A 129,551-nucleotide genomic window follows, 5' to 3' on the forward strand; every position below is an offset into this window, starting at 1 on the left:
CTTTTAATTCTTATTTATTACATACAAGATTTCAAGTTTATATTGAGCAACTAGTCAGGTTAGCTGAGCTGTTAACTTTTATTTAGGAACTTTTCTATGTACTTCGAGATCGAAGTACTTGTCAGGAAAGCCGAGATAGGAGAGATTATGTAAATTATTCAGAACATATCAAAGAATACACATAAAACAAAACAAAACAAAACAAAAAAAAAATTTGTTGGTAGAATAGAATAGAATATGATTATGTATCAGAACAATACATATAGGGAAAATTACTAGTGAATAGCTAAATGAAATAGTTTATATGTTGGGTTGTGTGAAGAAAAGAATTAGGAGTCAGCTTAAATGTTGTGGGTTAGGTTAGGTTAGAGATCTTTCAGTATGATGTTGAGAGAAGTTCTTAAAAATGATATAAATAAAATACAATTATAAACAAAATAATGTTGCTGCTGCAAAGGAAAATATATTAGTTGCATTATAAATAATTAGATTATATTCTGTTAAACAGGTGGTTTAATTGATGTTTAGATTGAAATAAAACATTGAATAATAGAAATAACAATTGAACAAACATTGAATATACCTTGGCTTTTATGAGATGATAAAAAAAAAAGATGTAAACTAATAGAAATAATTCCATCTTAGCGTTTTTATATTAATTTATTTATATTTATCTTATATATTACTTGACTTGGACAGTGGGAAAAATATGAATATCACCAGTGGGTGATGATGTTATTGATATCACTTGAGAGTGATGATGATGTGGATATCACCAGTGGGTGATGATGTTATTGATATAACTTGAGAGTGATGTTGTTGTTGATATCACCAGTGGGTGATGATGTTATTGATATCACTTGAGAGTGATGATGTTGTTGATATCACCAGTGGGTGATGATGTTATTGATATCACTTGAGAGTGATGATGTTGTTGATATCACCAGTGGGTGTTGGTGTTTTGGTATATATTGGTTTGACTATTAGACTGTACCTATTGCATCTGTGACTAAATGAGACTAACAATGCAAATAACAGAATTGAGGAGAAATACAATTATGTGTATATTTTGATAAAGTTGGACTGGAGGCAAATGGATAAATTGTTTGAGATTTATATTGAGATGGAAATATTTGGATTGTGATTGTACATGTTAAAATGTACAAGATAAATGAAAATGAGTATTTTTGATTTACATTGTTGAAAATTAATCATTTTTTTTTTTTTACTTTGGTAGAGGTATTACATTGTTATAATTTGTTAAATGGTGTTGAATTTTGATGAAAATATTGTTTACAGTTTATTGATAAAAGTGTATACAGAATGTAACTGATTTGATGATTTTTTATGCTTATATACCATTTGAACTAATTTTATAGAGGTGTACATAAGATGATGTACTTATAAGGATGTTCTTTGAACCTAAAGACTTATGATACAATACATATACCTAAAAAGAATAACCCTATGTACTTCGAGAACGAAGTACTTGTCAGAATGGCCGTGTTAGGAAATAGGTAATTACAGCACTTTATCTATGATAAACCCGATGATTATATTAAATATATCAACAAATAATAGTTTGTATACTCATTGATAATGTATTGAAAATAGAATAATGGACTTTAGTAGACTGTCAAATAAAAGTATAGGATCTATGGCGGGAGACGCGAGTTTGACAAGTTAGATTGGCGGCAAAGAAAAGGGAGGACGGATTTAAATTAATGAATTGAGAATAGAAGATTAAGTAAAGTATTGTGGATAGAACGTTACAAATTGGGAATAGATGATTTATAATGGAAACGATAAACGTAACGAAATACTGTTGTGGCGGAACAAGAGTTGTATATACTGGTGATGGAGTTGAGATAAGTTGTTAAAAGTTGTTGGTACTATGGTTGTACCTGATGTTGCATCAGATAAGTATATCTCATCCTTTGGGTTATTTATTGGTATCATATATGGAGCCCTAGCATTATTTTACACACACAGTTTATGTAGCAGAGGTTGCTCTATACAAACAACTTGTTCCAAAAGTCCTGATGTTATAAGTGATCATAGTAGTTATGTTTTAACTGTCTTAAAATATGTCTTGTATCAAAGGGCCTAGCGTTATTACATATGATGTTGTAATTGTGTTTATAAGTTGTTTTAATTGATTGAATAAAAGAGCAACGGTAGAGTTTCTTGCCAGTGGTCTTCTCTGCCAAAGACAGCATTCCGAACTGGTAGTAGAGTCATTTGAAGGTAACAAGTAATATGAATTATAGAGAAGCCTAATATACAGTATTAGAGTCAGTCTAGTTGTTTTATTTCACTCCTTGGGAAGTCAGGTTTATCTAGTACCGACCCACAACACTGCTCTAAAGCAGGTTGGTGGGCTTTAATGATGTCTTTTATAAAATGAATACTTTAATATGAGAAACTAGGTATTTAGCTTCAATAATACTGTTAATTAATGAAAGATCTAAGTGCCATCCTGAACATTGTTGGTATTGAAGTGAATATCTGAATACCTGGGCCTTTCCATTCTTTATATTTTTTTAGCATCAGAAGTGGGATCCTATTCATGTCCAATTTATGCCTTTCTCTAATGCAGATTTACTTTTTTTAGAACCATCCCGTCAAATGTGGACATAATAAAGAATTTGATGTTTATGATGATGCCTCAACTTTTTGCTGCTATGTGCTGAAACAGAAACACTCTGGAGACAAAGCACCATGCTTGTTGAAATTCTATATAAGGATATGTGGTCCGGAGAACCAATTGATGTGATATTTTTATTTTTTATTTTTGTTGTTTCTACTTTGCAAAGATAATACTTATTATTTGAAACTGGTATGGCCTAGTGGCTCTTTTTTACTTGGAGTCAAAAATAGAATTGATTTATATTTGTTTTGTTTGTTATAAACCAACTAGTCAAGTTAGCCAAATAAAATGTGTGATAAGTTTGATAAATTTGAAATTTCAAGTTTTATTTAACTAGTCAGGTTAACCAAATGGAATTTGTGTTAAGTTTTATTTTATTAGTCTGTCCAGGCTAAAATAAATTAACTGGTCAGGTTAGCCGAACGGAATGTGTAACAGATTTTTCTTTTAATTCTTATTTATTACATACAAGATTTCAAGTTTATATTGAGCAACTAGTCAGGTTAGCTGAGCTGTTAACTTTTATTTAGGAACTTTTCTATGTACTTCGAGATCGAAGTACTTGTCAGGAAAGCCGAGATAGGAGAGATTATGTAAATTATTCAGAACATATCAAAGAATACACATAAAACAAAACAAAACAAAACAAAAAAAAAATTTGTTGGTAGAATAGAATAGAATATGATTATGTATCAGAACAATACATATAGGGAAAATTACTAGTGAATAGCTAAATGAAATAGTTTATATGTTGGGTTGTGTGAAGAAAAGAATTAGGAGTCAGCTTAAATGTTGTGGGTTAGGTTAGGTTAGAGATCTTTCAGTATGATGTTGAGAGAAGTTCTTAAAAATGATATAAATAAAATACAATTATAAACAAAATAATGTTGCTGCTGCAAAGGAAAATATATTAGTTGCATTATAAATAATTAGATTATATTCTGTTAAACAGGTGGTTTAATTGATGTTTAGATTGAAATAAAACATTGAATAATAGAAATAACAATTGAACAAACATTGAATATACCTTGGCTTTTATGAGATGATAAAAAAAAAAGATGTAAACTAATAGAAATAATTCCATCTTAGCGTTTTTATATTAATTTATTTATATTTATCTTATATATTACTTGACTTGGACAGTGGGAAAAATATGAATATCACCAGTGGGTGATGATGTTATTGATATCACTTGAGAGTGATGATGATGTGGATATCACCAGTGGGTGATGATGTTATTGATATAACTTGAGAGTGATGTTGTTGTTGATATCACCAGTGGGTGATGATGTTATTGATATCACTTGAGAGTGATGATGTTGTTGATATCACCAGTGGGTGATGATGTTATTGATATCACTTGAGAGTGATGATGTTGTTGATATCACCAGTGGGTGTTGGTGTTTTGGTATATATTGGTTTGACTATTAGACTGTACCTATTGCATCTGTGACTAAATGAGACTAACAATGCAAATAACAGAATTGAGGAGAAATACAATTATGTGTATATTTTGATAAAGTTGGACTGGAGGCAAATGGATAAATTGTTTGAGATTTATATTGAGATGGAAATATTTGGATTGTGATTGTACATGTTAAAATGTACAAGATAAATGAAAATGAGTATTTTTGATTTACATTGTTGAAAATTAATCATTTTTTTTTTTTTACTTTGGTAGAGGTATTACATTGTTATAATTTGTTAAATGGTGTTGAATTTTGATGAAAATATTGTTTACAGTTTATTGATAAAAGTGTATACAGAATGTAACTGATTTGATGATTTTTTATGCTTATATACCATTTGAACTAATTTTATAGAGGTGTACATAAGATGATGTACTTATAAGGATGTTCTTTGAACCTAAAGACTTATGATACAATACATATACCTAAAAAGAATAACCCTATGTACTTCGAGAACGAAGTACTTGTCAGAATGGCCGTGTTAGGAAATAGGGAATTACAGCACTTTATCTATGATAAACCCGATGATTATATTAAATATATCAACAAATAATAGTTTGTATACTCATTGATAATGTATTGAAAATAGAATAATGGACTTTAGTAGACTGTCAAATAAAAGTATAGGATCTATGGCGGGAGACGCGAGTTTGACAAGTTAGATTGGCGGCAAAGAAAAGGGAGGACGGATTTAAATTAATGAATTGAGAATAGAAGATTAAGTAAAGTATTGTGGATAGAACGTTACAAATTGGGAATAGATGATTTATAATGGAAACGATAAACGTAACGAAATACTGTTGTGGCGGAACAAGAGTTGTATATACTGGTGATGGAGTTGAGATAAGTTGTTAAAAGTTGTTGGTACTATGGTTGTACCTGATGTTGCATCAGATAAGTATATCTCATCCTTTGGGTTATTTATTGGTATCATATATGGAGCCCTAGCATTATTTTACACACACAGTTTATGTAGCAGAGGTTGCTCTATACAAACAACTTGTTCCAAAAGTCCTGATGTTATAAGTGATCATAGTAGTTATGTTTTAACTGTCTTAAAATATGTCTTGTATCAAAGGGCCTAGCGTTATTACATATGATGTTGTAATTGTGTTTATAAGTTGTTTTAATTGATTGAATAAAAGAGCAACGGTAGAGTTTCTTGCCAGTGGTCTTCTCTGCCAAAGACAGCATTCCGAACTGGTAGTAGAGTCATTTGAAGGTAACAAGTAATATGAATTATAGAGAAGCCTAATATACAGTATTAGAGTCAGTCTAGTTGTTTTATTTCACTCCTTGGGAAGTCAGGTTTATCTAGTACCGACCCACAACACTGCTCTAAAGCAGGTTGGTGGGCTTTAATGATGTCTTTTATAAAATGAATACTTTAATATGAGAAACTAGGTATTTAGCTTCAATAATACTGTTAATTAATGAAAGATCTAAGTGCCATCCTGAACATTGTTGGTATTGAAGTGAATATCTGAATACCTGGGCCTTTCCATTCTTTATATTTTTTTAGCAAGTGCATCTATGATTCTTGCCACAAGGTGTGGTTTTTGTGTTTGTATTATCATATTTTTTTATTTTTCGTATGGATTTAACCTTAAATCCATAAAAAACTAAACATTTATATTTTTTTCATCTGTCAAGTGTCAGTTTACGATTACGAGTTCGGTAAATATAACGCAACGCCGAATCGTCTAAGAGTAGATAAGAAGAGTCATCCTCTAGAGTTGGTGAATCGTTTTTTTTCTACGCATCACCAAAATCATAAGCAACCGAATTAAGTGTGTCCTAGGTTCAGTAAAAACTGGCTTAGGATTCTCGCTAACCAGGTAGGATTGCAGCTATCATATATGTTAAAAAAAATATATGCAAGTTTCAGTTTTAAAACCATAAATTTTCAGTTTTAAATTCATATGACAATTTTGAATTTGCAAACGGAAATTTGCGTCCTCCACCCCGTACCTACTTCGGAGAGATCATTCAGCTATCTGTAGGATGATTGTTAAAAATCGCCACCCTGCATTTAATCAGCGAGGAGGATTTAAGCACTGGATCCCTCTCTAATAAGAAACAAAAGACCTGTGCCCAGCCGTGGGATACATGAAAATGAAAAATTAACAAACAAATTGTAATTTCGATGTTCAAATAAACTTTTTCATTTTTCATTTTCAATTTGCCCCTACCGGGAATTCAACCTGGTATTTCCAATTAAAGACCACAGCGCTCACCGCTGTGCAAGAGAGGTTGTCAAAATACTGTGACTAACTTGAAATTTCAACGCACGGAAATTCATTTCTATGTTTAGATTTTGTAAGAAGCGAGTGGCGCGTCCGCACACCGCTTATAATATTCCACTTCCTTGTCTTTACCATGTCAAGCAGTATACTTTTCTTAGTTATTGTCACGTAGCCTCGAAGAGAACGGAGCGATCTAGTTCAACTTTACTGCCATACTTCGGTTGCAGCGTTTGCGTAACATAAATCTGTAACATTAGAATTAGCGAATCTTCTCTGGTCACGATTAGAATCGGAATAATAAATTGATGGCGTTAAATTGCTGGTTAGTTTTCATCGCGATATTCTTATTAGGATTTCGTAACATTTATCTGAATTAATTTATACCTAGACTCAATTTTTACTAACTTGCCTTATAATGTAAACATTTATTTTATTACTTTGTAGTGCCATGAATGATTTAAAAAAAAACAAGTGCGTAATTAGAAGTAGTAAAGTTATTTTTAAATTACAACCGAATTGAGAACATCCTGCTTTTTTGGAAGTCTGTTAACAAAACAAACAATAGAATGACATTTTCTTTACATAAGTTTTTGAAGCGGTGATAGCCCAGTGATTAGGATTGTTCGATTACGGATATATTGTTTTCGAAGGTATAGGCGGTACTCGGTATGGTCGCCATATTTATATTAAAACTCCAAGGTATACTTAAAGCAATAAATCCAGGAACAAAAGAAAGCCCAACCAACGTTTAGTATTTTAATGGTAATATTATGCATGCCAAAAATATCTGTAGGTAAATGATTATATTTTAGAGTCGATTTCGATTCGGCCGCAATCCGTTGATTTCACTATTGAAGATTTAAATGTTATGACATATTACGAAATGTTTATTACATATGTTAGGTTTGTTAAGTAACTGAAAGTATGTAGTATGCACCTAGGAACATAAAGTTATATATAAGTATCTAGTGGAATGTATGTGTTTTTTTTTGTATTTTATGTGGATATCTATGTTATTTGAGTCTCAACAGAAGCAGGCAGTGTTAAGATTAAAGTTTATATTTATTGTTTTTGTCAATTTGGCCATATGTATTTCTTCTCGATTTTTTCGACAAATTATGTGATGATCACTTCCCCAAGTAATGTACCCTTGCTCTCAACTAAGAGATCCACACCCCTTAATCCGTAACTAATGTTTGTAGTCTATATGTTTATATTTTAGTCGTTCATTTCATGAATGACGTAAGAAATAAGAAGTACCAGTTTCGTTAACTAAATCTGTTCTTTGTAGTTTCTCAAATTAATTAAACGACTATCATCTTATAGTAGCACTATTATCTCTACATTTATTGTAACGTCAAGATTATTTAAGAGGACTTGATCTGTTTACGTATATTTCCAAAAAAAAAAACTTCAAAAAATATAGTTTACCTGTCTATGAGCGAGTAAATATATTTACTAAGAACTGGTGCGGCGCCAGCGTATTATTTTCACAGAAATAAAAGCCATTTAATTGGTTACATATCCGTTCAGCTAAGGCCAAGCGCAATATTTTTATAGCCCCAATATATTATAAGTAAGGTAAACTACCATATTAGGTTCAGTGGGACAGTCCCGAAAAAAAGTCTCTAATTTTAAGACTTAGGTAAGTACCTTCGCTCAAAAATTAGAAAGTAGGTACTATCCATAGTTCAGAAAACGTCGATCGTAAAATGTTTATTAGCTTAATCAGCTCTTCTTTTCTAGATTGAAATAAACTTTGCATCAACATTACAAAGAATTTCTGTTAGACATATGAGATAAGATTTTACCAGCACTACCTACCAGACCATAGACAGGCTCCCATACTATACTATATGACTACCATAGGCAGGAAACAAAAACGTTATCCCCGATTAAATCCATTGACAAGGGATACAATTTATTATTTAATGGTCCACCTTCTGAAGCACGGCGCGGCGGTTGAATTAATGAGAAGTTTATCCCCGCTTGACATAAGGTACAAGTGGGGTCCACTTCATAACACGGGAACAAATGAAAGACGAATAACTATCTTTTTAGATATTTAATAGGTGTAATTTTGTCTAATTGTGCTTGCCCAATTTGTCGTCTTATCTCATAGGGATAAACGAATAATGGAATACAGGAGCACGATCTTCAGGAAGGAGGAGACGACGATAGAGAATGACCATAGAGTGTATGGAAGTCGGTTGCTTTTTTTTATTTTTAATCATTTGAATTTTATGTCCTGCTACGATTTAAACTGTTGGACATTCGAAAATTGCTCATGATGTGGATGGAAGCTACTCTCAAAACAAGTGATCATAAATTGCTTGATATGTACGTAAGCAGGCGCTCGTAATAGGCTGAGTTCAGATTTGGTGCAATTTCATAATGGGCTAATTTACAACAGCCTATACAAGGCCTTAGCAAGCTCCTAGCGACAGAGCTTCGGACAATCCTTATTAATGTTATAAATTCGAAGGCTTTTCTGTTAGTTTGTTTGTCCTTGCTTAACGCTCTAACTTGATTTTTGGCATAGAATTAGTTAAAAAGACGGAGAGTAACATATTTTAAATTTATAATTAATAAATTTAAAAAGCAAATCTTTACCTAGCTCACTATCAGACAAAATTCACTTGGGATATTTAGGGACATCAAATTGAAAAAAGGGTAAAAAGCCTGGGGAAATTTTAATGTGATTACACAATCAAGCGGAGTATCGTATGAAAACTTTATTTTAAAACCAGCTGTTTCCCGAGATTTCATCAAGTTAATTACTCAAATGCAATTTCTTAAAGATCCCTAATTTAAAAAAAAAATATAAAATCATAATAATTACGTCGTGATAATTTAGCTTTCTATTAGTAAAAAAATGCTTTAAATCGGTCCAGTAGTTTCAGAGCCTATTGGGTACAAAAAACAAGCAAAAAATTTTTCCTCTTTATAATATTAGCAGACATAGATTAGGTAGTTGTTATTTTTTACAAAACAAACCAAGCTTGGCCTTTTTAGCCCTAGTACCTAAAAAAAAATTACCATTCCTCTTTACTCGCCCGTTGCTGGTTCTTTTATTCTTAGTACTTATATTAGGTAGGTTAATTTACCTATCGCGGTAGCCAACTTGCAAAGTGTTACGCGTGCTGCTTTTCAAGTTAGATCACGGCTCCGATTGTATCTTCGAGTGACAGATGTCTTCGACACTAGATGGCATTACAATATGCCAATCAATCATTTGAGTAGCAGATTTCCCTGAGCTTATAAAGTTAAAAGATGATAGTAGATAAGTATCTATATATATATGCTTATCTAGCTTATGCAGCATAAGGTATAGTTAGGTATCTGTTTAAAGGCCATCGATCACTTTTCATTCAACACCATTTTAACGCCGGTGAACCTCCTATTCATCTTCAACGAGTCGACAACCCGTTATCAATTATTAAGAGTCGAAGAGTCGAGAGAATTAGTCGTCGTCTTTTATAAAGAGTCCCAATTCGTTCTATGCTGTCTCTTCAACTCAGGGGTCTACCAACGCTGCGTTTACTGATGCGAGGTCGCCATTTCAGCACCTTGGGACCCCAACCTTCATCGGTTCTCCGAGCTATATGCCCCACCATTTGCTTTTCGGCATCGCGAGTCGGTGAGTCGATAGCTCTGGCTATTTTTAGAATTTCTTCCTGATTTAATCACGTAAAGGCTAAAGCTACTGCGAGCATGGCTCTCTCTTTCGCCTCTAAGTGACTGTAAGCTTGTTTTGTAATAATGGACCCAGTATGGCTCATAGCCCACTTGATGGATAAGTAAAAATTATCGACTATAAACAAAGCGAAACTTCTTAGGGCACGTAAGGAAAACGTCCTTCAAAGAGCCGCGCAGTGTCCCGACCTGAGAAGCAGGTGTAAAGAAAGCCATGAGTCTGTAATTATACCGGAACAGAGTAGAGCTTTTTGGCGGCAAAACAAATAGGTCTATTTACTATTACTCAAAACCTTGTTATCGACCACGGAGCTATAAGTCACCAGTCACCACTGCCAACACGCACTGTTTGAGAGAAAATCAATTCTTGTCGAGACGCTTCATACTTATATGGTAGTGTTGGAAAATGTGGAAAATGTGGAAAATGTGGAAAATGTGCTCGCAAATGCATGCCGTTGCAAATTAAAACATAACTTTTAATGAGCTATTAAGCTGCCGCATAAGTGACGGTTTACTAACGGCCAAACCCATATTATGTACAATACAATTTTGGATTTTCAGGTCAAAGTAATTTTAAATCGAACACCTTTGCTTTTAACAAGGATTCGTAATTATATTTTGTTATTAGTATTTGTAAAATAACTGCCAAGTGGTTAGTATGTTCAACTACGGATCAAGAGGTCCTGGGTTCGAATCCCGGGTTAGGCCATATTATATAAGGTAGTATGTATTTTCTATTAAAGAATTTTCGGCACCACACCGGAGTTGGGAAGTTGGCGGTGTCAGCCACCGTGCCTCGGAGAGTTATTCCTTAATTGTGGGAATACTCATTAAAGCCCACAAACCCGCATTGGAGCAGCGTGGTGGATATTTGCTCTAAACCGTCTCACCTGTGAGAGACGAGGCCTATGCCCAGCAGTGGGACGTTATTAGGCTCCGGATGATGATGATGATGATGATGGTTTGTAGGTATTACAATAATACAGATATTTAGGATCGTTTGAACAACTTGGGTAGTGTTTAAACGAGCGAATATAAATTCATCATCAACAGCCTATATGTAACACTCTCCTGTTGTACGAAAGGCTACGAAAGGCTAATGAGAGGGTTTGCCCATAATCCCAACTTCCCAAGTAATGTTGCCTTTGTGCAGACGGGATGGTGATCGCTGTACATGAGATCATATGAGGTATTATAATCATACGATAACAATCATAGTTTGAATATTACATAAATGGTATACAGCATACATAAAACATGGCTACATAAACAGACGCAATCCTCACACTCAGAACTATAGATTAACGAAAATGAGTGTAAACATACAAAGGGGGCCTATGCAAACCTTAACACACGACTAACAACCAAACTACTAAAACTAAGTCTGAAAAAACTAAGGACGGTAGTAAGCATGGCAGGCTTGACAGGGCATTGCCAACTAAACAAACACTTTTTCATTTTAGGTATAACCGACAGTCGTCTGTGCAGAGCATACATGGAGGTAGATGAAACACCGACTTACGTATTGCTCCGATATAGTAGCAGAGCAACGCGCAGCATACCTTGCCTCCCCAGCATCACTCCCTGAAGCACTTGGCGACTTGAGCTCGGTTGGCTGGAGTGACCTAGCGGGGAGCTGTACCAGTGGCACTACCTACAACGGAAGGTTCCGGCTGACCAAGTACGGAGACAAGCCCAGTGAAAGAAGAAGAAGCAGAGATAAGTTATACAGATACATAAATAATATTGACTCGAGTACGCCGATTTCAGCTTAGTGGTATTTATTAATATAAGATGTGAATTTAAACCCAGCGTGTGGGAAAAAATGCCCGTAATTTTTTAAAGCAGCTATCTATTAAAACACTTCGACAAATAATTATAGCGTTGCGCAAGATTATCAAATTAAAAGCTGAGTTCCGCAATTAACTTTAACCTCCTTTAATTTCCGATTCGCGTTAAAATACTACTTAATAGTTATAAGACCAAATAAATTATTTCATAAATCAAGACTCATAAGGGTCAACGCTAACGGGATGAAAACTGCTTGAACTAAAACTCTAGAACTTGTCTAACGTGGCTGTGGGCATACCAATATGTTTATAGCAATGTAACCCCTTTACCTTGTTGACTTATTTACTACTATTTATATTAAAAATGAATCTGACTCTCACGCCATTATGAGCATTGGTGAATACCTACAGCCTCCAAGTTGACCATACCTACGGCCTTCAATTGCCATAATATTAATTGCCCGGTCGCTGGTAGCCGCTGGAAACAAGCGGCCAAGGATCATGGATTTTGGAACGCCCTACAAAAGACCTATGTCCAGCAGTGGACGTCCATAACTTGAAGTGTTGATTATGATGAAATTGCCTTACTTGGATCATTATAGATACTATACTTGGCTACCTTAGGCTGTAAACATTCGCTGCCTGCCCATACGTAAATAGGACCCGGTAAATACATGACACAATATAAATCATGTTAAAAGTTTAACCAGTATTTGAAAAGAAAAATAACCTCAAACTACTTAAATATTTTTTGAAGTGGCAGATCAAAAAAATATTCTGCCATTTTTTACCTGTGTATTTTTGCTCGCAATCCATTTCCTTTAACAATGTATGTTATTGAACGCGACACTCTTAATGGAATACAGACAATACTAAGAAAAGAACATTGAGAGAAAAGCGAAAAAAGATCTAAGCACATGAAAAGATTCCCATGAATTTGAATCTTGAATGGTGGTTAGACTATTAAGTGCTGACTATGTGACCTCACCATGAGTATCATACTATTTTAAAAATAGAGCTACAAACTTGAACTGCTGACAAGATTAATACCATGATCCGTCCTGATCATGATATTAATCTTGTCAGTTTCATCATTTCAGCGTTTGTGGTCACTTAAGTTAGATTCAAATGATGTACTTAATATTACTGTCATGTTGGTCTAATTGTTTTCCTGTTCGACAACGATCTATATCCTCGGTTATCCGAGTTGGGCCAAAAATTGCAAGGTTTTTTTTTTGTTATGAATTTCTCAATAATAGCCTGGAGTTGGAAATTGGCGTCTACCATCCTGGGCCTCAAAGAGCAACTAAAGGGTTCTACCTGCTAAGGGTAGATCATCATATTATCAACCCATTACCGGCCTCCCACCAGACAAGACTTTCTTGTGCATTACGTTGATAGAATCAGCACGATTTCTATATTTAAGCGTTGCTGTCAGACCTGGCCAGGGTCGAAACACCGCTGTAACCTACGTCGCGATAACGAACTTGATAATTTATTTGTTTTTGTGCCGACGTTGGATAAGATCGAATTACCCGTATCGAGGTACCCGCTTTAGATACCTAGATAGATTGAGCCTGAGCAGTTGGTATTGGGCAATGTGTTGTCTTGAAACCCTTTGTGTCAAACTGTTTCAAAATAAACACAATCATTAACAAGCGATATTATTTTGAAATTATCTATCGATAACAATAACGATGTAACCCCAACAGACCAACACTGACAGCATTGATTTTTGGCTTTGTGACTAAAGCCTTGACGCTTACGTGCTGTTGTTGAACTCGGTTTTTCATAACATAATGCCAGTACTATAAAGGTACAACGTGTAAATAAAAACCGAAATAATACTGCAGAGGCTTTAGAGGTACATTATTTACTATCTCTGAGACATATCTGTGAAACCGAAAGGCTAAAAGAAAAAAAGAAATCAAATACAGCCCTAACATCACATGCAAAAGTAAAATCAAGTGAATCCTGCCACTTTATTAGGTACGTCGCGTAGCGTGGGTAATATGCACGTGTCGATCTTTTATCTTCAATAGGGTTGTCATAAGAAAACACTTCGAATGTTTCGAATTCGTTTCTATGTTTATAAAAAAAAGCTTCTTTTGATTTAATATTTTTATATGGTGATTCACCCCACACCCTTGAACAGTATTTCGTAATTCCGTTACACGTTGTATATTGCAATGCATATGCGTGTAAATGTGTTAAACGTTAGTTATTACGACCAAAGAAATGGGGAAGACACTTTCAACTATCACAGGATAAAGTTCTCGATACTTTTGAAATGTAGGATGTATTTATTATTGGAAGATGTGGTTTTTTATCCAACTACAAATTAGCCCTTGATTGCAATCTCACCGGGTGGTAAGTGATGATAAAGTCTAAGATGGTAGCGGGCCAACCTGTTAGGGAGTATGGTAGTCATACCCCTCATCGTTTTCTACGCGACACGGCACCGGAGCACTTTACACTAAATTGCTTAGCGGCACGTCTTCGTCGGTAGGGTGGTTACTAGCCACGGCCAAAGCCTCCCAGCCCAGACCAGAAAAAAATCAGAAATTATAAATTCTCAAGTTGCCCCTGCCGGGAATCGAACCTGTGACCTCCTACTTAAATTCACAGCGTTCACCGTTGCGCCAGGGAAGTCGTCAAACAAAGAAGTTTAACGTATGTTCACCTTTATATATTTTGCGAGAATCTTTGCGAGAATGTATCACGACCCTACAGGTTAGGGTTACGTAAGTGTACCTAACTAGTAATGTAAACCAGACTGCATCAGATTAGAGGCTCAGTTAGGCTGAGATCTATAAAGCAAATGTAGCCTTGGCTTGGACTTTACTTTTGGTGTATAACGTCGGTATTTTTAAACCTGTCGTAACAACGACTAGGTTCACAAAATCAATGAACCTTTTAACATAACATATAAATAAAGTAGCTACATTTACAATAAGTTAAACTTCTTTGTTCCAGTTTTAGGACACAACATTTCAGCACACTTTGGAATTTAAGCGTACGGGCAGAATTTTAATTTTGAAGTTATAAACTTTACTGGGCGTTGGTTTAAGCTCAGCGAGATATATATGCATATATCAATAACACGTCAAAGATTATGCAAAAGTTTTTCGTAGGCAAAGTTCATGTCCGCTATATAGATCACAGCCTTAGTGCCATACATATTGCATGACTCATGATATATCTACCTAGCACGAGAAAGGAAGTCGCTACGGATATGGTGGGTGGAATAAATGCTCCTCGTGATCGTACCTTTCTAACTGAAGTACTTTCCGTTTTGAGAGGTTACGTGTTATACTGGTCATCAATTTATCAATTTGACAACCAGGAATTAGGCTGCCTGTACACTAGATATATGCTAGAGCGTTAGCAAACTATAAAGTCAGTGACCTTCTTGACACAAGTAACCTTTAAAGCACTCTTGAAATATTCTTTCTTTACCAGACCTGTGATAAGTTAAGCTTTAAAATAAAAATAAAGTGAACTATAAGCGTGTTTAACACACATCCCGTACAACGTATCTTCGCACAGATTAAGTGGAAAGCCAGCCTTATGTTTCTTATTTTATCTTAAAATATGCAATTATCCAAGTGTTAAAATATTTTATCATAATAGCAAAATAAGTACATAATAATACAATTCAAAAAAGGGTGCTGAAGATATGATAGACTAGCTGCTATAGCGAAAATAAGTATAAAAAAATTTGGCTAGGCTATCGATGATTAAATCAACTCGATCGATGAGTTAATTTTATTATTTACATTCGCGCTGCGAAAAACATGTTCTTCGGTCCCGGTGATTATTATTGATAGTAATAATCTTGACCTTAGAAATAGGGTTAATTTCCTAAGCGTGCCTACGATCCCATAATATATATATATACTACGACAATACACACATCGCCATCTAGCCCCAAAGTAAGCGTGGCTTGTGTTATGGGTACTGTGATAGCTGATGAATACTTTTTTATGAATATAATACACATAAATACTTATAATATACAGATAACCACCCAGACACTGAAAAACATTCATGTTCATCACATAAACATTTTCCAGTTGTGGGAATCGAACCCACGACCTTGGACTCAGAAAGTAGGGTCGCTGCCCACTGCGCCACTCGGCCGTCAATTATGGGTTACAGCTCTATAAGAGCTCTATAGCTCTATAGAGCTTTCTGTCCTGTCACCTATCTGAGAAAAGTTATGAGCCCAGCGCAGCAGCGAAACATTAATTATCCTGAAGTTGATGAATAAAATTAATGCAATAGCAATTTATGCAAAAACTGGATTTGCGCAAAGGCTCGATCGTAAACTGCCTATTCCGTGATTGAGTAATTGTAAAAAAAAACGTGCAGACTAAAATAAAACATCGTAATTATTGGACTACTTACAAAAATGAAAGTGTTTTAATAAAGTTGTTTCATAAAACTTGCTTAGAAATAAGAATCTCAACACCAATGATCTATGATGTATATAATAGGTAGGTACTCAGGTTGTATCGAGCATGATTCAGGTTAATAATGAACGTGTTCTTATAATGCCAGGCGATAAATCCTTTGACAACTTGGCCGAAGCAAATCAAAGGTGAACTAGTCAGCTGATAGATAACTATTTTGTAATTCAAAAGCTTGGGTATCAATTAGTTTTAATGCAACTAAGAACGCTCGCAAATAACATGGTACGTTGTTAATTTACAGTTAGTTTGGTTGATTTCTTTGATGATATAAAGAGTTTCACTCATTAAATTATGAGAATGTGGGCACTTATATAAGAAACTACCTTCGTCCGCGTTTGTTTAGCGTAAAGGATCGTCTATCGTGCAACGTCTATCTCCAAGATGCAAGCTATACCTATAGACAGCCGATTGGCGCAGTGGGTCGCGACCCTGCTTTCTGAGTCTAAGGCCGAGGGTTCGATTCCCACAACTGAAAAATGTTTGTGTGATGAACATTAATGTTTATCAGTGTCCGGGTGTTTATCTGCATATTATAAGAATTTATGTATATTATTCATAAAAATATTCATCAGTCGTCTTAGTACCCATACCACAAGCTACGCTTACTTTGGGGCTAGATGGCGATGTGTGTTTTCATATTTCTACCTAGGCAAAATTTTCAGAAGATAAGCCTATTAAAAAACTAACTTTTTTTTTAACAATCTAGAAAATGTACCCCGTGCATTTTACTTTCAACGGATCTTTTCCTATCTTTGTGCCAAGTTCCATCAAGATCGGCGAAGGTTGAATCGAACATAGATAAAAAACAAACAAACAAAATCTACCAAGGTTTCATCTTACCTATTATACTAATAATTATAGATGACGTGTGACTTAGCAGCAGCAAGCAGCAAAAAAAAATGTCTATTGTGCTGTTTAAAAAACATTGTCTTAAGTCAGTAAAAGGAAGGGTGAACACATTTTGAGGTTTGAAGGAGAATTTAGCATACGTCGTTTTCATCTTGTTTGATCAAAGAAGCATTGTAATCGTTAAATAAAGAGTCTTAATCACACTGTTAGTTGACTCGAATGCAAAAAATTATACAAGAAAATTCGTATAATTTTTAAAGAAGTGTATATACGTAATATGTGGAATGTAATATGTGAATTAAAAGCAACGTTGTCTTAAGCCAGTGGGTAACCGCTGTATGCTGAGAATTTCTATTCTCTTCCAAATTTAGACACAGCTAAACTGAGGGTAGGTATAACTTTCCTAATTCATTGTTTTTTGTTTTTTTGCTACTTACTTAAATCCGTTCTGTAGTTTCCGTGTAATGCGCTAAACTTACAGACATACAGACAGAGAAAAATTAAGATGATTAAAATTTTTAATAAATATTAAATGTAGGGTGGAAGGTGTTATTATGATTATTTGACCCTTCATTTCAAAGTATCCTTTTTAGTGGGCGGTTACGTGACAATAGAAACTTACTGTCAAAATTCCAAGTTTCTAACCTCAGCGGTTTAGGCTGTGCATTGATTATCAGTCATTCAGGACTTCGAATTATACATATACAGAAGATTCGAAACTTAAATCCTAAATACGGCGCAACAATTGACAAATCCTTGCACGATGCTACAAAAACTGCAAGTGAATGCGAAAAGCGCTGGTGCCACAAGAGACAAAATTCCAAAGAGGCGTAAGAACTGCATAAGTTGAAAAAGCTGCCATAAAGTGCCAAAGTGCAAAAGCATGCAAACGTTTTCGAGCAAGCATTGCTTTTCATTAGGCTGTTTAACACTGAAAAAGTGAGTAAGTATGGCATAATGAGTGCGTCAACTTGTCTCTTGTAGCAGTGTGCTATCAACTTTCATCGTTACTTTGGCTCATATAATATGTAGATGATAATAATTCGTGTTATTTATCGGCGAAAGTTTTGTGTTCGGCTATAATTTTTAAGACTAATAGACTTATACCCTGCAGCAGTACGATATATAGACGATATTAATAACTCATTACTTCTATATGTTTCTAAATTCCTGGTTATCGCATCGCTTCCTGAGGCATTGGTTCATAAAGCTATGCTTCAACTTTAGCTAACCCTTTCTCATTGTGGGAGGAGACCCGTGCTCTGTAGTGGGCCGGTAATGGGTTGACGAGATGACATGATGGTTACCTAACTGGTTTGCTATCGTAATTTTTTTTAAATAACCCATTATTTATCGTACTTTGGCACGACCCGGGAATCGAACCCAACGCTTCGTTATCAGTAATCGAACCTGCTTACAATTGAACCAACGAGACATTTATAGGAACCAGGATATAATATTATGAATTTTAACCAACGATATTTCGAGAGCGTTGGTTTTAACTTACAGTTAAAACATGTAGGAGATAGGTGTCTAACCACAAAGCTTTGCAATCAATGCCTTGTCTTGTGACAGACATATGCCTAATGTAATCAATCACGCCTTCTAAACCTTTCGCACGAATATATCAGTTACTTTCAATTAGTTCACATTTAACACCATGATATCAATTATTTTAATTCAAACTGAAAGTGTGAATGTTTGAAATATTCAATAACTTACACGAAGGTCGTGGCTTCAAATATTTGACTACAAGTATACATATGGCTCAGTGATAAGAATTTTTGAATCACATACATTCTGGCTTGCTGATTCATGAAATCATACTAAAATTATATAGGTCCGTAAAAAATTGTATTTGTTCTTTCATTGTGGCTCGAAGACTCGTTTATGATGAAAGAATCCATTTTCTTGTTATATATTTAGAATTAAGATCGCCTGAATATATCACATAGGCCTTTGTCGGCAGATCTAGTCGTGTCGGATCTGACGTCTCATCTGACTATGCGAGTGAGGAAAAAGAGAATTCATCTCTTTTTGAGCTGCCGCTTGTGCAGCGTGCACTATAATATTTCTCGTGTAGTAGGAAAGTCTCTCTGGAGATTGAGCACCGTAGCCGAAATTCCGAAATTGCTTTGGGAAACTTCCTTTTTTTTTTTTGTTACCACATAGACTACATTTGATCCCAGAAAAATAGTACGTAGGTACCACCCTGCGCACTGGAATATCTACAGCTGAACTCCTCGCAGATGAAGTCTTGAGCTGAAGCTAATGTGCTAAGGCACTAACCTACCTATTAAGTAGGCTCGGGTTGTGTAGCAAATATGCGACTGACCTAGACCTGACATTCATAAATACATATATACTTACATAAGTTGACAATCATCTAATCCAAATCTTTCGGTTACGGCTTGAATTGAGTCCCATCTTTTTCTATACCTGTAGATAAAGACACTACTAAATTCAACCTGCAATCTGAAGATGTTGGAACTAGACTCCTGTATGGGAGCTATGGTGATGTGCCTTCGACCGTTATAATAGGCCAATCATCCTCCGGCCAGGTATTCAGGCACAAAGTCAGAGGTCGGAAATTGTATATATCGTCATAATTTTTCGCAAAACATCGCTAGCGCGACGCAGGATCTTGTGGCGCCATCTAGTTAGGTAATGTGAAGACCACTACACTTCCAGCTTTACAAAATTTTAATCCAAGTTGATAACAGGATAGGTTTGTTTAAATTTGGAAGATCGAGTTTCTCTTATTTTTCGATTTTTTTACTTGAGAGCATGTTAATCCATCGACCCATGTTAGAACAAGGATCGATGGATTAACGTGCTCTCACATAATAAGCCGATCATTTTTATTATCAATATAATCTAAGCCAATGGGGTATTACAGCAGTATAACAGTATTACAATTGTATAACACTCATGTAAATGTATCTAAGTAAACGTATTTGGTTAAGGTTTAGGTATATCTACGTTAGAAGAAATAAATGCCTCTTGATGATTTTTGAATAATTCACTGTCGATTTTATTGATATTAAAATTTTACATAATTACTTAATGGAAATAATAAACAGTTGGAATGCTTATTATTAGGTAAACGATCGAGAAAGTGGTAAAGCTGTGGAATTCTGCCTACACAACAACGCCAATAGTCACGAGTTTCTTTCCATAAAATTGAAATTAGGTATAACGCTATATTCACATGGTATATCACTTCCTCGGCCAAGCGCCATTGAATATCATTGTTACATAAGTAAGAGCGTAGCCACACGATGCGTTGCCAGGCCTGTGCGTTGCGCGATACGTTCGTCGCACCGACATAAGTCTCAGAGACAGTACAGTACAGTAATGTTCCTCTTAAGCCTGTAAAGTTTTATTTCGGTTTTCATTTACACGTTGTATATACTTATATCGAAATCGATAATAATGACAACATTTTTATTGTACACTACGTCCCTACATAGAAAAATCATAAAAAAAACTATTACAATAGATAAAAGGATCAATTTTGCGGACATATTTAGCGGATCTCATCAAATGCGTAAAAAATAGCTTTATTATATAAATACGAAATATATTCCCTACATCCATAGTTGAGGGTGCGTTGTGTTTTGCACAACGCATGTCGCAACGCACAACGCATGTTGCGACGCACGGGTAACGTATGGCTTCGCTCTAAGAAACTAAAAATAGCCGTGGAGATCTAGGTAGCTGCGTATCTCGTATAACACGGCTATTCATTGAATTAATTTCAAGATGTCTTTATTACTACCTGTGTCAATGACCGATGTACCTAATAGGTTTGTGGGCGCATTTCCAATGAACGTTTCTTTTCGGGATACGAGAGATTTTTTATTATCAACTAAAAGACGTCCACTGCTGGATATAATTTTCTTGTAAGGACTTCAAAATCCTACGGTCCTGTGCCGTATGTGACCGAAGCGGCGATCCCCGCGTCGTCTTCTGTCCACCAAGTGGGGGTCTACCAACACTGCGCTTTCCAGCGTGGGGTTGATACTCCAGCACCTTGGAACTCCAACGTCCATTGACAGATACCCATATAGAATCCTGAATTTCATTCATCTAATAATAGAGATCAGCCTAAAGGCGGGAAATCGAGGGTAGATGCGTTTTTATAGGAATTCGAATTTTGGTAACGAATCATACCTAATAGGCATGATGACAGAAAAAAAGAACCGCTAAAATATTGTATTTATCTAATGACATAATATGATTCATGTACTTATTACGAAACACGTATTTAAGTATGTTTTTTTTTCTAATGTGAGATTGGTTTTTATTTTCAATAAATAAAACGGTAAAAATCTAACGATCCGCCATGACAGGTGAAACGCCTTATGACATCACGTCTATACACATAATTTGCTAGAACTTTGAAAATCTCTGTACTTGTAATTTCCGTTTAATAAGTATTTAGTGATTTCAAAGTAACAGAGGAGAGTGCTGAAGATTATGGATTGGTATTGATAATATCAATACTTCACCAGTGGACAAAGGACTCACTAAGGCAAATACTCGGGGCTCTAATTTGCCTATGACGTCACGTGTGCGGCAATGGCACCCGGTGAGCGTTTCGCGGGATAATTTCTTTACTCATAATTTGCAATTTATACCAAGAAAACCTTTAATTTCTGCAAAAATAAGATATTTTTGAATATAGAAGAACCTTGCGAACATAATAGGACAGTTTTCAAAATTAGTTATCATGCCTTTATAGTGATAAAATGGCTTCACAAACTAGAAACTAATCTTATCTATGGTCAATCACGATTTCAACTCTTACTTTTCTTACTTTTTAAGCGCAATTAAACTTAAGTAGTTATATTGTATCCGTATGAATGAATGCATTGTTCTATAACAATGCATTTCACTGAATCGAAATCATTGACTCGGTGTTGCAATGATAGATAATATATTTGCCTGAATCTGGTGACTAGGTATAAGTATTAATAGCATAATAAAATTTTACCCGGCTAAGTTTGCTGTGGGCTCTTCTTAGACCAGGGCGCGTTTGGAAGCCTCGTAGCTTTAGGTTTAAGTTGGCGAACGAAGTTATCACCATCCCCTTACAACTATGTAAACATATAGGTATGTATGAACGCTTCCAGTGGCGTGCATAGAGGGTATGCACAGGGTATGGAGATAATATAAATTGAAGAAAATCTCCAGTACAAGATTAAAAAACTTAAGGATAGGCATTGTAAGAGTTATAAAAAGACTTACCTTAAGTATTTATAGCTCTTGCTGGAGATTTTCTTTCTTTAATATAAGGCGTGCACAGAGATACCCTCTGTGCAGGCCACTGAAAGCTTCATAAGTGCCTACATGAATAAAGAAATTTTGAAGTTGAATTTAATTTTACCAACTTTTACTAACTCGAAACTCAGCGTAGGTACTCACTTATCTTTCACATAACATAGATAGCCTTTAGCAATCCACTGCTGGGCTAAAGGCCTCTCTAAAAAGAAGGCTTTGACCATATTCGGTAAATAAACATAAATATTTCAGGTTCTTGACAAAATGATTCTTTTTGCATTTCATTGCATTTTTTCAAATACGTGACTTACACAATGCCTCATCGTAATGTCTTTATCTGGATCAACGATTTGGATTGCGGAATTATATAAACAGAAATTACTTATCCACTGGACAGTCAATAAATATTACGAAATTAGATTAGTATTCATCATAGCTACGCAAATTTCATTCAAATCAAGCGTAAAATTATTTCATCCTACTTAACCAAATGTACAAATGGCAATTCGAGAAAATCCATTCTAATATTATAAATGCAAAACTGTTTGTTTCTTCTTGATGAAGTATGCCACAAATGTAGGTAAAATGCATCCTAAAGATGGGCATAGGATAATATTCATTTATTATATATGAATGAAAAGCGGCTGTTAAAAGTTAACCGTGGGATAAGAAAATACATTGGTTACCTATATGTCCTGGAGAAAGCCTAGGATACATTTTATCCCGGGAATATAATCGCCCCTTGCTTTTAATTGATTATGCGAACCTTACTTTTAATTGAATAAATAGGTACTTGAATATAGCTATAGTTCTAGGAAACTTCTTGATAAAACTGAAACTAAGGAAAACTGACTTAGTTTAATCTTTTTATTTGAGAGAGAACCTATATTTTTATTCTTTAACTTTTCATACAATCTTCAACAACCCGTTACACCCCCTCAGTGATGCATTTTCTAATGTAAAAATAGCTTAATCACTTTCAATTCTAATATACTATCACATGCACTAAACACTTTTCCCTACATGTGTGTGACAGTCCGGATTCAGGCGTTCTTAATATATGTTCGGATGAACAGACAGATTCAGAATTTATATAAATCACGTATCGGTTTTGCTATCGTTCAAATATGAAGGCATAAATCACAGACTTATAAACATATTTTTTTTGTTATTTTTGTCTAATAACTGCAGCAAACAATTCGATTACATATTCATACTTTAATTAAGGTTATATTCTACTACACTTGGAATAAAAAAAAACATTAAAATATAACGATTTATTTGTAAATATTTTGTAAATAATAGCCAATTTAGGTACAATCGTTCATTGAAAATAATCAATAATATTTTAATACATTGTTTCTTACATTTAACATTGTGATTAGATCCAAAATAATACTAAGTAAATTAAATCTTATTTTATTTTATAACTAATATTATATAGGTTTGTTCATAAAAGGCAAAAAATAGTGGCATTTTCATCAAAAGCATGAAGCCATTACTTTTGTAGACGAAATTTCCAGATGAATTATTTCATTAAAAATGTAAAAATCTAAGGCACCATGGAATCTGACAAATATTACTTTTACTACTTTTTCCTTACCATCCAAGTATTGGAAATCCTGTTTACATTTTACGACAGTGACATACCGCCTAAATTGATAATGTACTTATCAGTTACCACAAAAAAACAAAAAAACACAAGGGGTTTCGATTAGGTATCAAAACGCTGCAATGCCAGAGTAAAATTAACCTTAGAATACTTGATTTAAAGGCTTCAATTGTATAGTGCCGAATTCTCAAAATACATTTGTTTACTATGTTACCACTACGGACTGCTGCTTGCTGTGGTTGTATAGATGAAATTAAGATTTATAACCATAATAATTGAGTCTATTTTACGCTGTCATTTTAATGTTTCGATACTCGACACCATTTCGCGGTTTTCCAATCATTGAAACCTATAGTAATAATGGTATCACATATGGGGCCATCAGCCATAAAGCCATCGCTTTTATCATTATTATTTTAATATCGTTGACGTTCTTGTTATTTAGTCTTTCGTTTAGGCATGTTATAACTGGCATTATAATACTGATTAAAGCGATGGTCCCATGGAGCCCACAGGACATGATTCTCTATGGCATTAAAAAGGGCACTAAATGCTTTTTGTCAAAGTAAACAAGGTTCCTTGTATGGAATAGTATGGAAACCATTCCCACGGCGGACACTTGAGAAAAGTGGTGACCATTAGATCAATAAATAGTTTTAGATAAATACGTAAACAAACATACGTTCATAAACCTATAAAATTATGTATATTTGTTTGGAAGCCCAAATCTTAAAAAGCGTAAGTAAATACTTTGTATTTCCAATAAGAGACGTATGAAAACCCCCGTGCAAACACAAGTGTTTGGTTTCTAATCCAGAAACAATGGAATCCTACTCGAATATTTTTAGTTGACCTGAAATGCGCAGAAGCCATTTCAAATAGCCAAAATGTTAGCAAACTTCTATTTTTAAGGGACATTTCTCCTCGGAGAAAGGATAAAATTGTATCTTATCCCACACTTTTGACGACCTCCGTGGCACAGTGGTGAGCGCTGCGTGTATATGTAATATACGTGTAATAAACAGGGGTAAACGTCTCCAATTCCCTGTGGCCGTTCTTTGGCAAAGTTTCGATTCATAATGGGTAGGATAAAGCAGTTTCTATACTGTTTGCCAAGATTAAAAAAAAAATAACCCCAAGTTATTTTAAGTCACAATAAACAGAGGCGTAAAACCATTCCTTTTATTACAAAAAATATGCCTACCAAACAATACAATTTATAAGAATGGGAACCCAACGATTTATGCATACAGATCTATAACATTGTCTTTTAATGGTTTTAATTAGTCTGAGAAACACACTCACAAGTTTGGCGTCGGTTTCTGTGAAGATGAAAGCTTTTTTTTCTTCAAAAAAAAATTTTGATGAGTTTATCTTTTGTCTGCCAATTCAGTTCTAAATTTTATCCCTTGCATATATTATAATTTTTAGCCGGCCGCTAGCCGGGCTTTGTGCACCGTAAATTTTTGATAGCAATAGAGAATCATGGCCTAGGTAATATGTGAGGGCAGTAAGGGTCAAACATTACAAATAGCCTGATACGCCTCAATATGCGATCCCTCGTCGGGCGTAATCGTGAGTTGCCGGCTGGCCTTCAGGAACAGAACAACTCCGGGCCGGGCCTGAACCGGCTCCGTGTCGCAAGCATGCCCGGAGCCGGATGTGATGATGATAACGCTGGGACTAGGTCGCACTATAGTGTTGTAAGAATCGCCGCTTTGCACCTGTCAACAAATAATACTAATATTTAAAACTGCAAAGAACTAACGTTTCCAAACTTTTTGGAAACGTTAGTCCAACTATAGGTTTACTTATTCGATCGCGTGAAAGTTAACTACGATTTATATGGTATCGAAGGAGCGCCATCTAGTTATAAACAGTTGAACTAACGTTTCCAAACTTTCCACAACCATCGCTAGATAAATAAACCTAGATGGAAAATCTCGCACTTAGCACTCAGTATGAAGACAAATTGTTGGAAATGTTAGTGAATCTGTTTTTATGAGTGTTTACCTTTATTCTTACAACAGCAAAGTCAGGTACAGGTGGTCTCCATATACAACTGTTCTCGTCCTCCAACTGCGGAGTGAACAGCATTTCTTCGTTGGTGTAGCTCTTGTAATCCAACATGTCGACAAGAGTGAGTACATCGATGTGCTTCGGCGTGAGACCAGCTCGCACTACGTTATCCGAGCACGCCATACATTCTACGCAGTCTGCAAAGAATAGTCTTATAAGTTGATAGTCCGCAAAAGCCAATGCATTCACTGATTTTTAACGACGTCAGCGGCAATACCGATCCTATTTTTTTTTTTTTTTACAAAAAGGCCATTCCAATTTCAAACTTCAAAAAAAAGTTTTAATAGTCATAATACACGGACCAATCGGATGGCCCACCTCATGGTAAGAGACATTCTTATAAACAAAGCAACAGTTTACATCGCATGCAAGGAGCACGTCCTGCAACATGCCACCCTGTGTCCATCAAATTGAGGCGTAGATGTTAAGCCTCATGAGCCTATAATTAATTTTGTTTATATTATAACAGCGATAGTGGGTTTGTTTGTTTGATTGTTTGTTCAACACCAGTTGTAAAACCAGTAATAAACGGGGAGGAGGAACGCGGACAACAGCTAGTTAACAATAACTAAATTATTGCTGATGCTAAAATTGTAAAACACTGCCAGAAAGATGGGATTGTAAAAAAATATTTGAATTGAATAGCGCAATTAATGGCATTTCATCACACTTGTAAACCAGACCTTATTACATCGCATAAAGATACATGATACTACACACAAATCCATGATAAAATCCATGAAAACACGCGTATTTTATTTTACATTACCGCACTAGTGCTTCATAAAAATACAAATGTTCCTGCAAACCACCCTAGGGTAGTATTATGTTTTTCCAATACGAAAAATAATCTATCGAAAAAAATCTCCGTCCTTTCAACTAACTCTAATAAACATAATAAGTGTTAAACCTACACTTGGAAGAAATATCATTTTTTGTTTTCAAAAATTTCAGAACCAACGGTTTTCGAATCTGTGACTCTCTGTGAATTGCGGCATGAGATATAAATCAAGTTGTTGGTTGATTACGGCGTGAAGGAAGGAAAAACAAAAAAACACATTCGCATTTTTAATATTAGTATAGCCTCGATACGAAAACATTTAATCAACAGTTCAGAGCTTGGGACATAAGACTTTGTTACTTTAAGTAAGAAAAAAAAAACATGTAATTACCATACCTCCACTTATATAAGCATGCGGTAAGTTCGGCTTTAGGAATATCGCTTGACCAGGTGAAAGCTTCAAATAGTTCATAAAATATGGCGCCCAACATCCAACATCCCCTGGGAAGTCTTTGTGGAGTCTTTGCACCAACTGATACTGCAGCAATATCTGAGTGGATGAATCTGAAAAAAAATATTACTTTAAATACTTATAAGTATCATTATCATCACCATCATCATCATCATTATCAGCCTATAACAGGTGGACTAAATACCTCTCCTAACGGTAGTGTTTTGCCATAATCACATTTGATTAGTAAGGGGTTTATGTGTGGCCGCTATATTGAACAGAAATAATAATGACTGTAATAATCTGAGGAGGTTAACTTGGGTCCATAATATAATATTCAAAGCAATTTTTCACAAATATAGCTTACATCATTAATGTCATCTTTGTTTTGTTTATACAAGCCATTTTTATGAGAGCACTGTCGCCTAAAACACAGGCTAGCTAGGCTAGGTGTAAGCTTAGAGACAATGGACTTCAATAATCCACGTAATTAATAAAAATAATATTAGTCATACCTATCATGAAGTGGTAATGTAACTTTTACCTATGTTTTTGAACAACAAACAAAAGTATATATATTTAAAAACCAGACATAATTGTGTGCTGCAGCTAGTTCACAATACTATTAAAGTTAATATAATACTTTAAATATGACAGTACATAGAAGTTTATACTTATGAATTGCTTGTATTGTGGTAAAATGTACATTTAAATGTAAATTGATATCACAATGTGGTTTTTACCTTCCTTTTCCAGTCTAGATAGTAAACTTTGTAAACTCATTGTTATATTTTGTTTATCACATGTCATAAGGGAATGAAAGACTAATTTCAATTCTTTCTCACTATTTTCTGTTCCCTCTGAATTGAGGAATGCATTCAAACTTTTCTCGGGCAAGATTTGTGCAAGTTCAGGCAGATCTGTAAATGAAAAAGAAAAATAATCAAGTTCTGGCAATAATAAAGTATCCTTTTGTTTAAATTGCGCTCAGTTCATTTTGTACACAATCACTAAATACACTAGAAATACAAGATTAAAGATATTAAGCTGTTACCACCAAAAAAATTAAAAAAATTACATATGAAGTGTTATTTGTATATTTAAATAAACTGAAAGATGTCACTTACTCTAATTTGGTGGTAAAGGTTTGGATATAACCACAGCAATATTATGGAGGTGAAAGTTTGTGAGCCTGTATGTTTGATACACATCTATTTGTTTTTACGGTGGAAAAGTCCATGGTATCCATTTGATTTGTTTAAAACGAAATTACATGTTGTTGAGGTTATATAGTTTGCCTTAGCAAAGACATATTTCTATTTTACAAATCCCTCTGCATGCCAATTTAACTAGCATAAAATTTTCCTAGCTACAATGGGCACTACAACTATTCATTTAAATTGTTTATTTGAAACTGTTGCATAGCCAGACAAATTTCTTAGCAAATTGAACTAATATGATCTTACCTTGTAAAAACTTCTTTATTTGATTGACTGGCCTAAATCCACAAAGTGCTTCAAATGGAGTCAACGCTATAGCCAGCTCAGGCTTATGATTTGGATCTTTATACATATCAGGATAGAGTCTATTTAGTTCTTCTGCATGATCCTGGAAGAACATTAGTTGTGTAATATGTTTGCACATAGCTATATTATGAAGTTTATTGCTCCATTTAACAAACCATAAGATATATATCTAGTGACTTTCATTAAAGAAATACTGAGCATTTCCACATATTCAAATTAATTTCAATGATATTTTTTAAAAATGAACTTAATCAAGTCTATAATTTTAAGTTACCATTTACACTGTACCTTTGCTGGGTGAGCTTGTATAGACAATGCCTTACGAATTGACAAAACTTTAAGAAGGAACGGTACTGTAATTCCAAACTTTCTGTTGACATCAGGGCCTACAGCATCATGGTTATCCTTTAGGTACTCTGATAGTAAAATACCCCTTTCAATAATTAAGGAAGGTCCATTTGGATGTGTTCCCATCCATAATTCAGCATATGGCTTTTCAGGATCAATAGTAACATTTGGACTCCCATTTGAAAAGAGTTGCGCGACCTTACTTTCAGAGCCCAGCTTCCCCCATTCGTAGTTCTGGACTTTGCACTGTAACTCCATAATAAAGCTGAAAAGGTGTATAACTTTAAAACAACAATGATTTTAGAAGTGTAAATTGTCCTGAACTTGTAAAAACGTCATTAAATAATAGATTACTTATTAAAATATAACTAAAAATTGTATTTGATTCAAGTTTGTATTAAAAAGTTAAGAAAGCAGAGGTACGTAAGCTCCAAGATGGAAATTACTTACAAAATAAGACAGAGCGGTTGTGGGGAAAACTGACAATCACGTAAGTAGGACACAACGCATTAGAGCATTATTTTAGCAATAAAAGGAGAATGTAAAGATAAGTATCAATTTAATGTCGACCGGGCCGAATTATTTAACCTATTTTCTACTTTGACGTTGTCACTTAAAAATAATTGCAGTGACACTTGGCACCTTGAAAGTGACAACTGATAGGACAACTTCGTTCGCAGTATATCGTAGCGATTAAATTATCGTTGGACAACTGTCTTATTTAGCTTTTGCTGTTTTTTACCCAGTTCACGTCAGCAACTTGTCGTTTGTAAATCTCTATGTTTGCCTATATGTTTTTTAGGAGAATATTAATAGTGTTTGTCCTGAGTACAATGGATGAAGATGAATTTTTTTATTAGTTTTACGATTATCCGTGAAGTTTTTTCATCGTTTTAAGAAAGTCGTGCTAGCCGTTCCTGTTGGTTCGGCAATCTGTCGACACAGAATATAAAAGTAATCGCGCTATCCTAAATGTAAACACAATATCCGCTTTAACGTCACGACTATCTGTCGCCACAATAAAATGCGCGCGCCTTACTTTAAGGTTGAAAATGAAAATGTGATGATCGCATCCGCATCCTTATCACAATGCTCTTAGCAAATAGGTCCTGTATCGGAGGCAAATTGCCTTTTGCTATTGGCCAATACCCAATTGGAAATAGAGTGCCATAAACTCAACAAATGTGAAGTGAGGATCGAGCTAAGAACAATGCCTAGCGATACAGTTAATGTGAACTAGTTAAAAGCTTCTAGGTATTTGTCAATTTTAATATTTATTATTTCAGAAGTATCTCATTACTTTGAATCTTTGGGAATCTTTATAAGACTTATGTCCAGCAATTGTCCCACATCGGTCAGTGTGTTGGTTAGTGTTGCCCAAATTCAGTCTTGGTCTTGCAGTCTTGGTCTTGTTCTTGCGTTTTTGCAAGACCAAGACCAAGAACAAGACCGCGTATTTTTAGCAAGACCAAGACCAAGACTGACCGTGCAAGACTTGAGCAAGAACAAGACATAGCCTGCAAGACTCTTGCGTCTTGCAGCTAGGACTTAGCGCTATTTCACGGAGTAGTTAGGTGTAACAGTTCGGTGTATAGGTAGGTAGGTACGCTTAGGAATTCTATGAGACGCAAAAAACTATATCAAAGAATATGAAAAACTGGACCTATGCGCATTACGACTAATACCATAAACATAGCGAATAAAAAAATATCTATTAAAATCAAACTGAGTGCATGCATAGTTATGTTTTAACCATCGGCACTTTGATAATGCGGCATCAAAGGTTTTGTACTTACTTCTCAAAGAAATTTGCCGCTTTTCGGAAGTACATGGTTATGATACACGCGCCGGCGGCTTCTTTTGAAATCTAAAACAATCGTTGCCGCCGCGCCGAAATCATAACATTTGACACTATTCATGCAAAATAATTTCGAATTTTAAGAGTACCTACAGGTGTTCCAAAGAATAAATAAGTTTTAGATTGGTGATTTTAGATTGGTGGAGGACGCATGAGACAGAGTATCCGATTTTATCGAAAATGGCCCGTGATTTTCTCTCAATACTGCAACAGTACCTGCTGAGAGGTTATTTTCTAAAGCATCATTAGTAATTAGAAAACATAGAAATAGGTTAAGTGATGAGTCAGCCAGATGGTTACTTTGTATTAATTCTTGGTCAAAAGAATTGATATAAAGTATCATAACCTAATGATAAAGCTGTTGATTTGTGTTGTATTTTATTTTTTATTCAAATAAATGATAAATCGTAAAACTCTTTTATTAAATTTCTTATAAGTTGAGGGTTCAATCTCTTTCTAGACAGATAAGTATTGTTCTTTAAAATACAGTCAAGTTATTGTAATTAATTTGTTTTTTTACATGTTTTAGCAAATGTAAGCTTATAAATCATAAATGTTTATTAAGAAACAGTTACTTCCATGGAAAACGACATATAGGTCAGTTGATTTTTCGAATTTCTTATCAAATCTTCAGTTATTTATTAATCTGCTTGATCTTTGCTATGGCTATGTTAATTCAAGCTCACAATGTTCCAATTCTAATACGTTTTTCTAAGATTTAAAGTAAACTTTAATAAATAGTAATAGACTAATAGGTAATTGCAAGACTTGCAAGACTCTTGCTGCAAGACCAAGACCAAGACCAAGACTGGGAGCGCAAGACCAAGACCAAGACCAAGACCAGGTGTATTGGCGCAAGACCAAGACCAAGACTGGCTAAGTCTCGTCTTGTTCTTGCATTTGGGCAACACTAGTGTTGGTGATAAAAATTAAAGGAAAAAAATTAAGTGTGATTCATTTATTAACTAAATACATTTACAAGTTTTGCTAGTTACTTATTTTATTCCGTGCCTTTACGTTCCATATAAGCTTTTATGTCATCTTTCAGGCTTTTTATAACATTACGATCTGAAGGCAATCCTACTGTAAATGTATTGATCTCATTTGCCATGTTAATTTTTCTTACGTTATTTACTAATTTGCTATCAGCAGATTCTGTATGCTTTGCAAGAAGAGAAGGTATGAAAAACCCAGACAATCCACGATTTATTATTTCGACATTTAGCAATTCTTCTACCGTGTCACAATTAATACCAGGTTCATTTTGTATTCTTCGATCCACAACAAACGTCGCACTTTGCCTTGTGTTTTTGGAAGGCAAAGGACTATATTTCATTTCTAACGCTTTTAAGTCTATATAAGGATGTTTTTTCATTATAACTAATTCTTCGTATTGTCTTATTTCATCTTCGGTTATGGCATCTCGATTAGCCAGGGTTTTGATTCCAGTATTTAAATGATCGTAAATACTTTTCCCGAAGTCTTGCGTAGAGTCTTTGAATCTTCGCAGTGTGTTTTCCAGATTAGACGCCATCGTCTTTGTCCTTTCCATTAAGACACATCTTTGGCTCACTTAAACGAAATTTTAGAACTTAGCTTAAATCCCCAATAGATACTAAACCAAAATTGGATACTGAATAAGTAAGTAAGTTAAGAAAATTGATTTCTTATGAATAAATGAAAGCACTAGGTACCTATCTACTTACTATTAGGATAAGTCTGATGTCCAACTTTCGTTACATTATCTCTATGAAAAGGATGGGTGGAGTTAATTCTGAGATACACGAAAAAATAAAAGATGGTAAGAAAGCCGGCACATTTCTGCATATTTGTTACAGTAAGCCGGTTTTCCATTTAAAACACGGATAATAAATTAATTATTTTTCATCCAGCAGTGTACTTTTTTCTATAATTATTTTGACAAACCTATTTAGATTAGTTTTGACATGACAATTGAGAGGTTTTATTGATATTCCAATTCGCACAAGATTTCGTACTGAATTCAAAAAGAATGAACAAAAGCGGAAATACAATTTAGGTAATATTGTGATGTTCAATGTTAAACATATGCATCTAAACTGATACCCTTCTCGACTATTTAATGTCGGTTAAAATCATTTGTATCAGATTTAAGCTCAATAGATTTAAAAGTCGTTTAATCAATTTGGCGTGAAAGGTCCCGCCCAGTGGGATGGATTCGATGAAAGAAGCCCTCTCATTGGATGGGATTCACCCTTTCCACCATTTTCCGGTCCCGCAAGGGATGGGTGACGTAGAGGGCGGCGTTTTACCCCTCCGAATGAACACCTGACTTTTTCAATCCACGTGTTTCGCGGGTTAGGGCAGCACGTGTGGTGTGTCAATCGGGATCAGTTGTGATAACTTATGGCGATCTAAGTAATTCAACCGTGACGCTCTGAACTTTAATTTTATTTTTGTGGGAAACACTTATATTTTTTCGCTATAAGTGTTTTTAACTAAGCGCGTACTTTATAACTTTTTTAAGATTGATTTTCCGAATTTTCGAGCAAACTTTAAATTTAAGTCAAATATTTAGGCAAACCTTTTTTATTCGCTGGTATTTTTAGTCTTATAAATTTAAATAAAATATCAGCAATGAGTGAAATTAATTACGCAGACAAGACAAAAACGACAACAATACAAACGCCTAGGCCCTCGTCACCGCGTAAATTCTTTGCACGAATATACGGGCACCTTGAACAGCCAAAGGCTAAAGCAAAAGAGAGTCAGGGCTCTGAGAGTGAGTCGTCCTCTGACGTGGAAATTGGCGAGAGTGAGGGTAGACAGAGTGTTCAAGTCTCGCCGGTGTGGCAGCCTCCACATCCTTTGCCGCTTTGTCCGCGCCCTGTCCTCTTACCACACCAGCAGTTGGCCTTCGGTGCTGGTCTTGCAGCTTTCCGTAAGTTCAAAATCAATTTTTATCAGTAGGTACATATTATTTTTTATATACCTACTTAAAGAAGTTGCCATAAACGGAATACAAGTAAGCAGGGTCTACTTAGTTGCTACTAAGTAGAAGAAGAAGAAGGTCAACAAAATAAAAGATAATATAAAACATATGGTTGAAGAAACATATAATATAAAACGGGATAGTGCAATACCCAAATATACTAATTATATACATTACATGTACAATACATACAAATACTACATATAAACCATTTAAACATACACATAAAATTTCATAGATATTATCGACATACTGGACAGAAAAATAACCTTTTAACCGCGATTTAAAGATATTTAATGATTTGGACTGTCTTATTTCCCTCGACAGCTCATTCCATAGGTTAACCACCTTTACCGTAAAAGAATGGCCATACGCCAATGAACGACTAGCAGGAACGTGTAACAAACTGTCATTAGGCTGCAGATAGGCTTTTAACGCCATTAATGAAAAGCCTATATAATTTATTTACTTTTTATTAGGGCATAATTGTTGTTAGGATAGCTTTTTGAAACTGACTATACCTGTGCTACGAGTCTGCTATTTTACATGATTTGTCATTTTTGCAACTATGCAATTATAATTTCATTGTTCCAAAAGTTCGTGATCTACTGAATTCACAATGGTATTAATATTGGATTGTAATAGAATATTGCAATTCAAAAAGGAAAGGGAATCAGTGTTGCCATTTGCAGTACAGTAACAAAAGAAACGACGTTAAATTATTCGCGTAGAAACAAACCTTTTTGTGTAATTCTTTGAATGCGCACATTTTTAATTTATGCCATTATTTATTTGACTTTGGCTTTTGACTTTCCTTTTGAGCTACGGAACCCTAAATCACACATATCAGTCAAGAAATCCTTCCGCCGGTTGTGGAAGACGAGGATGTTTCAATGTTACTGTAAATAGGATACGCTACTGTGAATATTTCATATTAGGGGAATTAAAGAAACACCGGACTATTAACTAAGACTGGACTAAGTAGTAACAATGAAATGTTAACAATGATAATTCCTGTTGTCTGATGCTCTAAGTATATGTCAAATCGACATCGTCTGTGGGGTTCTTAATTCAAGTGTTCCCAAAAAAAAAAACCGTATTTCTCTGTTCTCTATCCGTCCATCCGACGTCCGGTCCGTCCATGTGTCATCACCCTTTTTTTGAGACGGCCTTTGGTATTAAATTGAAATAATTATCGAAATATAAAGTCAATCGGCTATTATATTTACAGCAATACTAAAGTATTTATCTCGTTATTGCGTTTATTAATTGTTCTTTCTACTACGAACATTAAGGTTTTTGCGGATTTCAAACTGTGCCATTTATAATTTCTTCAATATTTATACCCCACATCACAGATCTTATCTTATTATTAAACTCTTTATTTGTATACCACAACATTAACATATATAAAATATAACAAAAACAGAAACATAAAGGCTTAATAGCGATCTTTGAATTAGGAAAAAAAAAATCTTCATCACTCTCTACACGTTTCTCTCCGACACCGGAGTATCCTCAAATAATGTTGACTTTGCACACAATTGCTAAGAGGACTTAGAATTCATAAGTCAACATCTCATAAATTGGTTTCCTGGTTTGCGCAGATTGTAGCATATATAAGCTTACATAATGTTCATTGTATATCACGGATGTCCGCAACGTGGCATTACTTTACTACGCCCCAATATTTATTTCTAGTTGGTATTAAATACAATAAAAATATATAATAGTAATATATAATGTAACACGTTAGGTACCTTATATATTTCTTAAAAATTAAAATCAAGGGAAGCTTAGTTAACATTGTTATTTAATTTTTGTTTGTCTGTCTGTTTGTCCGTGCATCAGGTAGAAACTACTGAACGGATTTCATTACAATTTGGTACACTTACTTACTGGTTTGGTTACTGGTTGTTTTTACTCGAATCGTCTGTTCAAGATAGGGAATTAACGTTTCGGTTTGGTTTTTCACCAGTACTCCGCTATATCTAAACCGATTTATATAAATCTTTTTTATTGGAATGGTTGAATGGATGATGCATAAATTTCGTGTAAGTATAATAGACTTATATGTAGTCCTCGTGAATATCATTGGATATAGGGGACAGAACATCTCAGCGGACGGCAGAAATCCTTTACTTATGACTTAACTTACACATGCATGCCACATAATGTCAAATTTGAGAGAGTGACCGATAAAACATACTTAGTACGACTTGTATTGGTAAACCTTCTGCAAACGAGGCAAACAAAAGTATGTAAGATTTTGAATCTTTAATTTAACGATTACTATCGATTACATTGTTGATAATATGGTAAGTACTCTTTCAAACGTCCAAAGTTGGTCATGGTAGGTTGGTAGTTTATGCGATTAAGTCGCGGGGCACGGATACTATATTATTTGGAGGATATTTCACCAGTTTTCCAACACTTCATGAGCTATCCTGACGTTCAACAGTTTTCAAGTACTTACTTAAATTCCTATGATTGATGTAGGTATCTACTCGTAACAAAATAAATAACGATAATTGTTTATCCTCATTTTTTTGCTTTGCCAACTTCCGAAATAAAGGATATGGTGTAAACAAAAAACGAAAACGCGACAAAAAAAACCTATTTATAATCTTCACTTGCAGTTCTTGCATAAATACCACAATATATCTGCGAATCCAATTTTAAGTTTTTTATTCTCTGGGAAGCCAGCGACATGGTTTTTTTCCCGTACCTTCCTACCTAAAATTTTTTTTTTTTAGTTTTCTCTTTGCATACCTACTCCGAATTATTCGTGACAAACGAACAATGTCGCAGGGTGAGTTTTACCATTTTGATAAAGAAATCCTAAAATAATCTTTTTCGTTAGGTAGAACTTATAAGTACAATGAATGAATACACTTTTATTGTACACCAAAGAAAAAAAAAAGTAGTTACAAAGACATAAATACATATAAAGAGAGTACAATTTGGTGGCCTTATCGCTACATAGCGATTTCTTCCAGGCAACCAATGGCGTAAAAGGAAAAAACAGAAAAGAGGTAGGTGGTGCAATAAATAAGATTTAAAATTATACAAATATATAAATTAGTACAATATAGTATTTGTAAGACAACATATGTATTAGTCTATCCTTATTAACAAAAGGGATATGGGATTTATAAACAGTCGACTTACAAGAAATGGTCATAAATTAGTGACATCTGCATATCGTCGGCGGAAGGTACAGAAGTCATTTGTGGGATTGAGTAGGTATACGATTTTATAATATGATTCCTAAGGTAATTTTGGACCTTATAATGCACAAGTTTAAAGAATGTGTTAAACACATTTATTACAGCGAGGTTACTATACAATTGATGAATTTCTCTTTTATAAATTTAAAATGTATATAAAAATTTTGAAACCGATAGGATTGGAACCTGCGACTCTCTGGCAATCGCGGCCTGAGCGCTTTGTCCAATTAAGCTACGGCTCTCCTACCGTCGATGCCGAAATGTTGATGAATTTCTAAATGACAAGGTTGCTTGGAAGCATACGGCTCCACTATCATCTCTCACAAGATAGAAAAATTAATTTTAAAATGTAAAATGTAAATTGTCGATTTTGGAAAAGAGCAACTGCTGAGTTTCTTGCCGGCTTCTTCTCGGTAGAATCTGCCTTCCGAATCGGTGGTAGTCACTACACACAGACAGACTTGACGTTTCAAAAGTGCTTATATTAGGTCTAGGTACTTGAAATAAAAGAATTTTGATTTTTTAAAGTAGTTAAAATATTTTATGTAGGTAGATATAAGCAATAACAGAGAAAAATAATCGTCAAATCTAAAGAGTATATTTCCTTGGCTTATTCTTTTCATCAACTTAAAAAGTTTAGAATAAACGGATAGGTAAGCATAAGATATTTTTCAGGAAATTTCTTACAGACAGAATCTCGGTCATCGTCCTCTAAAGAAAACGAGATCAAAAGGATTCTATATCTCATGTTCTTGCAAATAAAATATCACTAGAAAAAATACTTTGAATAAGTATAATAGCGATGGTTCAGATAAGCTTCTGCGGGAGATACCTACTTAATCCCCGCTTACTCAACTCTTTGCCGGACGTTTTCCTTTACAAATAAAATCAGGGAAAAATTTTATAGTTTTCGCATTCATATTTTCTTTTAAAAGCACGCAGGTTCATACCTGCTTATAAACTAAACCGTCTATTTTTACAAATCCCGGGAAATATTGTCCAATCTGTGACACTCGCAGTATAAACCGACAACGAACTAAGAACAGGTTCTCAAGTTTGGTCTTAAGCATAGATTTCCCGCTACTTTTCATTGCTCGTAGGTCTGTATTGTATGTAACTTACATCGAGATAAGAACCTGGTTCTCAATTTTTTTCTTAAGCGTAATCCGTGCTCTGCAGTGTACGACACTGCAGAGCACGGATTTCCTCTCAGAAATCAGAATAAGTAGGGTTAGGCCGTTTAGACTGGGCGAAGGCGGAGAATTCTCAGGCCTGCAGGTTTCCTTACGATATTTTTCTTCAGTACTAAAGCGGTTGAAGTTTGAAATTAAAAACGCATAGGTACAACTTTAAAAATCAGAGGTGCGTTCTGAGGATCGAAATCTGTCCCTCCGAAGGGATGCCGACGCTAAGAAAATCCGATGCTATCACCAGGTGGTGACACCAGAAAAGATTAACGGATAATTTTCAAGATCGTAGGCAGTTGCATGCACTTCATACATGCACAAAAGCACTGACTAATTTATGTCATCTTATATATATTTCTTTTTCCTACCCTCGATAGAATAAGCCGACATCGAATTACGAACAGGTTCTTAAGAACGGTATTAATCAAAGATTGACCGTAATTTGAGGACCTGTTCTTAGATAGATGTTTGTTTAGGTACTAATACAGGCCAAAGAAACGATGTATTCAAGGTACTTAAGAACGTTCTAGAAAAGTCAAAGACAAAGTCAAAAATATCTTTATTCAAGTAGGCCCATATGTGGCACTTTTGATGCGTAAATTACATGATAATTACACGGTAGCGAGATGAGAGAGAAAACCATAATCGTAAACTTAAAACTAAAGCTGCGAGGATTCCAAACGCGTCCTGGTCTAAGAAGAAAAACTACAAAAAACCTAGCTGGGTGTTTCTTTTGTTATCACCACTTCACATTGTCATTTAAAATCATTAGAAGAGTTGGTTAGAGCAGTAATTCAAATCCACGTTTTTTATCGATTACGTAGTACTTTATACTATAATGTAAAAAAGGCGTTGCAAGGCACTACACGTTGCTTTGGCAGCAAACCTCAATACACGCCTAATTTCAAAGCTTGCACATGGCACACTATGCATATAGCTATGCAATAAATCTGAAATACAAAACAAATTATAATAGAAGTATCAAAATACGCTATCCATAATTATTATTATAACAATTGTTTCGCTGACCAAAACAATAGATTAAGCTTATGAGAACCAGTAATAGGTACCTATTGTCGTTCGTCTGAAAATGAAATGATAATGGTTTTTCGCGTCGTTTAAAAACGTCTGGGTTTCCAGTTTGTAGATGCGGAAGGCGAAGCGACAGGCAGCTTCGGCGTCGCTTGATGCGATTACAACACCACGTTTCGATGCTTCGCTATAGAAGCAAGCCGCGTCCCATTCAAACCCACCCTCGTATGAAAATTGCGAGCAATGTTATACTACACAGCTATAAAACTCATTGTTCAACTCTTATAACTATTACGGAACAATATTCCGTGAAAATGAAAAGGAAATTAGCGACTCAAAGAGTAAGTATGTACTGTCCTACTCAGATATACATAAGTTAGTAAAACACATACAATTTCGATCTCGGCTTGCTGTTAGACATTTTGCTCACAGAGACTTCGGTCGTGACTAGTTACCACTTGCCATTCTTCCTTAGACGTCCCGACAAGCCATGTTTTGTTATTAATACCTATTTTAACTCTTTGAACATATAATAACAAACCGGCTGGTTTTCGGATGCTATCTATACTAAGTATCTCTTTGTAAACTTTTTTGTATTGAAAAAAAAAAGTGTTTCTGTACGCGCGATTATGCTTAGAAACTGGAAACCACAAAGGAGTGCCAAAGGTTAGGTGCCATCAGGTTATCCCGCTACTATATTGAGCAGTATCAAAACTTACAACCAGGTCTAATTGGAGCCAAAACTATTAAACTGTTTAGAATGAAATGGGCAGAGCATGGAGGGCCCGAGAGCCCCAAAAAGGTTGATGGTGGGCACGGAGGCCGAGGACGACCGGTCGGACGAGGGGTCAGAGTTGGAGTGATCTAGTTGAGAGGGATATGAGGGTTTTGGGAGTTCGGAGCTGGAAAGAAGCAGCTTTGGACCGCCTCAAATGGAGAAATATGCTTGACCAAGGTTGCCACCCAGGGCTGTACGAAACGACGAGAGTTTAGAGGATTATTTTATTCAGCCACCGGTGGTTTGAAAGATAAGATTTACCTACTTACACAGAGTTAATACAGCTTCTGTTGTCATTACAGTAACATACTCACCGGTGCTTGCATTTAAAAGATGCATAGTGCTTACTCAAGGTTACAAACGTTGACACGTTCGTATAACCGGACCTACTTATTTGAAACGCCTTAGTTCTAGGGTCTTTATCATCGATATTATCGTCCACAATTTGGAGTGTCGATTTTCAACGATTATTAGGTGAAGCCGAACGGGAATAATATAGATTTAATGATATTGATATTTTGGTTTCTTATTCGTCCTTTGGAATACCTACATAGATCGTCACAGCTTATAGAAATTATCTACGTTTGTCATTGAAATCACTACAGCGAAATGAGTCTCTTATTTTACATACAAGGTACAAGTAGGTACCTTTGTATAACAATTTCAAATTCGCAATCAATAATTCCAATTGATATCAATTTAAATGTTGCTAGTAGGTTTAGTGCCGGCTGGATGGCTACGTCTCTCTAATGCGCGTCTGCTCAAATATGTTGTAAAACGAGCACGAATTGCGGCTAATGCAAATCACAATGTTATGTTTCTGGCGGGATGAACGCACGTGTCCGATCCCACGGCGACACTGCTCAAAGAATGGGGTTTTTTTTATCCTATATTACGAGGGCATTTAGTAGTTATATATTTTAAGTGAACAATTATTTTGCTTTAATTTTCAGAATATACAACGTGTAACAGAACTACTAAAAAAAATTTAAGCATTATGCATTTATATATTTAGTTGCCAAAATATTAAGTTAAAAATGCATATTTATTTTTCCATACAAACGAATTCAAAGTATTCTAAGTTTGTACTTATGACAACCCAATAAAAGATAAAAGACCAACACGCGAATAATACCTATACTACCTATAAGTTACGGGAGTCAAATGATTTTTATTTTGCATGTGATGTTAGGGCGGTACCTGATTTCTTTTAATAATTCTGTGGCAGTGGTTTACTCATAAACTATTAGGATTTCGGTTTACAGATGAGTCAAAGAAACAGTACGTAATGCATTTCTAAAGCCTGTTTTAATTATTATTATTGACAAAAAAAATCTTAAAATTTATTTTTTCTCCCTCAGCTCAGGGGTCTATTCGCCAAAAAACCGATCTGATATTAATTCAAATATTGAAATCCACGTATTCTATCCGTAGCATACACGCTTTTATAACTGTTTGTGTAGCATTGAAAAATCTAGTACTTAAATGTACTTCAAATCAATTGCAATATTGATTTTAGTTCGCTCTACATATACCTTCATATTATCGTCTGTGAAAAGTTTCTAGTGTTCTTTAGGATTAAGACATTTTCACACCTTTTGAGAATATTATGGAGAACTCTCATTCATGCTATTTTCCTTCACTATCTCGGAAATTTGTAAAAAGAAACAACAAGAAATATGTTTTTTTTTTTAAATTAAAGATCGATAGATACAGAGAGTTGCAATTCCGGTCGATTCCGAAATTTTCATATGCATTTAAAAAAAAATATTTAAATTGAATTATTTCCTCCAAGTTTAGGTAAAACGGTAAAAAAAAAGTTGAAAATGAAAATAGTTCTTGTAAATACTTCCTACCTAATAAAAAATGATGACTAACACAGTAATTTAAAAAAAAAAAGCAATAATTTAAAATCGTAGTTTAGCCTACTGATCTGAATTTATCTACCACCACATACCGCTACCACCCATTATTTTAGGAAATAGTTCAGTTAAAAATACTTATAGAAAATGCTGTCCAACTAAGAATTGAAAAAATAAATGCTATATTTTAAAGTCTATATCGTTTACAGATCTGAACCTTCTATTGCATATATGTAAAAGTCCATGTAACTATAGGTACATATAGAAAATCATGACCAACTAACTAGAACAGTTTTGTAAACAAATTTAAAGTCTATTATAGTTTATCCTATAGAGTAAGTATACAACTATTGATTGTTCGAAGTAATTCCTATACCTATCGTTGAAATTTCCACAGAACACTAGCGTTCCATTGAAACTCACTGAAGCAAACATTCGCAATATCAATATCTTAGCGAGGAGTATTCAGAACAAAAAACAAACAAGTCAGGTGTATTTTCTCATCTCGATGGGAAACGGTCGAACGAATCTGTAATTAGGATTTAGGGGATAGATATAATGAATATTAAGGGAGGCAACCCCAAATGTACACGCTCTATTATCGCTTTGTAAGCGTAGTTGATTAATCACAATCATTTTTTAATCGCGGATAACAAAAGTGTTTGGGGGAACACGGAATGGACATGTTCATATGGACTTTAAGACTAACAGATGCCTGCGAAGTTATCCTTTATTTTGCGTATCTACGCTAAAAAAAAGGATAACTTAATGTATTTATTTCAACACATTTTTTAACAATTAACAAACTTAAGTGAAAATTGTTTGTTTCTTGTTTGTTACCTATATTTCGCTAAACTACTGTATCGATCTCGACGAAATTTAAGTCAGTCATAATTTACACCACACAGATTTGTACCGTTTTGGCAGACTAGTAGATAAATTAACCCACTTATACTATCATGGACTTCCGCAAAGTAACTTATAATTGCTTCTATCTAAAACCGACTATTGTTGTAATTTATTCTAGCTCATAAAATTAAATCGATGTCGCTCACTTTCAGCTCGATTGGGCGCGCGATAATTGAATGTGACAACTCAGCCAGATTACGCCCTCGCTGTGAATCTAATACACATGCTTTGCCACAGCTGACGGCTCCCATACCCACCTCTTATTATATTTATTCGAAAACTACTTCCCGCGACTTCAAATTGTTAAAAAAAAAAAATGTTAAAAACTACTCGCTTTCGGAGTACCTATGTTACAAGCGGACAATTAAAGCCTAGATTACTCTTAGTAAAGTTTTCTAAGTGCTTGCGAAAATCCAGTATAAATAAATAATTATGATTAGCCAACTTAGTGTTATTAAGTGTTACTGTTCCTCTTTGGATCAACAAAATACAAACAGACAAAAAAAACTCAGGGACTTCAAATCAATTCAACCAATTGACGTCTACTGCTGGACTCCCTACAAAGTTCCACAATCCATGGGCCTGATGACGTCCGTCCACCTCGTTGGGGGCCGACCTACGCTACGTTTACCGGTGCGGGGTCACCATTCCAGCACCTTAAGACTACAACGTCCATCGGTTCTCCAAGCTATGTGTCCTGCCCATTAACACTTCAGCTTCGCGACTCTTTGAGCTATGTCGGTAACTCTAGTTCTTCTACGGATGTCCTTTTTTCTGATTTGGTCACGTTAAGATACTCTTAACTTTAAATTAACGAGAAATTGAAAGTTTGCATAAAAGTTCATCATTTTTCAGGTTACCAGGATAGGTAACTTACGAGAGTCGAGAGGCAGTGGAAAGAGCAGTGGACTCACTGCTGGAATAATGGCCTCTACAGACTATTAAGACTCAAGAAATATTGCCTACTACAATTTAAAAAACATTTTTTCTGCATTAATTGCTATTCAATTTAGGAGCCAAGCAAACGAAGTAATACTAAATACGGGTGACGCGACGCATAGGGTTGAAATACAGTGTACAATAGAGGAAGAATGTTTGTATCGGTGAGCGCTGTGGATTCAAGTGGGACATTCCCGGGTTCTGCGAATTTATAATTTCTGAATTTTCTCTGGTCTAGTAGGGTGGGGGGCTTCTGCCGTGGCTAGTTACCACCTTACCGACAAAGACGTGCCGCTAAGCGAAGAAGCGTTCCGGTACTATGTCGCGTAGAAACCGATAAGTGTATGGCTTTAATATAACTGCCAAACCCCTGGTTAGCCCTGCCATTACCATCTTACCGGCAGGTGAGATTGCAGTCAAGGGCTTATTTGTAGTGGAATAAAAAAATAAAAATAAAAAATGTACGCGGACGAAGTCGCGGTAATCCGCTAATTCTATTATAATAGTGAACGATGGACTACACACACAAGTAAGACCCGAGATTGTGTATAGGTATTTAATAAACGCGTCTAAATGAGCAATCACGCTTGAAACGGAGAATTGTAAGGAGAGTTTCTGTTACAAATTGGTGGATAAATACATTATCATGTGCGTCATTAGGCTGGCCATACTCGTACAATAAACACATTCTGTAGAAATCTCTCACGCACCGTACCTTTTAACGACACTGATCATGCGAACTATTGTCCTACAGAATACAGAACCTTTGTCCGAGTTTTCATCAGTTTTCCGCACTCAATATAAATGTTACCTGGTGCTTTTGTAGAAGTTTAACCTATCCGTATTCGAGTGCTTATATAGACCATAAAATAGAAACGTTTATTGTGACTGCTTAAGACCGTGGCATGACCAGAATCAATTTCAATATCATTATATATTACTTATATATATATTGTTTGTTATATATTTATATATAGTATGTATATTTTATATTTACATATTACGTATAATATGTAAATATAAAAGTAAGTCCTATCTACAAAGGTTGCCTGTAAGAGATTGCTTGCAGCAATAAGGCCGCCTTTGCATGTCTACATTGTGTACTGTATACTCCTTACTGTTTCTTTTCCTATATTATTTTTTCGTGCAACAAAGTGTTTCTTCTTCTACTTCTTCATTATCATCATATCAACACATTAACTATCGGCCAACTCGAGGGCACGAGTCTCCGACCACAATGAGAAGGGCATAAGACCGTAGTCCAACCACGCTGGCCCAGTGGGGATTGGACTTCACACACCTTTGAGAACATTACGGAGAGCTCCCAGGTACTTAGGTTTCCACACGATTTTTTCCTTCACCGTTGAAGCAAGTGATATTGTAATTGCTTAAATCGCTTAGGAAAGTTAGTGGTCCGTGCTGGGATTCGAACTCGCCTCCCCGAAAGTGAAGTGGAAGTCCTACCCATTGGGCTATCACAGCTCATATGCAACGTTGCAATTTACGATATTAGTAGTACCTGGTACTTTTGGTGACAGATCTTACTACCGCCATGCTTAGGTATTTCTGCCGGCAACAGCATTATTGCAATGCTGTGTTTCGATATGAAGTGCCTAGTTCCGGTGTAATTATAGGCACATTAAACTTATCACATACGCCTCAGTACCATGGTCACAGGGCAGCACTGTGTAGGACGTGATCCTTGTACGGCGTTTATAAGCGCTATTGCTACGGTTATAGGCAACGGTTTCCTACTAACCATCACTATTGCCATATACCTATTTAGTCCCTCATTAATAAATTTAAAGAAAACAATTTAATTTTTTTTTTTTTGCAATGTTTGACATTCTAGAAGTCCTCGAGTTCAATATTTTTTATAGTGTTTACCTAGGAGGAAATATGAATGATAAAAAGATAATAATTAATAAAAATAATTCTGTTTATTTTTATACAGTACCAGTATTTCATTCCAAATATTTTAATAACTTAGATGAACGATATTTTTTTTCCTCCTGAAAGAATACTTATATAGGTATAAAATACAAAGCAGACAACCATTCAGTCAGAAATATAATAGGTACACAGATTATATTTAAATCCATAGCTAATTTGAAAGAATCAACAAGCGTACCTCCGCGATTTTATCCACATTACAACAATTAAAATTAAATATTTATGTAACCTAACTATCCTCAACTCAATAACTCAAAAACTTAACTTCCTCAGTCAATATACTGTGGAAATTCCAAATCGTATTGACTGGCTTGAAAACCGGATCACCTGGAAACCGGGGAGCCTCCATATTCCAAGCAGAGGTCTTCGCAATAATTGAATGTGCGGAAACCTGTCTGCTAAAGGACCACAAAAACAAAACTATTTATATCCATTCGGATAGTCACGCAGCACTTTCTGCTCTATCTTCTGAGGTTCTAAACTCAAAGCTGGTAGAAAACTGCAGACAATTCCCGAATACCCTGGCACTAACCAACAGGGTCATTCTACGTTGGGTTCCTGGCCATAAGGGGATCATCGGTAACGATATGGCCGATGAACTTGCAAAAACATTTTGTGCATGTATAAAGTGCACACCACTGTGCCGAAGATCTGTTTGGTGTGGAGTATAAGGATTGAAAAAATTATAAATTACACTATACAGATTCTCCTGCTTTTCGCGGAGTATAGCAAATTGAGCTTAATTTTCGTAATATATCATGGACTTCCGCAAAGTAACGCCTGCTTCTATCCAATATGCCAGGTGTGGCCAGTGTTTGTGTTGAACTATTTTCGTTCGCCACCGCGACATAGCAAATATCTCATACTATGCTATATCAAATTAAATTCACGCGAACTCCGACCCCTTTCTGTCAGGTGTAAAATCGCGAAATCTGATCCCGATATATTCATATCATAATAATCACATCGTACGTGAATATTGTGTTACAAAAAGTTTTTAATATGATCGTGATTCACCGCGGGGTTTCGTTCGACGCTTCCGGGAGCCGGGACAATATGGTGCGGAACTAGAGGACTTACAAGCTCTGTTCTCAGGACCAAATCACTTCCCTGTGTTTACAGGAACAGTAGGGAAACCTTAGATAGACAAGTCTACACCTATAAAGCCTTGAATGTCCCTATATTTTATTAATGTTACTGTGATAAAGAAGTCAGGTCGATCAACTTTAACCATTTCTGATTACCTATTCGGTTACAGTAGGTTTTATGGTGTTTTTGCTTACTTTGGCAATGCCAAAATTTTTGGACTACCAACTTGGATGAGATTTGGGCTTTAATAATAATTTTTTCAACAGACTTATTATTAACACGAGTGGCATTGGGTCAATTTACTTTGACGATATATTTTGATACTCGAAAACGACTGCGAGCGAGCAAATCTAATTAATTATTAAGTTATTATTATTTAATCCCATTTATTATTAATTTATTACTTTTTTTTACATACTACTAATTGATAACCAATTGGTAGGTAATGTTTATTTTTTAATATAAGTTCTGAAAAGGTATGATGATTCAAAAACAGAACGTGACAACGTCGTAAGAAAATACTGATGGAATGGTTGCATTTTTCAAAAGAAAATTTTAATTTTATTTGTTTGATAGATATTATTGTTGCTATAAACAATTGACACCACATTCACTTTTCACTGCACTTCATCCTTGCCGAAAACATGTAAATGTATTATTGTATAGAAGCTGTCCACGCGGACGCATTGCTCACTCAAGTAGGAGAGAGACAGATGTCGAACGCGGAGGCCGACTGTGCCTCTTTGTCGCTCGTTCCGCGCTCTCGCTTGCACTTCAAGCCTTGAATGGAACGCCTCAGAGCGAGGTAACGCCGTATACGTCATGTTTTTTCGTGCGTCCAGCCGGCTCCATCGAATTATAAGACGTTGTCACGTCAAAAATAACAGATCCCAGAATCTACAGAAATTGCTGCTAACGCATCTGCATTGTTAACACAACACATAACATAACGCCTGTGCACTCGAAAGGTTTATCCAGATTTATTCAGTACATCGGTTTGCATCCAGAGAGTAGGTATTCTCTATATCTATATAAATTAGTAGAAGTATTTGCATGCTTTTCGCGACTGAATCAATCGAGGTTCAATACTGTGCGACAAGTTATTGTTAATTTGAAGTTTTGATTCAGGCCCAATTAGGTATGTTACCGAATCGCCACGTAAGAAATTTAACTTAAAAAGTTTCTTTACTCTTTACTTTCAGTAGCTCGCAGGAGGCGTAAGGAAAGTCGTCCACGACGACAGCGCACTACGTTCTCTGCACATCAGACGTTGCGCCTTGAGCTGGAGTACGCGCGAGGCGAATACGTTGCTCGAGCACGAAGGTTAGCAGTTCAAAGTTTGGTTGTTTACTAATAAAAAAATTGTTAAGTAATTTAGCTCTCAAAAAGTAATAAAAAAAAGAATTTTAATCTCTGTAGCCTTAGGACAAGATTTGCTCGTTCGCAGTCGTTTCCGAGTATCGTACTATATCGTCTAAGTAAAGACCTAATTGCACTCGTTTTCGAGTCGTAAATCCTGTACTTTTGATCTTTTACAAACGTCCTATCTAAAGAATTGAAGGCAAATTTTAACTTTAATGCAATGCAAAAAAGATCAATTTTACACAGATTTTCGAGTATTTCCTCGAAAACGACTACGATTGCGAGCGAGCTAATCTCGTACTTCCATTTACACAAAATTATAAAGGAGATGAAAATATTTTCCAGGTGTGAACTTGCATCTGCTCTTTCTTTGAGTGAAACTCAAGTGAAAATATGGTTCCAGAATAGAAGAGCCAAAGATAAGAGAATAGAAAAGGCACACTTGGATCAGCAATACAGGTTAGTCAGTAGTAACACGTTCAGCAATACGTTTAGTGTCAACATTTGCTTTTTTTCTTGAATATGTATTAATTAATTTTTTTCGTTTATTCCCCATGGTCCCTGCCGTGGTCCCCTTCTTTTTTCCCCGTAGTCCGTGCGAGAAAATACAATGCGGCTGAATTTAAAAATGCATCTAAAGTTACTTGCAATGTATTGCGGTGATAGTCTCTTTAGTTTCGAAGTTATGGGCGTTTTAAGCAATTAAACCATCGTGAGGAAACCTACGTGCCTGAGAGCTCTACATAGTGGTCTCAAAGAAGATGTATAATATATATAAGAGTTTAATTGCGTTTTAGCAGCGAAAGAGTCTTACGAACGAACGCTATGGCAAGCGCGATACTATACGCATTATCTACGAGGAAAACCTTTCATCTTTTTATCAAGCAAATACGAATTCCTCTTACACCGCCTGGTGGGAGAATCCGACGGGTGCCGTTGAACGATAGAAAATACGTTTTGAATGAAACATTTTTCACTTTTCAGACAACTAGCGGCAGCGACCGGTTTCTTCCCACCGATGTTCCCGGCCCCATACGGACCACCGCCATGCCCCTGTTTGCCTGTGCATCCTTCACCAAGCCTCGACAAATAATCTGCTTTAGGGTTGCTTTAGAACTATTTATTTTAATATAAATAATTTGTAAATAGTCATACCTCCGCCTAAAACAATGAATGCAAACCCACAATTTATCATTCTTAATTTATAAAGTTACTTCGAATACTAAAAAAAAATTAAATGAATTTAATTTTGCTAAAATTTAAAAATTTAAAAAAATTATATCTTTATTCGGACGAGCTGAAGTATACTGGTATGTCAGGTCAGTCAACAAGGTCCGAGGGTAAGATCTCATTGTACCTCTAAAAACGAGCCCTACTCGTCTACGAGTTAAGAGGTTAACCTGTTAGTTAAGCAATAACCAATTTTTGTCATAGTATATTGATCATTGCCAAGAATATATGATAAAATGTTCCTTTCATCATCAGATTCTAAGTCTTGCAAAAACAACATTAAAAAATAAATAAATAAACAAAGTATTAAATATGGTTGGTTTCGGAATTTTTACGAAACGGAACTGTATAGAGTGTGAGACCGTGCATAAGTATTAATGCGTTTTGATACCTATCACTTTTGGAAATGCGGTCATCAGGTCATTAAAATTTAAGCTCGTCCGGGGAAGTGCTATTGCCATGCTTATTTCTGCCGCCAAGCCGCATTTTTGCAATGCTGTGTTCCGGTGTGAAGGGCATGGTTGCCGGTGAAATAAAACGCACATGAGGCTTAACACCTACACCTCAAATTGATTGACACAGGGCGGCATGTTGCAGGACATGCTCCTTACAAGCGATGTGAAGAAATGTTCTGTGTTGTTGCTCTGGTTATAGGCTATGGTTTTCCACTTCATCAGGTGGGCCATCTGCTTAGTCCACGAATTAAAAAAAAAAACTATAACTACTGGTAAAGTTTTCAGCATTGAAAGCATCGGATCCAAGCCAAAATTGCTGGCAAAAAACTGCTTGGAATTCTTAATAAGTTCAAGCGGCACTTTACGCCGAAGCAGCTTTATATCCTGTACCACCGGTCTATTGCTCATAGGGTTCCGTACACCATAAAAGATACGTGAGCAGTCTTAAGAAAATATTCTCATTTCGGATACGAATATACAATAATATTAAATATATAGCAAGTTACCTAATAATTAAACTAAAATGAATGTTTCAGGTCCTTCTTAAAAGGCGAATATGAATAGCCTAACGCGAGATTTTTGAACCTAACCTAACGTGACTGGAGTGAACTGACAGTTGCTAATGTCACTTTGCAATAAAAGCAGATTTATTTAAAAATATGTGTTTGCGATAACTTAAGAATCTTTTTGCCACAACACATTATTTCCATTCAAATCTGATAAAACCGTAAACGTTACTTTACTCCAGTGATTTAATAATCCGACTATAGACCTTTCATTGCTTTCCTTCAAGCATTATACTTTTCAAGCGTAAGCCTATTTGATACATAGATGTATATAAAAAAAAACACATCGAGATAATCCCTACCGAAGCGTAGAATTTAATGTTTGAATTAACTTCGAAGGTTCTTTTTCTAAATTTGTTTTATTTTATGTTATACTTAAAATTTATAATAACTAGAAGGTAAAATAAACCTATGTCATATTATATAAGTGTAAATATATAAGAAATTTAGTTTTAGTAGTGTTTTTTTTGTCTATTCTTGTATTAATTTGTGTTAATGGGTGTCCATTGGCAAGTTGATAAAATCGGTAATAATTTTATTTTAACTATGCTAGTCAATCTTAACCACTGTATTAGTTAGAAAAAAATTGTAGTTACTTACAGGATCGGAAATAAAACTATATCAAAATACTAAAGGATATTAATGTAAAGGGTCTCGATGGAAAAATAAAAGATGTTATTATTATTTAATGTTTTATTATAGTCATAACTTACCATGGCCTTTTCCACAGACGGAGGCTTGTCCAAGAGTAGAAGAGTCCATGGAAAACAGTCTCAATTTAATTTTTTGCACACAAAATGTTGAAACACATGTATTACTACTACAATTAATTTTATTACACACTAGTAAAATATGAAAAAAAATACAACAATAATATATGTGTTTAAAGATATAACATTGACTTAATATATTTTACTAGGTACGTATTATAAAATTCATTTCACAAAATACCAATATATATTATTAAAATCGTTGACGAAATACACATTTAAACATTGTAGCATGTTATATTATATCTTTATAATTTTTAATTTAATTACAAATGAAAGCCAGGTATAGTTATTCTATTTCACGAATTCCGTTAAACTTGGGTTGTGGTGTACCGAAAAGCGTTTTCGAGTGCGATACATACTCTGTGTTTACATTTCACATGAAAACAAGGATCCGAGCACGCTAAAACGATGTTCATGTGCATCCAACACAACAACTTTTCGCAATGGGTCTTCGTGAGATAGAATGACTGTTGCTCGATACAAAAATATTGCTTCAAAATTTAATGGAATGTTGATAAATTGTAAAGATATTTAAACTTAAAACTAGGAACACAGACCCCATAAGATCACACAGCTTTTACAATTAAACTCAATCAAAACTCTCTTTAAAAGAAACATTATAACTCTTTTATTTAAAAATATTAAGCCAAACACCGACAAACTTGAGGCTTTTTAGCTAAAATTATCAATCGATTTCCATAAAATGGTCGTTAATTGAGAAACTAATGTGCGAGAGATCGTGGGCAATTTTGACTAAGGCTAAACCTTAGTGACACTAGCTTCCCAAATATTCCAAACTAGACCTGCTAGCCGGCCTGTAGTAGAAAAAAATGTCTAGAATGTTTTGTTGAAAAATAAATATAAATTAGCAGACCGTTTTGGCATAATGTAAAAAAGAGGTAGGCGAGCTTACAGATGAACTATTTACTGTTTTATATTTTAATGGAAAAGGAGATACTTAAAATTCTAGGAAGTTCCTCCTCAAATTAACCTTCCCACCCTGTATCAGCCGGCTGGTCAAGTTTAGCATACCTAGGTAATGCAGAAGAATAACCTTACAAAAGTTCAACTATCATCAAGCGCCCAATCAAAGTTTCCCACGCACTTTCGGATTCGAATATAGGGGCGAGACGCACATATTTTACCATCGAAAAGTTTTCGTGATTTCAGTACTAAGTCTTAAGATCACAATACATAATATTTGGGATCAGAAACATTATAGGCGCGACAAAATCACGCTAGTCGCACGCACTATAAAATTCGTCCATCATTTAATAGTTCGAAAATGTATGCTACATGAAAATGCAGTTTTAATTTTAATTGTAAAAAAAAGCTTAATTGCAGAATCTTCGTAGAACGAATAACTTTGCGGGGGAAAAACCGCTCGCAATTACTGCTTTCTCGCTAGAGTTACAGGTAAAGTTATTTTGCACAAAAAAAATATTATAGTTATGTTTTCCTTTCGACGTAATAAATGTTATTTCCTTTAAAACAGTGGAGTTTTGGTATCCAACACACCAATCCGAATTCCGATAGTAACTTATATGCGCTCAGATTTAACCTTGTGTGAAACACAGCCTGCAAATGACACAATATGACGTCACAAGACTGTAGACAGTGGCATAGCGTAAGGGCCAAAGGCCGACAGATTTCAGGGTACGACACAAGGAAACAAAAGTTTTAACTCTCCCCCTTTTATCGTCGAAAGTAAGAAATACATAAAACCTCTTCATAGTTTAAAGTAAAATTATACCAGAAATAATAATTCTTTATTTCCACGAGGAATGGAAAAATATTTAAAAAACCGTTCATCCGGCTAGCTAGTTTTTTTAAGGATCCATTATTAAATAAGGATTTGACGCGTTGTAAACACGAGCGGGCATTCCGGCTTGACCGATAGCGGCAAACTCACGCTACACCACTGACTGTGTAAACTAAACAAGCCTCAAGTTTACCACGGACGCGTCCTTAGCAAAGTCGCTGTGCCATGTGTAGTTAGTTACGAATATGTAAAAACTGTGAATAAATAGTGCTAGTCGATATTAAAGATCAAGAAGTTGTAGTGCCTCACAATACCTTAAACAAACCTTTTATTTGTGAAATAAACGTAAACTGACTAAGACGATGATTAGTCCGCTTGCCTCACTAAGCTGAACTCCGTGCCTACTTGTGTCTATTCTATCTGCCTGCCTAGCTTCAACTAAGCGACTTGACACCTAATTCAACAAGATCCTTTTAAAATAAGTAATACGGACTTACATTAGTTACGCTTAAATTAGCATTAAGTTAAGTAAATAATGAGAACTGAGAAATAAATTTAAATGGAATCTATATAAAGCGATGGTATAGCAGAGCCACAGCATCTCTAATCTTATTTTTGAATTAATCGAGTAAAGTCATAATGGAAACTTCCGTTTATCAGGGGCCCTCGTCCACCCACGGAACGAAAACAAAGATCATTTAGCTAAGCGATTTAGCTTTCGGATACGATACCGCGTAGAAAGCGCCTAGGGTTATTTGTATAACAGGTCAACTACAATCTTAGACTGCATAATCACTTAACAACGGGCGAGATCGCAACCAAGGGCTATCTTGTAGTAGATTATAAAACATGGCATGGATAACTTGATGAGACTATAATAACTTTTGCTCTGGGATACAAAGGACTAGGTTATCTGTTATGACACTCCGTACATGAGTTCTGTTATATTTATATTTTAAAAATCATGCGGAGACATGTAGATTTAGCTAGAAAGTGACTTAGTTCCGATAAATTAAAAAGTCCACGCGTCGTCAGTGTTGATGACTTTCTTCTCTAGTGAAAAATCAGAATCACTTTAAATTCCATGTGCCGTCCCGTTAGTGGACGCTGGCCCTTAAACTTAAGACTCCATTCTAACAAATACATTAACCATAAAATAAGATTGAACATGCCGGCGGGTCTTTATCCCATCGTTTATCAGCCGACTCTGAAGGGATGGTATGCATTAGAGTGGGTTAGTACCGAGCAATTAAGCAACGCGGCCCCTATTTGTTTGGAGGAAACACTATATGCAAGATATCTAAATAAGTCCAGGACTCAAAGACTAGGTTTTCTTACATTAGAATTTTGTTATCTGTGTGCATCAATATGTTATTACCTGTGTGCATGTGTTCTTAACTGTGTGCATCAATGTGTTCTTATCTGTAAGCTTCTCGATGCGGATAAATGTAGTGTTGTGAATATACTGTCGCAAGAATCGCCAAAGCTTTTTACATATTATGGGTAAACTATTCTAAATCAGTGGATCGGATTATTCAATTGACGATTTGTAAGAACAAAAATGTAGAAATTTCCAACAGCAGATTTCTGCTACAACTCTTCTTACTTTATGGAAATAATAAAGAACTTGCATAGAAAGCTTTATGCAACTTGTTTTTAGGTATATTTATATTATTAAGAATTTATCATGAGTTTTCCTTGGTAAACTATAATCACAGGTAAAATTAGTTAAACTTTAACTTTTAAAACCTATACAGCATTTTATATTTCAAATGTTTATTTTGTAACATCTCTGTTTATATTCATCCATGTAAAGCTTTAAAAATTCATGTATAAAAAAAAAAAATTATTAAGAAAACTGCACAAATGAGACGAATTTACGCGGACAGAAATTCGCCTTATTTTCATGTAGAGTGCTGTCCCTAGCCTTAAAAGTATTTATAGTTCTATTAAAATTGATACCACTGGTTTAATTCGACACTCGGCCGCGTTGCTTTATGATAAGTGTACTAAATTATATTCAAGACTAGTGATAAATGTTTAAAATGCAATACTTACAAGAGAATCAGCGAGTTTAGTAGCGGCGTTGATTAGTCCCGGTGGAATCAGAGGCACCCATGTTACTAAAATTTTGTGCCCCGCCGGAATTATAGCCTGCACCTAATAAAATCAAATTTCGATAAAACAGAAGAAAATCGTTAGGGGCGCCGGACCAGACAAAGTCAAAGTCAAATATTTCTTTATTCCAATAGGCACATATATGGCACTTTTGATGCTTACATTACACGTAAAATATAACATAGAAGTGAGTTGAGACAATTTTGAGAAACTCCGAAAAATTCAAGATAAGATTTACTATAGTCGTAAAAATGTAATAGGCCCGTTTTGACATTTGTCATCGCGACGTAACTAGTTATGGAACCATAAGACTCTGTACTCGATACTCACGATAAATCAATTCAAGTTTGTATCAGTACTTGATTGATATTATTATGTATTGTAAAGTGTTCGTTCGTTCAAAGTATTCCTTTAACTTCACAACCAATACGCGTGACTGGCTGTTGATTATACGTCCACTTTTCAACATGTTGAAACAGAGTTAGTACTATATAACAACAAACACAAAAATCGAGTCAAATCACTATGTTTAATTTAATGTCCAAAATAGAAGAGCCAAAGTTAACGTAATAGTAAACAATTTATATCAAACTTAAACGAGCGCACAGTCAACTTTACAAGATAAGGAACGAAAAACTGCGCAGTGCGCGCGGGGACGCTTCAGTCATGTGCCGCTTGGTCAGATACATCATCTCAGACTCATTATTTAGAACCCATTTTGAGAACCAAGCTTATTCTTTGCAGTAAAGATAACTACACAATATTTAATTTCGATATTCAGTAAAAAAATGGTTACAGCTCTAGTATAAAAAAAAAAAAAGACTGAGAACGTAACTGTTTTCGGAACGTTTCGCAACAATTATAAATTGCATGCTACTATGAAGTAAGCGCAAAAAGAATACTCGCGATATATTCTTTCATATTATTTAACGTCCCAAAAAAATTTACGTATTTTTTAAAACACTGTATGTAATTGATTTTTATTTTTTTGTTTCTTTCAGTTTCGTTCCAAGTTACATTCTATGGTCTTGCACAAATGTCAAAACGGGCCTATTACATTTTTCCGACTATAATATAGTAATATAGAAAAGATTACATTTTTTGTATGGTTATATGCAATTGATCAAAAGCCTTTGAAATATCATAGATATCTACATAAACCTTAAATATTATAAAAACTAGTGACATGTCCTGGCTTCACTTGGATACAATGACGTAGTATCTTCATTGTATCCGAGTGAAGCCAGTCTGCGTGGCAGTTTGGAGTGAATAATAATACAAAGAATTAGTTTAATATATCTCGTTAGAATGTAAGCACACAAAAACCTGTTTGTTCCTTGGCTTTTCTCTACAATAATATACACAGATGACATTTACAGTAACTTGTGAGATTACATGTGCACTAAACAAATACATGTTTAGGGCACATAAACCTTTCTCTTGAATCACTCTATCTTCTTAATAGATAAATATACTACGACAACACAAGCATTGCCATCTAGCCCCAAAGTAAGCGTAGCTTGTATTCTGAGAACTAAGATAACTGGTGGAAATTTTTATGAATAATATACACAAATACTTATAATATACAGATAAACACCCAGACACTGAAACATTCATTTTCATCAAACATGTATTTTCTAATTCCTGAAAACTGCATTTAAATTCGTTGCGTTGTTTAAAAGCTCTTATCGCACTAACAGCCGGAGCGACATTGTTTTATACTATGTAAACAAAAAAAGATTATTAAATTACCTGAATTGTACGGCTGTTGGCGTGAGTTATTGGTATAATTGGGACGTATTGGCCCACCTCCATAGTTCTGCTGGTACCCTCCTCCAAAATTGTCTGACTGGCCCCAACTCTGGTCGCCGTAACCCTGGTTGTCCCAGTTTCCTGCATTGTCCCATGGACTTTGACTGCCCCAGCCGCCACCTTGGCCATACCCTAAAACAAATGTCGCAATGAAATACTGCCAACACTATTGGCTGTTAATGTAAATTTTGCACGAATACGCATACCCTATACTGGTGGCATGTAATAACTATAATTAAATAATTATAGTTTGCATCGGTTTTAGTTGCATTTATTACGAGCCCCTATGGTTCTGAGGCATGGACTGTTCGAGCGGCCGATAGGAAAAAAAACAGATGCCTTCGAAATGTGGTGTTGGAGAAGGTTGTTGCGTATACCATGGACCGCTAAGAGAACTAATATATCTATCCTCGAGCAGCTACGTATTAACACCAGGCACTCCACATTGTGCTACAAGAATATTCATAGCTACTTTGGTCACATTGCTTGACGCCTGCCCAGTAATATTGATAAGTTAATACTTGTAGGTAAGTTGGAGGGTAAAAGACCACGTGGCCGATCACCTCGTCGCTGGTCTGACCAGTTAAAGTCGCTCACAGGCCTCCCTATCACAGAATCTATCAACTAACTAACTTAGAAGTATATCAAAGACTGTGCTGACCCAAGTAGGGAACAATGTTCTTGAAATGCACGGGTAGGATTTGCCAAAAATGTATTATATAAAGAAAAAATATTTAATAAATATATACACATTAAATCAACCGAAACCAGAGTATCCTCAGATGTTGACTTTACAATGAACAATTGTTTAGTCATTGTAAAGTCAACATCTCCTCAGGATGCTCTGGTCTCGGAGTCCGCTCTGACGTGAGTAGATGGTACATTGCCAAACATCTGTTTGTTGTGAAGAATAAAGATTGAAGAAATTATAAATTACACCATACAGATTCTCCTGCTCTTCGCGGTGTATAGCAAATTAAGCTTAACTTTCATAATATATCTAGGAATTCCGCAAAGTAACGCCTGTGTCTTTCCAATAATCAGGGGTATCCTATTCTCTGTTGCTGTTATTTAGCAGGTGGGCATGTAAATTTCATCCCATGTCAGGGGATATAATTGGGGAAACAATTTTTCCCTCCTGCATAAGCCACCTGTAGTTTATTTTTTAAAAGTTGGTAACAACTTAAAGACAATTTAAATACAATAAGTATATTTTAAATTACCTGAACCTCCCCACTCGTCTCCCTGTCGGTTGCCCCAACCGCCGCGACCGCCGCGCCTGCCGCCACCGCCACCGCCACCTCCGCCACCTCCGCCGCCGCCACCGCCGCCACTGCCGCTACCACCAGCCATCACAGACTTCGAAAGAGCCTTCTTAACGTCCAAGTGACGACCTTTGATCTTATGGTCCATCTGCACTAAAATAAAAAAAACCGCGAAAAATAAATATACTATCAACTGATTCCCGCCTTCTTCGTCCGCGTTTATTACTGTTTTTACAAATAACGTTTATTTTCCTGGGATATAAAGTAGCCTTTGTTACTTGCCATCCATTAACTGTATCAAGCATAAAATTAATTGCTTAGCTTGAAAAACACACATAACACCGAAAAGTCAAAAGGGATCAAATTCAGTCCTTCTGAAACTTAAGCTGTAGCCTTACCAACTTTAGTTAGTAAGGCTACAGATACTTATATATGCTATCATCGCTCCCTATAGTGAGTTACCACATAGCAATGTAAAGTTAAGGAGAGCTATGAAAATTAAATTACTTACAGCATACTCTATCAACTGGATCATAGTCATCAAATTCTACAAAACCGAATCCTCTCTTCTTGCCGGTGTCCTTCTCAGTTACTAAACTAACTGATACAATATCGCCGTAGGAACTGAAGTATTCTCTCAAGTCCTCCTCCTCAATATCCTGTTTGAGGCCACCTACAAACAGCTTCTTTACCGTTGCACTTGCATCTGGCCTTTTTATCTCTTCTCGCGGCACTGCTCTCTTTGGTTCCACAATTCTGTAAATGTAGTACATAAACTTTATATATTGTTACATAGTATAAAATGAAGTTGCTCCCACTGTATGTATGCTTGCTTAGCTCTTTATAACTACATAATAAATTGTTTACTTGTTTGTTTGATAACATAGTTTTAAGCAATTGATTCAGTGATTCAAGAGGATTGTTCAAATGTAGTGCATATCATACATGAGAAAAGCAAATGATGTCATGACAAACACATTTTTATGCACTTACAAATGCTGACTAAATCTTACGAAATAGAACATAGCTTGCACATAATAAAATTAAATTTTGTTAAAAAAGAAGAAAATTGTTAAATTAATCTCTTAAAATCCGAAATCCCAAAGAGCCAGCGGGTTGCTAGTTCCGACAATAAATCCTTCTTTGCTTGTTCAATTCATATTCTTTGTGTGTGATGTACTGTTCACTCAGGATTGTTAGTATGGATCTTGGATGATAAAAATAATTATTGTAACCTACTTTTTTTTCCTGTGGGCAATCTAATAAAATTTTAAAACTCAAAAGCTGCTTGTGAACTTTTTTGTAGGTAATAAAGAGTACTTATGTAATACATAATTTTTATGTATCATTAAGAGATATCAAGCGCAAGCCAAGTGATGAATTTTATAAAATGTTTCTCTTTTAGATTACATTATTGCAAATTTCTTAAGGATCTCCAATTATTTGGCCTAAGTTTAATGACTTAGGAACATGGGTCTCTTCTATACAAAATAATATTTGTTTTTTGTTGATACACTATCTGTTGTAAAAATATTAACTTCAAATGTCATAAGGTTTTCGTGCCACATTCTAGATTTAAAATTTTATAAATTATAAACAAAAATAGACATTAATACTTATTTACCTTCCATCAATTTTATGCGGCCTGTTTTTTTGAGCATCGTCAATCATATGGGATCTAGAATATGTAATGAAGCCAAAACCTCTAGACCGTTTGGTTTGTGGATCCTTCATAACTACTACATCTACAATCTCGCCCCATTGCTCATAAAATTCCTTAAGAGATGTGTCTGTTGTCCGATAATCTAGACCGCCGATGAACAGTTTTCTAGTATGTTCTGGCTCCTCCTGCAATTTTTTGTAAGATGGTTTAGTAAACTACATGCTGAGCCATTAGGACAAGACATGCATATTGCATGTTGCACTGGGCATTGAAGCTAGCTTGCCTTTGTTTTGCAAATTAACTTTGTTCACTAGTTTATGAACCTAGGTAGGTAGGAATGTTTACTCCAGATGTTACATAATAGTAGGTTTATGACTTTTTCCTTTTATTATTACACTATAAGCTAGCCCTTGCCTGCAATCTCACCTGCTGGTATCAGTCTAACTTGTTAGGGGTATGGTAGAAAAATTAAACCTATACTACTAATCCAACATCATACTGGAATGCGAAATCTCTTAGTGGTACGTCTTTCTCGGCACACTGCAGTTAGGGTACAAATTTTCAACTGAATGAATTAAGTTATTAAATCTTGTATAAGTGTTGGTTATTAGTTACGTATACAACACTTTTTATTATCCTATCATTGCTATCAAGTTTAAATTTATAATTTTATAGGATAGCATATTTTGCTTTTCCAATGTTTTTATATAAGATAACATAGATTTTAAGTACATATTCAGATCATTTTTGTTATGTTCCCTCAATAATTTATACTTGTAGTCTAATAACAAATGAATGAAAGTTCCAAACTGTGCATCGAATAGCTCATAAAGCTGTTTGTTAGCATCCCGATCACTTCTCGTCTCTTATGCGATTTCATACACATCAGATTTAGATCTACTATACTGTTATTGACAAACAGGTGATCTATAAATGCTCTTAATGAAAGTGTAAGCGTGTACCTAAAAGTGGGACTTTAAATAAGCTTCTGGCTTATAGTGGTATTGTCGTAAAGCTTACTTTGAAATTTTAATAAGACAATTACATTTAGACAAAATAGTTAGTGAAAATATTAAACATAATCCAATAGTTTTTGTTTCTTACATATTCATCACCACCGCCACCAGGTTTCATTTTGATCTCTATTCAAGAAATATTTTTTCCACGGTGTAATTTTCGTTTCAGTTGCTATTAAAAAACACTGAATGTAAAGTATTCAAATTGTTTTGAAGTGTATTATTTTAGATAGGTCGGTAATCTAAACCTCGACATCAGCTGCTACCACCAATATTTACACAGTATTTCTGTTTTTAATTTTCCAATTTTTAATACGAAAAACAAATGACAGTCGGCAAAATCGAACTCGACATTCGATGATTCGACAACCGACAACCGACAACCACAAGACCATAGACAATAGAACTATGATTATCATTTTTTTTTTTTCCTGGCTTTACAGAGATTAGCTAATGTCAGGTGTCCTTATCAATTTATAGACCTGTCATTTCAAGCTTTCTAAAGTACAGGGCTGCCACTACCGCCAAAAGTATTCTTCCTCAGAATGAATTAATGAAGTAGATATACTATAACAGTAGTAATAGTATATCTATAGTTATATAGTTTTTTTTAAGACAAAACGTTAGACAAAAAGTTATCATAAAAGTTGATATAACTTATTAAATTCGTTACTTTTATGAAAGGTACAAAAGTCATTTATTAAATAGAGTAATAATTTATGAAGTTCGTATGAACATAGTTGCTTGGAAGCTTTTGACAGCACTTTCATACCTCTTAATATAGAAAAAATTATGTTAAATTGTAAGTTGTCAATGTTGGAAAACATACAAGAAAATATAGAACACAATATAAAAACACCAATTTAGCAACTACAAACAACTACATTCGTTTGTAACGCGTTATAAGTGATGCAAGAGGCTCGCAGTATTGAGAATGATTACAATCGGATCTTATAGTTTGTATACAAAAATACAAGAAATATTAACTGAGTGAAAAAAACTCAAGGCCATCCCTATTGAATCGATGTCGAACCACACTTTTGTTTCTTTAGTCCTTCACATGGGAAATAGGCGAAGGTACATTACCGTACTGCCATGTCTTTGGTGTTTAATATTCATATCTTATTTGATTGTAAGACAAGGCCATTTCTTTAGTGTTTAATATTCACATTAAGGCGTAAATCAAACCAAAATTTGAGTGTTAGGACCTGAGGTTTGGGCGATTACGGTCATTCACCGCTAAAACCTAGCGAAAACTTTAATATTTGTACAAAGATTTGCACACAAAATAAATTAAATGAATAAGACATTCGGTATTTTTGCTTTTGCTTTGAATAGTCTGACTTCTAATATTGTATTAACAAGACCAGCTATTGTATCATACACCCACGCCATGGTAATATTATTAGATTATTATTTTTTGATTGTTTACTGTATTTAATAGTAATAATAGTCTAGCTCTTTTACTTTTCTGATCTCTATACTTAGATGGTTCACTGTCGACGAATTACTAGATTGGACACACACAAGCAATACACAAAAAGAAAAACAATGAAAATGTATTTTTCAGTGTTCTTAGGTTAGAAGGAAACTTATTTAAGCAAATATGAAATATGATAACTCTTGACTATAATTATATAAACGCGTTTATAAAAAACACATTTAAAAAACCGTGAAATCACATAAATCCGTCACGTTGAATGGCAAACCAACAGGCAATGGAGACATTATGTACTATCTGTCCTCACATCCGCAGGGGTTATGGGAAAGATTGGGGAGAAGATATTATGTTGGGCAGTTGGAAGGTTGGTATAATCGCCGTCACGGTCAGCTTCTGCCTAGAAACGTGTAGTTAGACAGGGTAACCTTCGGGGTTCTTAAGTAGAAAAATGGGTATGAGTGTGTTAGGATGAGTCTGCCTTTGTGAACATGCTCTTAGATATCTATGCTAACACCTAAGAGATGGTCTGGTTATGGAGTCCGCTAACAGCGGCGGCGGTCTGAAGTGAGAGCTCTCAAAGTAGATAACATCAGTCTTCCATACATCGACCGACAACCTCCAGTCCGTCATTTTTTAGGATTTTGTTAATGCGTAAGCTGGCCTCGTTGGGAGTGACGTTGCTTTGTATGCCGCGTCATTGGCGTCAATGTGGTGCTGTCGGGAGCGGGGATTTCATTGGTGTACCACCAGTACAGCACAGGCGATGGCCAATTCTGTGGTACTCCGGCTGTGGCTGCCTTTTCGAATGAGAGTGTGATCTCCACGTTTGCATGGAATCCTCGGTCTTCCAGATAAGAGGCTACTAGATGCTCGATTCTGCTAACGACAACAGGAGACTACTGTGCCGCATCCTGGCGAAGACCTTTTCTATGTCGACTGCATTAGCGTGATTAAGTATAACATGGCGTAGTTTTCAAGCTTCGGAATATTTGTCCGCGCGCATGATTGTGTTAAACAGATGCGTCAGCGCTACGGCGATAGTGCGCAATGGAAGGTGTCGCAGGGCTTTTTGGTGATGATTTCTACTCCAGGGACTTTTTTGAGTTTCCTTGAGAATTGGTTTGGTGATAAGAAGATTGGGTCAGACAGAGACAATTTCGCATGTATGATATTATTATCTGTACTTATCTATCAATCTAGATTGGTTTTAAAATAGCGAAAAAAATACTTTTTCGTTTTTATTTTTTAATCTCAAATTACGACAATGTATGACAATCATTCATTGGTCCAACGTTGTCGCCAATGAGTGTAAAATTATTATAACCATAGACTATTCCTGTTTATAACTCTACTTCCGGTTGACGCGTGGAGGTTAAACTTGGATGCGGGGCTGGCTAGGCTGAGAAATTAAGCCATCTTTCTTTTTGGCGTGGCATCGGTCGGCAGCGGACGTGGAGTCAGGAGTGAATTTGTTATTGATTTTTTTTTGAGTATATAAGGTTAAGCTTACGCTAAAAAGTGGTTATTTTGTAATTTGTTTAATACATTTTAATACATCGCGGTTATAATGAGGCCGCAACAGAATGGTGACGACGGTTTTGTAAGTATTCCTTTGTCAACTGACTCATCTATTTCCGTATATATAGAATTCAATTTTTAAAGTAATAATTATATTTACGCTTAAATCATTTAGGATTTGTCCTAACAATATCCTTTAACGAAGTACTTAAATTAATTTCACTAATCTATGTTATGATGCTGGAAGCGTAGCTGCGAATCTCATTGAGCCGCCATTTTGTCATACCGGTGTTCTACTTTTAGGATGAGCCAGAGGTCCACCGCAAAATCTTTATTGGTGGTCTTAATTATCGCACTTCGGACGAGTCTTTGAAAGCGCATTTTGAAAAATGGGGTGAAATTGTGGACGTGGTTGTAATGAAAGACCCCAAAACAAAGAGATCTCGTGGATTTGGTTTTATCACGTACTCTAAAGCGCACATGGTAGATGATGCGCAAAACAACCGCCCCCACCGGATCGATGGACGGTAAGTCGATTGAATATTTAAATGTTTTACTGCAGTCCAGCTATGCAAAAGCTTTTATTCTTGTTTTTGCATCGTTTTTTACTGCATAAAATAAAATGACACTGCTTGGTGATTGTCTAGTGCAAATTAACACGTGGCATTTTCTGTGGGGTCTACAAAGCAATACACCGTTACGATGGTTTTTGGTTTTTTACACTTTTGAGTATGTTCTTTCTACAATGTAATGTGGTTCACTACTAGGCAGTTTCGCTAGTTAGTAGATAGGATTATAGGACGAACTAAATATACCACAAATTTGAACTTTTTTATAGTATTGTTGAAACCAAGCGAGCTGTGGCTAGACAAGATATTAAAAACCCAGAAGCTGGAGCTACAGTAAAGAAACTGTTTATTGGTGGTATCAAGGATGACCATGATGAAGATCAACTAAGAGAGTACTTCTCCAACTATGGCAATGTACAAAATGTTAGCATAGTAACAGACAAAGGAACTGGAAAGAAAAGGGGATTCGGTTTTGTAGAATTCGATGATTATGATCCTGTTGACAAGATTTGTTGTAAGTATATTATAATTAGTTTGTTCTATTAACATAGGTACCACAGTTTTGCCCCAGATTGGGAGATGTGTGTCCAAGTCTGGCTTCCTCTAACTGTGGATAGTAAAGTATTGATTTTAGCTATACCTGGTTACCATTTTCTAGGTAAATCTGGTACGCAAATTACTTACATTCAATAATAATATTGTATTTTATTTTGTTTTGATTAATTACCATTTCATTAATGTACTCAAATGTTTTTAGTGAATGCACCCCACAAAATCAATGGAAAACAATTGGATGTAAAGAAAGCCTTGCCTAAGGATGGTTCTGAACAAAGAGGAGGCAGACAGGGTGCTGGTAGAAATGACAGTTGGGGCAATGGTGGAGGTATGTATTTAAATTCATAATCAACAAAAATAATGCTCATTATTGTGTTCATTTTGTGGGCAATGTTTACTTTTATTTTTCAGGAGGCTATGGAAATAATCAGGGTGGATGGAACAATTCAAATCCATGGGATAATAATCAAGGGGGTTGGGGAGGAAGCCAAGGAGGCGGTGGTTATGGGGGTGGAGGCAACCAAAGAGGAGGTTGGGGTGGTGGCAACCAAGACTTTGGTAGCTACAACCAACAGGGCTATAGTGGAGGCCCAACTCGTAACCAACAACAGTACAGCAACAATCGTTCCACACCATATAATGTGAACCAGAGCGGAGGTGGTGGTGGCGGTGGTGGTTACGGCGGCGGTGGCAACTATGGGGGAGGCCAGGGCAGAGGAGGAAGATTCTAAATTCCGTGTGTATAATTTTTGATTACTTTTCTACTACATTCATTTACACAATACTCTTCTTTAAGGGTGTTACACCCTGATATTTACTACTACTTACCAACACACTTTACACTAACATACTTTTATCTAGGATTATTATTCATTTGCGTTTTTAATATTAGGTAGCACTACATAGCATTAATACAAACTGTATAGGATGAGCTAGCTGTATCAGTTAACTGTACTCTTACTATATAGGATCAGATAATATAGTCAGATGATTAATGCTATGAAGGTAGCCTTCTCTTAGTGTATTTTCTTGTGCATACGTGTCTTATTAAAGGTTTTTTCAATCTCTAGGTTTCGTGCTAAGTCCACTAGTAGTGCAGAGTATATCGTGCTAGTGTAGGCTACGCTCCGGAGCACTAGTTACTCTACTCTGGTCTACACGCGAGACCACCTAGGAGAAGCCGTCAGGAAACCCATAGATTTAGTTGGACCTTCTATACTTATCTGTTAGAAAATATAGAATATTTTGAATATGTACTGATATGTAAGTTCTTCTATTTATTGTAGTACTTAGGTACTTATCGTGACATACTTATAAGGATTTAGCATAGTTTTGTGAAGTTAATAAAATAGATACTTTTTTACGGATACATAAGTACAATTTAGGTTATCTTATAAGAAAATCCTTGAATTAGAAGCTAGGAAACACAGTTTAAGGTGACATTGATTATAAATGGATCATGACTTTTTCATTTGCTATCTTTTACTCAGTATTAAGTTCTCAAATAGCTGTTAATAATAGGTTTAGTGAACTTAGGTTAAAATTTATGTAATAAAAATTTTAAACAGCAGTAGGGTTGTTTATTTAGCACTGATATGTAAATATTTCCTTTTTTGTCAGATTATAGTAATATAGCATAAATAATATTTCTTAAATATCATATGTTATTTGTATTCGATTGAAATGAATAAAAATAGATATTAGAACTTTTGTCTTTAGGGATTATTAAAATTCAATCAATTTTGATAGTTCTTATCACTTTATTCCTTACCCAATTATCATTCCACGGCCGAGCATAGTTACTGCACACTAGTAATTTACCAACTGCTTGTAAGTAAGTACATTACTAGATTTTTTTTTAAATAAAATATTTTATTTCTTGGATTATTTAGTTTTTTTGCCTGTGGTAGTAAAAATAACAAAATTAAAAGGTGTAGAGGAATTAGCATGTAGCTATTCTTAGTACACCTATTGTTTTAATAGTTAGAAACTGCAGAACTTCTTATTAATTAGGTAATTAGTACCTATGGTAATATATTGTGTGCAATAGTTGTTGTAAATGCAATTGTTTGTACAATGTATTGCATTCCATTGGGCATGGTAGTCTTCAAGCAAGAGCCCATGTAACTATTAACTATTGTTAAAAAATGCGTTGTGTATCCAAAAGTTACAGATTATTGTCCAAATTAGTATGGAGAATTTCATTAATTTCAAAAATCGTACGTAGTGTCTACATAGTAATTTTCTATTATAGATCCCTAAAATTCCTGGCTTGTAATAAAATTTAGCAAAGGTTTTTTGTTATCCTAAGGTTTATTTTGTCGTTCAAAGATTTAATTAGTTCACAAATATTGCCAAATTGTTGAGATTCACAGCACCATTAGTTATTTATCTGGACATACATACGAGTCGGCATAAAACCAAACGATCAAGAACTACTAAGAGTGTTGTCACAATACTATTTACAATAGTAGTACTTTTTACCAACATCATTCGGCTAATATCTTGTTTTAATCTATTTGCTAAATCTTGCGTTAGGTAGGTAGGGGTGGCTATTGGAGACAATTCAGGAAAACTCTGTACCTATCCCTAAATGTCGTTTGGAAGTAGGGCTCCTTTTCTGCAAAGAGCATTGTGAAAGGATAGCCCTTTTTTAGAACGGTCAATTTAGTTCGGTACCTACCGATACTGTTGTACGATGATCAACGAAATTTGCTGTTCTATACATAGTCTTCAGTCATAGTCCACAAAGACCACAAGAATATTGAAATTGAAACATACTTAGACCTGTCAATTGTCCCCAATGATGCCATCTCAGTTGTCGTTTATAAATCTAATAAATAAATCAAATGATATAAAAAGACAGATTTCAGATTATGCTGTACACAATCTGTATTAATTGGATATAAAGAAATGCAAAAAAAATTTTAGACAGTAAGATGGAACATTGTAGGTATTTGAGATTTTACGACGATATTCATTTCTTGAGACAGGTGTAATAAATAAATTGCGCACGCAACGCATCTTGTAGTAGGTACCTACCTACTTTACTACCCACTACTTTTTCAGTATTAGGTACCTACCTAGCTCCACGACGTTTGTAGAGCCAGAGCCCCATTCACATCAAGTATTTCCTTGTGTAAGATGAGAACGCAAGGAAAAAAAAATCGTTCACTACAATTAGCGTACAATCTTATCATGTTACTTGCCTTCATATAATTACGATATTAATTTATTACCTACCTACCATTTTCGTAAGCAGTATCTTTGATAAATTGCACACGTTATTACATTAGTTGTAACTTGGATGTAGTCGTTTGGTCCCCGTTGACCGCTAACGGATAGATATATTGAATGGGTAGGTACCTATCGAGTCCCAGTCACTTTAATATTTCTTTTCTCCTAACAACTAAGTACGATATGACTACTCTTAAACATAATATATTAAATTAGGTACCTACTTATTGTATTATGTTGAAACGCAATAAATATTGTTAGGTACCTAGGTACCTACTTAAGAGTACACGATGATGAAAAATTACATGAGCAGGCGAATAGAATGATGCAATTTTGAATAATTAGTTAAGTCATTTAATTTTAATGAATCTGATACAATTTTAGATCACAGCTATTAGGTCCATATTTATACACTAGTACAAATTAACAAATTTATACGTAGTCATTATAATTTTAAATTCTATAGGCCTATAAATCCTTGCAACTATATCGCCTACTTTCCCAATTTTACACCATCTTATTTAACTCATCAAATATATAAAAGAAATTTAATGTTGACCATCTTTTAATTTTTTAACCTATTTAATTTTATTTTCATGATGACATCTCGAGACTACGGGTTTTACTACTTCAACATATTTTTTCCTTTCATAGAAAAGGTAAGTCGTGTGTTTTATAAGTATCTATATTGATTTCATAAAATTTTTATTATTTTAAAATAAATGATTAAAAGAATGATGTTTCTTATTGTTTTCTAACTCCTCATATTGTGTTCTGGCTATGGTAATGGAGGCCGCTGTGTTTGGAGAACGGTTTTAAGCTTCTGGATTGGAACGGGCTTTGCATCAATATCAAAGGCGAGTACATCACTACTTCGGTTTGCCGACAATGTAGTCCTGATGGCAGATACTATGGGAGGCTTTTTATGCCATGTATGATCATGAGCAAGACATAAATTATGTCTTAACGCTTGTGTTCCGCACAACCTAACATTGTTGGGAGCTCTGCACTAGTCTTCTAACAGTGCGTGTTGCCAGCGATGACTTAAGGATGGATCTGAGACATGGTCGACAGTGGCGTGCACTTCATATATGCACAAAAGCACTGCATACCCAAATTATTGGATATAACTCTTATTGGAGGGGAATTTTTTCCATTTTATGCCATGTACGTGCTTTATGCATACCCTGGTCAAAAACCCTGTGCACGCCACTGATTGTCGATAACTATGAGCCTCGTAAGAAGGCTGTCACTCGGCGGGCGATGGAGAGAGCTTGCTAGTAGTAACTATGTCTACGTGATCAAATCAGAAATGAGATCTGTAGAAGAACTAGAGTTATCGACATAGCTCAGCGAGTCGCGAAGCTGAAGTGACAATTGGCAGGGCACATCATGGCTCTGAGAACCGATGAACGTTGTGGTCTTATGGTGCTGGAATGGCGTCCCCGCGTAGGTCTGCCCCCAGCGAGGTGGACAGGCGAGTCGCTGGGAGCCGCTGGAGGCAAGCTGCCCAGGACCGTGTATTGTGGAACTCCCTACAAAAGACTTGTCCAGCTGTGGACGTCCATTGGTTAACACGTTGGCTGCTGAAACAATTAAAATTACGTTTTATTATATATTAGACAATATACCTACTTAAAATTCGTTGTTTTGTGAGTTATCTAATCATTATACATGAGTGTTTTTCTTAATAATTCCCATGCCATCGAGAGAATCGACCATCACACGTATAACTAACAAGTTCATATAAAAAACATGTTTTCGACCAAATATTTGCAACAATAGTATAATACCATCGATCACTAAATAATACCCACCTAGATAATTGCATTGTTTTAAAATATTTTATAGGGACGCGAAATAGATATTGATATCGATTGATAGGATCGTCGTCCTATATTTTAGCATACTCTATAATGTTTTTCTGCAATAAAGGTATCCGCAACATAAGTTTGACGTCTATTTGTATATTTTTTAATATTTGTACGCCTGAGTTCGCCTGCACTATTTTCATTGGTATTGGTATCGTCAATAATTTATTTTATAAATATCGGTTTGCATTCCATTATACCGACAGAATTACAAAACGATGCATCCGCATCCTTATTTTTTCTTATCGTCTTAAATAAACGTTATAGGTGCGGCCAGCGGTACCAATAAACTACTCAGGAATGAGTTACTATTGTTTCGAATTTAAAAGTAAATTTAACAATGGTTCTGTATATTTACTGGAAGGATTATTATATTTAAAATGCATATTATTTTAAAATTTGCTTCTTTGTCGGCAATCCGCATTCGAATGTAAGTAGGTATTTAATACTGTTTTTTTACTTATTTATTTATCATGATTCGTAAATGACATTCACAAGTTACACACAGGTTGACGTTGCCGCGATTTTGAATATAGTAAAATAGTGTACCTACCAGATGTAAAGCCACTATATTTAAAGCTCTTTAGAAAATGATTATTTTTGAAAAAAAGAAAATCTGTGTTGACTACATTAAAGTTTTATTCTATTTTATCCAACAAAAAAATACAAATTGCTATTCAAATGCGACAAGTGTTGGGTTTTCATGTTGTTCAATAAATAAATGAGAAAATACGAGTGATGTAATAACACACCTGTTGCGTAAAGGCCGCATAGCTGTCGCGATAAGTTTAAACACGCCAGGCGTGTGGGGCCGCATGCTCGTAGCGCCTGTTTCGAATACGCTTCACCAGTGCTGAAAACACGCCTAGCGTGTAATCCTGCCGCACTCGTGTACCGTATTTGTTAATGTTAGGCAGCAGTCAACGTGAATGATGAATGGTGGGGACAAGAATCTTCGGTAGCCCTTACCGATGAATAGATGTTCAAGCTGAAAGTAGCATGTAAGTTGATATTAGGATTATTAATTAAGATTATCTGATGTCCGAGAGAGGACTACCACAAAACTTCTAAATTCCCCCCCCCCCCCCCCCCCTTTCTAATCTTTTAATAATTCTATCTCAACTCATAATATATCATTCTATTTCGCAAAGTAACGCAGGCCTGTATCAGACCCACCACCCTAGGGGGCGAGGATTTTAGTTACTAAGTGAGGATATATCCCAAAGCCATACCTGCATGCCTTAAACCAGTGTCTCAATATATCCGGGTCCACACCAGACGATCCAAAATGGTGATTAGGTACCTACGTGGAGCGTTGATCGTACTAGGCCGATCCAGTAGGTACCTATGTTAAAAGTAATCATTACCTACAAATAAGTCTGGGAGGCTACCTGAGGGACCAATTAATATGTAAATTTAAAATTAATCTATGATGTGGATATTTGGCAAAGTACCTGTCCTGGCGGCACCTTATTCAGAGTGAGTCTGAATGCTATTAGATTTTAAGCGAAGATAAGAAAAGTAGGTAGGTAGGTAGGTACCTAAGTATTAATTTTCGTAATGGGAACTATGGGGCTGACATTCTTATTGTTAAGAAAAGTCTCGAATAAATTAATAATTAAAAAAGAGGAACTTACTCTAGCCTACGCAACCTCTTTCCGATCACGATGTTGTTTCGTCCTCCATTACCGGAAACTGGCTGGTACCTATTTGAATAAAATTACTGAATCCCACTATCCCCGTTAACAACATAAAGATAGATGACTGGGCCTTCGTTGGGACTATTTTTCAATATTTTTATTCAGATCCCATTATGCCCGTTAACGGGACGAAAGGGTAGTTTAAAAAAAATACTACTACCCAAAAAAAATATTTCACGTTTCTCAACGTTCCTATTATAATATTATTTATTAACGGGTTTATTTTTCAATAGGTATGAGGTTATATCATAGTTTAGAATAGAATGACCGAAGAATTCAAAACTATGTAAGCGCCTGTCTGATATTTTTTGTAATTACGGAGATACGAAATTGCTACAAATTACGACGGGCTTTATTGAAAAAGGTTACATTTATTTAGGAATTTAAATTAATTAAAGTTAATGTAACCTTTTACTGCATTCAATTATCATTTTTATGTTTAGATACCCATGCTTTGTTATTCATTATTTGTACAGAATTTGAATAGGTCACCTGGTATCAGGCTGACGGCAAACTTACTTGTGGAAATTTAATTGTTGGTATCTTGATTGAAATATTATGTATGCCCATACGCTTGGTAAACAACCACAATCATCGAATACCAAACAACAGGCAGAAACTGGATGGCCCTGTAGTGATTTCTGTAGTGTTCGGCCTGGGTGGCGGTTTTTGAACACAAATCAAAGGATGTTCAATAATTTTTGTCACACGTTTGTCAAGCAATCAGTACCTAGTACGCGGAAGCTTGCGGGCTGCGGAAATAGTTAAAATTAATTCTCTACTGCGGTCTGCTATTCTGTATCCAGGTTCTTAGATAAAATTCATTTTGCCTTTTTATAATAGTAGGTACTGGAAATGCCAAATAAACAAACCTATGATAGTATGGTATTAAGTAACTACAGATAGTTTCAAATATTTAAACAAACGAGGAGGTGTGGGCGAATAATAAATTTAATCACCAACTATACACACCGGCATATTTAGTAAAACACAAAAGAAGGTCCGTAATTTAAAAAATACGGTTTTATTTTAAAATCTACTTACTACACTTCTTTTGTTAGTTAGTTTCATTTGATTTACTTAAAATTAGATCATATTAAGACCAGATTTTGAGAGTAAAACCTATTTGTGAAAAATGGCACATTGTGGAACTTTTCATGTAACCGGTAAAAGTGAAAATTAATATTAAAATAACAATTAATTAAATTAGAAAAATGGTGATTAATATCGCATATTTCCTCCACGTGCTTGTATTAAAGTTTTTACCCGTCTGGGCATACTGAGAATGATGTTATCGATGGTTTCCTGGGATAGTCTAAGCCATTCCTCAACTACGGCGATTCGCAGTTCGCCCACGTTGACAGGAGCTGGAATTCTGGACTTAATTTTTCTTTTCAGCAAGTCCCAAACGTGCTCTATTGGGTTCTTATCCGGTGATCTCGCCGGCCACTCCATAACAGTGATATTAATATCATTAAGATAAGCTTGAGTTACCCGAGCGGTATGCGGCCGAGCATTATCCTGCATAAAAACAAAATCGTCACCGATATATGGGGCAAACGGTACGACATTTTCTTCTAAAACTTCTCTGATATAGCGGTCTGCAGTCAGACTCCCTCTGACAATCACTACCAAGTCTGTGCGAGCTCCCAAACCACCACCACCGTATGCAACTGTAGTTTCAAAATTTGTCTGAATGTATCGTCCTCCTTTGCGCCTATATATTCTTTGCCTGCCGTCAATTTGATTTAAGAGAATTCTGCACTCGTCACTAAACAATACCTTACTCCATTGGTTCGCGTTCCAAAGTAGATGTTCCTGAGTAAAAGTTAACCTGTTTCTACGATGATTTACCTCGAGCCTTGGAGCCTTGGCGGGAACAAATGAACCCAAACCAGCTTCTTCGAACCTTCTTCGTACCGTACGCTCACTTACGGTTACACCCCGCACTGCTTCTAACTCATGTCGGGCTTGGACGGCCGTCAAACGGGGGTACCTATGTACACGAAGCCGAATGAAACGATCATGCCTACTCGAAGTGCGTCTTTTTCTGCCTTGTCCTGCTCTTCTCGCATAAGTACCGGTCTCCCTGAACCGTTGGATACTGCGATGGATCGTTGAAACTGGTCGATGAAGATCTCTGGATATCACTCTGTATGTTTGACCATTTCTTCGTATTTCGAGTGCCCTGGCAATCTCCGTTGGGGCTAAGGCAGGCATAATTCAGTCCTCAACTCTAGAAAGATCAGCGATTAAAAAAAACTAACAAAAACAGCATTTCAATGAATTTTTAAATCAAACTCAGAAGGAAGAAATACTCGTAAGTTCGCTCCAGATAAGGTGTATTTGAATAAAATTAAAACAATTGCATAAAAGTTGTTTTTTTTTATTTGAAAATATTTATTTTTGAATTAAATGACGCATACGGCATAAGCCATCTAGCAACCTTATATGATACTGATATCGAACCTTTTTTTTGTGTTCCGCTAAATATGCCGGTGTGTGTATTTGAAACCTTCAATCACGTAAACATTGCCAATCGCAAATGCCCGACCCGAAGACCTACTCCCGTTTCGCCTTATTTAATACTTTGAATTCCCTATAACAAATGATTGCATTGATAATGTATGGCTATACAGCAGCACTACAAATTAGTCGATAGCACAAGGTACCTTTGACCCAAGACAGTAATTGGATGGATGCCCGTGTTTGGAAGTTTGAAAGTTAATTTGTTATCCATCAGTCTACCCCTGCTAGTAATCGTTTAAGAAAAAATTGAAATAGCATTGTTAGATTATTCGTAAGTTTAAGTTTACCTAACCAAGAAAATTTCTAACATTTTTTATTCAGTCCTAGCACTAAAGTCCTCATAAATGTGGCAACAATTAATGTAAGTAAGTATTCAGTATCGTTAAACCTTAAGTGAGGGGGTGGCTGCTATCCGCTGAGGAGTTCTGTCCTTTATATCCGATCACGTTTATCAGATATGATCGGAATTTGGACAAAAATCAGCTTATTAATAGTAAAACCTATCTAGTACAAATTTTTTAAATTGGTTTAGATTTGCGGAGTTATGGTGTAAAATCATGCAAAGTTTCATTTGATTTCATTCGGTAGTTTCAGCGTGATGCGGGGGCTATGTTACAGACGGATAGACAGACATTAAAAATAATTAAAAATTACAGTTTTGGGTTCAGTATCGGTTATTGATAGCCCACTGAAATTATTTTTTTAAAAACATCTTCAATGTACAGAATTGAACCTGTTACAGTTTTGTTATACCGCAACGACACTATTACACGTTATTACACAGTTGTACGATATTAGTATATGGTTGATAAGCATTACACGCCCGTCATAATAAAGGAGCTGATGGTGAATTGCCGGGAGAACTTTCTTTATCCGAATGTGGGCATGTTAAAATGAGGAAATATAATCTACCTCAGGAAGAATCACAAGGCATACATATGCCGATAACGCAAGGTGCTTTTCACAGCACGTAAATGACGTTCTTATATTATAATTAAAAAATAAAGAACGCTTTTCGATATAAATTTAAAAAATATTGGATCTTTAAGGTACATCATCATCTATGTAACATCTACTCATTAAGGCTATTCTAATGAGATCGAACACGCTATAGGTATCTATCTTCTGTAAGTTTCTAAGGGGTTGGATCTCTAGCAGGCTATTTGATGTTGCAGCCCCAGTTCAATAATGCCATGTTTTGGAAATACTACCGAAATAATAGTATTCATATCATTGGGACGTGTGAAAGTTAGTTAGGTACTCGTACCTACACTTTGTTGTTAAGATAGGAATTCAGCTCATACCTTATCTTTAAAAGCCTGAAGAGACCTTTATAAGTTATATCTGACAACCATCTTGTTGACATCGAAAAGAATCAAGTCCAAATCGGTCTCTTCATTTGGGAAATACGATGCTACAGAGAAACACACACAAGTTAAACTTTCATCTTACTGCACCCTTTTTGCGTGATATTTAAAGATTTTTGTTCTTAAGATGAACAGCATCGTTTTGCAGAAATATAGCCATTAACTACTTAGCGCGTAGTTTCCTCCTACCTACTTCATTTCACTTTCATGTATAATATAGTGGAAAACCCAGCGGCCGTATATATTATGACACGTTTTTTATTTTGATAGTTGGAGAACCAATAATATCTTCCAGCTTATCTTTGTATCCAAGTAACCCATAGTTTTAGTCATTTGGTAAGTTCATAGGTGTATTATAGTAGGTATTATATACAATATTTAGTATAGGTATAACATTGGCTTTGCTCTGTGGTATAAAGTATCTCTGTTAATAAAAAGGTACAATAAATAACATTAACATGTATTTTTGTACCGTAAAATAACAGTTTTTACTAAATGCTAGAAGTACCAACGTTATCTACTAAAAAAAAAAGTCTTGCTGTTGACGTTTGATTGTGTCGGGAACGTGCACAGGCAGGTAGAGGATTGTACTGGATACTCCTTACTCTCTATGTTAGAGGTTACCAATCTCATTTTCGCGGCGCGAACTTACAAGTTAAGTAATTTTTACGGCGCCCGCGCCCTTACCTAGCTAATTAAAAATCCGTAGTTTAGTGAATACTCGCGGACCCGAGCAACTTCGTCCGCGAATAGGTCGACTTAAAAAAAAACCACGTCAATCTTAAACTCCGTTGCGCGGATTTTGAAAGACAAATGGAGAAAAAATAGCGATGCTATCCTGTAGATGCTGTTTGCTTTTCCGGGATAAAAAGAAGCATATAAGCTATGCCAGACTATATTGTAGGTATCTCTGCCAAATTTGAGCAAAAAATAGAGTAAAAGCGTAACAAACATACATCCATCCATCCATACATCTATTCTCACAAACTTTCCCATTTATAATATTAGTAGGATTGTCCCATATGCCTTGCGAATTGCTGTTATCTGTGAAGAATTATGTCCTTGATCTCCAACAATATTCATCAGATTTTCATTAAATTTAGACAATATGTACATGATTGGTATTACAAACTGTCATATAAAAAAGAATGATTAAAATCGGTGTAAACTTAACGGAGATATGAAGTAAAATTGATTATAATTTTCATCCCATATCCCGGAGGAAACTTATTGTTTATCGGGATAAAAGTATCCTATATGTTGACCCGGGATATCACCTACCACTATACCAAATTTTATTTAAATCCGTTCAGTAGTTTTCACGTGATGCCCGGACAGACAGACAGACAGACAGACAGACTGACAAAAATTAAATAAAAATCTGTTTTGGACTCAGTATCTATTATAAACAGTACTAACAGTAACTATTATAAAGCATCCCCCGATCTATATCTATATACTATTGAATATATTTTATATCATTTTCAGCTGTATTAGAACCTATTGGTTTGGCGCGGAGCGATGGCAAGAGACCTGATGGTATGACGCTCATACCTTGGAGGCTTGGAAGGTCACTTCTGTGGGATGCAACTTGTGTTGATACCCTAGCTGCATCACACATCCAAGCCACTTCGTCAATGGTAGGTGCGGCTGCTTCCAGTGCCGAGCAGGCCAAGAGGCGTAAATATGAAAACCTGGATAGCAGCTTAATTTTTGTGCCTTTTGGAGTAGAGACTTTGGGACCGTGGGGTCCGGAGGCAAGAGCCCTTTTCAAAGAATTATCGAAAAGGGTTATCGAGTCTACCGGTGATCCTAGAGCGGGCAGTTACCTTGGCCAACGAATTAGTTTGGCCATCCAAAGGGGCAAAGCTGCCAGCATATTGGGAACCGTGCCTCGCTGCGGTGGTTTCGAGGACGTTTTAGATTTTATTTAGTTTTTAAATAGTTTATTTTAGGTTATAGTTATGTATTAATAAAAATTATATTTTATTTAATAAATACAATACCTTTTATATCTATATCGATATAAAATATATTCATAAATCTTCCAGTTCAGTTTTATTATAAGTATAGATAGAAGATAGATAGTCGCAAAAAAAAAAAAACATTCTCATTATGGAACGAATACAACTATAATAAATAATAAATTTTAACAAAGAATTTGAAATATAAATCCACCCCAACAATGGGATGGCTGCCTTGGCTGGGAATAAAGGAAGTCGAGCCTTAGACACTGCTGCACAAAAAATTAAACTTAAATGTATGTAATTTCAAATTGGTAGGTATGTTGATAACATAAAACAGCTGTGTAGTATAAACAGAGCGATTGTGGTGGTAACGGCGGTGGGGCTCGCTTTTGGCCCGAGGAGAAAGTACGCGAAGTGGTGGCCGAAGACCCCAGCGTAGACGATCCCGCGCGGCCGCGGCCGCCAGCGACAGTCGGCCAGCGTTTTATTTGCGAAATATTCGAAATAATGTCATTAAAACGCTGAATTCGAGAGGAAACACCGCAAGGAAATGCCGCGTAAATAAATGCCTCGGCGTAGAATCGCAACTGCCCTATCACCGACAATGTGCCCATGGAGAAAAGTGGCTATATTTTTTGTGCTTACGCTAACCTTTTTGGAGGGCAGGAAGATAACGCTGCAGGATATACGTGATAACCATGTGAGTAAAATATTATTATTCTTTATCGGTCAACGCGCGTGACGGTGCAACGACATCCAATGCACTTTTACTTTCAGTGGATTGCACTCGCTAGATACTACTTACACGTTAATTACTTTATGACGTCGATCGTTAGTGAGAACTCGGTAATGTGTGAATCAATTATCAGATAAGATATTATTTTTATTCCAAGCATATTATTTTAATTATTTTCTTACAATATGAGTAGCTAAGAAGCATCTCATAATATTCAAATATAGGCTAGTTTATAACGTAGGTATCGATCTAAACGAATAAATTAAAATGCTGCATTAATAACTTTTTTATTTGCATTTCATACAAAAAAATTTGTTATGTCATGTAGTTTTTGTTGTTATGTTATCTCAGACAAAGCTATCACCATCTGCGTACATATAAAAAAAATTTTAGCCATAGTAAGTTATGAGCTATAACCATATACCTATATCTTATAATCCTAGCCCCTACATAGGTATTTCTGACATTATCATGATGAAACTCTTTTCTCTCTTATATTTACTATATTTGATCAATCATGACGTACACAGACGGCGTCATATATCTAGTCTGTTTGTATCATTAAAGAAGAGTTTTATTAAAATCTCTGGTAAATTATTTAGAGACGTACTGACAAAGTCCCAAAGACTCTTCTCTAGAAAAGTAAAAAGAGCATTTTGAACGCTTCTTACGATGATTACGACTCCATATCTCCATCAAATTTAAAACGTGACCGATGACCAACCCGTCTGCTCAGCGTAGTTATTATGACCAAACTTCCCGTTGAGAGAGGTCTTTAGTTAAGCTGTGGACTGTTTTAGACTGTTATAGGATTGATTGAAACGTCGTCCTCGGTTTTGAGGATTCAGTACCTCAGAAGAATAGTAGGAACCTTTAAAGTATAATTATGTTTTCTATCCTGTTTGTCAATTCCGTTTTTTATCAAATATCCAAGTCGCGGCGTATGGGTGCCTGGCAGTGATCGCCACTAAGCGATTATGTCGCCTTTCGTATCCTATTTTAAGTTTCTGCTATTCCTGTTTATATCCTGAACTTATAAAATGATGACAAAAAAATAATAGAATTAAAAAAGCTATTAGACAAAAGACTATTTCTAATGAGAAGACGTGCGTGACGTTCATTAACAGACACATGTAGGTAAAACTTATTAAATAACAAACAATGATTCCACCTTGAAATTATTCTAAGCAGATATGGCAAAATATATGGACAGCCATTATTTACGCCAGGCACTAAGCTCCATCAGGATTATGAATAAATTAATTATATAAGAGTTACAACATTCTTCTGCAACAATAGATGCCAAATATATTATTTGTTTAGCTTCCTATGATACAAACACTGACATTTGAAATTCGTTAATGGACCATAATTATGCCAAAGCAATAATATTCGTGTGGTAGATGAAACGGACATGCACTACTTTCGCCGGTTACGTCACGTTATATAAGAATATTCCACCTACTTGGTTACTGCACGCGATTTTAGGCAGGCCATACATATTTTGGCCATCCTCATTTCGAATCGACTTTATTTCTTCCTTAAAAGTCGCTATATCAAACGTATCTTTTGTTGACCTTAACACATCACTGTAACTAGGTACTTAACTTTATCTATACTTAGGTATACTAAAACTGTAACTGGAAGATTTCTGTACACTTAATATATTATAAAAATTTTGATCTTTGGATGCTTTATAATCGATACTGAGTTCAACACAGATTTTTATTTAATTTTTGTCTGTCTGTCTGTCTTTCTGTCCGGACATCACGTAAAAACTACTGAACGGATTTAAATAAAATTTGGTATAGTGGTAGCGAGTATTCCGAGTCAACATATAGATATATATTTTGAATTTTTTGAATTTTGATACTTTTTATCCCGTTAAAGGGTATAGAAACGCAAAAAGCAAGAAATACGTAGCGGACCGCCCGGCCGCAAATAACATAGTTTGGAAATAAAAGTGGACCTGGTAGGTAATGCTGCAATTCGTTTCTAGGTTTTTTTTAAATATTAAAACCTCCAATAACCGATTCGGTGCAGACGAAGTTGCGCGGGTCAGCTAGTTTATAATAATATTTAGGACATGCAGTGCCTTAACCAATGGTGTTATTGTGTCATCAGTGCAAGCATTTTACGACTTCCCTGGCGCAGTTGGGTGGCTGCTGTGGTATTTAAGTGTCGGCCTTTTTACTTCCGAATTTTTCTGATCTGCTCTGGGAGGCGTCGACGGCGGCTAGTTACCACCCAAATGACAAAGTCGTGCCGCTAAGCGATTTAGAGTTCCAGTACGATACCGCTTAAAAAGATTGGGTTGCCATATCTCAAACGGTAAGCCCGCTACATTTTTAAGACTTCATCATCACCAGGCGAGATTGCAGTAAAAAAAGACAATCAAAAAGCAAAATTACAGTGTTGCAGTCATTCTACTATTAAAATCGACTCCGATAAATGCTTTGTAGGATATAAAACAATAACATTGAAAGCAAGTAAGTAGCATATCTGCTGTGGATTGTTTAAGACTTGCAGTCTACAAGCTGTAGACTACATCTGTTAGACACAATCAAGTAACTGTAACGCTGCCCACGGGTACATTCTCAGAACAAGCTCCGAGCAGAACTAAATGGTACACGGGAACAGGAAGAGCACGACTGCATGCATTTATCTGAGAACAAAACACAAACCACTGTTTCTAATGAACTTAAAGATAATGAAGGTGCCGTACGGTAATTAAATTGATAGTTACTGACATTATATTCCCTTTTATGTATATTGGTAGGTGGATGTTGTAAGATTTATGGCAACGCCCTGTCGCACATAACTTAGACAAGTTAGAGGTGCGTGCTGGGATTTATATTCGGTCACCGGAAAATAAAGCCGAAATCCTACCCTCTAGGCTGTCACCGCTCCTTAACTTTTGAGCTTTGATATTTCTACAACCTTGTTAAAAGCTTTATGGTTTTTTATTTGAATTGACGATCTCCCTGGTGCAGCGGAAAGCACTGTGAAATTGGCTGTCCCGATTTCGATCATTTCGCCGGGGCAATTTGGGAATTTATAATGCCTGAAATTATTTTGCGATTGTCTGGAAGCGACGCGCCGTGGCTAGTTACGTGACGTGCCGCTAAGCGATTCAGCGTTCCGGTACGATGTCACGTAGAAACCGATTAGGGGTATAAGTTTAATATAACTGCCTCATTTCTTACCCGCTGGCAAGATTTCAGTCAAGAACTAACTTGCAATGGAATAAAAAGAAGTTCATACCTTTTTTTCTAAATATGCGTGATTGAGAAGTGCTCAAATTTTAAATGTAAGTTGATTTTAATAAAAGCTTTCCATAGATTATTTTTATAACAATCAATTAATACCGCATTAAATATTTATCTGGTTAGTTTGTTTTTACATAACTTTTGTATCCGGTTTCTTCACATATTTAATATAATATTCTGTATTTGGAATTACATTGGAAGGCGGGACACGATTTAAGATGGTATCTAGTTATATGACTTACATATCTTCGTCGTCTTTGTCCCAGCCTGTGGAAATCCTCTTCTGGGCATACCATGGGTTTTTTTTATAGGGAATTATTTACTCTAATCAGTATACAGTTGTCACACACGGTCAGTTCACACGGGTGTGTTACGGGCCGACTAAGGGAATATATCGCAGAACGGACAGCAGCGTTTCTGTACTACTCTACTACCATTGACCATATACCATGTTTATTTGCAACACAGTACAGTTAAATGCACCACCTACCTCTCTTCTTGAGCTGTTTTTAACGCCTTTGGTTGCCTGGAAGAGATCGCTATGTAGCGATAAGGCCGCCAAATTGTATACCTTTTGTTAAATTTTTACTTTTAATTTGTTATGTTTATGTGGTGTACAATAAAAGTGTATTCATTCATTCATTCATTCATTGACTGTGAACTTACCCCACCACGGTGTTTATGAGCATTGAACAAACACTTCATTTGGTAGAGGCCTCTGATCCAGCAGTGCATATGATGATTACTGCTTCTACACTTTGCTGCGCCAATTGCTGCAATTGCTGCTCCCTAAAAGGGTTTTGCTTTTGATTATTGTGATATTACATTATGAACAATGTATGAGTTACATAATGTAAAATGCAAATCAAATTGAAATTATTTACCCTTACGCTTTCATACCCTTGTATCCAGCAGCCTCGACTCGTTAGATGGTGTCATTGTAACTGGTACTAGGGCTACCAACTTCAGACCTTTCGGAGCGTGCTCACTATACCAGCATTTTGAGACTCCAACTAAACATCCATCGCTCCTCACTGTTATCAGCGACGCCCTACCACGGAAGCTTTAAATCTGTTCACTTGTTAGGTAAATATCTAAGGTATCTAAGTTTTACAATTTTATATCCATGTTTATTGTATGTTTGTTGAGGGTCATCTCCGAAACTGTTGAATTGATTTTGACGGGATTTATACAGGCATGAAGAGGATTACTCGAGAAGTAACATAGTCTTCATAGGCTTTTATCTTTTTCTATTGGAAAGATAAGGCCTTCTTTGTTTGTTTGTTTGTTGTTGTTTCTTGCCGGCTTTCCTATCTTCCGAACCGGTTGTAGAGTCACTACAAACAGACTGACTTGAAGTTTCAAAAGCGCTTATAAACTAGGCCTACTTGAAATAAATGAATTTTGAATTTTTGGAAACTGGCTAGCCGCTAGCGATGACTTGCACTCAAAAGAAGGTACAGGCAACTTTTATTCCATGCCTTAGCAATATTTTAAAATTAACGTTGATTTTATCACGTAGGTACTTACCTAATTCAAGAGCATAGACATGGGAAAAACTAACTGTCAAACTGCATTCTTTTTAAAATGAATCTGTTTTATTAATACTTCATTTACCTGCATACCTACGAGTATAATATTACCTATTTTCATAGTCAATTGCTTTCTTTCTATATTTTTGTTTCATTTTCATTGCTTTTAACGCTTCTGAATTCGTAAGGTCAATCATCAAACTACTTTCCAATGTAATTGCGAGCCTTTCACGAGGTAATTGTTATTGTACTCTCGTTTTTGTTATCCGTACTCGTTCATTAAACGCAAGAAAGTATAGTGAGGTGTTAAAAGGAAACGAGGGCAGTTTCGTTCGTCAAATCTCTGAGTAACACAAATGCCATTTAATCATGTTTGTATTTTTTAATATGTTACCACTTGCTGTGGCCCCGTAACTCGTAGTATAAAACCGTAATGTGTATTTTTTTAATTTTTGGTATTTCAAATTATTTTATCGTAACGGATACACCTATATTTCGTCTCCAGCACGAAATATAGGTGTATCCGTTATAAGTATTTCTGTCAGTATCTGTTAATTCAGCGGTTGGAGCAAGCATAGATAACATATACTACAAAACAAATGGTATTATGAATACCGTAGAACCTCTGTATTTTCCCGGGATAAAATGTCAAATATAATGTCATGTACCTATGTAATATGCAAAATATGCCAAATTACATTAAAACCGGTGCAGCGGTTGAATCGAACAAAGCAAAAAAAAAAAACAAAAACCAACGAACAAACAAAGACAAGCAAGCAAACAAAGAGACTAACACTACCACATTTTTTATATTTGTACCTACCTTTTCCTACGTCAAATTTTATGCGGTTTTTTTTCATGACCAAATTTCTTTTAGTTTAAAAGTCTTTGGGATGCAGCGTGGATGTTAGCTTAGTTAAAAGTTTTTCAATTCATCACATACCTACGTGGTAATTTTTTTATTTGCTTTTGCATTATCATGGCAGCTGAAATATTTTTCGACCATAAAGTGATTACAATCCAATTTGTATGAAGACAAAACCTGAATTTTACTGGTATTGAAATATCTACGTGACACCGTAATATTGAGTTCAATCGGTTCAATGATTAGCCTTGTACGGTCTACGACCTGATATTGAACTTCAGACGATAGTTATTTAGAAGAAATGATCAATACAAGGTCCGTTGCAACATTTTGGGTCACGGCTCAGTCCAGATTTGCAGGAGTTATATAAAACCTAAATCTCGTTGTGGTGTTTTTGTTTTGTTTGAACCTCGATCTTTAATTATTATTCGAACACTTGACATTGATTGACTTTGGACGTAGCGAAAGTTTTACGGTTCACGACTCTCGAACAATTAGGTCACGATATTTTTATAACAAAACTAAGTTATCACGACTTATTCTTCTTGCAGCTTCTCATAAATAAAACTTTCCTATATAAATTTTCATTTACTTCTCTATTTCAGGCTTTAAAAAAGCGTTTGTAGATATTTATTATTTATAAATAATAATTAAAGCTAAAACGAAGTGTTAAAGAATCGTGGTAAAAAATCTTCATCAACAAATGAAAAATATGAAATAAAAATAAGTAGAAACATCAAATGAACTGCAGATTTTAATGTCTCTAAATTCAAATACAAGACTTTCGCATTAGTTGGACAACAATTCTGATAATGGTGTGCCCCCACGAAAGGGGGAAATTAGACTGTAGAAAAGCCAATAGCTTGATATTATAATGATTAAGGTGTGGTATTGCATACCTATGTCATGTTTTGCTTGCCATTAAAGCAACAGATAGGCAGTTATTGGTTCATAAACTACAAAACCCTACTTGTTCTACAATTCTAATCGCTTGGTCTATAGACTTGTGGTTTAAATCATCACGGTAATCATATTATATCGATGTCTATTAAAATGTGTTAAACTCATCTAGGAATACACGAGGTAGCAAATGTTTTACTTTATCACTTTTTTACTTATTCACAACCTTCTTCCTCTTTCCTCATCCTAAGTGGTCTCATTGCTTCGATCTTGTTTTAGTTTTTACATATTATTTTAGAATGTTATAAAGCACAATATATTTACATTAAGTCAATTTTTTATATGATATCGGTTTCATGCTTGGTACCTATTCTGCGGGAAAAGCGAAACTGAGGTTGAGGTGCGCTTGCATATAAAATACCTATTCACTCTTGTCTAAGGGCAGGTAACATATGCCAGAAGAGAGCTCCATACCTTAGCGGTTCGTATCAGAACCGTGGTTGAATCAATAAAATAAGGATGCCACCATTTACGGCGTCTCGCTGTTTATATAATGGTTGTCAATGCTACTGGAAGATTACTAGAACTAGACATATGGGATAGATCCTTAAAGAGTGTTCATTAGCTTAACCAAAGAAACCGGGATTCAATAGATCGTTGCTGTGCAGCAGAAAAAGTGTAATGGAGAGATATCCGTGAAGAACCCGGCATTGACAGCCATTAGGTCAGATAAACTGCTGTCTACAACTTATCGAAAGGATCCTTTACTCTGTCGGTATCTCGTAACCCGAAGCTTGCTGATAAAGCCATCGTGCCAGACACGGTCAAAAGCCTTTGAGATATTAAAATCAATCATATCATAAATCAAACCAAGTTATTATTCTCATAAATTACTATTTCTTAGCAGATAAAAGACTATTCGCTACGTTGAAGCTCCGACATTCTAGCATATTCAAATAGGAAACCAGTTGTAATCAATCTAATGATTTCTTCAAAGGAATTTATAATTAAAATAGGAATTCTAGAACTATTTAATCAAATATATTTGCTTACAAAAAAAAAATGAAGCTATACCTACTCGTAATTGTATTCGTATAAAAATAACATAATCTACCTGAGCTTATTTCAAGAAATTATGATATAGAAATCTATGATACAAATGAAAGAATATTCTTTAATTTTTTGTTAGTATCATAGATTTTATATATTTTCCAATCATCTGATTTGTGAAACCTAAATTGTTCTTTGAGAACACAGTATTTTTTCTAAACACGAGTGTTATGTACCCACCTAGTGGGTCAAGATAATATAAATGAGCACTCTAAATTCGTCAACATTGTTTACAAATGGTCAACCTTAGCCTTGTTAGCGGGTTATGTCATGTCTATTAGCTAATATAAAACATATACAGTCGTTTCGTCACCGTTACGTGGTCGCCGTTTGCAAGGGAAAGCGCATGGAGATACCTAACATACGAGTTCGATATGCGGAAAGACACGTTTCTTGTGCAGGGATATTTGCTAAGATAATGGATAAACCAACCAACAAACAAAACATTAGCTGAGTTTGTATTCATCAATTCATAAATAAAAAAACTTTGATAAAAAAAAAAATTATATACCTACTTTTAAAATTATATTGTTGGGTTAAAGTAAAAATAAATCGACTATTGGTTTTTTTGTGCCAATTCCCATTTTGTTTGTTACGGAAATGAATTAAAGTTTGTTCAATGAAGTGTAAAGTACTTTAACTTTTACGGTAAATCAAATATTCCACTAAATCCTAATGAGTATCATCTATGCTCTTAACTGCCATTTAAAATTATGCATGTTAGTTTATTTTCTACAGAGTTATAAATACGAAAGATTTCAGAGTACTTACTTCTAAATATATTATTTCTCAAAGAAACCAACTTTAAGCATTTATTTAATTCTCTAGTAGGTATAGGTATATTTCTACTCGCTAGAATCTAGTCGAAGGTACCAAAAATCTATTGTGCCTAAAGAATTCCATTGTTGTTTGAGTAGGTAATACGAAAGATTACAAAGAATAAGGAGGAGGTAGCGTTAAGTACTTATACATATTTATGAGAAATGAACTAATAGCCATATTTGTTTTACTTACTTTTTTTTAGCAATCTTAATTTTCTCGTATTCATACATTAAGTTTTTGGGGTATATAACTTATCGAGGATCTTCCTCTTTGGAAAAAAATATTTAAGTTAAAAGATTATCTTTGGTCTTTATTATGAGAAACTTACATAAATATGCACGTTTCCTTAAATGTTGAGATCGTTATCTGGGTAGATTTTGCACGTGAAGAAAATACCTTTCTCTTTTAAAGTGTAGAATTCGTATGAGCAAAAAACCTTTCATATTGAGTTGATACCTAATCTCCCCAGTATAAGAAAGCATATCAAAGAACAAGGGAAATAAAACAAAAAGAGCCGACCGGAACGTGCTCGTTAAGATTGTGAAAGTAACATTGACATTAGCTTGGCAATTATCTTATTGCGTAAGGGTTCTTCTGCGACTGCACGCGAAAGTAAAGTACGCAACAAAGCTTAACTTATGTAAGTTATCACCAAAAATTCACGTAAACTTTTCCACAATTTGAATAATCGTTTTGTTTATAATTTTTATCAATTTAGCATTGTTGTGCTCAGTTTTGTATCTTGAAACATGAATTTAAAATGATGTTAATAATTCAGTTGTACTAGAATCACAAAACTAACTCTCAAAGCATCTAGTTACCTACCTAACTAGTGCCTTATTGCACAATGTCTACTTACCCTTTTTTCCCACTATGTGAACTGTACAAAAGAACAGCATTATTTTGAGACAACAAAATTACCAAACTTTGATTTCTTTGGACAGCAAATTTCTGAAACAATGCGTGGTCGTTTCGTATCTATAATTTCTGATGATCAAACGATAGAGCTCTATATGGTAAGCTTGAATAGAATTTTATATAATTTGTTATTCGACCTATTTGTTACATAAATGTTACAAATAGATTGAATTTTTGTCATCATTATTATCAATCAATTTCTGACCCACTGCAATGCACCGATCTCCGAATGAAAAGGGTTTGGGTCGTAATCCAGAACGCGGGCCAAGTGTAGATGGGTAGACTTCACATATCTTTGAAGTCGAACAACATCATGGAGAACTCTTCGGCTTGCAGGTTTTCTTACGATTTACAGTCACCGTTTAAAACAAGTCTTATTTTGCAACCAAAAGAGGTGTGTGCCAATAAAAGAACCCTGTCATCCTGATACTGAGACAAAATTCTCAATAAAAAAAATGCTAAATATATGTAAATGTTAAGCTATTCAATAGACTTCATACACAAGCAGTATTATTAAAATAACTTTAAGCTTGATTAGTTCTCCTAGTTTGTTCATATCGATTAATTATTCTTGCAGGTTTCCACGGGCAATCGATCGGAAAGATTTTTGTTCGACAACATCTTCGGCTTAGAAGTACCTCTTTTGGAGGAGCAGAGCGTTGAAGATGACGAGGATGATACTGTGGTTAAGACTTGTTCCTGCGGTACGTAAACGAAAATAAAACCTACCAAAATTTTTAAATGTAAATTTTTTAAATATGATCATTAATCTAATAACTAATGAAATTAATTAATATAGGTATAGTAAAAGGTGCGAATTATTAAATTGAATAAATTAATGTAATTTTTTTACAATCCGAAAGGATCAGCCATATATCTATAATTTAAATTTCATTATCAAGGGTCTAGAGAGATTGGATGCATTAGAACTGCACGGCCGATGTAATACAGACGGTCAATCTAGACATAGAGTTCCTTATTTATAAAGTGGCATAAATTCGGAATAGTTACGCAGTATATGTTCATTTATTGACATTTGAAAGGTGTTGTCATTTGAATTATGAAAACTCGCTGTGTAATTATTGAAAACTTGTTGTCGAAGAATGGTTTTAGAAGTAAAGCGTCGAACCTGTTCGTATATCGAATAAAGGTTCTCTGCAAAAGATCTTCTCTTTCTACGTTTTATATGATAACGACCTTCCTGGAGTATTAGTTAACGCTGTTGTCTTATAAGTGGGTTGTCCGATCCGATCCGGGCAAGTTCAGGCAATATGATGGGAGGCCGCGGTTTTGGCTTGTACTTACAACATGATAAGGGGTGTGGGTTAAATATAACTGCCACACTTATAACAGGTTAGCCTGCTATCATTTTAGATTTGCAGAAGATTGCAGACAAGGGCTAACTTGTACCTAAACGAAAAACGAACTGCCATACTGCCAGTAGTTTATACTTACGTTTTACGTCGTAATTCGTCTTCTGTGCAGTATTTTTCGATCTATTTCCAGCACAACATACATCTCTTCACTTTATTAATTTTCTCAGGAATACACAGTAGTTTCCCTTCCAGTTTAGTTGTGTACTTTGGAAATCTCCTAGAAGTCTTTGGGAAACTTTACTATTTTCAATCACGTTTACATTCTAGAATGCGGCAGAGCGAACCCACTTCCTAGAAAGCTAGGTAAGTTTCACACTGGAGTAATTAGCACGTTTCGAAGGACCGCACCCTTTGCACCGCTTCTTATAATCCTTTGCACCAAGAGCACCTATTTAGTGAATGTTCTCAGTTATTAGTTCCTAGGTTTTAATTTCCCCTTCTTCCTTTGTCCTATTTTCTAAAGATACTGGTAAGTTAATTTCAAGGCTTTACCCGTAGCACTTTGTCATTTTGCACGCATTACTTTTCCTTTTTCTTCTCTTATTTTCTTGTTGTTTTATCTATAGTGTTAAGTACCATATTTCTCCCACCTTTATTTATATAATGTTTTTAGGTGTCAAATAATCTTTATCATAAAATATAAAAAACAGGTAAGCTACATTATTAAGGTACCTATAAAAATGCGAAAGTAAGTTCCTAGATTAACAAGGAAAAGCCCGAAAAATTCTTTATACTTTTAACAAAATACAGGAATTCCACATAGACCTTGGTTGAATTCCTTGGTTGTGGGAATCGATGTAAAAGTATGTCTGTTTTTTTTCTTTGCAAGCAAATTGTCACAACTGTGACATTCTTTCTGGAGAACATTACATTAAAGTAGACTATGTTCTATCTACAGGAACTTCCTCATACATAAAGTATACGTTATACTTTATGTATGAGGAAGTTCCTCTTGTATAAATAAAGGATGAATGAATAAATGAATGAATATGCATTTATTGCACATCACAAAAGGTAAACAGCATAGAAAAACAATGAATACAGAATAAGGAGAGTTTAAGCCGTAGCCTGCCACGCTGGCCATGTATTGGTCGTTGTGAACGTTATGGAGAATTTTCAGGCACGCAGGTTTCCTCATCAAACAGGCTCATGCAGGTTGCCCAAAAGAAAGTGATATTTTAAATTTCCTAAATTCAATTTCTTAAACACAGCATATACAATTTGGCGATCCATAGTCGCGAGCAAACTAGTAGCAAATTGACTTGGTTACAGTGGCTTTAGTAAAAAATTTGGCTGCTCGCAATCAAGGAGTCGTTTTCGAGTATGAAATATTTGAACAGCAGAGTGAAATGGATCTTATTTCAATTAATTTAGAGCTTAAATTACTCTACAATTGTATAACTCTGGCTATTGACAGAACATTTGTAAAACAAAATCAGAAGTATAGGACTTGCAACTCTACAACGGTTGATATTGGTTATATTTTACTTTGACGATACAAAGTTTAATATGCGAAAGCGTCTGCTCGATTGCGAGCAAGTAAAATTTTGTACTAAGGCTACAGGTATTACCCGGCAACAATACTTCCGATATACATTTACGCAATTCAATTATAAGTAGTAATACAGGCTTCCTGCAGCTCGTTAATTAATTTCACTTTCTCATTGCAGAGTGCGGCGGTCCGAACCAGGAGAACCGCATAGTGGGCGGAATGCCAGCCGGTATCAACCGGTACCCTTGGATGGCGAGGCTTGTATACGACGGCCAGTTCCACTGCGGGGCATCGCTACTGTCCAAGGAGTATGTTTTGACAGCGGCGCATTGTGTAAGAAAGTAAGGGTTTTGTCTATGTTCTATTTAATAATAATCTAATAAACTCAAACTCAAAATTTGGAAGCCTTAAAAATACAATTTTTAACGTAAATAATTTTTTAATTATGTGTGTGAGAATCATTCATAAACTTGAAACCAAAGCTACGAGGTATCCCAACTAGATGACCCTAGAAATGCATAGCAAACTAAGTCGGATTTTTGTTACATCTCACAATGGGACTTAAGATTTTTTTCAGTGATCGAATACGCATAATGTTATGTGCAATTTGATAATGCATAAAATAAGATTTGTGATCAGTAGCGCATGCTTTTTTCTTTAATAATTCATTGTTAAAAACTAACAGCATCTTTAGACTACAGAGTAGATGCCTTTTAGTGTTTAAGTTTTTTTTTTTTTTATACTTTCTGGGTGCCTAATTAAATTAGGTATATTTTATCAAAGTGAAGTAAGTAAGTACTAAAGAAATGAGCGTGTACTGCTAATCGGTAGGTTACATGCTGCAAACAAACTTTTTTAGCTATTCGTTGCTAAAATACTTTAATAATCATGAACTCTCATTTCTTTCATTAATACTTTTTGTTATTGATCCACAAATGAGACACAATCGTAATACTTAGGTTTGGGTTCCGGTAACCTGAGTCTGCATAATCATAATAGCACATTTAGGTCTCAGGGAGATTGTACTAAGTCAATTTATGGTAAAATAAAAAAGAAAACTCGTTATTGCTGCTATCTTTGGAAAAATAACATTGCTAATTAATTCAAGGGAAACTGTATATTATATTATAACAAATTACCAAATGAAATCTTTGAGATGTCTCAATAAGTCCAAAGATTATATAAAACGTAAGCCAACAGAAAAATCCTATTATAATGTTAAGGATTACCTAAAGTTTAAAAGGCTTGGGTGTGAATTGCTCTAACTTCATAGCTTAATATTAATTTACTGTGAGATGGTGATAACAAAAACAATAAATTCACCCGGCAAAGTTTGTTGTTGTTGTTGGCTCTTCTTTACTTACACCAGGTTGCGTTTGGAACCCTCGTAGCTTTAGGTTTAAGTTCGCGAGCGAAGTTATCACCATCAAACATATATGTATGAAAGCTTCATAAGTGCCTGTGATAGGCCTACATGAATAAAGACATTTTGAATTTGAATTTGAATTTCAATATACCTACCGGTGTCGATAGCACATGTTTTGAAATGTGGCGCTATTTAGGAATATAGGTTTTGCGTTTTCCAGGCTCAAACGATCCAAAATCCGAGTAATTCTGGGCGACCACGATCAAACGGTGACGACGGAAAGCGCTGCTATAATGAGAGCCGTCACAGCAATCGTCCGACACCGCAGCTTTGACGCCGACTCATATAACAACGACATCGCTCTGCTGAAGTTGCGCAAACCTGTCAACTTCTCCAAGATCATCAAACCTGTATGTTTACCTCCAGCAAGTAAGTAAACTAACTTATTCTACTCTGGTATTCAAAAGACTGAATTTTATGTTTGAGATATTTTGTTTAATTTCAGAACGTTGCGAACTAAAACGCGACCTAAAGTGCTATGTCCTTCTGTACACGTTATCATTTCCACTATTTTTATTAAATGAAATTAAAAAAAAACCCTAATAGTAATCCCTAGATACATATATATTTTGATGCAACATTGTAATTTCTTACTGTAAGAAAAATGTATTATATCTTTAATAGTGGATAATCTTTTAGTTAAATATTTGGTCTAGATTAACATATATTTTCTCATTTGATGTTGATCGATTTAATGATAAGGTACATATAGATAGACTAGCTGTTATCCGCGGCTTCGCCTGCGTTAACTTTAAAAGGTCGTCATTTAGTTTTGGCAACGCGTATTTTTGCAAATTCAAATTCAAATCAAATTCATTTATTTGCTTAAAACATGACAAAATATTATACATGTTGAGTCGCAGGCTACGACCACGATATATTAAACATAATAAAAATTGTAATTAAAAGAATGTCATATGTACTCTATGATAGAATTATAAGGTGTAAGTATTAGTTGAAATCATAGTCAAAAATAACAAAAAAAAAGGTTTGAATTATTGCAGGTCTTTAAAGGATTTCATAAAAATATAGTTTACTATAAGAGTATACTTCCAGGTGCCGAGCCAACAGGTAAAGAAGGTATCGTTGTCGGATGGGGACGTACTTCAGAAGGTGGTGTTCTGCCTGCCGTGGTACAAGAAGTTAGGGTGCCTATCCTATCACTGACGCAGTGTCGCGGAATGAAGTACAGGGCAACACGAATCACTAACAACATGGTAGGGTAATCTTGATATGCTTACACAGAAAACCCTTCTTGCAATATTTGTCCTTTAAAAACCTCAGTAAAATAGCCAAGATATTGCAATAAAAGTTTTTAAAAATATCTTGTTTCCTTTGCATCCAATGACAATTTAAGATGTTAAAAAAGTTACTTCACTAAAATTCTTAATTTTTGTGGTCTGGGGCTATATTTTATTCAAATAACCGTTCTCGTGTTTAAAGTTTCAATTCTCTTTGAGCTCTTCAATTGCGAAAAGCCGGTTGACAATCCTTTAATCGCTGAGCGAGCAAACTTTAATTCTTGATTAATGTTTCACCTAGGTTCCGGTAGAAAGTTTTGCGATTCAAATGTAGACGGTTTTTTGTTCGAGCACTACAAGTTCTGCCATTACCAGTACATCATGGCCATGACCTTGCTCTAGTGTTTCTTTTTGTAGTCAGTTTGCTTGATTCTGTACAGCAACGTTGTTTTTATCTGAGGCTTTTGTCGAGCCTTACCCTGAGGTATATATTGTGCTTCTTTGAAGTAGCTTACTTCTCCTTCCTCCCTTTAAAAATAAATGCTTCCGTTCTTCGGCATCGCATCCACCTGTTCATTTGTTTCAGCGCTTTATTTACCCTAGTCATGAGTATTCTTCTCTATTATAGCTAAAATTACTAAATCATAGTTAAGCCTACTAACTGGAATTAATCCACTTTTTAACTGGGAGATTCCTTCGTATAGCATAATCTGGAATGTTGGGCCAAGAAATTATCCCTGAGCTACTCCACTACTGATCACAGCATCAGTATCATAGAAGAAATAAAGGGAAAGATAAAATGTTCAATAAATAAATTAATTCAATCAATTTCAGCTTTGCGCGGGCAAACCTTCCATTGACTCTTGCCAAGGTGACAGTGGCGGCCCCTTGCTTTTACAAAACGGAGACAAGTTTCAAATCGTAGGTGAGTAGTAGATATTTATAATAACTGTCTTACTAACTGACTGTAGTTAGAAATAAATGCCACTTATTTCCTGAGGTGCCGTGTGGTGACGGCAGATCAGACTACAGTTGTCACCAACCCTAGTTTTCCGGCCGTTGTCGTACGATGCGACTAAGTGAATATATCGGGAAACGGGCAACAGTGTCGTCTATACTACCATCTCCTGCGATCACAAACCCATCTGGCCAGCGGGGCGTTGATGAGCAAACCTTCCCGTCAGTAGAGCCCTTTTGTCCAGAAGTGGACTGTTATAGGCTATTGATTATTAACTGATGGCATTGGGGTCCAAATTAGCTTAAGTGGAAACCCCTAATCAGCAAACGCAAGTACTTCTTACTCGGTTGAGCACAGAACTAACACTAGATTTAATTGCATCTCTCTTTAAGTTGTAACACTACTAGTTATTGGATTTAATCCTGGATTTAAACATATACAAAATCGACTTATATGACTTAATATAATGAAAGCTATCCGTGAGCATTGACGGAACATATATTCTAACTTTACAACATATTGATATTATATGATTGATATTAAAAAATACCCGTAGATTAAATTTCCCTGAATTCGTTTTTAAGCAATTTTAAAGGCTATGTTGTTGTAAGATTTTCATACTTTTCTATCACCATAATCGATTAATGTCGCACTGGCCACTGTCTCCTCTATCATAGGATAGGTACTGGAGCATAGAATCACCACGCTTCTCCAACGGGCGTTGGCAGGCTTTAACGATTATTATCACATGTTAGTGATAACAACCCGGAACCTATAGGTCAAAATGAATAATTTTTGAATGTGTTCTTTTTGGCATTTTTCTTGATTTATGCAACAAATTTCACATTTATAATTAGTGTTCAGTTACTTGGGTTCGATTTCCGGTATAGGCAAAGAATTGTTAAGTTCTCCGCAAGAATTATCAGTACCAGCCCAGACTCAGAATATTGGCGGTTGTTACTCTAGTACCATCGGTCTTTGTCATTGGCATTATCATCATAATCTTCAACAAGTTACCGACCTTCTATATGACACAAGTCTCCTCCCGTAATGAGAAGGGGTCCACCACGCTGGCCCAGTGCGGATTGGTGGACTACACACACCTTTGAGAGAACTTTAGTGGTGCGTGCTGGGATTCGAACTCGCCCCCCCGAATATTGAAGTCTAAGAAGTCGAAGTCCTACCCACGGGGCTATTACCGCTTCATATTAATAGTTAAAGCATGAGATTTTTTGTGGTTTAATTTTTCTCTTAACATGAGAGAGCTCTGTGCCCAGCAGTGGGAAGTTAATAGGGTGATGAGTATATTTTTAAATGGTGATATTGTTTCTTGCAGGAATAGTATCATGGGGTGTTGGATGTGGTAGACCTGGGTACCCCGGAGTTTACACCCGGATAACACGATACTTGCCCTGGTTAAGGGCGAATCTGCGTGACACATGCCTGTGCGACAGCTAAAGTTCTATTTTGAAATTTTTTTTTTTTAAGAGTTTCAACTTCTAATATATTACATATTTAGATAATTCTGTTATATGTTAAGTTTTATTGGGTTATAGAAAATACTTATACGTGTTATTATGCAAATATTTTAAGCAATGTAAATAACTCCAACAACTGTTCATACTTAATTATTGTGGCTCCCTTTGGATTGCTACTTAAGTTTTATTTTAGAAGGAAAGTATGTAAAATTGTGGACGGTTTATGAACAAGCTTAGCGCCATAAATGCTCATAAAAGTATTTTGTATGAATAAATTTAATAAAATAATACTAAGTTAATTAAACATTCTAGAATAATCCGGTATGATTGTTTCCAGAAATAATCCTAAAGCTTACCTAATGTTAAAATAAAAGATACAACAACTAAACAACACCAGTAGAGTTAGAAATATTACTTTATAAAACTGTGTATATCATACGAGCTATACTTTTATAAAGGTTATATTATATAGTTTCTCATATCTTATTACGAACTTCTTTATTTGTTCCCATTTAATATAATGAATACTTAGTTCTAAAAACACACGTTGTTATAAATCAATAGTAGCTTGAAATCGAGAAGCCCAAAGCAAGGTCCAAAAATCAATTGAAATCACCTAAGTGCAATCCGTTTTTATGGCAAACAACTTATATTATTCAATGAGGATAACACTTCTTAATTTTTTTGTCTGTTATATTTATATACAAAAGATAGAACGAAGTAATTTTGAAATAACTATCAGGATTTTAAGGAGTCTAGCAAGGCTTTAGTCCTTAAGCGATTAGGTTATAATCTAATTAATTTAAATAATGATAACATATTATTTTATTCGATTTATTCGTTATACGTAGAATAATTTATTTGTAACTCTACTAAACCGTATAAAAAGATCATAATATCTACTGTTAACATAACATATTGAAAAGCTTCACGTTACCTACATTTTAGTAATTAGCTATCATTTTAAATAATTAGTTAGTTGTTATTACATTATTTACTTAAAAATACATAGTTTAATGTAATTATAGTAGACAGGCCGGTGGTGCAGATTACCAATAGATTTATAAGCAATTGTAGACACTACCTACGTGTTCAATGTTTTATTTGTACATAAAAAGTTAAGAGAGATAAGTATTTGTACATATTTACAATCATAATCACGATCATATGTATTAACATTAACTCCATCACTGTCATTATTCAGCACATTAACCATCATCATGTAACATATAAATTATAATATAACTTCTTTTTGCTGTCCGCGTAAACATGAGAAATACGTACATAGATCATCGTTATGTAATAATATGGTATATCTGCGAACAAATATTTTATACAAAAATTCGAACCACAAATAATATAGCGCCATCTGGTAGAATACTCATGAACTACTTCGTATTTTTGTTGTTAATTTTGTTTAGAACGTATATTCGAAAATACCTACTGGCAAGTGAGAGATAGCTTTTTGTTTTATGTTGAATCGTACTGTCACTTTGGCAATACAAGATTATCTTTTATCTGGTAAAAATAAATCATGAAAGTAGAAATATATCACATATTATAGACGTTCATCGTATCATTATTTTAAAATGCGAAAGTACTGATACGAAAATATGGTTATGGTTTTAAAGCATTGATTTTGGGGGAAGACTTAAATGTAATAATAACTTCAGTCATTTTGTATTTACGTTTTTTTTTATCATAAACTCAAGAATGAAAAGAGGTTTAACAAAACGTAAACGCTATAAAACTTACATACAATCAAATTTTCGTATAAGATTTTATTATGTAGACAGCAGTTCTTTACTCGTTCTACGTTCGTTACTACGTTCTCTTTACTAATTTGGTCTTATTTATCTACTAATTTACTGATAAAACTTACTAATAAATCATTCAAAGCCATTTGTGGCTTAATAGCAGCGAGATGAATAGAGTCAGCATACCTAATTTGTTATATTTATAAAGTTTTCGTAATAAGTTTGAATTGTATTATATAAATTAATGTTAAATAGTATATAAATAATCGCTCTTTAGGCTGAAACTGTGTTCTAAGTCACGATAAAATTGTAATTATGTAATATCGTTAAATTAAGTGAATTATTGCAAATAATATATAAACTATTTATAATAATTATTATGCTTTAGGTGTACAGGATTCTTATTTTCTAAAATAATAGTAGATCTGGAAGTAGTTGTATCGTTTGATTAAGAAAAACTTATAATCAACTATTTTTAGAACATCAATGAATTTAGTTTAGCTCTATATTAACCAACTTTTAACAAATCTACCGAAAAATAAAATTGTTTTATATTCAATTAATTGATATTTTTTGTCTGTAAGTACCGACACTTTTTGGCATCCCTATGGTACATAAGCAGCATCGATTCTTTTCAGACTTTAGTCCAGACTTCAGAGATTGATCTCAGCTACAAAAATGAAGGAGAAAAATTAACATTCTTTAAAAAAAGATATATTCTTTGTATTCATAGAATTAAACATAAAAGTAAGTAATAACATAATTGTTAATTTATTTTTTTATTGGTTTCAAATAAAAACATTTACAATAAAGTTATTATTTTCATTTCATAAATTACCAGTACGTAAACATGCGTAGGTAATCGACTCCAGAATCAACATCCTAGCTGTAAAAATTTCAAAAATTTCAAAATTCAAAATTCATTTATTTCAAGTAGGCCTAATATAAGCACTTTTGAAACGTCAAGTCTGTCTGTTTGTAGTGATTCTACCACCGGTTCGGAAGGCAGATTCTACCGAGAAGAAGCCGGCAAGAAACTCAGCAGTTGCTCTTTTCCAACATCAACATTTTACATTTTGCATTTTAACATTCATTTTTCTATCTTGTGAGAGCTGAAAGCGGAGCCGGATGCTTCCAAGCAACCTTGTCATTAAAAAATTCATCAATTGTATAGTAACCTCGCTGTAATAAATGTGTTTTAACAAATTCTTTAAACTTGTGCATCGGCAGGTCCAAAATCACCTTAGGAATCATATTATAAAAGCGTATACTCAATCCCACAAATGATCCCTGTACCTTACGCAGACGATATGCAGATGACACTAATTTATGACCATTTCTTGTAAGTCGACTGTTTATGTCCACTTTTTGTTTATAAAGACTAATATGTTTTCTTACAAATACTATATTGTTATAAATATATTGTGAAGCTACAGTAAGTATGCCTATTTCTTTAAACTTCTCACGGAGGGATTCGCGTGATTTAAGTTTATATATTGACCGTACAGCTCTTTTCTGCAATATAAATATAGTTTCGATATCAGCTGCTTTACCCCATAACAAGATTCCATAGGACATAACACTATGAAAGTACGCAAAATAAACTAGCCTAGCTATTTCAACGTCAGTAATCTGTCTAATTTTTCTGACTGCGTAGGCAGCCGAGCTTAGTTTACCCGCTAGTGAATCTATATGGGCACCCCACTGTAGCTTATTATCCAAGGTCACGCCCAGAAAAACTGTGGAAGTCTCTATTTTTAGTGATTCACCATTTATCATTATATTTTTATCAATTTTCTTTACATTTGGTAAGATAAATTCGACACACTTTGTTTTTTTTGCATTTAAAAGTAAGTTGTTAACTGTAAACCAGTGCGACACATGCGACATAACACGGTTTACTTCGTCAGAGTTATCTTTACTCCTATCATCTGCAAACAATACAATGTCGCATGTCACCAATACATATACAGGAAAGAAAACACCTTTATTCTATTTTTGTGTTGTGAACAGTAGATACCCACTATCTACATTCAGTGGAGTAACCACCCAAGGATGCAGTGGTGTGCACTTACACATGCATAAAAACACTGCCTACCCTTATTCTTTTTACTATAGGCTGTTTCTATTAAAGGTTTTCTGTACTCGGAAACTAATACGTCAAAAATTGGGAATAGCAGTAGGTCCTTTTAACTTCCTAATGCATAATCAGATGTCGTGCTCTCTGGTGAACAGGCTGCTTTATGCAGCTTCTCTAATTGGAGAGTTAGTAATTTGCCCCGGCAATAATGCAAATATGCTGAATTGCTATACGTATTACAGTTTTGTTTTTCTAAAACAATTTAAATACCAGGCATTTTGCTTCTTCGTTTTTAATACGCACTTCAAAGATCTGTATTGCCATTTGCCTGTAGCCCTCCACGCTGGCCCAGTGAGGTTTTGTGGACTTTACACACCTTTGGGAACATTATGGAGAACTCACAGGCATGCACAAAATTTTTCTTCACCGTTGAGGTAAGTTATATAATATTATATGACTAAAACGCACATAACTTAAAAAAGTTACTTGGCCCCCCTGGAAGTGAAGTCGAAGTCCTACCCACTGGGCTGCTAGGTATGACATGAGTACCTAAAAATATAAATTATGAGGCGTCTTCTATGCAAGGACGCTCCAACCGAAGCTGCATAAAATGGCGTGAACAGGCTTTTTGCCCTGGTCAAAAGCCTGATCGCCAACAGGCGATATATATATATTAGGCAAATATGAAAAAGATTATGTGAAAGATTTAGAGTAGGCAGTGCTTTAAGAAGTGCACGCCTTATTGATCATATGCGGTTTTGATTATAGATATGCAGTCTATACAATCACCAACCTTATCAGTCTATTAAAGTAAAACAAATGGCAAGGATCTTCTATCATAGTATAAAGAATTTGAGAGGATAAACCCGCAATGTTCAAAGTAGGTTGGTCCATACAGCATTAAAAAATTATCCAATTTGGGAAAATAGACTCAAAATAGTATTACTGTTTAAATACAAAGTTATCTTGTTGTATGCATTGCTAGAGATGAAAAAAAACATAAAGGCATTTTTAGTTTGGTACTTATAGATTAGTTATATGCAATTGAAGGTTTTACGATTAAAGTTTCCACGGGTAAAGTTGTTAATTACATTATTTCTTTCGTCAAACTATATCAATAGACAGGCTACTAGTGGGGTGCCGAGACAACCCAAATCACGTCCGGTGTTCGTATGTAGGCACACGGGCACTCGCCAACACGTCTCAGTGTGTGTTAGCTTGTGAGACAGTGCGACAAGTTTAAAGTCGAGCGATGCGCAAATTGTGCGATTTCTGAATTCGAATTTTAATTTTTTTTCTTTCTTTTTTTATTGACTCCAGCGCAGCGTCAATATGTGGAAGTGCTTTCTTTTCTTTGTGTTTGTGGCGCTCACTTTCACTAATGTGCAGGTTTGTGTTGGGATTGCGATGGTTTTTTAATTATTTAATTATTAATATTAGAAGAAAACCGTTAATGTGGTGTATGTTGAAAGTTTTTTTAATTTTTTTTATAGTAATTGACGGACCAAACCTATGGCTCACTTTTAAACGGAAAACATGGCGGTAGTACATCCCACATACAAACAAAAAGCTCCACTACTACGTCTGCTGGCTCCACTACTACTCAATAGTCTCTTAACGTTCCCACTGAGGGCGGCCATCCCAAAAGAGACGGGGTTTTCGAGCATAGTTCCACCATACTGTACCAATGCGGATTGGTGGGCTTTAACGAATTGTAACCACTCGTTAGTGATAATAAACGGGACAGCTTAACGTTTTCTTACGGGGGTTGCTATCCCTTAATTTCTAACTCAGTACTGAGAATTTATTAATAGAAAGTAGTAAGGTAAATATTTGGTATATTAACCAATTCAATAAATGAATCGAAAGCAGGACCTTGCTTTCCGTAAAGTAAAAGTGGGAACTATTACTAAAGTCTCGCGTGTGGTATTTATTCTGTAGTCCTGTGAAGAGTTACGACACCATTCTGAAACATCTTCATAGGATCTACACCAATTTTAACAGTTTAGTTCGGTTTAAGGGCGTTTACCCTAACAAAAAAATAAAAACCTGTTAAGGAAGAAGTATAGAAAATGGTGCCGATTCTATTGTAGCTACTATCTAATAATTCAGAAACGAAACGTTGGCTACGGTTTGTAAAAAATTGTATGCTGCTCACCTGGAAAGGGATAGTACCATTTTTGAACCTACCGATTTAGTCAAGAGAATTGGTGCCAATGACAAAAATAAATTTTCAATTAAAATTGTTATAAGTTTAATTTAATTAAAATGTTATAAAGCTTAACCGTGGAAAGGGTTATGGATATCCGCCCTCAAATTGACCCTTTTGCCAAAGGTTCTTTGTTACAAGGATTGCCTGTAAGATATTGCTTGCAGCAATTAGGCCGCCTTTTTTTTAAGTAAATACAATAGTCTTAAAAATAATAAAATATAACGTATAAATTAAAACTCTGTGCTTTAAAATAACACATTTATTTATTTATAGACACCAACAATTTACATACACTGTTTATCAAATAATCTTATTGTAAGATGTACAGATGTAACACGTAAGACCAATACAAATATCCATTAGCTTGATTATGTAATCGATACAGATAGAAAAGTAAGTGAAAAACAAAACAAAAGTGAGAAGTTAAAACTGACAGTTATGTCCGTTACCTACTTACGTCCGTTGTCCGCTGATAAGCCGCTTAGCAAAGTTGTCATTTGGTAAAAAAATTATACACATTTTTTCACAAAAACAAGGTTGCCAAGCAGTATAGTAGATTTATTGCTTACAGATAGATTGAATACTGAAAACGGACGTTAAAGTATACAACAATTTATTTACACTTTATATTCAAGATATGTGATCATCATGAAATGTGCTTAGCTTGTAGATCTATGTTTAGCTTTATAAAGTTATGCCTATACATTATGAATATGAATAAAACAGTTTTTTTTAACGAATTGACAGGCGGAGTTGGCACGGGACGAGCGTGGTGTATTCACTAAGAACTTTTTTGGCGGTGTTTGGGGCAACCGGCCCCCATGGATGGAGTATAATCAACCTAAGACATCGTGTACATGCAGTTAGTTGTTTTTAATTTATCACATTTCTACGACAATATCGTACTGTAATAGTCATACTAATATTATAAAATAGCTGTGCCTTGCGGTTTCATCCGCGTAAACTACGGGTGAAACATTATGTTACAGGTATCGATAGGTAAAAAAACCTAACCAAAATGTTTTTCAATTGTACCTACGTACGTAGTTTCAAATATACACACACACTGTTCAGATTTATGATATTACGCGCAGATAGTAAAGATAACGATTCAGCTTATTTAATATGTTTTAACAAAGCGACTCAGGTTTGCATGAATAATATATTAACTATTCTTGCTCTTGGTACTTCAGTTACACACTATGTATTTCTAATCTTCAATCACGTAAACATTGTCAAACACAAAATGAGATCGTTAACTTTTCCTATTAAATTTTTAATTCCCCATCATAAATTACTGCAAGTAATATGTGGCCTAGTAGCAGCTCCACTTAAAAGCCGATATTGCTGGGTAAGTAACGTTGACCCAAGTCATTAAATGTATGCAGCAAATGGAAGATAAAATTATGATCTCCAATTCGCTATTCTCAGCTTAATGCTATACTATTACTGCTATACTTATAACTCTATACTATACTACAAGGAACATTGACGTAACTCTCAAAGTTTAAATCTGTTAATTATTACGTTTAGAGAAATGTGTACAACTGAACTATCTGATGGTGAATCTCCACCAATTTCCGAGGATTTCTTAATAGAAAACCCCAATACTAATCGTTGCCATGACCAAAAGATTGAGCCCAGGACCTTGCGATCTGCAATCGAAGGTGATAACCACTAGACCATTTTTACATGAAACATAATGTTTGTTAATGTGCATTCCAGAGTGTGGCGAAAGGAATGAAGTGTCCCGCATAGTGGAAGGCGTGGAAGCTGGCATCAACGAGTTTCCATGGATGGCCAAGCTGACTTACTTCAAGCGGTTCTACTGCGGCGGGATGGTCATCAACGATAGATACGTGCTTACTGCTGCGCATTGTGTTAAAGGGTAGGTTAAAATTTTAATTATGTTTGCTTTCAAACAGGCTTAGACCGGAATGAATTTGGGTACTGACGTCCGGCTGAAGGGAGTCTTGACTAAGGGCAATATTATGGTTGCGAGGGTGTTTTGTTATGGTTCAGAAGCTGTGTTGAGGTTGAAGAAAGTGTGTTTACCAACATTAATACTGGAATTCATAGTCAAGATAGGGACTCCTCTAGGGAACGATTCAGTCGCCGTGAGACGAATTCAAACTTTATTCATTTCATAGTCAAAATTAACCTCCAATTTGGCAGATGGGGCTGGATGCTTGCTAACTGAATGTTGGCGAATATCTGATCAGTACAGGTAACTAAATAAGCCCCAATACATATAGTTTGTTGTTTATAACAGATAAGGGTTTCTTCAGCGATAAAAATGTGGAAATGACAAGAATTTTAACCCCGATATAAATGTTCAATGTTAGATGTTACTGCTCACGTCCCGACTATAAATTTCAGTGTAAGAAGTACCATTGGCCGTTGTTGGACATTGGTAAATTACTACCTTTTACCCGCGGCTTTCCAAAAGTTCCATTTTCAATAATAAGTTGAAGTTTCTTACCAATTTCAACCCCGTATTTTTTGGGTATGATTTGAAAAAAATCTTTCCCTAGTTAGCTTTCTTTATTATAGTTATCTCGAAACCAATTTTCATTTTCATTTTATATTAGATACTTAAATATAAAATTGGTGTTTTGAGACACAGAGGAACATTAAGTCGATTTGAATTTCGAATTGGATTTCCTAGAAAAAGAGGAGATATTTGAGGTCAGAGCTACTACAAAACGCAAAAATTTTATATGTAAAGACCTATAAACAGCCTGTATAAAATATTTATAGCACAATATGTGTTTTTATATTTATTGTGTTTTTATTAACACCAATTGGAAAATCATCATTAGGTATCGAGGTTATTTGTAGAATGCGTGAACCGGTTCGTGATTGGACAAAATTACCTGATTCTGTGTGACGTGACCTCAAATTTAAATATATCGGACGCAATTTCATGCAAATTCCTTTCGATACAGTAGGTACAGATATCTTCAGTGGAAGCCTCCCTTAATTTGAGTTTAAGTAAATAAGCATTAAGCAAGCACTTTAAAGTGGTTGTTAAATGTTAGTGTTGGCTTTTTAATTTGTAGGACAGTAAATCTATTATATAACCTAAAGCTCAAGTCACTGTCCACAACTTTTGTATTTTCACTAAAATTAAGTGGAATTCCTCGATACAACAACTTTTTTTTCCTTGAATAAAGCTAAAGTACGTTTGTGCATGGAGTTCTGCTTTCACCTTTAAGAAGTCTTCGCCAATTACCAGTTGGTCTCTTAAGATGCTATAAATCGCTGAGCCAGGAGGCTTATAAGCGAGAATTTGGCTTTCCTCAAAACTCATAATTATTGTCGTAAGGTAGTCAGTTTGTCTGGGTTCCATAAGATATTTTGAAGAGTATTTTCAGGAACTATTTGTTCATTTTCCTCTTTACAATTTTACTATGTTGCAAGACACCGGGTGTGATTTTCTAAATCATCAACATTCCGTAAACCATTTGCACCTCCTATTATCACGCGCATGGCTAGGTTTGGAATATCCTTCCGAGTACAGTGTTTTCTGATTCTTACAACCCAAGATACCCAGTTTTTGCAAAATCTTTACAAAACCATTATTTTAGAACATGATTATAGAGATCAACTAGAAATTTAATAGCAAGAGAGTAGAGGTAGCATCAATTTTGTAATAGCAAACTTTAAGTAGATATCTATCAATATAGAAATTGCTTATACTAGGTATACATGCTACTTTCGGACCAGTTGCTTTACAGATTAACAATAATTATAATTAACCTACCTAAAACAGGTAGGATGTAAGATACCTATCTATAAATTATAAGTTATAGTGTTAGGCTTAGATTACAATACTGAAATGAAGTCATTGCTTTAGAATTTTGGGGAAATGAAATGATTAGCGCCGCCTTTTGTATTGTACTCCAGTTTTTTTGTTTCTCTCTATTCGTCCTTTATTTTCCTAACTGTGTAGTGGTGTACGAATAAAGTTTTTAAATAAAAATAAGATTTCATCTCCTCGTCAGATAAAGAAGCATGGTTAGAAGACTGAGGAGGTTGTGAGAGCGAATGGTCCCTATGTATAAAAAGATTTTAGAAGATCTGTATGGTGTTGCATAAAAAATATATACTTACGTTACACCGTATTAGGTACAGATTCTTATGTTTACCTCTTCTTACTTTTACCTTATATTCCATACTGCAGCAGCGCAGCTTTTTGTCGAAAACTTTACATAAACTGACCGGAGAAAGTAACGTATTAAGTAAGCATCCTATGCAAAGAGTTATCTGCGGACATCGTAGAAATTTAATATGAGAAAGGTTCTACGATTTCCTCAACTATATTTTGCTCATCGAGGTACAATAAGCAAGTTTCATCTTAGGCTACGTGATCACTTGTTATCACATTCAGTATTATTTATTCAATTAGTGCAGATGTTTCGTTATAAAAATCGATAAGATTTTCGGTTTCCTGGATTCATTTAATAATACCTTACCGTACTTTAATGTGTAACAGCCTTAAAATGACCTTTTGTAGAGCCATTTTGTCATTTGATTTTATTTAAAGTTCATTAGACACAAAAAGCTACTCGTATATTTATAAACAATCACGTAAACAACATTAATGACAGACTGCCGTTTTGATTAAGTGCTTATCATGTTCAATTACGAATTAACGTGGTCGTGGGTTCGATTCCAGGCTAAGTATTACTAGGTATTGAATCATTCTGTACGAAATTCTAAATACCAGTCCGGAGTTAGGTTTGATTATAATCGTTATTGCCCATAAGTCTGAATTAGGGCAGCGGGTGGGTCTAAGCTCTAAAACCATGTCTTTTGTACGGTGGCCTGTGTCCAGCAGTAGAACGATGATGAAACATTAAAGTTAATTCAGTATTTGTCTATTTATATAAGTCATCTTTAGGTTATTAATAGAAAAAATAACTGAGGATACGATAAACTTAGCGCCTAAACTGACAACTCTGTAAATTAGTAGTAAACTACTGTTAGGCCCCAGAATAAACAGTTTTCACTAACTCATAAAAACCTTTATTTATGGTCATAAAAACATCCGCATTGTACGTGTAAACAATATTTCGCGGGTAAATTTGAAACACAAGTACCGTTTGATTGAACCACCCGAGAAGTTTCGACGTTTTAGCAAGTGGTTTTAAAGTATTTGCACAAAACTTAAGAGGATGTTGACTCTACACCTACACTGAGTACTTAGTTGGTAAATAATTCACCATTTCAAAGTTAGTACCGCATATTGTTTTTCTTAAATCCTAATCCTATGTATGTTAAGTAATTTTAAATTCAAAGAGTAATTAAGGTTAATCGATGACAATGAATTTAACGCTTCTGAAATCTACGCGTTAATTTCAATTCAAATGTTTTTCTGTGTCGTGTAATGTAGGTTAATTGTAAACAAATGACGTGTTTAAGAAGATCCTGGGCTTCTTTGTTGCTTGTCAATTTTGGAACAACGCAGAATCCTAATTTGTAATTATTATACCTAAAATGTTAATCAAAGGAGAACTAGAGGACGTTAAATGAGATACTTGTTCTTGTTATTAGGATTCTTTATTTTGACGAAAATGTTTATGCGTCTCCAAATTACAGATGAGATCGTAAATCATCGAAATACGGGTCCGATAACCGGGGAATGGCAAAACAAGCCAAAATAAGTGCTTGGTCCGAATTTGTGAATTCAAATCAGTGGTGTCAGTGCGTTCACCTTTAAACCGGGCGAAGCAAGCTCCAAACTTACGAGTTCATTATCCTCACTAAATGTCCACTTTGAAGGCGTCAGTTAGCTTTTTGGTATTTTTTTTGTCATTAGATGAATCGAAGCAAATCGATAATCTAAGGCAATCAAGTCTTCAAGGGGGGCTTCATAGCAGTTAAACTAGGCTGCGCTTGCAGTCAGAAAAACTAAACAAGTTACTGATGTTGAAACAGCTTCTTGGTTTATTTTACCTATTTTCGCAGTATTATATCTTGTTGAGGGAAAAACCAGCTCGATACTGTTTAGGTATACTGTAAAAACAAAACTACGTATAACGTTCTAGATTAGTTAAATGAATTGAGAAACTCTTAATAAAAAGTATGAGAAAACAGATACAATTACGTAGTTATTGCAATAAATTTATTTAAAATAGTGAATTGAATGATAATAAATTATTTGAAAATAATCATCATCATCATATCAACCCATTACCAGTCAACTACATGGCACGGTTCTCCTCCCACAATGAGTAGGGGTTAAGGCCGTAGTCCACCACGCTGGCCCAGTGTGGATTGGTGGACTCCACACACCGTTGAAAATATTTAGTAGAACTCTCAGGCAAGCAGGTTTCCTCACGATGTTTTCCTTCACCCTTGAAGCAAGTTATATTTTAATTACTTAAAACGCACATTACTTTGAAAAGTTACAGGCGTGCTGGCATTCAAACTCGGTCCCCTGAAAGTGAAGTCGAGCTCCTACCCAATGGGCTACCACAGCTTCATCATTTTAAATAATATATTGGATGCCGTGTGGTGACCGCAGATTAGAATAAAGCCGTTTCCACCGCTCTTTCTACCGCGGGTGTCGCACGAGGCGAATAAGAGAATATATCGGAATATCACCAACTCGTCTGCCAAGCGTGATGATTAACTGCAAACCCTCACGTTGGGAGAGGCCTTTAGTCCAGTAGTGGACTGATATAAATTCAAATTCAAAATTTCTTTATTCATGTAGGCCTAGCACAGTCACTTATGAAGCGTCCATACATGTATGTTTACATAATTGTAAGGGGATGGTGATAACTTCGTACGCCAACTTAAACCTAAAGCTACGAGGGTTCCAAATGCGCCCTGGTCTAAGAAGAGCCCACAACAAACTTAGCCGGGTAATTTTTTTTTTTCCAAAACCAACCATCTCACAGTTTATTTATTTGAAGCTATGAAGCTATGAAGCTAGAGCATTTCACACCCAAGCTTTTTTATCGTTCAAGTAATCCTTAATATTACAATAGGATTTTTCTGTAAGCTTACGTTTTATATACACTTTGAACTTATTGAGAGACATCTCAAATATTTCATTTGGTAATTTGTTATAAAATAATATACAATTGCCCTTGAATGAATTACTCGTATGAATGAAAATATCGTACAATTGTATATACCGTTGACCGCTGATTTCATGGCATCTGACATTAGCAATCGACATGTAAGTATATCAATATCTTAGTGCCTAAGTAGAATCTGTATTCCGAACTACACAAAAAAATCCGACTATGTTTTACAACTAAAAATTAATATTTTCTACAACATTTTTAAGTCGGTGCAAACTGCCAAGTAAAATGTAGAAAATTACTAAATACAGATCAAATACTTCGTATTTACCCTTTTATATAGTAGCAAGGAAAGTAACAGTACAGTTTCTACATTTTCCTTGGCACCCACTTAAAAATTTTGTATATTTATATTTCGCTTTTTAGTTTCGTATCAAAAAAATTCACGCATTTTAGTGGCTACATTTGCACTTATCTAAGTTTTAATAGCCAAATGTTAACTGCTCATAACCTTTTACGAAATATATCTTATCCCGAACGTGGGGCGTTAAAAATTGAGGAGTTCACCCGGCACTTCACCATCAGCAGTCTTATTTTGACTATATAAATATAAATTGCTTATGAACCATATGTAAACGTCTTGCAATACTTATTATTGCATTCCGGTGGCAATCCGTGGTCTTCATCAACAGTTTCACTTGACCAAATGGTGCTTTTCGAAAGCAAATGCTCAAGTTACTTTAAAATATACTCAAATGGCTGTTTAGGTGTCGCTATAATATTTGAAGAGTTCCCTGATGATGATGATGATGAAAATGGGACTACATAGGAACTGTACCATTTTAAACAAAAAATAATAATTTTCAAATCGCCTCATAAAAGATCGAGTTCTGAGGTAAAAAACCTAAAAAAATTATCTATGAATACAACCAAATTGAGATTTTGTAAGTCCATTAAAAACATTCAGATTTTATGTTTCAACAGATCCTATAAGGTAGACCTGACATGATGAAACGATCTAATGATGGAGAAATTGAAAAATGCTGTTTTTTAAATTTTATGAGTTGGTTAGGGTAGATTAGGCTAGGTTTTAAAATTTGCTTTTATATTTCTTCTTGCATAATGAACTAGTCAACACGAAAAACAAAGGCATCACGTAAGTAATAACCACATAGAGAGATTTAAACAAAAAAAAAAAACAAATTTGAATTTTTGTCGTTAATGTTTTCTTACCATTTAGAAGTCATAATGGCCCCACGACCTTTGTTACGTCGTTCTATACAATGTTTGTGAAAGCGTAAATAAGGAGCCGTAGCATTCAAGTCCGAAAATATTTCGTGTCACTTTCGCTCAATGCCAACGCAAATAAGGCTTTGTAATGTCATACGGTGTAACTGACTCTTCTGTACCTTGTTATATACCACACAATTGAGTTAAAAGACAGATTAGATTTGTAACTGAATGCCATGAGTGTAAGAGATTTGCTTTTCATTCTAATATAATAAATGAGAAAGTGTATTTTTAAGTTTGTTTGTTTGTTGTTGTACCCGCATTGAAACAGCATTGAGGGTTAAATAAGACCTGTTAACTGTCCCATTGATGATAGCGTAGTCGTTATTAGGACTTCGGCCGCACTCTTGGTGGGACGAGTTCTATCTGCTCGCACTTTTCACTTATTGAAATGATGTGCAATTTAAGCAATTTAATCTCACTTGCTTCAACAGTGAAGGAAAAATTCGTGAGGAAACCTGCATATTTGACAGTTGTCTACAATGTTCTCAAGGGCGTGTGAATGGCCAGCGTGGTAGCCTACGGTCTAAGCTCTTCTCTTTTTGGGAGGAGACCTGCAGTACGCCCTGCACTTAGCCAGTAATAGATTGATAATGATGGCTGTCCCACGATATTTTGCTACCCTACTTTTCACGCTAATAGTATTTTTTGATTTCAGCTTTATGTGGTTCATGATAAAGGTGACATTCGGTGAGCACAACCGTTGCAATGCCACCGTGAGGCCCGAGACCCGCTTCGTGGTCCGTGTCATCGCGCAGAACTTCACTCTCACCAATTTCGACAACGACATTGCATTATTACGACTGAACGAGAGAGTTCCCATGAGTGCCGCTATAAAACCAATATGTCTGCCTAAGAGTGATCGTAAGTTCTTTATCATAATATGTCCTATGCAATTAGACATTATGGCCTTCCGATAAAATTGACTCAATAGCAACACTACTACAAAAAAGTGGGTTAAAAAGTGTTGTTAAAAGTGTGTGACGTCCCCTCCTCCTACTACTGCCACAAAAATATTATAGAGTGTGAAATGTTAAATAGTATAAAGCTCAATTTGCAATTCTTTAATTTCCTTCGATTTGGTGTTCAGTCGAACGAGTGTGAATACCATTATATATCGTTAACGAAACTTCAAAGTTGAAGCACCCACAGTCGGCGCAGTATATAAAATAGCCTAACACCTACTTTTATATTTCTCCTATTAATCCTTTTTCCTAATTACTCATAATCTTACCAGTAGAATACATTTTGACTTATCACACAGCCAGATTAACCTTATTAGATTAATTTCATATTATCCTGATATAGAGATATCATTGGAGTACACAATGATATTTTTCGCTGGCTCGGGCTAGAAACGAGACATGCGTAACAAAAATCGATGGTCTAAACATACTTTTATAACAAATTGTTCTAATAATGTGGCTTCACATTGGTGAAAGAATTTTCAAAATTGGTTCAGTAGATTTAGAGGTTACCAACAATCTCACAAACTCACAGAGAAGACTTTACTAAAAATGTAGAACTTTAAAAAGCTATTAAAAAAAAGGTTAAACCATTAACTGGATTACCTTTAGTTTATGTTTAATACCTATCCTCAATCTCATGCTGTTACAAAAAGTTATAGCAGCCGACAGAGAGAGTGATTTATCGTTTATTGATTACCTTGATTGGAAAATTAAGAAAAGGTATTAGTAATATCATATGTGGTGGTAAATGAAGTCTAACTTTCCTCACATGTGTATAAAGATTGATGAGTTATAGGGTTTCTAAAATATACCCGTGTTGTTTCGCACAAAGGAAACTCTCCATATCCAGGCCTTCAAGATAGGTTATGGTGCATGCCAAATTTACTCACTTATAAACAAAAAGTACCTGTTATGATAAGACTACCTAAATGACTCCAGCCCGTAAAACCGCATAATCCTTAGTCATCCATAATCCTACCGCGTAATCTCTCTCCTATGAGAGGAATTTAATAAACCTATAAATTATGCTGTTATCAGACAACCTCTACGTTGGCGCAAAAGCAGTAGCATCAGGATGGGGTACACTAACAGAGGAAGGCAAGGTATCGTGCACACTGCAAGAAGTTGAAGTTCCGGTAATAAGTAACCAGGAGTGCAGGAATACTAAGTACACGTCCAGTATGATAACCGACAACATGCTTTGCGCTGGGTATCCTAAGACCGGAGGGAAGGATTCATGTCAGGTAAGCTTTTTTTTTCAACATTGCGTGTTGCCAGTGATGACCTATCGTTCCGAAACATGGTCGCTAACTATGGACCTCATAAGTCTCCGAGCCACTCAGCGGGCGATGGTGAGAGCTATGCTCGGAGTATCTATAGTGATCAAATCAGTAATCAGGAGATCTGTAGAAGAACCAGAGTTACCGACATAGCTTAACGAGTTGCGAAGCTGAAGTGGCAATGGGCGGGGCACATAGCTCGGAGAAAGGATGGACGTTGGGGTCCCAAGGTGCTGGATTGGCAGCCCCGCACTGGTAAGCGCAGCGTTGGTCGACCCGCTGAAGTTAAATATATTCTGGGGTGATAGAGCTTTTTGTGACCGAGCTCATCCGGGAAAGTAATACCATGCTTTTTTTGGCCGCTAAGCAGCATTGTTGCAATGCTGTGTTCCGGTCTGAAAGCCGTGCGTGCCGGTGTAATAAAAGGCACCTGAGGTTTTACATCTAAGCCATTGTGATGGACAGAGGGCAACCCTGCAGGATGTGTTCCTTGCATGCCCTGTAAAGTGTTGCTCTGTTTATAGGCGATAGCTATCCACTTACCATCAGGTGGGCTATCTGATTGGACAATGAATTATTTATTAACTATGAAAATATCTTGTCATTGCTGGGTCCATAGGCTTGGTTGGTAATTTAGCCAACATTGTCAGTAAAAACTTACATCATAGCTAGCGGCTAGGATGGGCAGGAGAAATTTTTTCTCACCGAGGAAAGTATACAATTTTATCTATTACCACAGCGTTATAAAGTCTCCGTGACAATAATATCACACAAGTGGAAATAATATCCAAGTAATGAAAGTGTAATAATAAGCGGGGTGGAATACTCCTTTTACCTGGTGCCGTCCTTGCAGGTGGACAATTACGGAATTAAATTAAAAAAAGTTAGCTGGGATTTGAACTCGGCCCCCCGAAACTGAAGTAGAAGTCCTATCCACCGCTTAACAAATACCTAATTGAAATAATGAAATAAAAGAAATAATGTTAAGACTATGGCATATGCAACCTTTTAACTACCTTTATGCCAAACATTAAGTCGAGTGGATGTTGTGTTTGGACGTAATTGAATTTCATGTTGTTCTAAGACTAATAAATAGTACCTAGCCTATGTGTCTCTGTCATTTATACTATATCTATGCAATCGATCAAATTAATCTATTATATTAAAATTTTTATTGTTATAAATTTACAAAAATGTCATATATATTTAATTTGATCGTCAACAATAATTTGCATGTGAAATTGACGTGGTACAATTAATCTATTTTATTTTAACAGTAGTTATATCAACGTTATGAAATATAAATTGATTGTAATTAAAATTAATGCTATTGATTGATTACAAGCGAGCTTGTACGCAATAAAAAATGCTGTATTGAGGATCGTTATTCGTCTTTGTTTCCAGGGCGACAGCGGAGGCCCGCTTATCACCGAGAGAAAGTACGACAAGCGGTACGAGCTAATAGGTAATGAATATGGATACTTATTTATACTCACTTTGCAAATCCTATAGCGTCCGTACTGCCTTCTGCAAACAAACGTTGTCACTTTCACTGGTTTATTCATTTTATTCATTGATGTACGAGTATATAAAGGAATAGCGGAACATGACATGAAGTTGTCGCTTCAAATGTTTATCATCAGTGGCTGTTTTTTTCATCTTTATTACCCAAAGGCTACCTTACTTAGTTTCGACAAAAATCATGTCAGATGGAAAGCAATGAAAAGGTCAAGGTTAGAACGCGCTGGCATGCCTATTTTCTCTTCTTGAAGGTGGTAGTGATAATATCCGGAATCGACGTGCTTTCCATGGCACAGAAGTGGATAAAGAATTAAAATTAAATATTATTATAACAATTGGATAAACTTGACAACATCAATCGGTTAAAGGCAAGGCCGTAGTGTTCCTAACTGGGTTCAGTTTTGCGTCCTGCAACAACTCTTTTCAAGCAAATTCTCTTGCTCGAACGCGCGTCTCTTCTGATTAATTGCACGCAACCTAGAACGCAGGTTTGACGCCGCAGTTTTGCCTTGCCTTTAAAGCTTATAAGGAAATTACAAATAAATTTTTTTTTTTTAATTTCTGGCGTAGAATGTATACATATTAATATGTGATTTACATACATTATTTATCATTGTCAACCTATTACCAGATAGTATGGGTTTCCTCCCCGAATAAGAAGGGTTTAGGCAGTAGTAGATTATCATATAGAGAACTCTCAGGCATGCAGGTTTTTCTCGTGAGACAGTTTTAATTGCTTAAAACGAAAAGTGATTCCGAAAAGTTAGAGGCGTGCTGGGAATTCAACTCGGTTCCTCCGAAAGGGCATAACTTATTCAACTACTTTTTTCAGAAAAATATAATTTTGCACTCTATATTAAAATAAATGTTACTATAATGTTGCGGAATATCTCAGTGATGGCATGAAATAATATGGGGAATCTATTAAATAACTGTTTATCAAAACATAGTTTCCATATTTTCTAATGATTAATGTCAATTAAGTAAGACATTAAGTTCTTTAATAATTATATATATTTTTTATTTTTTATTCTAATTTCACCTCTTATATTCAATTAAATTTTCTTAGCTTCATTTTTAGTAAATGAATTTTTCTGTGCGGAATTAAAAATAAAATAAAAAATTGCTTAGATTTACTTTAATTAATAAAATGACTTATTATGTTCTTGTGATTAAAGTTAAAATTTAAATTTTCAAAATTGTAATAGATACTATTAATAATTAGGTTAAAATAATATTCATACACCAAATGGTAGAATGTACTAGGCTGTTTGATGTAACTAGATCTGTATGTTCCTACATAGTAAATATATTCGAAGACACAAAACTACGCAGGATTTGTTGAAAAATCTATGTGCTTATCTCCGATCTATAAATAAACCCTTGTTACTTTAGTATTATCTAATAAATTTTATTGTCTTTACAGGTGTGGTATCATGGGGTAACGGCTGTGCTCGGGTGGGGTATCCTGGGGTATACACCAGAGTTACCAATTACTTAGACTGGATTCGGGAAAACACCCGGGATGCTTGCTTTTGCAGCGACTAAAGTGCAAGTTTATTGGGGTCTAAACACATTTATTCACAGTATTCGATTTAAGTCGTACATTAGTCGAGCTTTCAGAAATTTGATTGCATTAAATTTTGACGGTTGACCCTCTGGTTCAGCAGGGTCAATTTTGAGAATTTGTATTTAAATAAATTCTAGTTGTCTAATATTAGTCCACGGTTTGTTACCGTTGCATGGAAATTGGTCAAGGGCTTCACAAACTGCTATACTGCTAGCAGGTTAGCGCACTGCAAACTTAGATTGCATCTTCACTACAGGTGAGATCGCTAATTTTGCATTTTTAAAGAGTACTCAAAATACTTTACTGAAGTAAATGTAAAATTGCCTTAGCATCGAGAAGTAATAAAAACTAGCTTTATTGCGCTATTTTTTAATGCCGCGGGAACTGATACTTTTCCCTGGCTCAAAAATATCTTATGATTATCTACAGGATGCTATTGCGAAACGAAAATGTTGCATGCGTTAGTAGAAGTACACTACTTATTTCATATTTACAATGAACCATCCATAGCCAATATTTGTGTTTAGTCCCCTTAATATATGTTGATACATCTATCTGCGATAAATACTTACCATACATAAGAAGTAAAACTAGTTAGTTTTATTTAATATGATCGGACTATTAGGATATCGACGTTATTACTAAAATTAAGCTGAGAGTTTTTAAGGCAATCATAATTTGTAATATAAATTGAATTGAATACATTATTGAGTCAACAAACTCGTGTAAATAATACAAATGCGTAAATCGATTGATTTAGTGATATTATTTTAGAGGATGACAATTTTTTGTATAAATTAAGATTCGTCGTTTCGTTTCTAATGATGTTCATCGTTTTTAATGCAATAAGTTCTATGTAAAATGAAGTCAACGCACTTAATTTATGATTTTAACATTAAAAGAACATGTAAAAACAATAAATAACTTAGTGTCTTAATAATAGTCATTGTATAGCTGATGAGTTGTTATTGAATGTTTTTTCTCTATTTGTCATCAGTTTTTTGACATTCGAAGACAAAACATTGCGTAACTATGCAACTGCTTTACAAAGTTTATTTGTAGAATAAATGTGAAAATATTTATTATTTTCGAAAATATTATTATATTATATTATTTGCTTGGTCGAAAACATACATTACATGTAAACATGATATAATATTAATAAATAAACAAAAGTATAAATTTTACGTTTCATTAAAGAAATTAATAATGGGGCTGAAGAATTTTCTCTTCTGACTGTACCACCAAAGGTTTGGAATACAGATTTTACCGAGATGAACCCAGCAAGGAACTTTTAATATACTCTGATGAGATAAAAATGAGGAACGGCCGCTTCCAAGCAACCTTGTCATTAAGAAATTCATAAATTGTGTTGTTCTTTAACTCATTATGGCATTCTTGCATTAAAAACGATCGTACGTTCCGCGTTTATAAACCAATTCCATTGTAAAATATATATTTGTTAAACTTGTATTTATTGTATTGTATTTAAATATAAATTACAAATTGTACCAAAAATATATCAATAGGATCCTGTTAGATATATTTTATATTATTTTGGACTGTAATATTATTAGTCACGAAATATACGTAATTATGCCATACTATTTAAGGCTTAGATGTAAGTATGTGGAATTGTAAAATATTATAAATGAAGTACCTCAGATTAATGGTTTTATTTTAGCCGGGGCCGAATAAATTGGACTTTTATAACGGGTGGATCGATGGTTGAGGATAAAACGAGATTAAAATAAAACTTTGTTAATTTAGTAGCTATTAAACCAAGGGTGAATGACAGTTATTAGGTCGTCTTTTGTGATATATTGAATCTTGAGCAATACCTAAGGATCAGATTGATTGTAGTAAATATGTGTACCTAAGCCTGTTCCTACTTTACGTTAAGTAAGAGAGTGAAAGAAGCGAGTGGGGAATCCTAGGAAACTCGATAAAAGTTTTTATTTGGAGAGAAAAAAATTGTGGGAAATTTAAGTTAAACCTATCCAACTACGTAACCTTCGAAACGTAATTATACCGAAGAAAAAAAAATTACGGGTATCTATAGGTTGGAAGAATGGTTGATACTCTACGGTAGACATTATGTGTAACTACATTTCTGTTCATCTATACTAATATTTCAAAGAGGAAAGATTTGTTTGTATGTTTGTAACTGATACACTTTTAAAATGCTGAACTAATTTTAACAATACTTTCGTCGCTAGAAATCAGCCACTACAAATGAAGTGAACACATATACTACTTATATTTATTATTTATTACACATAATGCTCCGATGTTAAGGAGAAGCAGAGCAAAGCGCAGCATACCTTGCCTCCTCAGCATCACTCCCTGAAGCACATGGCGACCTACAGTCCGACACCCCAACCCCCTAGTGGTCGAGGCGTCCACTTATACCCCCGTCCCCGACGTCGAGCCAAAGCGGCGACGTCCGAAGCATGTCCTTGACGACCCTGACGACAAAATAACTACCGACAACGTGTCCCAACAACACACACACACGCAACATACACAGCGTCTTCGCCGGCGAAGACGAGGGCCCCGATTTCTGACGTCATCCGGACGTGGATCCTTACCGCGGTCACGGGGGCGATCGGACTAAACAATGATTAGTCCAAAAGTCCACCAACAGTCAGATTAACGTCGAACCGAGCCGAGGTCCGAGTCCTCGCAGGAGGCACCCTCGGGTCGACGTCTCCCACTTCCCCCCCGATGTCGTCGAGCCCTGGGGCTCTTCTCATGGCGAGCTTTCGCGCTGGCCCCACTCCTCCGGTGACGCCGTAGCAACCCCTCAGGTGGTTATCGGCAAGTGTCCTTCCGAAAAATGCAAAAAAATGCAAATACATGGCGACCTGGGCGGCCTGCTAAGCTTCTGGAGTGAGCTCGGCTGGCTGGAGTCACCCAGCGGGGAGCCGTACCAGTGGCACTACTTACAGATAATTTCACAGCATACAGAAACTTGTATTCTACTGAATAAGTAGCATTTAGGTTTAAGTTAGGAGTGCAATATGACAATAATAGAATTTGGAGGATGAGAAGTAAGACCGTCAGTTATTCTTACATTTTAGAAAAATCCGAAGGCAGGATCTGTTATGAAAGCTCAGAGATCATTGCTCGGAGTTCTTTCGTGACCAGAAATCAGGAGATCCAAATAATACTCACTCATTTATGTATATTATCCATATTTACTAGAAATGGATATTTTTGTTAAAATATCCGTTTCTAGTATCTAAAACAAAGAATACAACAAAAACAACAAACAGTTTTCATAGAAATATAACATGTTAACTTTTTACTAACGGAACATTTTAAGTCCATATTAAAAGGTGATTTTCAGTAGCCCTATTTAGCCTTATAATATTATTTGTCTTTACACAAACGTCATCAATACAATGTTATGAAGACAAACTGTGCCCTATACAGCATATTATTTGGACTAATAGATTAGAAGATGACAAACACCTAATTATTGTAATAAAAATCTTCAATGTGTTAAGTTATAACCCTTAATTAACGCAGGTGAAATAGCGGAGAACAACAAGTAAATGAAGTGTTTCAAATTAGGACGAGACTAAATTATAAAAAGAAAATATACATAATAAAAAAGTGATAATCTGTTGTTTACCGTTAAAAGATAAACATAGGAAAATAAATAGAACCGATATTTAAATGTCAAATATGTACAAAACACGTGTTACGAGTGTAAAAACAAATCAAGATGTCAAACACACCTGTAAAGACGTCAATAAGACTCAAATTAGCAATAAAATGTTATGTTAGCCTAGAATTTTATCATATAGTTAGATATGTCAGCGGTCGTTGATCTGTGAGGTCATTGCCAAATAACATCTTGTCCATACAGCCTCTAATCGGCGCTTAAAACGCTGTCTTTAAAAAGCTTCTTTAGAGATAATTTCTTTAATAAACACTGCTACAATTTTACTGTAAAGGAGACATAAATTCCATATAAAATATAGCTTGCAGATTAGTCGTGTTGGGTTATAGCGGCTATAATTTTTGAGTTTTAGTAATGAAATGCTACCTTTTAGGGTGCGGAATGCTCATAAGTTCATTCAGAGCGCAGCCATGAGTTAGTGTATCAAAAGCTTTGCTCCCTAAACATTATCTTTTGCGTGTTTATTTTTAATCTGTTTTGTTTAAGTGGCAACAGAAAATAAGGAAAAAAAACAATGTTTTCTTACTTGGTTTGTTTATTTTTGTGTGTATCTATCGGCGCCGGAGACACGTTAAGTAAGGTAAGTTTTTTTGGTTTCTTTTCTATGTTTCTATGTATACTTCACTTCTCGCAGATGAGTTAATTTATTCGATAACTTTTTACTGTTACGAATTTGCCACAAATATTGATTGCTGTCATTTATCTTGATTAGTCAAGCGATAACATTGACAATTTTCATCAGTAAAAGTATGATTGGAATTTTGCTATGTCTTTTCTTGTTTTATTCATTATCATCATTCTATTTTTGTTTGTATTATTATCAGTCTTCAGTCAAGAAATGTCTCGTTCTATACTTGAAAATCATTTAAAAATAATATTTACTTCATTAATTTTGTGAAATAGTGACCCGATCGATGCAGTAATGTTCATTTCAAATTGTTTACTCTATATTCTTGGGTCAACGGGATCTCAATTTTTCAAATTTCTACAACTACATGGTTTTACAATTGTATTGATCCAAGCTTCAATCTAATTACTATCTCCTGAGGGAAGGTAAATAATAAGTATAATTTAACGTTTGCTTTGAGAGAGACGAAATTGTCTTCTCTATAATATAATTTTACGAATGCTTTTCTCCGACCTATAATCTAATTTTAGACCAGAAGACCATTCATATAGTTTTGCGATTGGTATTATTCAAGCTATACTTAATTTAATTTTTACCTCCTTTGAGAGAGAAAACAATTAATATAGTTTTTGATTGCATTGCATTACTCCAAGGCACATTATAAAAAGCTAATGATACAATATGATGATTTTATATGAAAAAAAGATTTAATATTTTGGAAGTTATATATTATTGCTAAGCAATTTTCTAGTAAATGCTACGTTACGTTTAGTTTAAGTTTGTGTTTGAACTGTGTTTTAGGATTTACTCAGAGTTAGTGATGAATATTACGCGTATGGACAAGAATCAGACAATCAGTTACCTCCTTGTCGAGATTGCAGTAAGTAACTTACTATTCATAATTGATCACTTACTAACGATTATCCTTCTTAAATTGGTGATTTAAATTTAGGAATCGGAATCGGATCTCTTATCTCTGGTACCTAAGTATTTCTATTTAGCAATGTTTTGCCGCTGATTGGCGCTGTGGGCAGCGACTCTACTTTCTGAGTCCAAGGCCGTGGGTTCGATTCCCACAACTGGAATAATATTTGTGGGATGAACTTGAATATTGCTCAGTGTCTGGGTGTTTATTTGTATATTATAAGTATTCATGTATATTATTCCGTAATGTATGTATTGTATTGTCAGTCATGTAGTATTGTGTACAAAAAACCGCAAGTTTAATAATAGTACATTATGCAACAAGTAAGGTTACGTGGCATTTTACAGTTTTTTACAGAAGGCGGTTTTAGGCGCGCGAGCGCGATAAGTATTCGAGAGTGTAATAAGCAATGTACCATACGCGTTTCATACGACCATTTTAATCACACTTGCGAGAGAAAAAACAGGCTAAACTTAAATAAGTTCTCAGTTCAGTTTCTCCACCTGTTTTCCACTGTATGAAAGTTTCGTAGGGCACTCTCTATCTGTACGATTTTGCTGGCAACAGGCTATGCTAGTTTATAATATTTTTATCAAATTTTCAAGTATTCAATAACAATACTATTGTTCTTTCCTAGGTTGTGGTGAGCGCAACGAAGAGGCTCGCGTGGTTGGAGGTTCTACCGCTAACGTAAATGCGTTTCCATGGATCGCACGTCTAATCTATGGGAACGCTTTCGGCTGTGGGGCATCACTAATCAATGATAGATACGTTTTGTCGGCAGCACATTGCGTAAAAGGGTACATTAATTATTTTCTTAGTTTTTTATGTATATATACTATTTATATATATATAAAATGAACATTTTGCATTCTCGACAAACACAGTTTCACGATCAGCCTAACCGCCGAGCAATATATGTGCCTTTTTTGATTAATATTGATGCAGTAGTTGAGCCTAACATAGCCAACAAACAAATCAATATAAAAAACAGACACAACTTTCCCATTAATAATGTTTTACGGGTATGGTATGGGTATACTCATATTTAGTGTTTTATGAGACCACCCCGATACTCCGATTCAAAGACTTTTTAACAAGATAAATGTGTTTTGACAGCCACATACTGAGTCAACTGGTAATTTTACTAAATTCGTTTTGTCACGTAAAGGCGCAGCGGGCGTCATTTAATGCAAATGATACCTAGTATATTTATTTATGTAAACAGCTATTTAATGTTTTTGTTCAGTTATTTGTTGAAAACCAGTTTGTTAATTTTCCCATGTTAATTTTTCCTAGGCTGTAATACTGAACTAAACTGATCATAGGCCTAGAGGAAGAGGAGGAGGGGGTTTGCTAAAATGAATTATTGGAAAATTAGTTATTAAGTTTCCTACGGCGTTTAAAAAAAATCAACAAAGTATTCTGTAGGGTACAGTTTACAAGCGTAAGTCGAGGGCAAATCCGCGGGAACAGCTTGTTATGCCATAGGAAGTTACAAAATTCTTTAAAGTGTATTATCATAAATACACAGATATCTCGAAAACACGATCGTAAGAAGTTAAACATATTATTCGGTTGTGCAGTAGTCATTTAAACGAATGAAGCAAAATATCGTGTTACTTCTTTAGAACTGATTATACCATAACACGCTTAACGTCGCAAAACAAAATTTATTGCTTGCTTATAAGGATAAAGGCCATTCTACACAATACATATTATACAGTGTTAGAATCGATCAGTTTTCTTTATTTTCTATAATTATATTTATCATGTAGATATACGAGTATTTTGCAATAACTATACTTGGTTATCCGGTAACTGGATCGCTGGTGTAGTGGTTAGCGTAACATGGGTTCGATTTCCGGGTCGGGAAAAAAAGTTTAAATTACCTTATTGGTAAAATGAAATATAAACCTTTTTTGCCACAGCAATGACTTGGAAATTAGCTGTGTCCATCCTCGTGTTTCAGAGAGTGTGTGATATCGTCGGCCCCGGTTATTAACTAATAAATATTATGATAAAAATCCTTAAAGCAAACCAGCTTGCATTATAGAAGCGTGGTGCGTCCAAACCCTCTCTTTTAAAAGAAATAACTGTCAGTCGAATGCGTCGAATAGAAATACTCGTAGTTTTCGGAAATAATTAGTGACCGACTTTTAGGGTTCGAACTTGCCTTCAGCAGCAGCTTCACCCATTTCACTACAGTATTTTCGTTTAAGCATGGTGTAATTAAGAGAGTGTAAAATTAATTACTATAATCGATGTCTAAGAGGCAGAATAAAATATATAAGTTTGATGTGTTGTAGTGCACTTTTCTTTCAGTTCTTAATCCAATCTTATTCTTGAGGTAAATCCTCAAAAAACTGATAGATATTGTAATAAATATAAAAATTCATGTTAGTTATGCATATCGTCATGTGGCCAATTTAGGTGATATCAAGATTTTCTTGTGGTGTGTATGGTCCTTAACTCCTAAGCTTAAGTCGGATTTTATCCGACCTAAACAGGAAAGTCAAGGATGTATAAATCAAGTTTAGAAGCTTTTGAGAAATGCACATATCATTAGCAAAGGGATTCTTCCTTTGCTCATTAGCAAAGGAAGAATCCCTTTGCTATTGCTTTGTGTATTTCTTTGATAATTAATATTGTATCAAATTTTTTTCCTCAGTTCTTTTATTCGGGATTTTAAGAGCAGTTTAAAATTATTTAAATGTGTTTTTAACATATGTATCGTTGAACTACTTAAAGTACGTAGGTACGTGCTGTAAGTACCTTCTTTTAAGACCAAAGTTAAACATACATAAATAATAATTACAATTAAATATTATACGAAAAAGTAATCATTTAATATGATTTATATAATACAACGTTCAACATTTAAACGATATTGTCAATGCCGAGTTCTCTTGTAGCTGCACTTGCGTTGAAGTCTAATACATTGGTCTAAATTGAGTGTCCGTAAATTTTATCGAAATCCGTCCAGTAGTTTTTTAGTCTAATCAATAAAATCTGGTATTACTGCGTTGAAATCTGTAAACAGAAATCGAAGCTTTTAACAGAACTAACATAATGAAATTAAACAACCTGAACCAGATGATTTATTTCTTCTTGAATATTTAAAGTAATTAACATTTATTAATTATTTAAAATAATTGTTTTATAAATATAACCTAAAATAAACTCCTTAAAACTAAATAAAATCTAAAACGTCCTCCAAACCACCGCAGCGAGGCACAGTTCCTAAGATGCTGGCAGCATTGCCCCTTTGGATGGCCAAACTAATTCGTTGGCCAAGGTAACTGCCCGCACTAGGATCACAGGTAGACTCGATAACCCTTTTCGATAATTCTTTGAAAAGAGCTCTTGCCTCCGGACCCCACGGTCCCAAAGTCTCTACTCCAACGATTATGATTGATGATTTATTTATTTATATATTTATTTTACGCACTGTACACATAGCAACTACAAATATGTAAAAAAATTCAAATTATTAGGTTATAGTTTTTAGGTACCTTTTACATCACAAACACCTATGTGTAATTATTCATTGACTACTGAACTAGTATTAATTATGTCTTCCTCAATTATACAGGAAAAATACACAAAAGAGCAATAGTGAGCAATTCTTACAAAAAGACGGTTAAAATAAAATATATTATTATTGTTATATGCAAGTATGTACCTATATACAAGTACCTATGTAAAAAGTAGATACCAAAAACGTTTAAATTCACGGTAGAGTGGAAACAAAAAAACTTCCATCGGACCAGACCAGAGAAAATTCTGAAATTATAAATTCCTAAATAGTTCCTGCTGGCGATCGAATCCTCTACTCATGAGTCCAAGGCACTCACCAATGCGCCACGGATTTTAATTTTTATTAACCTTCTTTCAGATTTATGTGGTTCATGTTTCGGGTGAAGTTTGGTGAGCATGATAGATGTGATAAGTATCACATACCGGAAATACGCTATGTCACAAAGATGTACGTCCATAACTTCACGTTAACCGAATTATCCAACGACATCTCACTTCTGCAGCTCAATAAGCCATTGGAGTATTCCCATGCTATTAGGCCTGTGTGCTTGCCTAAGTCAGGTAAGGACAAAAAATTTCATATGCTTCACAAAACGAAAAGTAACGTAACGTGTACGATTTTTTTTTATATATCATTAACATTTATTTAGTCTGTAATGAATGAAATAAAAAAATTATAAACGATGTTTTTTGAACCAAATTGAATACTGGCAGTATTCAGATTCAAAATTTAAAAATTCATTTATTTATACAGTTTATCTAAATAATAGTAGACATTAATTTTATCGAATTAAAAATGTGAATCATTTTTGTCAATCCCTCTTATCATAAACCCCTGATGTTCTCAATGTATTCAGCTAAAAGCGTAATTTGTTAAAAGTGTTAAAAAGGTGTTTCTGCAGTATTAAATGCAATCAGCTCTCAATTCAATCAATCTTCAAACTTTAAAGGTAAATAACTCAAAATTGAAAATTAAAAAATATAAATACAGAAAGGAAGGCCAATTACATAAAATAAAATATTTTTAGTATCAAGATTTCAATCCAAATTTATGGTCGATAAAATTTAGGGTTTTACCATCTTGTTGCAAGTCATAAAGATAATATGATTCCTTTTACATTCGTATTGTAATCCGGCGACTTTGAAATGTTATTGGCAGATCAATACTCTGTTTCGGATCTAAATAAGGTAATAAATTAGGGCCTATACCTATTAAGATCACGTTTGAGTCCGACTAGATTTCTGCTCGAAGGTTCGTAAAGAAAGAAAGAACGTATACTTTATAGCACATAATTAAACACATACCACAATAATATAAAAAAAATAAACACTTGGGAGACTTACATAGTAAAAAAATCATCGCTAAAAACCAACTTGAGTAAACTTGCAAGGTTGCAAGATATATTTCGGAGAGTGTAGTCACCTTTTGAATCGAACCGTCGCACATAAGAACTTATAAAAACATAAGGTTCTGCATAGGTTAAGGAACGACATGTACAAGGGTCTTCTGTTCCTTATTTCTTATATCATGCATCCATCGGGTATGATTCCTACAGTCAAATCAAAGTTAAAAAGGAAATTAGCGACCCGCGTGTCTCGGAGAGTACGCTAAGCTCACAAACACGCATTGGATCAGACTATTGGGTTTATATAATCTTCTCCGCTATTAGAGAAAAGGCCTGTACCTTGAGGTTTACGTATTCCCTAAATCAATACAGCTTTTTTCAGATTATAATCTCTACGTGGGGACTCTAGCAACGGTATCTGGTTGGGGGGCAATGGCTGAAACCGGAAAATGGTCGTGCACCCTTCTAGAAGCGCAGCTGCCGGTCCTTAGCAACGAGGAGTGTCGGAATACAAAGTACAATAAGACGAAGATTAAAGATGTTATGATGTGTGCTGGCTACCCCGCAACTGCCCATAAGGATGCTTGCACTGTAAGTATCTCTTTAATATTCAGTCATGAGTTGAGACTCTTTTTCTATTTTGTCTTTATTCCACGTTATATGCCAGGCCATATAACGTGGCCTTCAAATTCGAAGATAGACTTGTTGCTTTGGCTTTGGATTTTTTTTAACGATCGACCGCATTACTCACGTCAAACCTCCTTCGGAAGCCATTTGTCTGTTCAAAGGGGTAAGGTTGTAAAATGTTATCCCTTTTCAAAGACATTCAGTCTTAAAAAACCTGAGACTATTCTCTCTTTTGAAGCAATGGATGCTATGGTCACAGAAATGTTGCTTACAAGCCGGATGAATTAACATGACACCTGCCTTGGAACGAACAGAACGTCTGTTACCTCTGCATATGTTATCTTTATACTTTAAAACTATCAAACTGTTATTTGCTATTATTTTCCACTGTTATATGATTCTGCACACACGTCATTCGAGCCAAGTGTAGGTACAGGGAATTCGTCAGAGTTGTATTGGAAAAGGCACATCACGCTACAACAATACGAATTCGTGATTTCATTATTTTGATCACATAAAAGTGATAAGATAATGTACCGGACCAACGCGATAGGGGTGTGTTTTAATAGGATTTGAATTAATGTTTCAATGATGAACGTGTTAAATATGTTTTTCAACAATTATCATCTCTTACTAAATTAAGCAATCAAAATTATATAAAAAATGATTTACCTTAGAGGTATCTGATTCCAGGATATATTGGACTCCCTAATACTTCACATTGCGTCGTAATTTTATTATTTGTTTTAAATATAGGATCTGAAATCCAACGCCTGATTTAATTCATCTGCAATTTTATATAGACGATGAACATAACATTTTGTTGCAGGGAGACAGTGGCGGACCTCTGGTTGCTGAAAATAATGAGCATACGTATGATTTAATTGGTACGTTATAATAACTTTGTTTATTATTTGAAAAATGAGCCGTCGCGATGCTTCAAAAATATGCACGACAGGAGGGTAAATTAATGGAAAATACTGGTCTAGTGGTCGAAATACGACATCAATTTGCCTGTTTTATACAAAGATTTTTATTTAAAGGATATAATAAAAAGAACAATTAAAAAAGAGTTTATAAGTGCCAAATACATGGTAACATTTCAAAGTAGTGTGTGTAATGTTTTTTTTATTGATTTAATGAATATTTTGAAAAATTTGTAAAAGAAATTCTTCACTTCTTCTCAATAAAACAATAAGTGTGGGAAGTATCATACTCCTTCGTCCGCGCAATTTTCTTAAAAAGGGGTACAAAGTTTTCCCTCCAGGTATTAATATATAGATAAATATGACTTTATCGGAAATAAAAACCAAAAATTCAGATTTGGTTGTCAAAATTCGGTACAAGAAAATCTCTTTTTTTATGCCCACTGTGCGTTAAGATGCAACAGATGATGAATGAAAAAAAAAAAATGTAAAGTACAATGTTTGACATGACCAATTTTTTATCTTACTCGGGAATATAAAAAATTAATTATTCAGAGAAAAAAGGTGTTTAAAAAGGTTTTTTTTGTTATTTTTCTAGGAGTCGTCTCATGGGGTTGGGGATGCGCAAGGATCGGATATCCGGGTGTCTACGTGAGAGTTACAAAGTATTTAGACTGGATCCAAGAGAATACCGCTGACGCATGCTATTGCGCTTATTAGAACATATTATTAATGTATTTTAAAATTGTGCCGTATATTGTATTATAATAAAAATATGCTATACGAGTTTTTTTTATTTTGATATTGAGCATTTTAAAATATCATTATATCAACCCACTACCGGCCCACTACAGAAGGGGTTAAGGCCGTAGTCCACCACGCTGGCCCAGTGCGGATAGGTGGCATCCACACACCTTGAGAACCACACCATGAGAACATTATGGAGAACTCTCAGGCATGTAGGTTTCCTCACGAGGTTTCCTTGAAGCAAGTTTTAATATAACAAAGAATAAATATTTAAATTTTAAAGAAGATAATTCCATATTCAAATCAGGAAAATGAGTGATTTTTATTTGTACTTTGAAGATGAGTCTAATGAAGAAATTCGCTACATTTTAAAATTTTACTATAAAAAAGGTAAAAATGCAACGCAAGCCGCGAATAAAATTTGCGATGTTTATGTACCTAGTGCAGCGTCTGTGAGAGTAGAACAAATTTGGTTTAAGCGTTTTCAATCTGGAAATTTTGATGTCAAAGATGCACGTCGCTCTGGTGTTACGGATAGAATGGATGCCATTTTTTAAAAAGTGGAGCAAGATCGGCATACCAGTAGTTACAACGTAGCTGAAGAACTGCGAATTGACAACAAATCAGTTAGACCACAACTACATTATTCAATATGAGTTGTTACCTCCAGGCAGGACCATCGATTCTGAACTCTACTGCGAATAACTGATGAGATTAAAGCAAGGAGTTGAGAGAAAGCGGCCGGAATTAATAAACAGAAGGGATGTGATTTTTCATCATGATAACGCTAGACCTCACACATCTTTAGCTACTCAGCAAAAATTAAGAGAGTTTGGCTGGGACGTGTTAATGCATCCGCCGTATAGTCCTGACCTTGGACCTTCAGAATTCCACCTATTTCGGTCTCTTCAGAATTCTTTAGGCAGTGCCAGGTTAACATCACGAGAGGACTGCCAAAACTACTTGACGCAGTTTTTTGACCAGAAGCCCCAAAATTTCTATAGCAATGGGATTATATCCCTACCAACAAGATGGCAAAAAGTTATCGAACAAAATGATACCTAAATACTCTAGTTAAATGTAAAATAAACTATATTAAAAATGTTTTGAATTTTCTTAAAAAGTGCAAAGAAACTGTTTCCCCAACCTAATAATAATCCTGAGATTATAATAATAAAAAAAAAATTGCATTAGTTAAAACAAGACTAAGTTAGTAAGTTATTTGGTGTGAAAAGTGTGCCCATCCAGTGATGCAGAAATGGATTTACTTGCTTTTCTGATAACGCATTCAGAATACCGTTGGGGTTCCGTGCATTCTGCTCATCACTGATGCTGCTCTTTATCTCATAGTACCATAGGAATCATCGGTTCGAGCTTCGGAACATCATCATCATCAACACTCTGAACCCATTATTATACCTACAGGTCGTTGTAG

General features: G+C 35.1%; 8 protein-coding genes across 8 annotated transcripts; 4 read left to right on the plus strand and 4 right to left on the minus strand.

The window, feature by feature from the left end:
* Positions 1 to 23,773: 23,773 nt before the first annotated feature.
* On the minus strand, positions 23,774 to 29,871 carry LOC120626873 (mannose-6-phosphate isomerase). Its single transcript, XM_039894657.1, has 7 exons — positions 29,709 to 29,871; positions 29,199 to 29,523; positions 28,851 to 28,992; positions 28,128 to 28,304; positions 27,330 to 27,497; positions 26,087 to 26,289; positions 23,774 to 25,797 (listed from the first exon to the last, which is right to left on the minus strand). Exons 2-7 carry the CDS (start codon positions 29,514 to 29,516, stop codon positions 25,591 to 25,593), a joined length of 1,215 nt encoding a protein of 404 aa, XP_039750591.1. The 5' UTR covers positions 29,517 to 29,523; positions 29,709 to 29,871; the 3' UTR covers positions 23,774 to 25,590.
* A 2,245-nt stretch (positions 29,872 to 32,116) lies between these two features.
* LOC120627054 lies at positions 32,117 to 32,982 on the minus strand. Its single transcript, XM_039894893.1, has 2 exons — positions 32,823 to 32,982; positions 32,117 to 32,688 (listed from the first exon to the last, which is right to left on the minus strand). The coding sequence occupies exons 1-2, from the start codon at positions 32,968 to 32,970 to the stop codon at positions 32,117 to 32,119; spliced, it is 720 nt and encodes a 239-aa protein (XP_039750827.1). The 5' UTR covers positions 32,971 to 32,982.
* A 750-nt stretch (positions 32,983 to 33,732) lies between these two features.
* Positions 33,733 to 49,521, plus strand: LOC120627116 (homeobox protein rough-like). Its single transcript, XM_039894974.1, has 4 exons — positions 33,733 to 34,036; positions 48,269 to 48,389; positions 48,774 to 48,887; positions 49,413 to 49,521. Exons 1-4 carry the CDS (start codon positions 33,733 to 33,735, stop codon positions 49,519 to 49,521), a joined length of 648 nt encoding a protein of 215 aa, XP_039750908.1.
* A 2,082-nt stretch (positions 49,522 to 51,603) lies between these two features.
* On the minus strand, positions 51,604 to 61,463 carry LOC120626770 (heterogeneous nuclear ribonucleoprotein A1, A2/B1 homolog). The gene is made up of 7 exons (XM_039894445.1): positions 61,180 to 61,463; positions 60,037 to 60,260; positions 58,924 to 59,168; positions 58,371 to 58,565; positions 57,088 to 57,279; positions 55,273 to 55,374; positions 51,604 to 53,668 (listed from the first exon to the last, which is right to left on the minus strand). The coding sequence occupies exons 1-6, from the start codon at positions 61,207 to 61,209 to the stop codon at positions 55,289 to 55,291; spliced, it is 972 nt and encodes a 323-aa protein (XP_039750379.1). The 5' UTR covers positions 61,210 to 61,463; the 3' UTR covers positions 51,604 to 53,668; positions 55,273 to 55,288.
* A 2,464-nt stretch (positions 61,464 to 63,927) lies between these two features.
* Positions 63,928 to 67,058, plus strand: LOC120626725 (heterogeneous nuclear ribonucleoprotein A1-like). The gene is made up of 6 exons (XM_039894383.1): positions 63,928 to 64,132; positions 64,354 to 64,577; positions 64,889 to 65,133; positions 65,377 to 65,502; positions 65,586 to 65,910; positions 66,245 to 67,058. Exons 1-5 carry the CDS (start codon positions 64,100 to 64,102, stop codon positions 65,903 to 65,905), a joined length of 948 nt encoding a protein of 315 aa, XP_039750317.1. The 5' UTR covers positions 63,928 to 64,099; the 3' UTR covers positions 65,906 to 65,910; positions 66,245 to 67,058.
* Positions 67,059 to 73,203: 6,145 nt separating this feature from the next.
* On the minus strand, positions 73,204 to 74,202 carry LOC120627055 (transposable element Tcb1 transposase). Its single transcript, XM_039894894.1, has one exon. It carries the CDS (start codon positions 74,200 to 74,202, stop codon positions 73,204 to 73,206), a length of 999 nt encoding a protein of 332 aa, XP_039750828.1.
* Positions 74,203 to 78,449: 4,247 nt separating this feature from the next.
* Positions 78,450 to 95,948, plus strand: LOC120626711 (trypsin-1). The gene is made up of 8 exons (XM_039894344.1): positions 78,450 to 78,545; positions 88,575 to 88,701; positions 89,641 to 89,676; positions 91,044 to 91,206; positions 92,452 to 92,660; positions 93,348 to 93,508; positions 94,367 to 94,457; positions 95,827 to 95,948. The coding sequence occupies exons 1-8, from the start codon at positions 78,450 to 78,452 to the stop codon at positions 95,946 to 95,948; spliced, it is 1,005 nt and encodes a 334-aa protein (XP_039750278.1).
* Positions 95,949 to 101,042: 5,094 nt separating this feature from the next.
* On the plus strand, positions 101,043 to 128,113 carry LOC120627056 (transmembrane protease serine 9-like). The gene is made up of 14 exons (XM_039894895.1): positions 101,043 to 101,194; positions 102,765 to 102,879; positions 103,743 to 103,905; positions 111,006 to 111,211; positions 112,354 to 112,559; positions 114,000 to 114,060; positions 115,543 to 115,656; positions 119,881 to 119,957; positions 120,807 to 120,885; positions 121,568 to 121,730; positions 124,829 to 125,031; positions 126,199 to 126,407; positions 127,273 to 127,330; positions 127,968 to 128,113. The coding sequence occupies exons 1-14, from the start codon at positions 101,138 to 101,140 to the stop codon at positions 128,087 to 128,089; spliced, it is 1,833 nt and encodes a 610-aa protein (XP_039750829.1). The 5' UTR covers positions 101,043 to 101,137; the 3' UTR covers positions 128,090 to 128,113.
* The last annotated feature ends 1,438 nt before the right edge of the window (positions 128,114 to 129,551 follow it).

This window comes from Pararge aegeria, chromosome 10, assembly GCF_905163445.1.
Source record: "Pararge aegeria chromosome 10, ilParAegt1.1, whole genome shotgun sequence".
Classification (NCBI taxonomy): Eukaryota; Metazoa; Arthropoda; class Insecta; order Lepidoptera; family Nymphalidae; genus Pararge; species Pararge aegeria.

Coding starts and splice junctions, on each gene's coding strand:
- LOC120626711 (XM_039894344.1), top strand. CDS start 78,450: ATGTGCCCATGGAGAAAAGTGGCTATATTTTTTGTGCTTACGCTAACC. Junction 78,546..88,574: donor AGGATATACGTGATAACCAT/GTGAGTAAAATA, acceptor TTATTCTTGCAG/GTTTCCACGGGCAATCGATC. Junction 88,702..89,640: donor GGTTAAGACTTGTTCCTGCG/GTACGTAAACGA, acceptor TTTACATTCTAG/AATGCGGCAGAGCGAACCCA.
- LOC120627054 (XM_039894893.1), bottom strand. CDS start 32,970: ATGGAAAACCGGCTTACTGTAACAAATATGCAGAAATGTGCCGGCTTT. Junction 32,689..32,822: donor ACATCAGACTTATCCTAATA/GTAAGTAGATAG, acceptor ATTTCGTTTAAG/TGAGCCAAAGATGTGTCTTA.
- LOC120627056 (XM_039894895.1), top strand. CDS start 101,138: ATGTGGAAGTGCTTTCTTTTCTTTGTGTTTGTGGCGCTCACTTTCACT. Junction 102,880..103,742: donor TAAGACATCGTGTACATGCA/GTTAGTTGTTTT, acceptor TGTGCATTCCAG/AGTGTGGCGAAAGGAATGAA. Junction 126,408..127,272: donor CCCATAAGGATGCTTGCACT/GTAAGTATCTCT, acceptor ATTTTGTTGCAG/GGAGACAGTGGCGGACCTCT.
- LOC120626873 (XM_039894657.1), bottom strand. CDS start 29,516: ATGGAGTTACAGTGCAAAGTCCAGAACTACGAATGGGGGAAGCTGGGC. Junction 28,305..28,850: donor AATAAAGAAGTTTTTACAAG/GTAAGATCATAT, acceptor TTTCATTTACAG/ATCTGCCTGAACTTGCACAA. Junction 25,798..26,086: donor TTGCTGTTGTAAGAATAAAG/GTAAACACTCAT, acceptor ATTTGTTGACAG/GTGCAAAGCGGCGATTCTTA.
- LOC120627055 (XM_039894894.1), bottom strand. CDS start 74,202: ATGCCTGCCTTAGCCCCAACGGAGATTGCCAGGGCACTCGAAATACGA.
- LOC120627116 (XM_039894974.1), top strand. CDS start 33,733: ATGAGTGAAATTAATTACGCAGACAAGACAAAAACGACAACAATACAA. Junction 48,390..48,773: donor TACGTTGCTCGAGCACGAAG/GTTAGCAGTTCA, acceptor AATATTTTCCAG/GTGTGAACTTGCATCTGCTC. Junction 48,888..49,412: donor CACTTGGATCAGCAATACAG/GTTAGTCAGTAG, acceptor TTCACTTTTCAG/ACAACTAGCGGCAGCGACCG.
- LOC120626770 (XM_039894445.1), bottom strand. CDS start 61,209: ATGAAACCTGGTGGCGGTGGTGATGAATAT. Junction 60,261..61,179: donor GTGGCGGTGGTGATGAATAT/GTAAGAAACAAA, acceptor AAAAAATTGCAG/GAGGAGCCAGAACATACTAG. Junction 57,280..58,370: donor AGACGAGTGGGGAGGTTCAG/GTAATTTAAAAT, acceptor CATTTGTTTTAG/GGTATGGCCAAGGTGGCGGC.
- LOC120626725 (XM_039894383.1), top strand. CDS start 64,100: ATGAGGCCGCAACAGAATGGTGACGACGGTTTT. Junction 64,133..64,353: donor AGAATGGTGACGACGGTTTT/GTAAGTATTCCT, acceptor TTCTACTTTTAG/GATGAGCCAGAGGTCCACCG. Junction 65,134..65,376: donor TCCTGTTGACAAGATTTGTT/GTAAGTATATTA, acceptor AAATGTTTTTAG/TGAATGCACCCCACAAAATC.